This window comes from Dipteris shenzhenensis, chromosome 17, assembly GCF_047967505.1.
Source record: "Dipteris shenzhenensis isolate YYH24624 ecotype China chromosome 17, Dip_SZ_1.0, whole genome shotgun sequence".
Classification (NCBI taxonomy): Eukaryota; Viridiplantae; Streptophyta; class Polypodiopsida; order Gleicheniales; family Dipteridaceae; genus Dipteris; species Dipteris shenzhenensis.
Genome location: NC_141612.1, coordinates 1,348,854 through 1,470,139, shown reverse-complemented (window position 1 = coordinate 1,470,139; position 121,286 = coordinate 1,348,854). Strand labels below are relative to the sequence as shown.

The 121,286-nt window shown below is 44.7% G+C and overlaps 1 protein-coding gene and 1 pseudogene across 3 annotated transcripts; both read right to left on the bottom strand.

Annotated features, from left to right (window-relative positions):
- Nucleotides 1-6,112: 6,112 nt before the first annotated feature.
- LOC147891504 (uncharacterized) lies at nucleotides 6,113-89,030 on the bottom strand. 3 transcript variants are annotated; one of them, XM_087388419.1, is made up of 4 exons: nucleotides 88,636-89,030; nucleotides 39,156-39,288; nucleotides 6,997-7,059; nucleotides 6,689-6,881 (listed from the first exon to the last, which is right to left on the bottom strand). In XM_087388419.1, the coding sequence occupies exons 1-3, from the start codon at nucleotides 88,791-88,793 to the stop codon at nucleotides 7,003-7,005; spliced, it is 348 nt and encodes a 115-aa protein (XP_087244545.1). In that variant the 5' UTR covers nucleotides 88,794-89,030; the 3' UTR covers nucleotides 6,689-6,881; nucleotides 6,997-7,002. The 3 variants fall into 3 exon arrangements, with proteins under 3 accessions (XP_087244543.1, XP_087244545.1, XP_087244544.1); XM_087388417.1 differs by lacking the exons at nucleotides 6,689-6,881; nucleotides 6,997-7,059 and adding an exon at nucleotides 6,113-6,538 and having other exon boundaries at nucleotides 88,636-89,026; XM_087388418.1 differs by having other exon boundaries at nucleotides 6,689-7,059.
- On the bottom strand, nucleotides 9,599-22,677 carry LOC147891505 (uncharacterized; annotated as a pseudogene).
- Nucleotides 89,031-121,286: the final 32,256 nt, after the last annotated feature.

Here is a 121,286-nt window from a genome sequence, read left to right as displayed (position 1 = left end):
TAAGTACTCTCGCGAGGGCACTCTTTTCTATTGGAGGGCCAATCGCCATTCAAATTCTGCATGCATTGCACTCATTTGCATTCTCGAAAAGTGTGGACTTTCACATTTGGTATTCGAGCGGTGACGATCCACGAGCGAGAGGAGAAGAGGGCGACAGTTACAAACGGCGGAAGTCGCAAGAGAGGTTTGCGGAAAAGGATCACGACTGACCAATCTCGAGGTTCTAAGACAAGGGGTTTTTCTGAAAATTTCTGGTCTTCAACGGTCAACGGGGTATCCTCACAAGGTGAATTGCCGCCCCTCCCCCCCCCATGTGAATGTACCCTTAAAAGCCTTAAACCGTGAGAAAAAGGGATCCCCCGTTCTCCCCAACGAAAAGTCGGATCAGAATAAGATTTTAAGGGAGTGATTCACCCATCAAGTACCCCCTATAACTGTATCTAGAGCTCCAATCCGCTCAAAACAAGTAGCCCAAACGGAGCGTATCAGTTTACAGCAGAAATACAAGAAGAAAAGCTTGAAAGAGAAGGAAAAGGAGGTCATTTTAAGTATCTTCTCAACACAAACAAAGCGGGAGTCGGATAAGTACCACCAACTCTACAACACTTGACTTTTGCTGTAAAATAAACCTCTTTTTTTTTTAGATTACAGCAAGACATTTTCTCTCTTGTATTACTAAAAGAAAAGAATGGAAGGGGAAGGGACATATAACAATGAACTTATTCCTTTTCCTCCATTACCCCAAGGAGAGAGAGAAAGAACACCTTCACCCTCTCTTGAAGATGATGGATTAGGTGAGAGTTATACACATCTTGAGTATGATAACCCACAAATAGATTTACAGAAGTCTCTCCTTCAAGAACCTCTTGATAGGGAGTTCTCCTTTCGTAATGAAAGAGGAAATGAGACCAGCGAAGAACAAGGTGATGAGTTCACGCCTTCAACTCAAAGCCTAGTACACATGGATTATAATCCAAGTGCAAGAGGAAGAGAGGAGACTCCTATTGATAAGCTGATTTTCCAGCTTAGCAATATGATTGAGCAGTCCATTATGACAAGATTAGGGACTAAGAGGACTTTAAACTTCGGGGATGAAGAGTTGAGTACCCCTTCTAAGAGGTCCAAATTCCAACCGCGAGAGAGAATTGAGTTCCCCAAATATGATGGGGCAAGGGAGGCTGACAAAATTCTCAATTGGATTCGTCATTTTGAGCTATACTTTGCCCATCAAGACAAGACCGAGCAAGAGAAGCTTGCTCTTGCCACATTGCATCTACAAAAGGATGCTCTTATGTAGTGGTCCTTGTCACAAACATGAAAAGAGCCTATTCATGTATGGGCTAAATTCGTGGAGCAACTGAAAGCCACTTTCATGCCACCGAGGCATGAAGAGAACCTAACATTTCGTTGGGAGAGATTTAGGCAGTTCGATAATGAGAGTAATGCAGATTTTACAGCCAGATTTTGGAAACTCTCTCTAGAGTTACCCGAAAAGAGTGAGGAAGATAGGAGAAAGAAATATTTAGCAACCTTAAGCCCAAAAGTAAGGTACGAGGTTGAAATGTTTAACCCGACCACGCTTAAGGATCTCACTAAGCTGGCTGAAATAGCCGAGAGGAAATTGAATCCGCGTAAACCCTTCAACAAAGGAAATGAGAAAGCTATTGTACAAATTGTTAACAGCCAATCACGTCCTGGATGGATACCATTTCCTTCCATGACTGACGATGAGAAGAAAAAACGATGAAATAGAACCAAGAGTAAATGTTATCCATTCAGCCAACACCGGTGTACGGATGTGTGAACCTAATAGAGAGTAGGCATATTCATTGTATAGTATGGACACAGAATAAATATTTTTCTCCTCTGTGTAGAGCGTCTGATAAGATAAATAGGGCTGAAATAGAAGAGTTGGAAAAAGAGATTGAAGGTCTATAGTTTCTATAGACTAAGTAGCTCTCCATCGCAAAATCATCCATAGCCAAGGTCTACCTAGTTCAATGAAAACATTTGGGTGAGAGAATCGTTTTAATGCTGACCAATTTGTTAAAAATGTGTTTAAGCTTATTGAGCAAGTTACTGTAAAGAGATTTCAACAACTAAGTATTCATAAGAGGATTCTGAGCATGAAGAGATACTGAAGAGGCACTGCAGTGGTACTTCTGCATTTTGAATATTTAGCATCAAGAGGAACCAGAACTTGAAGATGACATTTAAGTTCGGATTCACAAGAGATCATGTACTACCAGGAGAAGATTATTTGCAGATTATGAAGATAAGGTGCAAAAACAGAAGTAAAAGAGAAGCGCACGCAAGAGAAAGAGACAAGAGAGGATCCAAAAGAGGACTTCTGCCCATTCAAGCAGGAGGGAGTGTCATGACAAGAGAAATCACTAATCTGTGATTAGTAGACAATAAAATATTATTATTATGTTTACGCCAATGGTGTAACATGTATTTGTATTTATGATGGACACCGACCAATTTGTTACGGCGGTGGATCATCTGAGTAGATAGGACTAGTCGAGCTGGAGCCACTGCTTCAGACGGCATCGAATTTGGACATGTGATACTCATTCTATTAATAAAAATGTGCACACATGTGTCTAGGTCCTAGGGACAATAGGAAGAGAAGGGTGCATTAAGGTGCATTGAATGGTAGATGCATGGGTCATAGGCTAAGGGTAGGTGTAAATGGGAAGATGGAACTTGAGTGATCTCAAGGGACATTAATGAAAGGATATCACCCTTTCATTGTGAATCTCACGTTGCATTCTCTCTACCACATTGCATTCATCCGTCATCTCTCTCCTACCTTGCATGTAGGTTGAAATAGAAACAAGTACTCTCACGAGGGTGCTCTTCCCCATTGGAGGGCCAATCGGCATTCAAATTCTGCATGCATTACACACATTTGCATTCTCGAAAAGTGTGGATTTTTATAGTTTTAGCCCGTAAAGTACCTTCTTTAGTTTACAGACTTTACCTTCTGAACCGTAGATCACAAAACTTGGTGGTTGTTCCACGTATACCTCCTCCTTGAGATCTCCATTTAGAAAGGCAAATTTTACATCCATATGAACACGGGCCAACTTTCATGTGCTGCTAAGGTCAAAACACTGCGAATTGTGGTTAATCGAGCTATGAGAGCAAAAGTATCCTGATAATCAAAACCATGCATCTGTGCGAATCCTTTTGCCACGAGCCGAGTCTTGTACTTATCCAATGTGCCGTCGAACTTGTACTTGGCCTTGGACACCCACTTCGTGCCGATTACCTTACGTTTTGGTGGTCGATCCACAAGGTCCCAAGTGTTGTTCTTCATTATGGAGCCATACTCCGATTGCATAGCCTCCATCCACCTATCATCACCATATGCCTCTTCAAGACACTTGGGTTCTTCAGCACGAATCATCTCTGTCATCAAAGAGTAGTTGACCAAGTGTTCATGCGCCCTTCTTCGCTCCTCTAATCTCTTGGATCGACGATGTTCGGATGGTTCCTCCTCAATGGCTGGAGGTTCTCTGCCATCCAAAAGCTGCTTTACCTACTTCGGGACTGATCGTTGCCGTTGTGGTTCTGCAGACTCTTCTTCCTCTTCTTTATCTTGAATCCTCCCAAGCACCGTTGGGGGAGTTCGGTTTGCTGTTGGTGGTTGTACTAGATGGATATTCTAATCCTGGTTGTCTGGTAAGGAAGCATTCTCCTCCAATTGATGCGGCTATTCTGAGAAGACCACATCGCGACTTACTATTACCTTCTTGGTAACATGATTATAGAGACGGTAACCATTCGCCTCTTCAATGTAGCCCAAGCTCGATACCATGTAAGAAAACAATACAACGTCTATGCTCAACAGATAACAGGATCTCATATGTAAGAGAAAAGCAGATAGTCGGAGAATCAAACATTTGATTACTATAAAACTGATACAATAGATGGCGCTACCTCCCAGCCGTGCGCTCCTGTGTGAAGCTTCGATGGCGTGCTGAAAACAGTAGAGGATGGAGGCTGGATGCTAAGGAATCAGGGTTGCTGTAGCCAGTGATGAATATGGGCTTCACGGACTTGCTCTTATATAGCCACCTGTCGTAGTCGGTTAGACCCAATTGGGAGACCGACCCAGTCGGCCCAAAACGGCCGACTGAAAATCAGTCCCGAAATAGGCCACCGACCACACGTTAGAACCGTGGCGCAGAATAGAGCAACCGACCTACGTTCGCCGTTCGGCCCAGAGCCATCCGAGATCATCTGGGACTCCAAACGGGCCCTGCAACCCGAGTGGGCTGCCCCGAGAAATGCTCCGTCTACCCTCAGTGCGATCAGTCATGGGATGCCTTCCCGCACTTGCATGTAGCCTAGTTGGCAGTGTACCAACTCTATCTGAAGCCGTCCAACCATCAGGCCACACATGGCCCCCATTTGGTGTCCAAACCAGGACCTACCGGATAACCGAGCTACTCAAATGCCTTCTCCTCATATGGGAGGCTTACAAGTAGAGTTAGCTGGTTTCCGCGTAGTTACACGAGGGTGGAGCATTGATATCTAACAATATTTTATGGTCGAGGGAGATATTCCACCAACGTAGCTTGTCACCTTCATTACCCACAAGGTGGATAATCACTCGAATGCCAGCAAATGTAATTATATGCTTCACAGGATGAAAAAGGAAATAGAATATTAAAAGTGGACTACCTGTCCATTACATGCCCAATTTTACACAATTCAATCAATTGTGGTTGCCTGTATCCAATTTTATTTGCCTTTCATGATGTTTGCTATGCAAGATATTTCTTGTTTCATGCCAAACATCATGAAGCTATTCTGGAGATAACATTTTCAATGTAAATCCCTCAAGCTACTTTCTATGGATTACCTTTGCTAACCAAAATGCATGGACTCAATATTCTCAAGATTCATATGCATATTCTAGCTCATAAGGGAAAAATGATACAACAACCTAGGTATATATGATGCAACATTGAGGGATGTCCTTTTGGCACTTCTTTGCTTTCATATTGGAAGCACATACTTTGACACCTTCAATGGAATGGCATGGACACTCTTCTACGAAACTCTGTGCGCTAAGAGTCTTCATTGGTCAAAGGTGTTTACCCCTCCACTGGCATTACAAGATCCTCGCCTCTTATTTTATTTGATCCAAAGGACCATCCCTTGTTGGTGATGTGCTTGATGATGCTGCTATGGTGATCTCATCCTATTGCAGTCAGACAGTATGGTCTAGGACAACATTATAGACCCCTATGGCAATCACTGTCACAAATGCTTCATGGCTTTCATTCGATGCCCCGTCTTGAGTCTCAAAGATTGGGCCCTTCAATTGGATGATCCTACTTGCTATGGACCGATGTCACGGTTCCATCGTGGAATAAGGTTTTGCTGCCCCTCCTTAAGTTTCTTCACGTGTGAATTGTACTTGATCTATGACACATTCTGCTTGGTGGTAGCCAAAAAGGTCGCAGCAAATTTGGGCTTGTAAACTCCATGTTTGGCAACAATTTTTCTTCTGGCAAATTTTGCTTGGGGTTCTCCCATTTAGACAGATCTCAGCTCATCGACGTATTGCTCTTGGCATTGCCCAAAATCCAACAATTTTTTGCTTTTGCAATAGCAATGGCTTCAAGCCCATTTCTCTACTATTCTAGATGTTAGTTTTCATCCAATAAAGTAGGGATATGATCTTCTCTTCTATGGTGTTCTTTATTGGGCACTATGGACTTTATGGAAGGGCCGCATCCATAGGATCTTTGGTGATCCATCCCTAGCTAAATATCATTTCTTCCAAGCATCTATGCACATCTCGGCGGCAATCCTTCTATGATTGCCTCCATGCATTTGGATCTTGATTATCCTGCTTTCTTGTCGTTATACTAAGATTGTAGTTGGCTGTCCTTTCTTGGGGACTGTTTTTTCTAATACAAATACAACTGGATTTCACCCCCCAACAACAATAGTACGTGTGCACACACACACACGCGCGCGTGCGTGCGCACATATCGATCAATGCATCTGTCCATCTGTCCATATATATATATATATATATATATATATATATATATAGAGAGAGAGAGAGAGAGAGGTGTATTAACGTCTTCAGGAGACCTCGCACGTCTATGAGACAAGATACAAAATATATGTGTAACCCATACAAGCCACTATAGGCTGAAGCAAAAGGCTCACTAAGGCCCTTGCTGAGTGCTAAGTGCTAAAAATGCAAAAAGCTAGTACAAAATATAGTAGGAAAACGAGCAATCAAGTACTGCTCAGAACCAGATCTCCAAGTACATGTGCAGGCTCTAAATAACCCTTAGAATTCCCCTTAGACTTCTTATTTGAATTGTCTAGATACTTCAATGCATGTAGTCCAAACATGAGTAACACAGTTCAGAATCCCACCAGGGTTTTCCAGCAACACAATGGCGAGTGTAAACTTTTCACGAACTTTGGCTCCATTTTTAGCTTAGACTGGTTCATATAGACCCAACATGTGGCCATCCAAACACCGAACAGCAGCTACCTGTGAAAGACATTGCATAAGAGCCTCTAGGAACCTAGAAACATACATATTTAGGACATCAAACAGCAGATATCAGCAAAAGACTTAATTAAACAAAAGCCCTTAGCGCTCAGGTCCAAGGAGCTTTTGTTCCAAATCTTTACTCTTACAATGTAATGAACTGGAGGGAGACATGCATGCACTCAATACATTGATTCCAAGGTTATGATGACCATCACAATGGCACTACCTGACAACTCGTTGACAGAATATTACAATGACTGGAATAGTAACGGAAATTGGTGAAGATCTGAGCAGATATAGCCAAATTGAGCAATCTCTTCCATTAACATGACAGCAATGTCTTAATTGCCATAGCAAGGAGTTTGCATGCCAAATAACATGACCGTGATTAGTCCTGTCAGCTGGAAAGTATAGCAAGACAGAAAACTTCCTTTTGTAAGACTATGTTCACTCACTTCGAATTATGACTGCAATAACTTGCAAAAACGCCATCTGCTGAGAGACTTCTGTCGCCATCCCTTCTCTCGTTGCTCCTAGATAGATTAATTTATAGTATACCACATTGTAAATGATGTGTGCCTTTCAGAATGCATAATCTTTGAAGCATGATTTACAAAGCAAGGGAAGCAGCCAGTTTAGTCAATGTACTCCTCAATTCTGCATAATCTTTTTATTCTTTAAGCAAATAATTGGTTTTGAAGCCTGATTAGGCTTGTTTCAGACGGGTGATTAATGATGCCCCTCGAGGTACAGACAGCCTGCAACAGTATAACCCTTGTTTCAGATGAGTCATTGATGATGCACCTGGGGTTCAGCCTGCAAGGGGGTGGCCACCCTTCATCTTGATTGGATGGATGTGTTGAAAGAATCATGGAACCATGGCACCTCTATGCACAAAACCAGCAAAACTCATTTTTCCACCACTGCTTACACCAGACCCAGGCCAAAAACCAGCTTCCCATTTCTAATAACTCACAGGTTGACACTGACACAATTTGCAAAGCATGCATGCATGTTGTAGAACTCTCTCTGTAATTGATCCTGTGGGTCCTTGCAAGAAAGGAGATGGCCTCTCCTCCACAAAGTGAAAATTGGAGTATAAGGTACTCTCCCAAGCTCTTCTAGGTTATTCAAGCTCTTTTAGGCTATTGATGGATCTCTTTGCTTGAGCTATATATGGTTGGATTATGGCTCAGATGAGCCTTTTGGCTGCTTGAAGTGAGAATTCCCTCAAGCTCTCCAAGTTGAGGCTTGTATGAAGTTATGTGAATGGAGCTTCTTGCTCCTACAGTTGCAAAACGAGCTCTTCTTGACCCACTAGTTTACGGGCAATAGATCTACCTTAGATCAGTTTTGCTTTTGTGCTACCTTGATAAGCCTTCATAAGCCCAGCAATTGTCTCTTTTTGCTTGAGCTACGTATGGTTGGTTTATGGCTCTGATGAGCCTTTTTGCTGCTTGAAGTGCTATCTGTTCCTAGTGAGAACCTCCTCAAGCTCTTAAAGTCTTCATTTGCTGTGTAGACTTTCAACAAGAAGGCTTTTGACACAATTCGATGATCTCATATGATTGAGAGACTTCAAGAGATGCAGATCCCAAGAGACATGATCTAGGAAGTGATGAGTCTATATGAATCACTCAAAGAGAGAGTATGTGCACTGTTAGATTGGATTGAGAGCACGATCAGAGTGAACCTAATGATACAGATATTGTTATACGTAGATGATATCGTGCTCAAATCCTGCAGCAAGCTTAGAGAGACATCTAGAGAACCTAGAGGTGTTTTGCAGGAAGAAAGACCTGATAGTAACCTTGGTACGGCCAAGATCATGATTTTCAACACCTTATGGATAGTATTGCATCGACATAATACTGGGGAGTTAGTGGAGATTGTGCAATTCTCACAAAAAAAAGAGATTGTGCAGACCTACATTTTTCATAACGATTCATGCAGCCAAGGCACAGCTTGCTAGAGGTTAGGAAGCTCTAGCTCAACTAGAACGACCGTGCTTTCAGATACATTTCCAAGATCCCTCAACAAAGGGATGGCTGTTTGATCTAGGTTGCAGAAAACGTCCAAAAATGTTAGACGTTTCCTAAGTTTTGGCATTTCCAAAATGTGGAAACGCTGGGAAACGCCTGCATGCAAGTTGCGACTAGAAATTGCTATTGTGGGCCATACTTCGTCGGTAGATTGGTCGGTGGCGACGATTTGGTCGTTGGATATCTCTCCAACGTTGAATTTGCATCCACGAACCGCTCTGACGGGATTTCTTCCACAAATCTCTGTGATGATATTCCTTGACGCAATTCGCATCCACAAGCGTACAATTCCGTGCCACTTTGACGATTTGAGTATCTAACGATTGGTTTTGGCTGGTGCGTTGTGCAGGTGCAGGCTTACTGCAATGTATCTCTCTTTCTCTCTCGAGAGTCTTTCGCTCCCTCTACTGTCTAGCACGTCAATATTCTCCTTCTTTCTTCTCTTTCAATCCATTCTTTTTTCCCTCTTCATGAACGATGGCGCCAACGACGATCAACTACAATGCTATTGTATGCATTGTGTCCCTAGAGAAATCATCCTTTCTCAGTGCACCTGCAAGCTGAACATCTCTTCTGCTCTCTCCCTTGGCGATGCAATTTGTCGAAGGGCACTCAACTGCAAGTGCATAGATTTCATTTGCAATCCTAAGTGGTATTGCCCCTTGTACCAACGACTTGAAGCTGCCAGCCAGGGGAATAGGAGAAGGAGAAGAAGGCATCAATTCACTCTTAACAAGATGCCACGCTGTGCACAAGATCCTGAGTCACTTTGGAAGCACGTTGTAGAAAGGGGTAGATTTGCCAAAGGAGTACCAAGAAGTGGTCCTGCTGTTTTTGTGGATTGGAAAGTTGTGGATCATACTCGCGTGTGTGTGCCAATCTTCTAGAGCTAAAGAACAAGGGGGTTCAAGTTTGCAAGGTGCCACCAGACGAGAAGGCAGCCATGGCACGTGAAGATCATGAATCTTCTAGTAAGAAGCACAAGGGTACTAATTTGAGTGCAGGACCGAAGTCCTTATCTCAATCGACCATGCCAGCTGTAGCATGGCTCTTGGTGCCCCATGATTGGAGATGAATTGCTGCACCTCCTTGCCATGACAAATCGCCACTCCATCCACGCTAGGGATGAAAGGTCCTTCAGCAACAAGTTCAAACAATGGGCAGCGCACAGGGTCTAGAAGATATGCTTGAACTCTTGCTCCACAAGATGACCAGCTAGTTTGCAATTCGAGGGATTATCAGTAACCTGAACTACATGTTCAGGCCCCACCTCCAATATAGTGTCTTTCAATGCTGCTACAATGTATTCTCCAGTCTTTGCCTCTCCACTGGAATTTATGGATTTCTTGAATACAGATCCTCGTGCACTGCAAACCACAATGTTGAGAAGAGGCTTCTTTGCAGTGTCTATCCAGCCATCAGAAACAATCGAGCATCCATAGTACGTCCAAGTAGATTCAATCATGGATAGGCTCCTTGACACTCTTGCTCTCTCCTTCTCCAAAAGAGATGTACGAAGCTTCTCATAGTTTGGAGGTTTATATCCCCTTCCAAATGAAGTGACTGCACTTACCATGTTTGTGAAATATGGAGACCGTGCAAGAGAAAATGGTAATCCATTGGCATAGAAACAACGAGCCACATCGTCATCAACCTCATGTAACAGCCTTTCTTCTAAATCCAAAATGGTTCTGCAAGAATCAACAACAAGATGCTGAAGTGATGAGAGGTTGGAGGCAAACTTCGGATAGAGTTGGGAAGGATGCTGCAGCCAAAACTTTGATGAAGGATCAATTGTCAATGTATCTTGGCCAGGTGGGTGCATTTGGTGAGTTGTCCGCTTCTTCAGATAAAGAGTGTATGTCTCCCGTTGCTTGGTGGGAAAAATATGGTTCAGATACCCCTCAATTGCAAAGTTGGCGATCAAGCTCCTCTCACAACTATCGAGTTCCTCTGCACCAGAGCGGAATTGGTCCACCTATGGATTCATCCATTCAATGAAACGCAATCAGCTTGCTCATAAAATGGCTGAGGATCTTGTGTATGTGCACAGCAACCTTACGCTTCTTTCTAGAAGTGATCCATCATATTAGTCCAGCCCTTCTCAGAAGTGGGATGTTCAAGAGGGGGAAGAGGATGATGGTGCACTTTCCATGTAATCTTTCAACTTGTAATGTCTATGTGCAATGAGCACGTTTTATTTATATGCTGAAATTAATGACATCTAGCTTTGTGTATGTGCATGTGTTGGCTGTAAATTACTTGTCATGTACTTGCTGTAGCAATTAAAATTTTACTTAATGGATGGAACAAGTCATCTATTGCTATGTTATGACCTTTTTCCTTTTCCTTTATATGGACACTAGAATCTGGTTCCATGACCCCTTTTCCTTTTTCTTCTCTAGAGAGTACCAATCAAGGAGTGGATGGCTTTTCATAACTCTTCTTGCCCTTCATTAGCATGTAGTTATTGTGGCATTAAGTGTTGTAAGGCATCCTCTAGATTTCTATTTCTAGCATTTAATGAACTGGGTTCATATGCCGTGGAATTTTTGGCCGAACACCTGATGCTGCGGGGTTCACATGGGATGTATCATCCTTTACCTCCATTTCTTATTGGTCATTTCTTTCCTATCCACCTACGTTTGACTTTGACTTGTGCTGGTTTGTTTAATTTGGCTTTTTTTTTAAAAACTCAACTGAAACTCAAAACTGATCTGATTTTCCCTATTCTACTTCAAACTGTCAAAACTGAAATAAACCCATTCACAACAACTACAAACCAATGCCTTTTCCCATGTACTAGGAAAGATTTGCAATCCAAAATAACTGCAAAAGCCTAAAACTGTAACTAAGAACCAGATGAAATTCAAGTTCTGGTCGAAACTAAATTCATAAGGAATAAAAAGCCCCCTGGTCCAACTGTTGGAAGGCTGAAAGGAAAGCAAAGAGTGGACACAAAATCAGAATACTTGCTTTACTTGCTTGTAGAATGAAGAAAAGAGAGGTCCTTAAGTAGGCACCTCATACAAGGTCACTGACATCACTGATGACCTCAAAGCTCCACAATCATCTCCTCAATCTGCTCCTAGATTCACTCAATCATCCTATGTGGCTTTTCCACCACCTAACTGTGCTTGTGGGCACCTAACTGTGCCTCTAGCACTCACACATAGAAACATAAGGTGTGCCTGAGGCATACACCTTGAGATATCCCAACAAACCCCCCCTCAAGGAAATGCCTCAGGCTATGTCAAGGATACATCTAGTCTCATAGTTTCTCATGCCATCTCATGGTGGTCAAGGATTAATCTATGGCTAGGTTCTCATGCTAGCAAGGGTTCCCTTGGGTGTAAGGTAAACAAAAGGGATACAAAAAGACCTTCCAATGGTTATCTCCCCTGCATGTACATGCACACAATGTCTGCAGGAGGTACCATGGAACAAAACATACACATGGCCTACATCATAAGGTGACCAGAGGTGTTTACAAAACACACAAAACACAATAGTTTATTTTCATTCATTTTGGAGGACTATCCAGGCTGAGTACCTTGACATAAAAAGAGAGATCTGGAGCATACATAGAGATGATTTTAAATGCATAATCTTCAAAGGATGCCTCAGCTTGTGGAGGCTCATCAACTGAAAGTAGATTTGCATTTTCTATCTTTGAAGTTGCTTCCTTTTTGGCAACCATTGTTTTGGCAATCTTCAACAAGGAAGTCAGATTGGCATTTTCATCCTTTGTAGCATAACAAGACATTGCTTTATGTTTTGGCTTTTCACATATTTTGCATAAGCAAGCCATGAGAGGGTCTAACCCAGGTATTGGGCAGTGTCTTCTCTCTTACAGGGCTTAGAATAACAACTGAAATGCTTCAAAATATAAGCATTTAATGTAGCAAAGTCTTGTGACCAAATTTCAATCAATGATGCTTCTTCTTACATACTTCACAGAGGTGGCTTAAAATGAGAACTTTCCAATCAAAACCAGGTCTAGTAATTCAAAACAAAACTGAAGCCACACTTGTACTGAAGTTATTGAAAGCTTCAAAAAACCAGAAATGCTAGAGTAGCATTTTATGTAGCATCATCTTCAAAAACTTGTCCAAAACTGTCAAAACTGAAAAGCTGAACTTGGAGGGCTTGTAGCTCACTCTTCAAAGCAAGGAAAAGAGGGCTTTCTGGAGCAAAAGAAAGCTCATATACCAGAGAAGGTCCAGCACAGAGGTTGGACGAAATGGTGCGCACTTTTGCCCGGAAGAGTTGCTACAGGCTGAAACTGAGTTTTGACGATTTCTCCCTCGTTACTAAACCAAATGACCTGAAAAATGGCTCAAAATCTTCGTCTTGAGGTCGCCCATCTACTCCTAAGAGGGCTCAGGCAATGGCGGAGCAGGCAGGGAGTATTGAGCAACAGAAGAAATTCGCTGTTTGGAGAATGGCAGCCACCACAGACGTTTTTTCTTCAATTGCTTGCAGGTGGAAGTTCGCCCATACTAGAGGAGTTTCCCGCTCAGAGGGTTTGGGCAATGGTCGTTTGTAGGCGGAGAACCAAGCTCTCTAAGATTTTGGGAAGGAGGAGGAAGATGGGGAAGAAGAAGATGAAGAAGAAGATGATGATGTGGCAGAAATGGGCTCAAGGGGGATCAAATGGCTCTGATACCATGTTGGAAGGCTGAAAGGAAAGCAAAGAGTGGACACAAAATCAGAATACTTGCTTTACTTGCTTGTAGAATGAAGAAAAGAGAGGTCCTTAAGTAGGCACCTCATACAAGGTCACTGACATCACTGATGACCTCAAAGCTCCACAATCATCTCCTCAATCTGCTCCTAGATTCACTCAATCATCCTATGTGGCTTTTCCACCACCTAACTGTGCTTGTGGGCACCTAACTGTGCCTCTAGCACTCACACATAGAAACATAAGGTGTGCCTGAGGCATACACCTTGAGATATCCCAACACCAACTTGTCCTTCGCAGCCTCTGTGACCTTTGCTCTTTCCTTACCCTGCTCCTATGATGATGAAGCGTCAATCAAGAGAAAGCCACAGATTCTTTCCCAAAGGCTTTTCAACCTTCACAATCAATTTCGCCTGGCAAAACACCTATTGTCCGAATTTAAAACAGACGCTTATCAATGTTGATGGCTTCAATTCTACCGACAAAGCAGCCATCTCTTTGCCGCTTGAGGAACCCATGATTGCCTCTACAGCCACATGCCTCGGTCACCTTAATGTCATTGATTCAAGATGTTGTCTCTAGATCATTCCCTTGCACACTTCGATCCATAGCACTATTAGAAATCAATGCTCCACTCTCATGTAACCACGCGAATACCAGCTAGCTTTACTTTGTAAGCCCCCTTTATGAGGAGAGCATGGATGGCGGGTAGGTCTAAGTTTAGATACTGGATGGAGGCCGAGTGTGGCTTGATGGTCAGAGGTACAAGCATTGGCTGGGGTCCACAAGGTTTGAGAATGGGAGCCCCCAACACAATCATATGGCTTCCTTAATAGGGGGCAATGGTCTAGCCGGCCAGCAACTGGCCTCCCAACAGGGCTATATAATTATAGCCTGTGTAGCCCATCAGATTTTCACTTTCTATAAATTGCCTAGCACACAGCCCCACCATCTACTATTTCTTGCCATCGAAGCACACGACTGGGAAGCATTTGCCATCTATTGTACCGATTTGTGGTGATATAGTTTTTTTTCTTTCATGTAGACAAGAATTTCCGTAGATAAGAATTGTTGGAAATTCTTTCCTGTTTGCGAGTAGATTTGGAGAGATGACTCAACCTACATCAGCAAGAGTGCGACCCCCACCGTTTGGCTTTGAAGGAAAGCTAGACGTGATGAACTAAACTCTCTAGAAGTTCAAGATGAAGGCTATTTTGAGTTCTTATGAGCTATGGGAGACGGCAACTGGAGTGGATGTAATGCAAATTCCAATGATGCAACAAGGACAATCGTGCCAATGACTCCTAAGATCTTGGCATGGAGGAGAAGGGATGTAGATACATTGTGTTCCATTGTTACCTGTGTCAACGATTCTGTTATGACTCTAATTCAACATGTCCCTACAGCTGCATACAGGTATGGATAGTCCTCAAGAACCAGTATGAGACCATGAATTAGACAAGGACCCAGAATCTGGAGAATCAGCTTGTATCAAAGAAACTATCTGAGTCTAAAGCAACGGAGCATTTTATCATAGGGGTGAAGAACCTATGAGATCAGATTTCTGCAATCGATATGTGAAGATCTTGCATGAAGGTGCATCAATGTTCTTTCCCCCAAGTACAATAGTCTCGTCATCACGGCATTGAATACACAAGTCACGACACCTCCGCTCGCCTTTGTGCAGTTCAACACCATGCTTCTTTAGGAGGAGATGCATCAAAAGGCTAGGCAAGGAGATGATTTACCTTCCTCTGCAGGCTCAAAGAAAGGAAAAGTAAAGGCTTCAATAGCCCCTCTTCTTGGAAACATAAGAGAAAGAGAAATACTCCTACTGCTTTAAAAAAAAAACTGCCCCAAACTAGCGTAAGCACTGATTAATTTTACACTGCTCAACCTGTCACATTAGGTGAGAAAATGCTAGAAGCTAGTGCATGACGTGAATTCCACACTACGAGGAATTATTTCAGCCAGTAGAGCTCGTTCAATTTTTACTGGATCACCTCCAATTGATCTTAGATTATCAACATGCCCTACGAGAATGAATGCTTTGCACATCCACAAGTTTCCATAGTCAGTAGGTTTTTACACTCTTTAGTTAGTTCCTGACATCTTCATACTAGGCCTTGGTTGTGAGCCTTGGTGTGCTAGGCAATAATGATAATTAAGAGGTCAGAATGAGATTAGTTGCAGTTATCCTATAAGGCAAACGTAATCTCTAAAACCACCTAACTTTTGATTGTTCTCTTAGATTTTGCAAGATTACCTTGGTTTCATCCTAGGTTAAATCCCACTCATCTAGCATGAGTTATGGCCTCACTAAGCTTACGATAAAATCTTCATTGCACGCCTATTGTTCCAATAAGTGTGTGCATCGGTAGAAGGGAGATGGGCAAAATTTTAAGAAAAAAGATGCCTCTTGCTATTATTTATTTAATCCTATTAAAGTTAGAATATTTGATTATTTCAAAAAGTAAAACCAAAAGGGTCCATTTAGCTTTCCACTGCTTTCTTTAGCTTTTCATCGTTTCACCTTTTCAACTTTTCTACTTTTATATTCTTGTCCTGACCCAATTTCTCCTCATTCACTTACACATTAGAGAATTGTGATTCAATTATACACCCTCCTGCCTCTTCTCCTCACCTCCTATCCGCATCTAGCCACCTCCTACAACTTCCAAGTGTCGTCTTCCGAATTATTCTCCTCCTACCTGCCACTTGCGACTACTTCCCAAGAGCTGTATGAGCACTTGTGCCATTGATTCTCTGAACCCATAGCCTACTTCTTAATCTAAATGTCAATTTCTTACTGCTATCCCTCCTACTACATTGTATTGCAATCCATTTTCTAGCCACGTAGAAGCCTTCTAGACACGATTTGTTGAACCCACATGTGATTCTAAGCTCTTGCCTACCTATTCTGCGAGACATGGGAGAAGGATTGAGAGCATAGTGACAGGTGTGAAGAAAAACGAGATCTGAAGTTGCAAGAATGAATGCATACCCTCACACCAAAACTAAAACCCTAATTAGCCCAAGGGAAAAAAATTCCTAATTGGGGATAAAATTGCCCCTTGAGTGAGGTATTCACACTAACCCACTACTAACATCGTACAAATCCCCCCCTGTATTGATAGTGTGATCATGTACAAGGTGATAGATCAATCACTAAATGGAAATAAGCCTAAAGCTTTTCCGAAAGCTTCAAACTTTTCTCCGGATAAAGCTTTGTTGAAAAGATATGCAACATTCTAATGTGTAAGATAGTAGATCGAGCTGATCCCTCATGCATGCAATCTCTAACACGATGATAATGTATCCCAGTGTGTTTTGTGCAGGCATGAACACGATTCCATGCCACTAAAAATTAGCACTCTAATTGTCAGTGAGACTAGGAGTAGATGGCTGCAAACTACCATGAAGATCTTCCATCAATCACCTGGGTCATAGACATTCTATTATAGTTGTGAAAGCTACCCTGTACTCAGCTTCACAAGATAAAGTAGTCACAGTGGATTGTTTCTTGCTCAACCAAGAAAAGCATGAATTGTGAATAAAGACACAACGGCCACTAGCACAATGTTTGTATCATAATTGCCAACCCAATCTGAATCACTGAAAGTATGCAACTCATAGTCAACCTGCCTACATAGAACAAACCCAGAGACTAAGGACCCTACAGATATCTAAAAACATGCTTTACAACATTCCAATGTTGTGTCTGTAGGTGTGCACGCATTCATTCACTGGAGTGAAGAGCTTGGGATGCCTTTCTTTTTTAATACAATGGCAGAGATACTAGGATAGTTGATGCCCTTTACACTTTGCCACATTAGCTCCTGTTCTCTTGGTCAAACAAGAGGTTGCAAATGTCCATGCTTGCATGGATAGACAGATTTTATGTTTAAGATTGGGCATTGGACAAAGGTGGTTCAACATGCATTGCACCAAGGATTTCTACCTCGGATCATTTGCAGGTGGTTATGGTAATTTCTAAGACTCACTTGAGATGCCAGTCTGCCACCAGTATTAGGATTTCAGATGTATGCAGAGGAGTGTTGGAATGGTCACCTCCCCATCTGTAAGCCCCCATATGAGGAGAGCATGGGGGGGGTGAACCTAGGAAAAGAAAGAGGGAGGGGGCTGCCACATGGGCTGTACCTCACACAAAGAAAGGAGAGTACCTGGCAGAAGAAAGCTTGTCTCGAGGGCAGGTCTGGCAGAGAATGGCTAGGCGACTGTCAAGGACAGAGCAGAGCAGATCTGCGCAGCATCTCCATCAAGGAACGAAGGCGCGATGACGTCAGCCACTGTACGGATCTGTACGGGCTGCTGCAGGGCAGTGTACAGAAGGAGTACAGGCAGGACATGGCGCCGACATAGGGCTGCAGCATGACGCAACATGGCAGAGGTGTATGGGCAGGTATACAGCCTGCAGGAGCGTCTCCAGCAGCAACTAAGGGCAGCCTAGCAGCAGCCCAAAAGGGCTTGGCTAGAGCCCTTATATAGGGCTGGTTGGACCAGCCAACCAGGTCAGCCAGCAAGCAGACTGGTCGGCCAGTCTGGTCGGCCAGGATGAGGCTGGCTGGTCGGTTTTATGACAGCCCCTTGGGGGCCTATAAAAGGAGAGGCTTCAGGCCTCATTTTATATCCAGCAGAGCAGCTTTGGGAGGAGCAGAAAGGAGCAGCACATCCACCATCATTGAGCCTCTACACAGGAAGTGAAGGAGAGAGGTGTTGCTGCAGACTTAGCTCCAGGAAGAGGCTGAACCTAGACTGTCTTCTAGGGCAGAAGGTTGCTGAGATCATCATCACTTGGAGCAGCCCTCAGGACAGCAGACAGGAGCAGCAAGGGCGAGCCTTATGCCTACATTCAGGAAGACAAGGTGACCTAGGAGAAGCTGCAGACTGAGCTAGAGTGGCAGCCCACCTAGGCTGGCTTTCGGAAAGCAAGGTGGCTGGGATCTAGACAGAGAGTCTACATATGCTCAAGGTGGAGCACGCGGGCTCAGAGATCTAGAAGTGTCAGGCTTGTAGTAGAAGGACCTTTTGGTATTGTCTCCTGTCCTAGTTTCTGGACGGACGGAAATATAAAGTGTGGCTTCTATATTTGTCTCTAATATTGTCTATTTACTGGCTTGCACATTTATGCACATAAATTAATAAGCTTGTGATTCCACACCCCACACGCACACTATGTGAGAGCTCCTCGCCAATACTATCAGTCTTCCACTGTGCGTACCCTCTGTTGGGTCATTTCTAACACGGACCTCACGGAGGATGTGTTGCAGATTTGGGCCTGTCATTTCTAGGATGGAGTAGAATCACCTTCACTTAGGGCAGCAGCCCTTTCTCGTATTAGTGATTTCTATCATGCTGTCACGAGTACTAGAAGAGCTTAGATTCTAAAACTAGAGATTGGCCTCAGATGACAGCTACCAGCCTTGCAAAGGGAAGAGCAAAACAGGGCCATGCATGCTTGGATTCACGAGCGCTTTGTTGAAACAAGGGCTCATCAGCAAGTTTTACTAGATCAGAGAGTAGAGTATGCATGTCATGCTAGAGAGTCGTTTTGTATTCAGATGGGGTCAAGAGTCAATAAGCACTCTTTCGCTACACATGGCGCCAAGGCATGGTAAAGAAAGTGTTTATGAGCTTATTGACTCAGACGGGCTTGTAGTAGAAGGACCTTTTGCTATTGTATCCTGTCACGCTTGTAGTAGAAGGAACTTTTGGTATTGTATCCTGTCCTAGTTTCTGGACGGATGAAAATATAAAGTGTTGCTTCTATATTTGTCTCTTAGCATTGTCTATTTACTGGCTTGCACATTTATGCACATAAGTTAAGAAGTTTGTGATTCCACACCCCACACGCACACTGTGTGAGAGCTCCTAGCCAATACTATTAGTCTTCCACTGTGCGTACCCTCTGTTGGGTCATTTCTAACAAGGAGGACCTCACGGAGGATGTGTTGCAGATTTGCGTGTGTCATTTCTAGGATGGAGTAGAATCACCTTCACTTAGGGCAGCAGCACCTTCACTTAGGGCAGCAGCCATTTCTGGTATTAGTGATTTCTATCATACTGTCACCACTACTAGAAGAGTTTAGATTATCAAACTGAAGATTGGCCTCAGACAACAGCTACCAGCCTTGCAAAGAGGAGCAAAAAAGGCTCATGGATGCTTGGATTCACGAGCGCTTTGTTGAAACAAGGGCTCATTAGCAAGTTTTACTAGATCAGAGAGCAGAGTATGCATGTCATGCTAGAGAGTCATTTTGTATACAGATGGGGTCAAGAGTCAATAAGCACTCCTTCGCTACACATCGCGCCGAGGCATGGTAGAGAAGGTGTTTCTTAGCTTATTGACTCAGACGGGCTTGTAGTAGAAGGATCTTTTGGTATTGTATCCTGTCATAGTTTCTAGACGGACGGAAATATAAAGTGTTGCTTCTATACTTGTCTCTGAGCATTGTCTATTTACTGGCTTGCACATTTATGCGCATAAGTTAAGAAGTTTGTGATTCCACACCCCACACGCACACTGTGTGAGAGCTCCTAGCCAATACTATCAGTCTTCCGCTGTGCGTACCCTCTATTGGGTCATTTCTAACAAGCAGGACCTCACGGAGGATGTGTTGCAGATTTGGGTGTGTCATTTCTAGGATGGAGTAGAATCACCTTCACTTAGGGCAGCAGCCCTTTCGAGTCTTAGTGATTTCTATCATACTGTCACGAGTACTAGAAGAGTGTAGATTCTCAAACTGGAGATTGGCCTCAAACAACAGCTACCAGCCTTGCAAAGGGAAGAGCAAAAAAGTCCCATGGATGCTTGGGTTCACGAGCGGTTTGTTGAAAAAAGGGCTCATCAACAAGTTTTACTAGATCAGAGAGCAGAGTATACATGTCATGCTAGAGAGTCATTTTCTATACAGATGCGGTCAAGAGTGAATAAGCACTCTTTCGCTACGCATGGCATCGAGGCATGGTAGAGAAGGTGTTTCTAAGCTTATAGTAGAAGGACCTTTTGGTATTGTATCTAGACAAGCTTGTAGTAGAAGGACCTTTTAGTATTGTATCCTATGAGGCTTGTAGTAGAAGGACCTTTTGGTATTGTATCCTGTCCTATTTTCTAGACGGACGGAAATATAAAGTGTTGCTTCTATATTTGTCTCTAAGCATTGTCTATTTACTAGCTTGCACATTTATGCACATAAGTTAAGAAGTTTGTGATTCCACACCCCACACGCACACTGTGTGAGAGCTCCTGGCCAATACTATCAGTCTTCCGCTGAGCATACCCTCCGTTGGGTCATTTCTAACAAGGAGGATCTCATGGAGAATGTGTTGCAGATTTGGGAGTGTCGTTTCTAGGATGGAGTAGAATCACCTTCACTTAGGGCAGCAGCCCTTTCTGGTATTAGTGATTTCTATCATACTGTCACGAGTACTAGAAGAGTTTAGATTCTCAAACTAGAGATTGGCCTCAGACAACAGCTACCAACATTGCAAAGGGAAGAGCAAGAAAGGCCCATGGATGCTTGGATTCACGAGCGCTTTGTTGAAACAAGAGCTCATCATCAAGTTTTACTAGATCAAAGAGTAGAGTATGCATGTCATGCTAGAGAGTCATTTTGTATTCAGATGGAGTCAATAGTCAATAAGCACTCTTTCGCTACACATGGCGCCAAGGCATGGTAGACAAGGTGTTTCTTAGCTTATTAACTCAGACGGGCTTGTAGTAGAAGGACCTTTTGCTATTGTATCCTGTCACGCTTGTAGTAGAAGGACCTTTTGGTATTGTATCCTGTCCTAGTTTCTGGACGAAGTGAAATATAAAGTGTTGCTTCTATATTTGTCTCTTAGCATTGTCTATTTACTGGCTTGCACATTTATGCACATAAGTTAAGAAGTTTGTGATTCCACACCCCACTCGCACATTGTGTGAGAGCTCTTGGACAATACTATCAATCTTCCGCTGTGTGTAGTAACCCTCTGTTGGGTCATTTCTAACAAGGAGGACCTCACGGAGGATGTGTTGCAGATTTGGGTGTGTCATTTCTAGGATGGAGTAGAATCACCTTCACTTAGGGCAGCAGCCCTTTCTCGTATTAGTGATTTCTGTCATAATGTCACTAGTACTATAAGAGTTTAGATTCTCAAACTGGATATTAGTCTCAAACAATAGCTACCAGCCTTGCAAAGGGAAGAGCAAAAAAGACCCATGGATGCTTGGATTCACGAGCGCTTTGTTGAAACAAGGGCTCATCAACAAGTTTTACTAGATCAGAGAGCAGAGTATGCATGTCTTGCTAGAAAGTCATTTTGTATACAGATGGGGTCAAGAGTCAATAAGCACTCTTTCGCTACACATGGCGCCGGGGCATGGTAGAGAAGGTGTTTCTTAGCTTATTGACTCAGACGGGCTTGTAGTAGAAGGACCTTTTGCTATTGTATCCTGTCAGGCTTGTCGTAGGACCTTTTGATATTGTATCCTGTCCTAGTTTCTGGACAGACGGAAATATAAAGTGTTGCTTCTATATTTGTCTCTGAGCATTGTCTATTTACTGGCTTGCACATTTATGCACATAAGTTAAGAAGTTTGTGATTCCACACCCCCCACACGCACACTGTGTGAGAGCTCCTGGCCAATACTATCAGTCTTCCACTATGAGTACCCTCTGTTGGGTCACTTCTAGGATGGAGTAGAATCACCTTCACTTAGGGCAGCAGCCCTTTCTGGTATTAGTGATTTCTATCATACTGTCACAAGTACTAGAAGAGTTTAGATTCTCAAACTGGAGATTGGCCTCAGACCACAGCTACCATCCTTGCAAAGGGAAGAGGAAAAAAGGCCCATGGATGCTTGGATTCACGAGCGCTTTGTTGAAACAAGGGCTCATCAGCAAGTTTTACTAGATCAGAGAGTAGAGTATGCATGTCATGCTAGAGAGTCATTTTGTATTCATATGGGGTCAAGAGTCAATAAGCACTCTTTCGCTACACACGGCGCTGAGGCATGCTAGAGAAGGTGTTTCTTAGCTTATTGACTCAGACGGACTCTTCAGTTAGATCCAAATGCCGTCTTACACATAGCTACCCGATTTTTATGCATTCCTCTTCTCAAAAGATCCTGACACAGCTACAGAAATGCTCCACAATTTGCTCTTCAAACGGATGGATAATGAGCCTTGAAAGTCTGCCTTTTATAGGCCCCAAGGGCCCCCAAATTAGTAGACTGAAGTCAACCGACCCAAGCTCTGTCAAACCCGACCTGGTCTACTGCATTTGCAAACCCACCTGGCCACGTGGCAGCCTGCCACTGGCCCAGGCTCCTTCTCTTGCTTGATCCCAAGCTGCTGACGACCTGTTGCAAGCCAACAAAAACCTGCACCAGACTGCACCATACTGGTCTTGCATGACACATGGCTTTCCGTACCAGTGCTGTCCTCCAAGAAAGCTCCAACCAGCCAGGTAAGCTTCTAGATGTGCTGCCACATGGCAGCCATGTGCTGCCCATGTGGCAGCCTTGCTTTTACTGTTAGTCCTATCCATGTGGCTGGCTCAAACAGTTCCCACATGTCAACCAACCTAGCCTGGTCCACCTCTCCCTTGTACTCCTCATTCGGGGGCTAATAGATGGGGAGGGAACCATCTATAGTCCAACAGCCCCTCACACCGACACATCGTAGGCCAATCCCAACCCATCAATGTAGATACACCATGAGCTTAAATGAAGAAGCCCTTTTGAGCAACTCAAAGCAGTTGTCATCCTTTGGTCTTTCAACCAGTGGCTCCTACTCGAGATCCAGTCCTTCACAATAGACCATCCTCATACGTAGGTCTAACCAAAATAGAACTCCAAAATAACTGGACCATGAGCTCCCAACAAGCTCTCAAGCAGTTTCTCCTCTGGCTTCAGCACACTCTGTCCTCCTGTAGGTGCCCCTATCTTCACCACTGAGGCTTCGACAAGTCCACCTTCCACTACTTGCTCTTGAGCTTCAGAGAGCACGAAGACTTTCCCCTCTTACTTCCAAAGGCAATCTCTCAATGCAAAGCACAGAATCTGCCCAAAGCAAGAAGTTATTAAGCTTCGAATGACTAAACAAGGAATGCACATACCAGAGGATCCACATACTTGACTGCTTCACCTAGCAAATCATGCACCTCATGGAGGCACACCTGGCTTCATTGTGTAATCCTGTAATTGTAGGCTCACGGAAGCAAAGGATGCACAAAAGTGGAGCAAGAAGTGGAAGCCATCACATCAACTAGTAGAATGAAAATGAAAGTACAAAGTACTATAAAAGAGAACCCTAGGACCTAGTGTCCTAGTGGTACCACTAGTACTAGGTGTCATAAGACACTAAAAGTACTAGGTGACCTAAGTGCCAATAACTAAAGCTACATGGCACATACCAAGGCCCAGAGGGCATCAATACGATCGGGAGAAGATGGCCTCGAAAACCCCCTTCATGGTATGGGCTGAAGTATTCTAGAAACGTCTCAAAATACCTGGTATTTTCTGGTCATGGTGGCACATATTCATCCAAAAGGATATAGCCACCTATGAATGTACAAGGTATGCCACATCATGTAACAAAGGGAACCAAGTGTAAAGCCTGTTGAAAGACTTCGAACTTGGGACGAGGAAGTGCCTTTGTAAACATATCTGCTATGTTGTCCTCTGTGGGAAGGTAGGACAACTCTATGTCTCCTGCTGACAACCGCTCTCAAACATAATGATAGTGAACTTCAATGTGCTTGGTACGCGCATGAAACACCGGATTACGCAATGGCCAAAGCACTCTAGCTATCAGTGTAGACCATAGTGGAGGATGTCTGGTGAATACCAAGATCTCTAAGTAACTATCGAAGCCAGACACACTCAATTGTAGCGGTAAAGGCTGCCCTATACTCAGCCTCACAGCTGGATGTGGCAATTGTTGGTTGCTTCTTGCTGAGCCAAGAGATACATGAACTGCCAAGCAAAAAACAGTTGCCGGTATGTGACACTCTAGTGTCTGAACAACCTGCCCAGTCACTATCCGTGTAAGCATTCATGGTAAGTGAACCCTGATCACCATAGAAGAGGGCTAAATCCTGAGTGCCTCTGAGATATATAAAGACTCTTCACTACCTGCCAATGCTATGAACTGGGCATGTGCATGACCCTGCTGAGCTGGGATATTGCATACTGTAAGTCAGGTCTGGTGTGGCATAAGTAAATGACACATCCAACAGCCTGCTGGTAAAGAGTGATATCACATGGTGGGCTCCCATCATGAGCTGAAAATTTGAAGCCAAGGTCCACTGGAGTAGAGATTGGCTTGCAATCCTCAAACTGAAAACGATCAAGGAGCTGTCCAATATACTTGGACTGTGACATCATGATACCCCCCTCAACATGAGCAAACTGAATGCCCAAATAATAGTGCAGCTGTCCCATGTCTGACATTTCAAAAGCTTGCTGCAAATCAGCCTTGAAAGCTGCAATATGCTAAGTATCAGGGCCCGTGATCAGCATGTCATCCACATATAAAATCAGCACTAAAAAATCAGATCCACTCCCACGGACATAAAGAGTGGGCTCTGTGGGGCTATTCTGAAAACCAAGGGACAGTGTGCATGAATTTTAGCATACCATGCCCTGGGTGCCTGCTTCAAACCATAAAGGGCTTTTCTCAGCCGGCATACCTTGTTTTCAAAGCCAACAACCTCAAAGCCAGGAGGTTGTGTCACATAAACTTCTTCCTGCAGATCCTCATGAAGAAAGGCAGTCTTGATGTCAAGCTGGTGCACTTGCCAATGGTGATGGGCTGCAATGGCAATGGCAATGACACATCTAATAGTAGTAATCTTGGACGTGGGAGCGAAGGTCTCCTCAAAGTCAATGCCTTGTTGTTGAGCATACCCTTCTTTTTTTTTGCCGAAAAAAAGTAGTTCTATATTATGTCTCAAGAGACTGATAATCACATAAAGCTCCAATTACAACTGGTTCCACCAGTACGTCTGAGAAACCAAAATAGAAAAAGGGAGAGCAAATGAAGATCATACATTAGTTATAGACTGAGGGTCTATTGGTTTTGCTTTGAAGTCTTTGATCAATGCCTTGCTATCTCGGTAGACAGCCCATTTGCCTTCCTTTCTAGCCGCCTTCACCTTTGCAAGCTCTGAAGCTTTACTCTTCAGTTGAGTTTTTGTAAGTTCTTCTGCAATCCACACTGGAAGTCCTTTCAACTTGTTAGATTGTCTAAGGATCTGTATTATTTCCTCTCTTGTTCCAAAAGTGAGAATTGCATGAGCTCCTTCCTGTCCAATGTCAAATTCTACCTCTCCCCAATCAATTCCTGGAAAGATTTGCTCAGTTTTCGAAGGTCTCACTCCCACTGTCTTCTGCTACATTCCAATTGTGTGGTAGTCCTCCAATACTTAGTTTCTTTGAGTTGAGCTGCCTTTCAGCTTGCTCCTTTACTTCCTTTTGGACCTGTGTACCTAAAGAGCTCTTTATCTCTCCTTTGAAATTCTCTTGAATCTCTCCCATAAGCTTCTTGTGCAACTCTTCCATCGGAGTAGAGACTATCTCCTCATCTAAAACTACATTAGGGATAGGATTGTTGAGTTTGAGCTCAACAATTTTCACTCTATTTCTAGCTTCTAGAACCTGTCTTTTAGCTCACTATTCTCCTTCTTGAAAAGGCGAACCTGCTGTTGAAGGAGTATGACTTCATTCTACCTAGTATTGGGCAAAGATGATGCTACTGTTGCAGCATAGGAAGGCTGCTTTTTTGCTTTTTTGTCACTCATTGAGAAAATGACGGATTGCCAAGACCTCCCGTATGTGCGACGCTGATATCGCGCAAACGAAACATAATCTGACTTTCACCCAAAAGGAAAAACTGTAGCTTAGTTTAGGAACAAATTTTCTTTTTACTTCAAAGTAATCCGAGAAAACCTCGAAAAGTTATGCTTGATTACTTGTCTGTGAAAAAACCAGTCTAGAGCAGCAGCCTGGCAGAGCTTCACCTGAAGGTGAGAAATGAGTAGGGGGGAGCTCCTAAAGTTCTTCCTAAGTAAGATCAGCTTGATGTCGACTCCAAGCTAGAATCTAACCCCCTAGTCTGGGCCATGGAGTTCAGCCCAGCTAGGAGTGAGCACGAAGGAAGAAGATGAGGGAGAAGAGAAGAGATGGGAGATTTTCTTTCATCTAAGGTCCACGAGAAATCTTTCATCTAAGCCCAGCTAGCGGTGAAGGTTGCCCTCTACTCAGGCTCACAGCTGGGTGTGGCAACTGTTGGTTGCTTCTTGCTGAGCCAAGAGATACATGAACTACCAAGCAAAAAACAGTTGCCGGTATGTGACACTCTGGTGTTGGAACAACCTGCCCAGTCACTATCTGTGTAAGCATGCATGGTAAGTGAACCCTAATTACCATAGAAGAGGGCTAAATCGTGAGTGCCTCTGAGATATCTGAAGACTCTCTTCACTGCCTGCCAATGCTGTGAACTGGGCATGTGCATGAACTTGCTGAGCTAGGATACTGCATACTGTAAGTCAGGTCTGGTGTGGCATAAGTAAATGAGACATCCAACAGCCTGCTGGTAAAGAGTGATATCACATGGTGGGCTCCCATCATCAGTTGAAAATTTGAAGCCAAGGTCCACTGGAGTAGAGATTGGCTTGCAATCCTCAAACTGAAAACGATCAAGGAGTTGTCCAATATACTTGGACTATGACATCATGATACCCCCCTCAACATGAGCAAACTGAATGCCCAAATAATAGTGCAGCTGTCCCATGTCTGACATTTCAAAAGCTTGCTGCAAATCAGCCTTGACAGCTGCAATATGCTGAGTATCAGGGCCCGTGATCAGCATGTCATCCGCATATAAAATCAGCACTAAAAAATCAGATCCACCCCCACGGACATAATGAGTGGGCTCTGTGGGGCTATTCTGAAAACCAAGGGACAGTAAGTGTGCATGAATTTTAGCATACCATGCCCGGGGTGCCTGCTTCAAACGATAAAGGGCTTTTCTCAACCGGCATTCCTTGTTTTCAAAGCCAACAACCTCAAAGCCAGGAGGTTGTGTCACATAAACTTCTTCCTGCAAATCCCCATGAAGAAAGGCAGTCTTGATGTCAAGCTGGTGCACTTGTCAATGGTGATGGGCTGCAATGGCAATGACACATCTAATAGTAGTAATCCTGGACGTGGGAGCGAAGGTCTCCTCAAAGTCAATGCCCTATTGTTGGGAATACCCTTTTTTTTTTTGCCGAAAGAAAGTAGTTTTATATTATGTCTCAAGAGACTGATAATCACATAAAGTTCCAATTACAACTGGTTCCACCAATATTTCTGAGAAACCAAAATAGAAAAAGCAAGAGCAAATGAAGATCATACATCAGTTATAGACTGAGGATCTTTGATCAATGCCTTGCCATCTCGGTAGACAGCCCATTTGCCTTCCTTTCTAGCCGCCTTCACCTTTGCAAGCTCTGAAGCTTTACTCTTCAATTGAGTTTTTGTAAGTTCTTCTGCAATCCACACTGGAAGTCCTTTCAACTTGTTAGATTGTCTAAGGATCTGTATTCTTTCCTCTCTTGTTCCAAAAGTGAGAATTGCGTGAGCTCCTTCCTGTCCAATGTCAAATTCTACATCTCCCCAATCAATTCCTGGAAAGATTTGCTGAGTTTTCCGAAGGTCTCACTCCCACTCTCTTTTGCTACATTCCAATTGTCTGGTAGTCCTCCAATCCTTAGTTTCTTTGAGTTGAGCTCCCTTTCAGCTTGCTCCTTTACTTCCTTTTGGACCTGTGTACCTAAAGAGCTCTTTATCTCTCCTTTGAAATTCTCTTGAATTCTCCCATAAGCTCCTTGTGCAACTCTTCCATCTGAGTAGAGACTATCTCCTCATCTAAAACTACATTAGGGATAGGATTGCTGAGGTTGAGCTCAATAGTTTTCACTCTATCTTCTAGCTTCTAGAACCTGTCTTTTAGCTCACTATTCTCCTTCTTGAGAAGCAGAACTTGCTGTTGAAGGAGTATGACTTCATTCTGCCTAGTATTGGGCAAAGATGACACTACTGTTGCAGCATAGGAAGGCTGCTTTTCTGTCACTCATTGAAAAAATGACAGACTGCCAAGACCCCCCCTATTTGCGATACTGATATCGCGCAAATGAAACAATTCTATCCCTAATGTAGTTTTAGATGAAGAGCTAGTCTCTTCTCAGATGGAAGAGTTGCACAAGAAGCTTATGGGAGAGATTCAAGAGAATTTCAAAGGAGAGATGCAGAGCTCTTTAGGTACACAGATCCAAAAGGAAGTAAAGGAGCAAGCTGAAAGGTAGCTCAACTCAAAGAAACTAAGGATTGGAGGACTACCAGACAATCCCTAGTTTCGTTGAGTTGAGCCAAGGACTCCAAACTGTTGAGTTTGAGCTTAACAGTTTTTACTCTATCTTCTAACTTCTGGAACCTGTCTTTTAGCTCACTATTCTCCTTCTTAAGAAGGAGAACCTGCTGTTGAAGAAGGAGTATGCCTTCATTATGCCTAGTATTGGGCAAAGATGATGCTACTCTTGCAGCATAGGAAGGCTGCTTTTCTGCGTTTCTGTTACTCATTGAAAAAATGAGAGACTGCCAGGACCCCCCCTATTTGCGACGCTGATATCGCGCAAACGAAACAATTCTATCCCTAATGTAGTTTTAGATGAAGAGCTAGTCTCTCGTCAGATGGAAGAGTTGCACAAGAAGCTTATGGGAGAGATTCAAGAGAATTTCAAAGGAGAGATACAGAGCTCTTTAGGTACACAAGTCCAAAAGGAAGTAAAGGAGCAAGCTAAAAGGCAGCTCAACTCAAAGAAACTAAGGATTGGAGGACTACCAGACAATCCTTAGTTTCGTTGAGTTGATCCAAGGTCTCCTAAAAGTCAATGCCTTGTTGTTGGACATACCCTTTTGCAACAAGACGGCCATCAGATTTCCTTTTTCATTTGTAAGACCCACCGGGTACCAATGGCATGCTAAAAGCCCCAAAATAAGCTGTAATTTGCAAATGTGATCAAATGGCCTGCAATTTCTTGCCAAATTCACTGCAAATCTGAAAGTATTGTGCAATCTGCCTGCAATAGACCCAAAAGCCCCAATTTGTAGAGCAAAACTTAGCCAAAAATGGGGCAAATTCAGGAAAGCCCCAAATTGTCTGCAAATCTGCAATCTATCTGCAAAATCGTAGCCTGAATGCAAAAGCCCCAAATGTCACCAAAAAATTGCAGATCTGCTGCAATATCTGCTCTGGACGATACGGAATGTACAAAATGGTACGGCCGGTACGAAACTATACGAACGCCGAAATACAGAAATGTACATAAATCGAAAACTGTACGAAAATCAAAACTGTATAAAAAATCCGTACAACTATACGAACAGTACGGAAATCCATACAATTGTACGGGCAGGTTCTGATGCGCTGTACGGACAGCCGTACGGAATCGTACAGACAGGGGGGATTTTGCGAATTGACGTGCCATACGGAAATTGTACGGGTAGCAGGTCGCGGGGTCGCGTCAGAGCTGTGCGGGACGTCCGGTAGCTGAGCTTGACGATGGAGCTGAAGTGCGGGAGCTGGAGCTGGAAGCAAGAAGCTCAGAGTAGGGAGCAAGTCCGGCAAGAAAGTGCTCTGATACCACTGTAGGCTCACGGAAGCAAAAGGATGCACAAAAGTGGAGCAAGAAGTGATAGCCGTCACATCAACTAGTAGAATGAAAATGAAAGTACAAAGTACTATAAAAGAGAACCCTAGGACCTAGTGTCCTAGTGGTACCACTAGTACTAGGTGTCATAAGATACTAAAAGTACTAGGTGACCTAAGTGCCAATAACTAAAGCTACATGGCACATACCAAGGCCCAGAGGGCATCAATACGACCGAGAGAAGATGGCCTATAGTAATTCCCCCTCCAATATCACAGCTCTCGTCTGACCCTAAATCCATTGGTCCTTCCAAAGACTCCTCCCTCATGTCAGTGATACCAGCCAAGCACCCAAAGCAATCCAAGCACTCATTGCTCTCCTTCACCTTCACAAAGGTTTCTAATTCCTCTCCCAACCGCATGCCTTACCTTGGTAACAAATGGAGATATCACCTAGAAAAGCTCTTCTCAGACTACCACGTGTGCTGATGTAGACTTTGTCTCCTTTGAATCCTAATCGGAGTCCTTTTGATCTGCATTTTTCTATCCGCTATCATTTGCAAAATGTCTAGCCAATCGCATTGATGTTTTCTTTTCTTCTTATGCTCATCATCAAAAGTGTCCCCATCCTTCTCATATTTGACATCCTTCTTCTTGTGGTTGGGTTTGCCATCACCAGGCTAGCCCTTGCCTTTGTCCTTATCCTTGGCATAAAAGGCCTTTTCATTAGACCCGTCATACTTTATTTCCCGAGCTTCCTCCTGCAGAAGCAAAGGCACGGGTTCCTTGAAAGTTACCCGCACTGCTGACCGTTGCCCTACTATCATTGTTGTAACAAAGCTCTTGTAGCTCCTAAGATGCATGCCGAGAAAAAGCCTAGCCATCCTCACCCAATCCATTGCCTGACCAACTGCTGAGAATTTGTCCCGCACCACCTTCATCTCGGCAATGTGGTCATGTACTACATCCCCCTCCTCTCCCATAGTCATGCCATACAGCTCCGTCTCAGGTCTAGAATCTTCACATCGTTATTCACCTCATATATACCCTTCAGCAAGCGGCAGAGGAACTATCTTGCCAATTGAATGTGCGGAAGCACCAAATCCACAATAGTGTCAATAATGATGGCTAGGGCCTCCGCATCACGTGTCACTCAATCCTTCACTGCTATAGGATCTATCATTACCATAATTGCTGCCGCAATCGCAATGGCCAAAGTTGTGGTTGCCTTTGGCATTCGCTCCACTCTCATCGCAATCTCCCAAGTTGATCTCACCGCCAAATGGCTCCATAGCTTCATCTTCCATAGAGGGTAATTTGACCCATCCAACTTGCTTGTTTTTCCAAAATTTAGAATCGGATATCTTGCAGCCATGATAATGAGCTGAAAGAGATAGAAGTTTCGTACACCTGTCTGAATTTGAGTCACCCTCCTTCTCACTATTAGAAATGAACCAAATCAATGGTATCCCGCAGACGGAAGACTAAACGGAGCGTCCCAGCAATGCATGCAGCAGCGTTTAGCTACAGAATCTAAAGTTCTTTACTTGTGTGTACTCAACAAACATATGTGTGTGCAAGCCAGTAAGTAGACAATGCTCCAAGAGAGATATATTATCAAGAAAATATATATTTCCGTCAACAACTACAGGACGCAATACAAAAGAGTAGAGTCCCACCAAACCGTGGTCCTCTGTCCTTATCAAAAGTTGTCCACTATCTCCTTGGCATTTCTAGATCCCTAAGCCCGCATGCTCCTCGTCGAGCATCTATAGACTTAGTCACCGTGCTTGATCCCCTGCCCTAACTGTCAGCCTAGGTGTGCAACCCTACCAAGCTATGTCTGCAGCTCTTCAGCCTCCAATTGACCTTCTGGATGTAGTGCCCAATGGTGCTGATCTGCTGTTCCAATCTGCTAGATGACTTGCTGCTCTGGTGGATGTGGATGTGGAATGAGGCTTCTTTTGGGCCCATGTGGACTGACCTATACTAGGGCTTCTTTCAGGACCAATCCATTCTCCAAATAGGAGCCTACTATTCCGCCTCTGTTCCAGACCTAGGATCCTCTGCAAACACCTCCATACAGTCTGCTAGAGACCTCCGTCCTATTGCTGATGTCAGTGCCATGTCATCACAGTGTTTCCAGGCTGCGCAGATCTACTTCAATAAATCGCTGGCACACGTGGCAATTCCATGCTAGATCTGCACTCCAAGAGAGCTTCCATCTGCCAGGTATTCTTCTCAACTTGCTGCCCATGTGGCAGCTCCATGTACTCTTGTTTTGCTGTGAGCATGCTGCCCACATGGCAGCCAAACTACTGCCCATGTGGCAGCCACATCACTCCTTGGTTCAACACCCCCCCCCCCATGCTCTCCTCATGTGGGGCTTACAAATGATTTCCAACACCCCTCTCACTGACACATGTTGGCCCGATCCCAACCCGTCAGTGAAGATGTAGCTCCCATGTCATAGCTCTCTAGAACATTGCGGTATCGATGTCGCTTCTTATCTTTTCATCTAGCGGCTCCTGCTCCACCAAGTTCGGTCATATCCAAGCAAACCACCCACATGTACATCCAAGGTAGCATCAAATGGCACCACCACCTTCAATCATGTACCCGCCTTCCAACTCGAGCACTCCACGCACCAACATTCCTCCAACTGTCCCCCTCATGATGGGTGAACAACCTGTAGTCTTCCAAGCACCATGCTATCAGGGTCTGTTACCCATTCTACATCTGGCAAGGTCTGCAACCAAATAACATTTTTGAGAAATCAAATCCCAAGCATAAACCCAGATTGATGTCTCCCTCTAAGTCACAACATTGAATCCATAGGTCTTGCCGAAGAATCCTTGTCTGTAAGCATCTAAATGGTTCCAAGCACTCGATGCTGTCCTTCATCTTCACAATGGTTTCCGACTCCTCATATGACCATCTCTCAATGTCAAACATCCTCACCGTAACACTTGGGTCTGCATACTTTTCCTCGGCAACGCCAAGAGACGTCCCCAAGAAAAGCTCCTCTGTGACAACCGCATTACCTGCATTCTTTGACTCCTCTAACTCTGAGCTGGACCCCTTCTTCTGATCAGCCTTCTTCTTTCAGCAATCCTTTGCAAAATGTCTTGCAGAATCACAATAGAAGCATGTTTTCTCTTCTCCCTCTTCTTCTTGTTTTCTTCATCTGAAGAGTCCACTCCATCATCAAACTTGTCTTTCTTGGGCTTGCCTTTGCCATGCTTACCCCAGTGTCACAAGAAACGTTTCTAGAAAACATGTTTCTAGATTTTGGCAGGCGTTTCACCTAGAAACACGTAAAAATACTTTATTTTATGTACAACATATGTACTTCATAGATAATACAGTTGCTAGGCTCTAGCAAGGGATGATAGAGTGGAGGGCTTAGCAAGAGAGTAGATGGCTTACGCAGCAAGCTAGAGTAGAGGCTGAAGCATGGAGTTGAGGCTAGAATAGAGGGCTTAGGCTCAGTAGAGTAGAGGGCTTGGCAAGGGAGTAGACTAGAGGGCTTAGGCTGGGTAGAGTAGAATGTTTTACAAGCAGCAGCGCAAGCAAGGGAGAGGCGAATAGATTTGGCGTAGAAAAAGAACCGTGCACGCCATTTTGTACCCAAGTCGTTTCGCCCTAAATGCCACGTTTCGCACGTTTCTATGCGTGAAACGTTTCTACACGTTCCGGATGCCTAAAACGTGTTTTCTGCTGACATTGGCTTACTTGTGTCCTAAGCCATAACAGCTTTCTGGTCAGTTCCTCGTATTTCTTCTCTCGAGCTTCTTGCTGCAAAAGCAATAGTACTAGCTCCTCAAATGTCACTCGTGCCACCCTCTGCCCTGCAATCATCGTAGTCACGTAACTACTGTAGCTCATCGGAATCATGCCAAGCAATAGCCTAGCCATCCTTGTCAAACTCGTCCCTTGACCAACTGCCGCCAGCTGATCCCGCACCACCTTCATCTTAGTGATGTGATCATGTACTAAATCCCCCCATCCATGCTCATCCTATAGAACTGTCTCAAGGTCCAAAATCTTTGCTTCATTGTTGAGCTCGTACATGTTCCTCAAAGTGGTCTAAACCTTGAAGGAAGTGTCCGCCATCTGTATGTGAGGAAGCGCCGCATCTGCCGTGGTGCCCACAATGATAGCCAAGACCTCCGCATCACGAATCTGTCACAATCACTGCCGCTGCAATTGTTGTGGCTAGAGTCACCCTAGGCTGAGGCATTAACTCTATCACAGGCATCTACAAGCCCGTGGCCATGGTAGCTCATGCCAATGCAGAAAGCCATGTCAAACTGCCATGCAGGCATCTGTACAGCCATGCAAGCAGCCTTGTGCAGTCAGGAATCAGCACACAGTCAACAAACAATCAACACCACGTCATCGCAGGTCCCCAAAAAATCCACAGCATCACTTTGTGTCTTGATTGCATCATCTTGCAGTTTGCAGTTAGTATTGAGCAGGACAAAGAGTGAGGATAGTCTTATCTCCCGCTACAAACTCTCTGCCCGTTGCAATCTCTCAAGACTCCCTCAACACTAAGTGGCTCTGGACCATCATCTTCCACAATGGGTCATTGCTCCCATCCAAATGGCCTGTGTCCCCAAAAGTTAGGAATTGCATATCTCTGGGTCATAACAATGAACTAAGAAGAGATAGAGTAAGAGTGTTGTACACGTGTCTGAACTTGAGCTTCCCTCTTTCTTGCAAGTGTACAATCCTTTAGACATTGAAGTAGATTCCACCGAGCTCTGAATCAAGGTCGTCCTTCTGCAAGGCCCTTGCCTTCAGGCTCCACCTTCTAGAACCCTGAGCCCTGGCTGACCCAAACAGTCTGCCCCATCGACTGGCCCGGTCTGTGACTGTTTGGGCTCTCTTTTTAAGGGTTAGCAGGCCCTGCCTGGCCACGTGGCAGGCTGCCACTGGACCAGGCAATCCTGCCGTAAACCCGACCTGTACTAGGGCTTCTTTCAGGCCCAATCCCTTCTCCAAACAGGCACCTGCTATTCCACCTCTGTTCCAGGCTCCTGGATCCTCTGCAAACACCTCCGTACAGTCTGCTGGAGACCTCCGTACTGTTGCTGACGTCAGTGCCATGTCATGGCAGTGTTTCCAGGCTGCTTTCCCTGAGCAGATCTGCTCCAGCCAATCATTGGCAGAGACATGGCAATTCCGTGCCAAATATGCCCTCCAGGAGAGCTTCCATCTACCAGGTTTTATTCTGAGCTTGCTGCCACATGGCAGCCCCATGTACTCTTGTTTTGCTGTGACCATGCTGTCCACATGGCAGCCAAAGTACTGCCCATGCGGCAGCCACATCACTCCTTGGCTGAACTATGCTCTCCTCTTACGGGGGCTTATAGATGGGGAGGTGACCACAGCATTTCCAACACTCGCAAAGGCTGATTCCCACAAGCTTGAATCAAGGTCATCCTTTCCCAAGGTCCTTGCCTTCGAGCTCTCACTACTTGTGAACTTCCTTCACGGCTCTAATACCATGTTAGAGAATACAACAGAGGGTATGCACAGCGGACGCTAACCTCAAAGAAGAGTTTGGGAGCCCAAGAACTCACACAGTGGTATATTCAAAATTCAAATCTCAAACAGCTTGCCTTGATGTGTACTATGCATAGATGTGCAGTAAAAAAATGGACCGTGCACAATAGAGAGATGTAGAAAAAGCAAAATATATTTCCGTCTAATGTGGGCACAATACAAAAGCTATGTTGAGTGTGTCACCCTCTATCAGCACAGTGAAGACCAGATGTGGACACCTAAACACACAAAAGGGTGTCTCCTACCTCCGTGGCAGTTCCAACAAACTTGCCCTGCGGTGCTCTCCTAGAGCTTGAGTTGGCCTCATAAGTGTGCACCACAATCACACATTCCGACTGATCCACCTAGACAGCCTCTCATATGGTAGTGGTTGCTATGGAACCTGGACCTCCCTGCTGCTCTGAATGCATCCCAAACTGAGGCACAAGCTTCCTTGATCCTGTCTTCCTTGTTGCTCTTGAGGACAGCCAATGGTGAAGACTCTTGAGCTCCTTGATCCCTCTCCCTATTTCCTGCCTTTTCTTTGTATGCTTGCCGCCCACATGACAGCCAATGCGCTGTCCATGGGGCAGCCTTGCTTTTACTGTTAGTCTGGCCCATGTGGCAGGCTCAAACAATGCCCACATGTCAACCAACATACCCTGGTCCACCTCCCCCTTGCACTCCGCTCCACAAATGGGAAGGTGACCATCTATACTCCAACAGGAAGCCTGGGCTGCAGCCTGCATGTTTATGGGTCTATCTTAATTTCTGTTCCTTGGAAGAGATTTTCAGCTGAAGCCCACAAATTGGCTAGTGAACCAAAATTTTCAAACATACAGCAGGATGCACATACAGTTTTGCAGGATAGTCCGAAGGACTCTCAAAAAGGAGCTTATGATGGAGCATTTGCTGATTTCAAAGATTTTCAGATGACATCAGCAGAGATTTTTCTCTCTATTGTGAGCTTCATATGTATGCAGCCTTTGTATTACTTTCCGCACAAAGTTTTGCTGCTTGCAATGGACTTTGAATTCTAAGATAAGGATAGACTGGATCAGCCATTTGCCAATTGTACAAGTATTCCCTCTAAGTAGCACGACTTCAAAGAGCATGGAGATGGGTGTACGGCAGCCCTTGTTGGGGGCTAGGCTTGTCCGATACAGAGTGGGCCCGTGTGGAGCAGCTACAGGTTCTCATGTTATCACGGATGATTCGTGGTAAGCCATCCGTTCCTCATCAAATCATTCAGGCTGAGTTCGGGTCACCCCCTTTACAGCTAGATGCTGCATTTCAGGTCATCACGTATCTGTACGGAGTTAGGGAATATGGGGATTACACCTCGGGGCATAGCAAGCTACCATGGATAGCTCTATCCTCTTCTATGGCACTTGCAGTAGGGGGGACCAGAGGTGCTGGTATGCACGTACAGAGAGATGGTTTGAACGACTAGGGCTTCACATGGGTAGACTACCTCCCTTCTAGTACAGCATGGATGCTCCGTTTTCTCCCCTCCTATCACACGAGGTCAACCAGGTTATCCGTAAGGATCAACTACAACTACACACATTTCGGACCTGGTTGGGACCGAGTGAACTCCCAGTGAAGCTTAGCTTCTACAGAGATCACTTATTATATATCACAGCGAGGGTTTCAATGACCCACCAGGATACACGCAGATTCACCTACCCCACTCGCTGAGGGTCTCTCTTGGGTAGTTCCGGGTCTCTTCACATAGGCTTCGCATCGAGAGCGGCAGAGCAGAGCGACTACCCAGGGAGAGGCGCATATGGACACTGTGTGACATGCAGGAGGTTGAGACAGAGGAGCATTTCATCTTCATGTGTCCTGTTTACTATGAGATCCGAGGGCGTTTCCACTGCTTCTTCAGGGATAGCTATGGGATTTTGGCCCGTTTCCTCTCCTACCTGGACCAACGGTGTTTTGCAAGTTTCATTCATGAGGCACTTCGATACCGTGAGAGGATACTCCGAGCACGGAGACAAAAGTAGACTTCTTCCTCGGCTGATCCCTCTCAGAGCTCTATCACGGAGTTCTTTCAGCTAGATCACATGGACCCCCACGAGACAAGGCCTCGACATGACCGTGACTCGGAGCCTGTGACCCGACAGCTCAGACAGAGGATACCCACAGATCACACTTAGGGACATCCCCTCCTTGTTTTGAGTCGGAGCCCGACCAACGGGGGTCACAGTAGCCCTGGTCAGACGCAGAGCTACGACCAGGAGACGTGGCAGGACCGCAGTGGCCGACAACACTCTATTGCCGACTTCATGCCTCCACTGCCTCATCCATCCTGATATCTTGCTGCCGCTGATGATGATGATGTTGTTGATGATGATGCTGAGATTGATATATAGTCGACCATGGACATGACTATATTGTAGGACTTAGTACTGCCATTCTACATTTTTGCATTTTGCATTGGTATGGATGCTCGTTTAGTAGCTCCACTACCATAGCTGCTTGTATCAGGATTTTCACAGTCTCATAGGACCATCGGTCTTCTGAAGACTTTAATAAACTTTCTTTCTTTCTTTCTTTCTGCTCAGCCAACAAACGATCGTCTGCACCTGCAACAGCCTACCTTCTATGTGCCTCCTTTGTGTGCTGCCTCTGCCAGCCTCTTCTGCAGCAGCCTACCATCCGCTCCTGCGCAGTCCTGCATAGCAACCACACAACTGATCCAAGCATCTTGTGGATGCTCCAGGAGTCCTGCAGATGTCACCGTACATACTGTACTTTGCGCCCTGCATGCTGCTCACAGGTTTGCTTTCTTCCTGAGCTTTTGCCCCCCTCTAACAGTGGACCATGTGGCAGCTCACACGGCAGCCTACAGCGCTGCCCATGTGGCTGCCTTGTGGATGATTCCTCCACCTAGATCCACCCATGTGGCATCCATACCTGATGCTCACACCGTTAGACTCTCATGCCCCCCAATTCTGTCTTCATAACATGTCCCTGTGCTCTCCTCGTGGAGGCTTAATGGTGGGACAATGGACCCCAATTTCCAACATATGCAAGGGGCAAAGTAGAGAACGAACACAACTACTCACATAACATCTATACCAAAATCCAAGCACTGTGCAGCAAAAAGGAAGAGGGAGGAAAAGTGAAAGTTTATTTAAGTCTTCAGAAGACCAAAGGGTCTATGAGACTACAAGAAACCTGATACAATGAGTTGGAGGGTAAAGCCTCTAAGTGGGCATCAACACCCATGAGGAATACAAACAAAAACCATAATCATAACGATACCGATACATAGAGAGAGATCACTGAGCTCATGGTGAGGATGGGGGACTAGTGACACAATGGCCGTTATCTGGAAGCTGGCGGCAATGTCAAGCCTAAGAGGGGATCGGCAACAAGTGAATAGGAACAAAAAACATCTATTTAGACAAAACAGCTGTATTGATCCCAAAAAAACATTATATCAGAACAGGCTCTTTGAAAGGTGTGAAACAAGGAGAACAAAAAGATGCCAAAACATTTTTCAACCTCAAAAAAGATGCCAAAACGTATTTCCAAACTCAAAGCGGATCATTCAACAAATTGTAAAGATTACAAAGCAAGGCTTAGTTTAAGGCCGCAGAGGCCTAAGCCATTTATACCTTTCCATGAATCTCATACTTGATTGGGCCATCCAGCTCAGCCCCCATGCCTAGAAGTCTGGTAATTGTACTATCCATATCCAGAACATCAAAGGAGAGATAGGAAGAATAAGTCTTTACTGGCTCAAATTCACTGCATTCAAGATTTAAAGATTTCACAATCATATAATATCCCACATCCCTGACAACCTATTTAAAGTATCCCTCTCCCATTAGTTCGAATCCACGACTTGTGCATGCATCTACATCTTGTATTTACTAAGCAGCCTCGCCAAATTCAGCCTCAAGTGTAAATGTCCTTAGTTATACATGTACACATTCCTGCTCCAATATATTGGCAATACCTACTGAATTCCATAGGAAACAAGTAAATGATGTAAGATACAATGCTTTCAAGTGTGACAGCACCTCAAAGACAAACTAGAAGACAAAGTAATAAAGAAACTAGTGATGGAGAATAGCAAGCACTAATTTAAAGTAAGAAGCATCTTCTCATTACCATGACATGAATGATGGGAAATGTCACTCAACAAACTTCTATAACACAGCAGCAATGTGTGTACATCTGAAATAAACCAGTGAAGGCAAGCAAACAAAGACAATACGTATTTCATTTAAGAAGGACAAAGAGAAGAAGAGTCCACTTTCCCCAATAGCAAAACGTTCTATCCTCCTTGGGTTTGGCAATTAGGCTTGCCATCTATAAAGGAATTGCAACAGAAGAAATAGTTATTTATTCGCATATGATACAAGGAGCATATTCTAAAAAACACACATTTCAATCAAGAAAAAGGAAAGAAAATGCGTTGAGTCAAACAACACATTTCAACAAGTAGAAAAGAAAGAACATGGGAGATGCTAGCACACAGCTTTGTCAAGGTCCATAGAGTTTACATGTGTCATTCTCCCGAGCTATTGCCAAGGAAAGAGACAATAAGCTATTTGCTCTTAATTGGTGGGAGAAATTTGGTATTCTCAACCCTACCTTGCAAAAGTTAGCCATTCGGATCCTCTTACAAGACTGCACGTCAGGCCTAGCTGAGTAGACATGGCGCATATGTGCGGAGATACACACCAAGAAAAGGAAAGCAGCTTGCAAGTCTTCAGTCTATAATTCTAGAAATTATTATTATGAACTTTGAAGTCTTTGACATTGCAGTTATAGTAATTGACTTTTATAATCTTTGTGATTTGTCACAAATTAAGTATGGACCAGCTGAATAAGCTTGTGTATGTCAATGCCAACCTAAGCCTTCTTGAGACATATAGAGCTTCATGGCTTTGTAGCATTGAGTGGAAGCCAATGCAAGTGAACCCTGACGCATTGGACATGAAGCCTCTTGATATGTCCATTAGTCCACACTTCTCAAAAGAATAATATACCTAGATGAATCCAGGAACATTCCCAAACTCATCCTTTAAAAACACAACATAGTGCAGTTTCAATCTCATGATAGTCACTCACAAGGTTGAAAACCATAAACTCCATCATGCATAGCAGGGACTAGCTACTATGACATCCCCACTGACGTCATCAGCGCCCAACAGTGGGTGTAGACCATAGTATAAAAATATGCTCTCACATATACAAATCCACACACCCACACATACTTGGGCATCCATTTATACAAAGTCTTCGTACTGAGTTTCTGTCGGCACTCCGGAGGTGAAGGGCAAACTCAGCCATGATGAAGGCTAGCACTTCTTAAAAGAATAATGGCCATTGACATCTACAGCTTTCTTAGGGAGGATGTGCTGCACTTTCGATGCCAAACATGCTCGATGGCTTGAAGTCGTGGCCGTGGTGTAAGAGTAGTTCGTGCTATAGAGGGTACAACTGCACATGTACAGAGTCAAACATCATAATACCGAGCTAGTTCATAGTTATTGACGTCGATTACAAGAATCTCATGGCACGTGAGGAGTTGCTAGAGCTTCATCATCACGGCATCGAGGCAGAGTTGAGCTTGAGGAGCAGGAGGAGGAGGAGCTCATAGAGCATGAGCAACTAACAGAGTAGGTTGCAGAGCCTATGATGCAAATTGGGGAGGCAGTTCAGGTCCCTGTTGCAATCACTACAGGTGTCGCACTTGACTCTAGGGAGGAGTTACAACAGATGCGAGCAACAGATTCGTTTGAGAATGGATCTTCCTCTTCACAGGACACATCATCCAATTCAAATCACAGCATTGACTCTATCGAGTGTGGTATTATTGACCTTGGAGTAGGCCATAGCAGCTAGCATGAGTGCATATTGTACATTGTACATTGTAGCAATGCATTATCATTTTTGTGACTTTTTATCATGTTTTATTCAAGACTCATGAGTCATGGCTTACTTTCAAGCTACTTATCAATTGTACTTTGTGACTTCAAACTTGTTATTTTTAGATTTTTATGTCCACTTTACATTTTTCAAATGTATAATGTTATTATGTTATATACATGTATAATGTAACATGTTGGGTTTCCATTGATGGTTTTCAAAGTTCAACCTTTAAACTTGAAAGAGAAGACACATCTATTATCTGATAGAAGAAGAAGAATATATTATCGTCCTCTGAAGACCAAAAATCGGCCTATGGGACCTGAAACAATACAAAACCTTACATACATAAAGACTCCTCCCTCAAAGGGGAGGGTAATAAGAGAAGCTACCTTTATGTCTAGGTGAGTTTCTGTGCTTGAAAAGCTTAGATACAAATGTTCCTGAAGCTGAGGGTGACGCCTTATGTAGCAAATCAGCCAGTCTGTTATGTCCCTCAAGAAGAGAGCTGAACTTTTTCCTAATGTGTGCATAGTAAGGGCATATCATTACCATGTGTTCTTCTGTTTCTGGCATACCCTGGTCACATAATTGGCATATTCTGCTCTCTCTTGGCATGTCTTTCCATCCTCCTATTTCAATTGTCAGATAGAGACCAAAATATCATCTATGAGACCTGATCACGAGTATAATTGTCACATAATTGGCATATTCTGCTCTCTCTTGGCATGTCTTTCCATCCATCCTTGATAGAGAGAGAGAGAGAGAGAGAATATATAAGGAGATAGATTCTATTATTATTATTGTCAGATAGAGACCAAAATATCATCTATGGGACCCGATCACGAGTACAAAGCAAAAGCAAAAGCATGAAAAGTACAAGTGCCCAAGTTCAATGGAATGGTATACCGATACTTGAGTCATTTACCTATGCTGTAGAACTCGGGCTAAGAAGCTAATCTTGATGGCTGACAACCTGTGCAAAGAAACTTTCGAGCGCTACCAAATGTCAAGGGCTATTAAGTATGCCTGATAGGTGACGAGATCCACATAAGATAGATAGATAGCACTTTAGTACTCAGCAAGGGCCTTAGTGAGCCCTTTGCCCAGGCCCACAGTGGTATGTATGAGTTACTTGATTCCGTACTTTGTCCCATAGGCCCGCTAGGCCTCCCATGGACGTTAATATTTCTTTCTTTCTTCTCTCTCTCTCTCTCTCTCTCTCTCTCTCTCTCTCTCTCTTCAGAGATAGTTATGGGATTTTAGCCCATTTCCTCTCCTACCCAAACCAGCGGTGTTTGGCAGGTTTCATTCATGAGGCACTTAGACACCGCGAGAGGATACTCCGAGCACGGAGACAGGAGCAGACTTCTTCCTCGGTTGATCCCTCTCAGAGCTCTATCACGGAGTTCTTTCAGCTAGATCACATGGACCCCAACGAGGCCTCGACATGACCGTGACCCGGAGCCCGTGACCCGACAACTCAGACAGAGGGTCGACACAGAGATCACACTTGGAGACATCCCCTCCTTGTTTAGAGTTGGAGCCCGACCAACGGGGGTCACAGTAGCCCTGGTTAGACGCAGAGCTACGACCAGAAGACGTGCCAGGACCGCACCTCTGAGTGGCCGACAGCACTCTATTGCCTACTTCATGCCTCCACTGCCTCATCCACCCTGATATCTTGCTGTTGCTGAGGATGATGATGATATTGATGATGATGTTGAGATTGATATATAGTCGACCATCGACATGACTATGTTGTACTTAGGACTTAGTACTGCCATTCTGCATTTTTTGCATTTTGCATTTTGCATTGGTATGGACGCTCGTTTAGTAGCTCCACTACTACAGCTCGTTGTATCAAGATTTTCACAGTCTCATAGACCCATCGGTCTTCCGAAGACTTGAATAAACTTTCTTTCTTTCTCTCTCTCTCTCTCTCTCTCTCTCTCTCTCTCTCTCTCTCTCTCTCTATATATATATATATATATATAGAGAGAGAGAGAGAGATGATATGATACAATATTATTATTGTCCGTTGGAGACCCAACAAGACCTATACGACAAAGGTGAATCCACGAAAAACTAACATGTTACAGCTCTAAAAATTACTTGTTAACAACAATAGTTTATGTGTTTGCATCCCTGAGTTGTGTAAAGCAAGACCATAAATATATAGCTATCAAAGTGCATTACTTTATTGCTCACACAATGCACAATGGTTACGTGCCTATTTTGGGGTTAGGTTATAGGTGGAATAAGATACCACTCAATGATCATATAAGTTTTCAACATATCTTCACTGACATTTTGCAAGGAATCATCAATTCTTCATGCTAGTCTATCCATATAGCTTTCATGACACCAATTTTAAGTTTTGCTACATAGTGGTGAGAGATGATTTCTTTTTCTTATGTATAAGAGTTTTCATGGAGCACCGCTCATGTCACAACTTTCTCGAGTATGTGCTGGCCTGCGCTATCAACGCTGCACTCTATACATATTGTAATCAAACCAGAAACCCTAAAACGAATCTGTAATCAGCCCAGAAACACTAAAACGAATCACTTCTAGTAGAAACCCAGCCTGGATCCTCAATTCACAGCAGATAATCACCAAAATAGATTTCGAAATTTCACAGATAACAGGGAAAAACAGCATCTGATAGCCTCACCTGACGGGAAGCAGCAGCAAATTTCTTATGGGAAACAAAACAATTGAGAGAGGGAGAGATATAACAGAGAACACACACACCAGGGCCCAGAAATAAGGCCTGGACCCCCCCAAAGGTCCTTATTGCAATAGAATAAACTTTGTACAACTCGCTCATAAAAAAGCATGAGGCTGACAATAAACTCTATGTTCTTGAGGGCACAAGGCCTCTCTCTTTATAGACGAAGCTACCAGCCCAAAAGCATGGGTTCCAGAAAGCTGGGGCTTCTCTTTATAAAGTTGGCTTTTGGATTTATTTCCCCAATTTTGGTGCTGAATTTCGTTCTTGACTCTAATGGGCCCGTTTTAAAGTGGGGCACCACTTTTGCTCGTGGGACCAACCTTTTGGCACTTGCCCCTTAAAATTTGGGCATGTTTGCACTCTTCTAGGTCCTACACATTCAATAAACAATATCCAACACTTTAACCCATTAGAAGATAGACAAATGCATGCATTCTGATTCTTGGACTATTCCTAGTCCCTTGTGGGCATCCCCACAATTCTCTTAACCAATGCAAAGCAAAGAAAAATAAAACTCTTGCTAGTGAACCGAAGTCAACTTTCTTTGACCGAAGTCAATCTAATAAAGATTTCCCTTTATTTCGTGGGATGAATATGATTTCGTGACACATACCCTTATCAATCCCTTAGCAGTGACCCATTATCAACCCCTTCGCAATGACCCACTTGTCCATGACAAGGATGCACACACTCTAGCCCTTGACATGCACACTCTACTTGTGAAACTCAACCTTCACATCACTAGTCGTTATAGCATGAACGAACAAAAGATCCTTGAAGAGTCTATGAACGAACTATACCTATGTTAACATCTTGGTCTCTCTTGTCCTCTTGAGAAAGGAATCCCATCTATCCTTTTACCAGGCATATGGAGTTGTCCCCCAATGTGAGGATTAATCTAGGACGAGATTGACCAAACAATACCATTTTCTTGTAGAACTATGCACTATCCACAAACCAGATACCATGTTGGTGTACATACGTATCCCCTTGCGATGGTTATGAATAGTTCATCTTTTGGTTGTTGTTACTATCCATGTCCGATGCCTTCTCTCTCTCTTGCAGCAACGGGATCAGGCCTGGAAGGAGGGGAAGTAGGCAGTGGTACGAGATGGACAACTTCTTACAGACCCCCGTCGGGCACTAGCCCCCTCCCCTACATAAGGAAGTGGGGTCTATGAGACTCAGATATCCGAGACCTTATCCTGCACCATGGTACCTTATCGTCAGAACCAGGGAACTTCTCGAAACCCTATACAGGTCACGACATAATCTTTTACACAAAGACACATCAGAGTCCAGAGCGCCCAATACCAGTAGTCAGCGGGTACACATGGGAGTCTGCCTAAAGAGATGAGACCAGGGATACAGGGGGGGTGCGAGGGTCAGGTGGAGAAGCAGTCCTTTACAGATCCACCCTTTTGGGGACCATTTCAGTAGAGCAAAGAGATGCACATTCCAGGTTTCTTTGGATCCGGATCCGACACCTTGACAACTAGGATCTGTTTGTTGCAGTAGGCTACTTCCCTCCTGAGACCTCCCACTTTGCTAGAGATACTCGAGATGAAGATGAGACATCGCCATTTGCAGCTCTTTATCAGTCCATTGTTGACTTCTCTAGCCGTGGAGAAGTCCTCCTAGTTGGGAACTTCAACGCAAGGATAGGCACCCGTCAGGTACCACTCCTCGACTTCAAGGATGATTCCATTCTACTGCCAGACATTGACCTTGAGGTGTAGGTATGCTACGGGTTTTAGCTGACATACGAGGTCCGGTCACATCTTATGGGCAAGCCCTATTAGACCTTGGCAAGATGCATGATCTCATTATTTATAATGGTCTTGACAAATGGCCCGCCTCAGGTGGTTTCACATGCTTTCCACATGGGAGAAGTTCTAGCGTTGTTGATTACATCATGGGAAGCCTTGCCTTCACATCTCGCATCACAGATTTTACTATAGCACCTCTCCCTCCAAGGGCTCATCATACTTACCTTTTCTTTAGCATTTCCAATCCCCGTTGCATAGCACCTTCCACCCCACTGAGCTCTTACTCCACCTATCATGATATACGCTTCGACCACGACCACTCACCTACTTACTCTGGCCATCTGTACATACTTCTCGCTTATATTTACTTCATATCCCTATTAGAGGACCATGCTGCTTTGGTCACCCACTCACTACACGAGGCTGCCCTTCACGCTTTCCCTCACACGACCCGTTTCACCCGCCGACCATTTCTTGGGCCTATACCCTGTAATAGCCGATACGATGATGAGTGTAAGGCTTTTTGCCGTCAGCTCAGATTCGAAACCAAAAACAATCTTCTGAGCGAACCAGAGACGCTACGCGAGTATCATCGACTAATACGTAGAAAGAAACTAGACTTCGTTTGCTAAAATAAGGAAGAACTACTGAACATTTTGTTTAGTAACAACTCTAAGGACTTTTGGCGGAGATTTCTATAAGGACGGGCCCCCTCACCACTCACTGACACTCAAATCTGGTATAATTATGCACGTACACTTTATGACATCCCAAATCAGCCAGTCCCTAACCTCACATATGCCACACCCCACATCCTGCACCCTCTTCACTAAGGGAGGGGTAAAGGATGCCGTAATGAAACTTATTAATGGCCGAGCGAAGGATCATGACGGACTATACAATGAGCAAAGCTCTTTAATGAAGTTGTTTGTTTCGGATTTCCACGTACCTGTACTATTAATACTATTTCACGGTTCACCCATCCACAAGACAGGGGATCCCATGAGCCCGGAGAATTACAGGACCATTATGATTGGGCATGTCATGTCCAAGATTTATGCATCAGTGCTTGATTCCGAGGTCAGTAGATTTGCGAGTGTCAAGGACTTAGAGCAGCAAGACCGCCATGATCATGGAACCATGGATCACATTCTGACGCTTAGATGTATCATCGAGGAGGCGAGGGCACGGAAGCATAGGATTTACTATTGCTTTGTGGATTTCTACAAGGCAATTGACACGGTTCTGAGAGCCCGCCTCATCCGGCACCTACAGAATTTGGGTTATAACCAAGAGATCATTTGGGCTGTCATGGCACTTTACGAGAGAGTCTCAGGCAGAGTCGCAGCAGGATCTGAGTGGACAGACGAGATCAATGAGCACTATTGGGGTCAAACAAGGGTGTCCATTACCACCTACCCTGTTTGGCCTCTACATTGACTAGCTTGAGACAGTGATGCAAACACAGGGGGGGTTGGTTGCTCTCTTGCTAGCACATGTCATGACAAGAGAAATCACTAATCTGTGATTAGTAAACATTAAAACATTATTATATATTATACACTAATGGTGTAACATGTATATGTATTTATGATGGACACCAACCAATTTGTTATGGCGGTAGATCATCTCAGTAGATAGGACTAGTCGAGCTGGAGCCACTGCTTTAGACGGCATCGAATTTGGACATGGGATACTTATTCTATTAATAAAAATGTGCACACACGTGTCTAGGTCCTAGGGACAATAGGAAGGGAAGGGTGCATTAAGGTGCATTGAATGGTAGATGCATGGGTCATAGGCTAAGGGTAGGTGTAAATGGGAAGATGGAACTTGAGTGATCTCAAGGGACATTAATGAAAGGGTATCACCCTTTCATTGCAAATCTCACGTAGCATTCTTCATTCACATTGCATTCATCTGCCATCTCTCACACACCTTGCATGTAGGTCAAAAATAGAAACAAGTACTCTCACAAGAGCGCTCTTCCCCATTGGAGGGCCAATCAGCATTCAAATTCTGCATGCATTGCACACATTTGCATTCTCGAAAAGTCTGGTTCTTCACATTTGGTATCAGAGCCGCGACAATCCACGAAAGGGAGAGCAGGAGAAGAGGAAGAGTGCAGCGAGAAAGAGGGCGAAAGCATACGAAAGAAAATCATGGACTGCAAATGCAGCGAAGAAGAAGGGCCGTACCGACAAGGCTCGTGCAAACAAACCGGGAGACGCGCGTAAAAGGCAGACCAACGGACAAAAGAGCCGACACTAAAAGAAGACGATGCACGACGAGGTGACGTTTTGGCAGCCCCGAGATGACACGCACGGGACGCAAAGGCTGGGAAAAGGCAAATCCCGTCAAAACAATGCGAACAAATCGCGGCGCAATTTTCGTTGAAGCAAGGGGCTTTTGGAATTGAATCCCTGAACTATAGAGTCTCCGAGGTAAGGGCTTTCTCTGATTTTTTGGATCTTTGGACGAAGAACGGGGTGTCCTAACGGGGTGATCCCCCCCCTGTGCGAATAGACCCTTAAAACCCTTAAACCATGGGGAAAAGAGACCCCCCATTCTCCCCAACGGAAAGTCGGATTGGAACAAGATTTTAAGGGGGTGATCCACCCATCAAGTACCCCCTATAATGGTATCTGTAACTCCAATCCACTCAAAATAAGTAGCCCAAATGGAGCACACCAGTTTACAGCGGAAATACAAGAAGAAAAGCCTAAAAGAGAGGGAAGAAGAGGTCATTTGAAGTGGTTTTTCAACACAAGCAAAGCGGGAGTCGGATAAGTACCACCAACTCTACAACACTTGACTTTTGCTGTAAAATAAACCCCTTTTCTGAAATTACAGCAAGTTATGTATTACTAAAAGGAAAGAATGGAAGGAGAAGGGATATTTAATAATGAACTTGTCCTTTTTCCTCCACTACCACAAGGACATAGGGAGAGAAAACCATCACCAACTCCTGAAGAGGATAATGTAGATGAGAGTTACACACATATTGAGTATGATAACCCACGTATAGAATTACCTTCATATAATGTAGATGAGAGTTACACACATATTGAGTATAATAACCCACGTATAGAATTACCTTCATCTCTCCTTCAAGAATCTCTTGATAGGGAGTTTTCCTTTAGAAATGAAGGGAGAAACGAGTTCATCCAAGAGCAAGGCGCTGAGTTTACGCCTTTAACTCAAAATCCCATACATATGGATTATAATCCAAGTGTAAGAGGGAGAGAGGAGTCTCCAATTGATAAGCTGGTTTCTCAGCTTATCCATATGATTGAACAGTCCATTAAGATAAGACCGACCACGAGAAGCTTGCTCTTGTCACACTACATCTACAAAAGGATGCTTTGATGTGGTGGTCCTTATCACAAACGAGAAAAGAGCCTATTCTTCAATGGTCCAAATTTGTAGAGCAACTTAAGGCCACTTTCATGCCTCCGAGGCATGAAGAAGAATTGACCTTCCGCTGGGAAAGGTTCAAGCAATTCAATGACGAGAGTAACACTGAATTTACAACTAGGTTCTAGAAACTCTCTTTAGAGTTACCTGAGAAGAGTGAGAATCATAGAAGGAAGAAGTATTTAGTAGCCCTAACCCCGAAAGTGAGGTATGAGGTTGAAATGTTCAACCCAACTACCTTGAAAGATCTCACTAAATTGGCTGAGATTGCTGAGAGGAAATTGAATCCTCGTAAAACCTTCAACAAAGAAAAGGAGAAAGCTATTGTACAAAATGTTAATAGCCAATCACGTCTTGGATGGATACCATTTCCTTCCATGACTGACGATGAGAAGAAAAAGCTAATTAAGGAGGGTAAATGTTTCGGATGTAGTAAACATAAGCCAGGGCATCCATGGCGTAAATGTCCTACTCTATTAGTAGCCAAAATTGCTAGTCCTAAGTACAACATAGTCATGTCCATGGTCGACTATATATCAATCTCAGCATCGTCATCAATATCATCATCATCATCGGCAGCAGTAAGATATCAGGATGGATGAGGCAGTGCAGGAATAAAGTCGGCAATAGAGTGTTGTCGGCCACTCAGAGCTGCGGTCCTAGCACGTCTCCTGGTCGTAGCTCTACGTCTGACCAAGACTACTGTGACCCCGTCGGTCGGGCTCCGACTCTAAACAAGGAGGGGATGTCCCCAAGTGTGATCTCTGTGTCGACCCTCTGTCTAAGCTATCGGGTCACAGGCTCCGCGTCACGGTCATGTCGAGGCCTTGTCTCGTGGGGGTCCATGTGAGTGATAGAGCTCTGAGAGGAATCAGCCGCGGAAGAAGTTTGCTCCTGTCTCCGTGCTCAGAGTATCCTCTCACAGTGTCTAAGTGCCTCATGAATGAAACCTGCCAAGCACCGCTAGTCTGGGTAGAAGAGGAAACAGGCCAAAATCCCATAACTATCCCTGAAGAGGCAGTGGAAACGCCCTCGGATCTCATAGTACACAGGACACCTGAAGATGAAATGCTCCTCTGTCTCAACCTCCTGCATGTCACACAGTGTGCATATGCGCCTCTCCCTGGGTAGTCGCTCTACTCTACCACTCTCGATGCGAAGTCTGTGTGAAGAGACCCAAAACTGCCCAAGAGAGATCCTCACCGAGTGGGGTAGGTGAATCTACATGTATCATGGTGGGTCATTCAATAAAACCCTCCGCTATGATATGTAAGAAGTGATCTTTCTAGAAGCTAAGCTTCACTGGGAGTTCACTCGGTCCCAACCAGGGGTCCGAAATGTGTGTAGCTGTAGTAGATCCTCACAAATAACCTGGTTGACCTCGTGTGATAGGAGGGGAGAAAACACAGCATCCATGCTGTACTAGAAGGGAGGTAGTCTATCCATGTGCAGCCCCAGTCGCTCAAACCATCTCTCTGTACGTGCATACCAGCACCTCTGGTCTCCTCTTGCTACAAGTGCCATAGAAGAGAATAGAGCTATCCATGGTAGTCTGCTACGCCCCGAGGTATAATCCCCATATTCCCTAACTCGGTCAAATACGTGATGACCTCGAATGCAGCATCTGGGTGACCCAAACTCAGCCTGAATGATCTGGTGAGGAACAGATGACTTACCACGAATCATCCGTGATAACATGAGAACATGTAGCCGCTCCACACGGGCCCACTTTGTATCCAACAAGTCTGGCCCCCAACAAGGGCTGCCGTACATCCCCGTAGGCAAACCAAGGAGTCAAAAAGCAACCCCTTGGTGCGTGGATCCTGAAAGTGCGAGCGGAAGTACTGCCTCTCTATTCTGGCCAATGAAGCATATCCTCTACTTAAGCATGCCTGCATCGCGGGTCTCATAGTGAAGCTGGGTCCGGGAAGATAACCCCAAGATAAGTGTATGATGAAACTATCTCAACAAATGACCCGCAAATGTGAACTGCTCTTGACGCATGATGGCTCGAGATGTATTGAAGATCTTGACCTTGGTTTTACCCAGGTTGACCTTCAAATCATGAGACTCACAAAAGGACTATAGTGCGTCTAGGTGTCTCTGAAGCCCCTCTGCTGAGGAAGACAAGAGAGCCACGTCATCTGCGTAGAGTAAAATATGGATCAGCGTGCCCGGCAAGAGAGCAACCTACACCCCCCTATATCAGCATCACTATCTCAAGCTCATCAATGTAGAGGCCAAACAAGGTAAGCGACAAAGGACACCCTTATTTGACCTCGATGGTGCTCATGATCTCATCTATCCACCCGGATCCTGCCCAAACTCTGCCTGAAACTCTCTTGTAAAGTGCCATGACAGCCCAAATGATCTCCTGGTCATAACCCGAGTCCTGTACGCACCATATGAGACGGGCTCTCGGAACCGTGTCAAATGCCTTGTGAAAATCCACAAAGCAACAATAAACCCTCTGCTTCCGTGACCTCGCCTCCTCGATGATACATCTAAGCATGAGAATGTGGTCCATGGTTCCATGATCACGCCGGAATCCGGCCTGTCCTGCTGCTCTAAGTCCTCGACACTCTACAAGTCTGCTTGTTAGAAACGAGGAGGGAATGAATCACTCAATCCTCCACCCAAGATCTCTCCAACTCTTACACACTCAACTTAGATAGATGATCACAGATGCCACACAAATACACTCAGAAATAACAGCAGATATAGACGGAGAGAGAGAGTATATTCATCCACCGGATGATGGGCAGAAAATAGCTCCAAGAGAGCAATACAAATCACAGCAAGGTGCTGGAGAAAACCGAACACCGACTTGGCGAAGGGCTTTCTGTATTGCATTGGATGCTGGGCTGAATGCAGAAGTGGGCCTTTTATAGGCTCTGCCCAGGCCCCTTCAAATGACCGACCAGCAGGGTCGGTTACCCTTCTAGTGGCCGACCATAGGGGCCCCATAAACTGCCCAGGGTTGGACCTGGTCGGTGGCCCTGGTTGGTGGGCCGACTTGGCCAGCCACAGGCCCCTATATAAGGGTGCCCTAGGTGGCCAGTCTGTGCTGCTGCTGGTGCCTCCATGTGAGGCCTAGAGCCCCCTCATACCTGCTGTTGCAGGCTGCGACCACCCCGTGTGCTGGTCGCCTATATTTACCATGCGATCCTCCCTCCGATGCCGGCCTGGGTCTCTCCCCAGCCCTCCTACCTCTCACTACCCCTTGTCCCCTCAAATCGGGGCCTCACAGGTGGGCACAGTGAGATTCTAACACCCCCCCTCAATGTCACAACTGTGGGCAAATCCCCAAACATCTGATGACGTGCTCCATCTATTCTCGAGGGAGTGCCTTCGTGAAGAGGTCGGACAAGTTGGCGGTCGGGTAGTACATGAGCTCGATCACGTCGTCGATGATGAGCTCTCGCACAAAGTGGTAATGAACTTCGATGTGCTTGGTCCGCGCATGGAACACTCGATTCTTGGCAATGGCTATGCAACTCTGATTGTCGCACATCAGCACTATTGTGTCCTCATTACTCACGTCCATGTCCTCCAAAATCCACCTCAACCACAGTGTCTCACAACCTGTTGTACATGCGGCTCTGTAGTCTGCCTCGGTAGATGAAAGGGCCACTGTGGGTTGCTTCTTACTCAGCCAAGAGATGGCACCAGACTCAAGTAAGAAGTAATACCCTGTTGTTGATCTTCTGGTGTCAGCATCACCCGCCCAATCACTGTCACAGAACCCGCCTGGTTCGATGCCTTTGGTGTAGGTGATTCCGTAGGTGCAAGTATCCTTTAGATACCTCAGCACCCGTAAACCTGCATCCCAATGACTCTTCCTAGGAGAAGCAGAGAACTGGCATAATAGCCCAACTCCATAACAAATATCAGGTCGAGTATTGGTAAGGTAAAGCAAGCTTCCTACCAATCGTCAGTACAAAGAAGTATCGACCGGCTGAGATGTGTCGTTGAACACTTAGCTTGAGTCCGACCTCCATGGGAGTTACTGTTGTCCTGCAATCCTCCATCTGGAATCTCTTCAGAAGTTCTCTGCAGTATTTCTCCAATGAAATGAAGATCCTGTCTTTGGCCTGCTTCACTTCTATCCCAAGGAAGTAGTGTAATAACCCAAGGTAAACTCAGTCATGAGTAGCTCCTTGATCTGGGAAATCTTCTTGACATGGTCACCTGTCAAGATAAGATCACAACATAGAGGATGAGTACCAATCGCAACCCCTTCTCAATGAACAAGTAGAGGTTTGCCTCAGAAGGGCTCTTACTTAGCCCTATCTTCTGCAAGAATACATCTATCCTTTGGTACCAAGCTCTGGGGGCCTGTTTCAGCCCGTATAACGCCTTCTTCAACCTGCAGACTTTTAATGGGGACCCTGGATCTTGAAAGCCCTGTGGCTGCTCTACGTACATCTCCTTCTCCAGGGTTCCATTAAGGAATGCGGACTTCACGTCCATTTGAAAAATAGGCCAATGGAATTGGGCAGCAAGGGCAAATCACTGTCCGGATAGTAACCATGCGAGCTGTGGGAGAAAAAGTTTCATCAAAATCCATGCCTTCAGTCTGAGCAAAACCTTTGACCACTAATCTTGCTTTGTACTTATCCAAGATGCCGTCTGATTTGAATTTAAGTTTGTACACCCACTTAGTGCCAATGACTTTCCGTCGTGGGGGCCTAGCCACTAAGTCCCAGGTATTGTTCTTCAGGATAGCATCCATCTTTGCCTGCATGGCAGCGTGCCATTCTGGATTGTCCTTCGCCTCCTTGAAGGACCTTGGCTCTTCAAGCTGAGCCACCAACACAAAGTTCAAGGATGGGGTCTGCTTAAGACGTTGGGACCGACGCAATCCGGAACTGCTACTCTCAGGTATATCGGTGACCCGAGAGTCTTCCAATGTTCTTAGGTACAATTGGGGCAACATCTTCTGCTTCTCAGTGGGAGGAGGAACTAGAACTGCTTCTGGAACAGCCTGCTCTTCCTTAGTACCTTGTGGAACATTAGCTTCCGATTTCTCCACCTCTTGGATGGTCAACCTAGGGCGGGGTGGATTCGGGGATTGAACAATCTCCTCCTCCTCAATCTGAGGCTCCTCCTGAGGTTCAGGTTCCTTTTCCTCAGAGATGACAGCCCGACTAGTAAGGATCTGCTTCTTTACTGGGTCGAAGAGTCGATAGGCCTTGGATTCTTTGCTATACCCAACAAAGATACATTTAATGCTCCCGGAATCAAGCTTGGTCCTCTCTTCCTTGTGCATATGCACCCATGTGTTCGAACCAAAAATGTGAAGATGAGTGATAGAGGGCTTCTTACCATAAAATGCCTCATATGGAGTCTTGTCCTTGACGGCCTTCGTCTCGGTCCTGTTGAGGATGTGTACTGCTATATTGACAGCTTCACTCCAATAGGCTTTAGAAAGGTTCCTCCCTCGTATCATAGCAAGCCATGTCTCCGTGGTGGTTTTGTGCTTCCTCTCACCTACCCCATTCTGCTGAGATGTACATGCTGTGGTGAGTTGTCACTTAATCCCTTGCTTGTGACAAAATGTGTTGAACTCATTGGAGGTGAATTCTCCCCCCCTGTCTGTACGGAACATCTTCACATTCTCCCCTATCTCCTTTTCAACTCTGGCCTTCCAGTCCTTGAATTTCTCGAAAGCCTGTGACTTTTTAGCCAAGCAATACACCCAGGTCATTCTACTGAAATCATCCACAAAGAGAAGTGAGTACCTGGATCCTGCCCACAATGCTGTAGACATTAGGCCACAAATGTCGGCATGAACCAACTCAAGTGGTTTGCTGGCCCAAAACGAGGCCTCTTGTGGAAACTTGTCCCTGTGCTGCTTGCCTTCTAGACAAGCCCTACAGACACCATCATTGCCTGTAATGGGTGGAAGTCCATCCACCATCTTCGACTTTGACATTTCAGCCAAGGTTCCATAGCTGATGTGACTGAAGCGCTCACGCCAAAGTTTGGACTTTACGTTGTCCCCATGAACCAACATTGCATTGAGGTGGTACAGTCCGTTTTCTTTGACTCCTTGGGCCACCATCTGTCCATTTGCTTTGGATGTCACGGTGACCTTGCCGTCCTCAAAAAGAACTGACATGTTTTTCTTGTCCATCTGACTTGCAGACAGTAAGTTCTTGCAAAGATTGGGTACATAAAGTACTCCAAAGATATCCTTCTCCTCTCCCGCGGTCGTAATGAAAGGAATGCTACCAATGCCCTTCACAGGACATGTCCGGCTATCCCCGTCAGAAACTTTGGAATCCGGGTGTGTACTTTCCATGGTTTTGAACCAAGTCTTTATGTTAGACATGTACTTTGAAGCTCCGCTCTCATACAGCTCCTTCAATATGGCCCACGCCTCTGGAGATGTCTCTGTCAACTGGATATGAGGGATCACAGCATCTGCTATCGTGCCGATTAGCATTGCTAAGGCTTGAGCATCCCTCTCCTCCCATGCACTGAGTTCATCCGCATCTGCTTCAAATAGAACATCACCTCTTTTGTCCACAATGTCCTCCGGCTGTATCTCGGTCCCAATCACTATCTTCCACAGCTTCCGGGCCACCAGATGGCATCAAATCTTGACTTTCCAAATTGGGATAATTCGTCCCATCAAGCTTTCCAACTTCACCAAAATTGGGAATGAATGAAGAAGGAAGATGATTAGAGGAGGAGAAGGACTAGCAGTGGGTGTAGAGGCTTCTGAACGCTGATCCATCTCGGTGAATAGCAAACTGAAAAACTGAAGCAAAAAAACATGTACAGACCTCCCGTGCTAGCCTGAGCTAAAAACGGAATCGCCTTTCTGCCAAGGGACTCCTTCCTTCAGAGAGTGCTTTGATGAAGAAGAGTTGAGAGCCTAGTGCTCTGATACCATGTTAGAAACGAGGAGGGAATGAATCACTCAATCCTCCACCCAAGATCTCTCCAACTCTTACACACTCAACTTAGATAGATGATCATAGATGCGACACAAACACACTCAGAAATAACAGCAAATATAGACGGAGAGAGAGAGTATATTCATCCACCGGATGGTGGGCAGAAAATAGCTCCAAGGGAGCAACACAAATCACAGCAGGGTGCTGAAGAAAACTGATGAACTCTCTCTCTTAAAACTGTCCCAGATCTGAGTGCTGAACACGGCTTTCTGTATTGCACTGGATGCTGGGCTGAATGCAGAAGTGGGCCTTTTATGGGCTCTGCCCAGGCCCCTTCAAATGACTGACCAGCAGGGTCGGTTACCCTGTCTAGCGGCCGACCATAGGGGCCCCATAAACCGACCGGGGTTGCCTTGGTCGGTGGCCCTGGTTGGGCCGACTTGGCCAGCCACAGGCCCCTATATAAGGGTGCCCTGGGCGGCCAGTCTGTGCTGCTGCTGGTGCCTCCATGTGAGGCCTAGAGCCCCCTCATACCTGCTGTTGCAGGCTGCGACCACCCCGTGTGCTGGTCACCTATATTTACCATGTGATCCTCCCTCCGATGCAGGCCTGGGTCTCTCCCCAGCCGTCCTACCTCTCACTGCCCCTTGTCCCCTCAAATCGGGGGCTCACAGGTGAGCACAGTGAGATTCTAACACTGCTAACCTCAGAGTCAAGTACTGATGCATAAATCTTGGACATGCCATGTCCAATCATAATGGTCCTGTAGTTCTTCCGGCTCATGGGATCCCCTGCCTTGTGGATGGGTGAGATAGTGTTAATGGTCCAACTGTGTGGAAATCCCAAAGAAACAGCTTTATTGAAAAGCTTTGCTAAGATCGGGGCTAGGAGGTTAATCCCATATGCAATGAACATAATGCATAGCCCCTCATGATCCTTCGCTTGACCATTATGAAGTTTCATTATGGCATCCTTTACCCCTCCTCTAGTGAAGAGGGTGCAGGATGTGGGGCGAGGCATGTGTGAGAGATTAGGGACTAGCTGATTTCGGATGTCATAAAGTGTGCGTGCATAATCAAACCAGATAAGAGTGTCAGTGAGTAGCGGAGGGGACCGTCCTTCTAGAAATCTCCACCATAAGTCCTTAGAGTTGTTACTAAACAAAATGCTCAGTAGCTCCTCCTCGTTCCGACGAACGAAGTCTAGTTTCTTACTCCGTACCAGTCTACAGTATTCACGTAGCGTATCTAGTGCGCTCGGAAGACTGTTTTTGGTTTTAAATCTGAGTTGACGGCATAAAGCCTTATGTTGGGGTAAAGGCACATTGCCACCCCTTTATTAAAGATATGACACCTATGACTGTCTTAAGACAGTCATAGGGTGAAAAACCTAATCCTAATAAAACCTATGAGTTTGTGGTGTGGCTCATCACTTCACACCCACATCTTTTGTGTCACCCCTCTCTCTCACTCTCTCCCCGTTGTACTTCTCCCTTCATCTTTCCCTCTCAACTGGTATCAGAGCCTTCATCTCTCCCTCTCCCTCTCCACTCCTGCCTACCACTGCCTCTACCCCTCCCTCTCCCCTCGGGCTTCGTGCCCTCAGCAGCGGCAGCAGCGAGCTCGGCATTGAGCAACGCACAAGGCGGTGCGTGCGGGTAGAGCTGGGCAGCGCACCGGCAACCCACGCGGGTGAGCAAGGCAGCGCGCAGGCAGTTGTGTGGGCAGCAGCAGGGAACTGCGCAGGCAGCGCGCACGGGCTACAGCAAGGCATCGCACAGGCGATCCGCACGATCAGCGCGCAGGCAACGCGAGGCAGCGCGGGGCGCTCGCCTACGCAGCAGCAGCTAGCAGCACTGCGTGTGCGCAACACTTTGCGCACCGTACAGCCGCTGTACGGACGTACCGCCGTACGGACACCGTACAGGCGACCGTACTGTACGGACGCCGCCGTACGGACTGTGTCAGGAAGCCTGCGTCAGGGAAGGTGCATTTTGATATTTTTTTTTGGGGGTTTCGTGCACTACGCAGGTACAGGAAGTACAGCAGGACTGCGCAGGTACAGGAAGTACAGCAGGCACAGAAAAAAATTTTTTGGGAGAAGCAGGAAAAGAGAGAGCACTCTGCTCTTCATTCCCGTTTTTTTTTTGTTTTCCAAACTGTGTGTTGAAGGTACAGCAAGTACCCTCGTGTCCCTCGTGCTTGAGGTGACTAGTACCACAGTGTGTGGTGGTTGCACAGTTATCTTGTTTCGCGAAGGTCAAATGCCTTGATTTTGCAGAGGGCTTTTATGCTTTTGCTAAGTGCAAATCTCAGCTTTTGGGTGACATTTTCAAAGGGCTTTTGCCTGGAAGTTTATGCAGTGTATGCCTTGAGGCAATGTGGAGCCAGGGAGCCCACATTGGTCTTGTTTCCGCAGTGTATTCAGTGACATTTCTGCAGGTCACATTTTGTGTACGACACCTTGAAAAATCTCAGTTGAGCCACGCTTGGCCAGGGCGCATCGAGTTTACTCGGTCCCTAACTGTCCATCGTTGACAGTGCTCAAAAGATTTTCTCTTCAATGTTTGTACGTTGGGATCTGTGTTGTTATTGTGTACACAGGGCTGTTTATGCATTGCATTGTCAGGTGAAAGTGCCAGGAGAGCGCTGTATTTTGTATGCTACCTCAGTGTTGAGGTGTTTTTCACTTGGTACAGGTGTCAAATCAAGGGGCTTTTGCCCGGATTTTGCTTGAGAGCACTTGAATTACTGTTTGAGACCTTCAGATGCCTTTTATCCCCTTGGCAGAAGGGTGATTGCTTGGGATTTGTCCCATTTTCTGTTGCAGGTTTGTGACAGGCTGAAGTGTCTGGAGCCTCTTTTCAGTGAACAAAACAGTGTATGACAAGTGGTTTATGCATATAAAATCAGTGCAATATCTCATCTGAGGTGGGAGAAGTGTCCAGGACAGCAGTGTTTTGTGCTTTGTCAGCTGATGATGCACTGTTAAAGCACTTGTGGAACAGCTGCAGCATTCTGAAATTACTGTTTTATGCCTATTTGAGCACGGTACAGTGTGTCAGAAGGTACAGTAACTGGAGGGAAATTTACTGTTTTGCTGCAGATTTTTTGACAGTAAAAACAGCACTATTGTGAGTGCTCCTGGCTCTTGATAGAGCAGGTTTTTCTGAGAAATCAGAATTTTATTCAGTCAATTTTTTGACTTACAGGGAGTCACGTACTTTCCTTATCTGATATGGCATCAAGGGGAAGTGAATCATCAATTCTGAACATAAAGAAATTGGAAGGGGCACACAATTATGCATTATGGGCAGAACAGTGTTTGAATGTACTTCTGCTAAAGAAGATTTCTAAGCCCATAAGGGTGAAGGGTGTCAAGCCATCTGGGATGTCAGATGATGAGTGGGAGGAGCTAGATTTGTCCGCGAGGGCTGCTATCATGCTTACTCTCAGTGATTCTCTTGTGTTCAATGTTCAGGCTGAAAAAACCTCTTATGGCCTATGGCAGAGGCTAGAAGAGTTGTATGCCCAAAAGAGTTCAGCCAGTAAGGTTTATTGGTTGAAGAAGCTGGTTGATCTTCGCATGAAGGAAGGTACAGCTATGACCTCACACTTGAGTGAGTTCAATGCCATCTTTACACAGCTGATTGCACAGGGGTTGAACCTTGATGAGGAGTTCAAGGCTACCTTCTTGTTGTGTACCCTCCCTGAGAGTTGGGACACTTTCAAGACCACCCTGTCTAATTCAAATGTCACTCTTATATATGCTGATGTAGAGAGCTCTCTCCTTATGGAGGAGATGAGCAGGAAGAATAATGCGAGCAGCAAGTCTTCAAATGCTTTGCAGGTACAGGAAAGAGGCAGGACTCAGCAGAAGGGGAGATCTGCTAGTAAGTCCAAATCCCGCAGTCAGTCCCGTGGCAAAAAGGATATTGAATGCTTTTATTGTGGCAAGAAGGGACATGTGAAGTCTAAGTGCTTCAAGTTTATACGGGATCAGAAAGCCAAGAAGGCTGAGGCAAAGGATGCAGGCAGTGGAAGCAAAGGCAAAGGCAAGGCCAAGGCAGATGACTTGGATGCAGTGAATGTTGCAGCAGAAGACAGTGAAAGTGACAGGCATGATGTTTTATGCTCTTCTGCTGTAATTGCACATACATTGGTTATTGATGGTCATGACATGCACACCTGGCTCTTGGATTCAGGTGCTTCTTTTCATGTTACTCCTCATAGGGAGTGGTTTACTTCCTACACAGGTACTCATGGAGTTGTTCACCTTGGGAACAACTATGCATGTCAGATTGCAGGGATTGGCAGTATACAGATAGTATTCCCTGATGGACGCATATTTATGCTTGATGGTGTTCGCCATGTGCCGCAAATCAAGAAAAATCTGATTAGCACTAGCTTGTTGGATGACAGTGGTTACCACACCACATTTGGGGATTCCAAATGGGTGATTACTGATGGCCAGGTTGTAGTGGCTGAGGGTTATAAGAGTGATACCTTGTACCCTCTTTATGTTTCCAGTGTAGGTAATCATGTTGTTGCCATAACCGAGCTGCCAAAGGTTTCATTGTGGCATAGCCGGTTGGGACACATGTCCGTTAAAGGAATGCAAGAACTGTCACGTTTGGGTTATCTGCCGTCTCTTTCATTTTCAGATTTGCCTACTTGTGATCATTGCATTTTTGGAAAGCATTCTATGACTCCTCATAAGAGGAGAACTCCCCAGAATAGAGCACCGCTTGATCTAGTGCACACTGATTTGTGTGAGATGCCACAGCTATCACTAGGGGGTGCAAAGTATTTCATTACTTTTATTGATGATGCCACACGCAAAGTGTGGGTCTATTTCTTGAAGCATAAGAGCGATGCCTTAGATGCTTTCAAGAAGTTTGTCGCTCAGGTTGAGAATCGGACAGGTCGCAGGCTGAAATGCCTCAGATCCGATAATGGGGGTGAGTATGTGTCAAATGCTTTTGTACAGTTTTGCGAAGCTAAGGGCATTAAACAGGAACTCACAGCCCCTCATAATGCATCTCAAAATGGTGTGAGTGAGCGGATGAATCGAACTATTCAGAAGAAGGTTCGATGTATGTTGTCTTATGCTGCATTGCCCCATGGCTTTTGGGCAGAAGCCGTGCAAACTGCAGTTCACATAATTAACAGGTCGCCGAACAAGGCTTTGGAGTTGAAAGTGCCAGAGGAGGTGTGGTCTGGCAAGCCACCTTCATATAAGCACTTACGTGTGTTTGGCTACGAGTGCTTTGCTCATATACGCAAAGAACTGCGCACCAAACTGGAGCCAAAGTCTTCCAGATGCATCTTTATGGGTTATGGTGACGAAGGTGAAATGGGGTACAGGTTATGGGATCCCGTTAAACGGAAGATTATACGCAGCAATGATGTCATCTTTAAAGAGGATAGTGTACACAAAGAACCCGTGCAACCTGTGGAATACAGGAGGGTTATTTATGATGATGTCGGACAGCAAAGAATGCCCATTTATATGCAGCAGCAGGCTGCTGCAGATAATACTGTTCAAGAGGGTATACAGGCTGAAAATCAGCCAGATAATTTTGCCAATGATGCACCACTGGATATGCCAGCAAATGGGGCTGTAGAACAGCCAAATATGGTGGTACAGCCACCCGTCATGCATGACGAACAGGCTAGACAGCAGCCTAATCCGGAACATTTTGTTAGGAGGAGCACCCGTGTACAACGGCCTCCTGACAGGTTTGTTCCAGGAGCCAATAATGTGGCTGATTTTATCATGCTGACAGATTGTGGTGAGCCTTCCAGCTTCAAGGAAGCTATGGGAAGAACAGAGAAAAGGAAGTGGGAGAAAGCCATGCAATCTGAAATGGACTCCCTACTTCAAAATGATACATGGGACTTGGTGCAGCTACCTGCAGGCAGAAAGGTTTTGCCATGCAAGTGGGTTTACAAAGTCAAAGTGGATTCAAATGCTTTACCGAGGTATAAGGCCAGATTGGTTGCCAAGGGATTTAAGCAGGAGAAGGGCATTGACTTTGATGAGATTTTTTCCCCTGTAGTCAAGATGACTACTTTGAGAGCAGTGTTAGCTCTTGTTGCTCATGAGGACATGGATTTATGTCAGATGGATGTGAAGACTGCTTTTCTTCACGGAGATCTCCATGATGAGATCTATATGAGTCAACCAGAGGGATATGCTGTTAAAGGGAAAGAGCAGCTTGTGTGTAAGCTCAAGAGGAGCTTGTATGGACTCAAGCAGGCGCCAAGAGAATGGTACAAGAAGTTTGATGCCTTCATGCAGTCCCAAGGGTATCATAGGTGTGAGACCGATCATTGCTTGTACACCAAACGGGCAAAGGATGGCAGTTTGATGCTACTCATTCTATATGTGGATGACATGCTGATTGCTAGTAAATCTCAGCATGAGATTAGTGCTTTAAAGAAACAACTGCATAAGTCTTTTGACATGAAAAGATCCATCACCGTGTGCACCACCAATGGTGGATATTGGTTCGGGCTCCTCCCTATACATTCGTAAGTGGCGCATGACAATACGACATTCATGTAGTACTTCTCACTTGCAATGAGTGCAATGACAATACAACCTCTTCATAAGCCACTTTGTGCTCTCGGATGTCGGTGCATCATCTAACGAGCTTCCACTCGTCCCTTCCATCTGCACACCTCCAAAATCACAGCATGAGTTACAAGGAAATCCATTATGATCCAAAAAATAGCCACCCATGAGCCCCTCAGTGAAAGGTGTCTTGAGGTATCTCAAGGGTACCAAAGACTTGTGCATATGCTATGGTAGGCAAGATGCATTGGTGCATGGTTTTACAGATTCAGACTATGCAGGGAATGCAGATAACCGGAAGTCTACTACCGGTTATATTTTCACATTTGCAGGAGGTGCTATATCATGGGTGTCTCGGTTGCAGAAATGCGTTGCACTGTCAACCACTGAAGCTGAATATGTTGCAGCCACTGAGGCTTGCAAGGAAGCAATATGGCTTACTCGGCTGGTGGGAGATTTGGGCATTACAGGAGATATGCCAGTTTTGCATTGTGATAGTCAGAGTCCTATCATGTTGGCAAAGAATCCGGTCTTTCATCAAAAGACCAAGCACATAGATGTGAAATACCATTTCATCACGGAGGTACTGGAAGACAAGCGACTTGAGCTTGTGAAGGTGCATACTGATGATAATCCTGCAGATTTGCTCACTAAGAGCTTACCTACAGAGCGGTTTGCACACTGCCGCCACATCATGGGATTAGGATGAGACCATTCTTATTTTATGGTCTTGTATACAGTAACTGTATATTGCTGTAATTTTTATTCTTTTCTCCCCTTTAGGCACATTGGCCTTTAGGTGGGAGGTTGTTGGGGTAAAGGCACATTGCCACCCCTTTATTAAAGATATGACACCTATGACTGTCTTAAGACAGTCATAGGGTGAAAAACCTAATCCTAATAAAACCTATGAGTTTGTGGTGTGGCTCATCACTTCACACCCACATCTTTTGTGTCACCCCTCTCTCTCACTCTCTCCCCGTTGTACTTCTCTCTTCATCTTTCCCTCTCACCTTACACTCATCATCGTACTAACTATTACAGGGTACGGTTCCAAGGGGTGGTGGGCGGGTGGAGCGGGTGGTGTGGGGGAAAGTGTGAATGGCAACCTTGTGTAGTGAGCAGGTAACAAGGGCAGTACGATCCTCTAAAAGGGGTATGAAGTCAATATAAGTGAGAAGTATGTACAAACCGCCAAAGTAAGAAGGTGAGTGATCCCGTTCAAAGCGTATATCGTGGTAGGTGGAGTAAGCACTGAGTGGGGTGGAAGGTGCTGTGCGAAGGGAGGTGGAGATGCGAAAGAAAAGGTATGTATGATCAGCCCTTGGGGGGAGAGGTGCTACAGTGAAGTCAGTAATGCGAGATGTGAAGATGGGGGATCCCATGATGTAATCAACAACACTGGAGCCCCCCCCATGTGGAAAGCATGTGAAACCACCTGAAGCGGGCCATCTGTCAAGACCATTATAGATTAAGGAGATCATGTATCCTGTCGAGGTCTAAAAGGACCTGCCCATAAGATGAGAATGGACCTCGCCTGTCAGCCGAAACCCGTAGCATACCTGCCTCCTCAAGGTCAATATCTGGCAGTAGAGTGAAATCATCTCTGAAGTCAAGAAGTGGTACCTGATGGGCCCTTGTTCTCGCATTGAAGTCCCCCACTAGGAGGACTTCTCCGTGGCTAGAGAAGTCAACGATGGACTGATAAAGGGCAGCAAATGGGGATGTCTCATCATCACCTCTAATATCTCTGGCAAAGTGGGAGGTCTCAGGAGGGAAGTAGCAAACTGCGACAAACAAATTTCAGCTGTCCATGTGTCGAATCCGGATCCAAAGAAATTTGGAATGTGTATCTCTCTGCTCTACTGAAATGGTCCCCCGAAGTGTGGATCTGAAAAGGACTGCAACTCCACCTGAACCTCGAACTCCTCCTGTACCCCTCGTCTCATCTCTTTAGGCAAACTCCCATGTATATCCGCTAACTATTGGAAGAGGGCGCTCTGGACTTTGATGTGTCTCTGTATAAAAGACTATGTCGTGGCCTGTATAGGATTCCGAGAAGTTCCCTGGTTCTCACCATAAGGTACCATTACAGTTCCAAATGGTGCATGACAGAGTCTCAGATATCTGAGTCTCATAGACCCCAATTCCCTATGTAGGGGAGTGAGCAAGTGCCCTAAGGGGCCTGTAAGAAGTCGCCCCTCTCGTACCACTGTCCACTTCCCCTCCTTCCGGGCCTTATCTCACTGCTGCAACAAAGAGCGCCTCTCTTCAACCTGTAGAGGTGTAAGGTCCTCATCCATAGAGATTGCTACTTGAACTCGAAGGACTGCGTCGTAGAGCTGAAAATCGTGCTTGAGTGTCATGGAACCATATGATCAGGGGTTGCTATTGGTTGGGATCTCTCCCCACCCGCCATGCCCTCTCTATCCTGTGCTCAACCACACCTAGGCTAGCGGCCACGAACGCGGTCGCATCTACCATCGGTGTAGCCTCAGTGCGTGGGATCCCGCGTACTCTGATGTTGAGTGCCTTACTGGCTCTCTGCTGCTGCTCCATGAGGGTAGCCGAAACGGTTACCCTTGCGGGTTCCCGTTTGGCCACGTCAACCCATTTGGAAGTCTCCTCAAAAGCAAATTGCATGCTCGCAATCTGTGCCTCGACCACTAGGGTACTCCCTAGGACAGTGTGTATGGCTCTGACCTCCTGTCGGAGCTGCATGATATCCTGTTTGAGTCCCTGAATAAGACCCGCCTGCTCCTGAATGGCCCTAGCCTGCTCCTGTATGATGCGGCTCTGCTCCTGGTTGAAGCGGACATGCTCCTGTGCGAAGCGAGTCACCTCCATCTCACGCTGGTGTATCAGCCCACCCATGTCCATGCTGAAACTGTGGTGACTGTGGCATGAAAGTGTGGGACTGAGTGCGGAATCTAGACGGTGACTGGGTGAATTGGGTAAGGAACGGAGATGACAGTGGAATGGATGAGACAGTCCCAACAGGGTGTGGGAGGGTGGGCTGACTGAGAGGGAGAGGGGAGAGTGAAGCGTAATGTGGAACAGTGTATGACACCTCCGAAGTAGGGGTCATAAGCGGAGCGAGAGCTATAGCAGGAGAGGAGGGGAAGGGAACAACAACCGGCACCATGGGCATGAGTATGTCACTGATCGTAGATGTAGAGGGAGCTGAGCCTGGAACTGGAGCTGAGCCTGAAGCGAGGGCTGAAGTCGAAGTAGAGATAGAGATAGAGGGAGCTGAGACTGGAGCTGAAACCGAAACTGAAACTGTAGCGGAAGCTGAGGTTGAGGTAGAGATAGAGGCTGAAGAAGTTGAGGCGGGTCTTGCCTTTGCCTTGCTGTCTACCCCGAGTCCACTTCGGTCGTAACATGTGTTCACGTCCTCCAATTTCAATTGTGTCGTTTGCTTTTTTGTTGTTGTTGTTGTTGTTGTGGTCATCTTTCTTGGCTTTGTACCCCATTTCTTAGACTTTTTTTTTTTTTTGGGTGCAAGTCTTAGTGTCCGACCAAGAGCGGGAGCACCAACTCCCCCCCCATAATGGGAGGCACATCCAGTGCGAGGTGGTGGCGAGGCGGGGTGGAAGCCTGAGGTAGAGAGGCAGCCAGGAGGTGGAGAAGGAGAGGCTAAGATGGTGAGGAGTTTTGTTTTTTATTTTTTATTTTTTTTTAATTTTTTTTTTTTAAGGGGAGGTGGCGAGGGGCTGAAGCGGGAGCGGGAGGAGCAGAGAGGGGAGTGGCTAGGTAGGCTAAGCGTAGGGAGGGGGTAGGGGACATAGGGCGTAGGCTGAGCGTAGGGGTAGGAGTAGGATGAGCGTAGGCGTAGGGGTAGGCTGAGCGTAGGACGTAGGCGTAGGGGACGTAGGGGTAGGCATAGGATGAGCGTAGGGGGCGTAGGGGTAGGCTGAGCTGGGTGCGTGGAGCATATGCTGAGCGGGGTATGAGTGTAGCTGAGCGTAGGGAGGGTGGTTAGGTAGGCTGGGCGTAGGGAGAGGCTAAGCGTAGGGTAGAGCGTAGGGAGAGGCTGAGCGTAGGGATTGGGAGAGGCTGAGCGAGAGGAGCGTGAGCGAGAGATCGTGTACTACCAAGAGAAGATTATTTGCAGATTATGAAGAGGAGATGCAAATGTAGAAGTAAAAGAGTAGCATACGCAAGAGAAAGAGACAAGAGAGGATCCATAAGAGGACTTCTGCCCATTCAAGCAGGAGGGAGTGTCATGACAAGAGAAATCACTAATCTATGATTACTAGACATTACAAAAATGTTATATATTATACACCAATGGTGTAACATGTATATGTATTTATGATGGACACCGACCGATTTGTTATGGCAGTGGATCATCTCAGTAGATAGGACTAGTCGAGATGGAGCCACTGCTTCAGACGGCATCGAATTTGGACATGGGATACTTATTCTATTAATAAAAACGTGCACACACGTGTCTAGGTCCTAGGGACAATAGGAAGGGAAGGGTGCATTGAATGGTAGATGCATGGGTCATAGGCTAAGGGTAGGTGTAAATGGGAAGATGGAACTTGAGTGATCTCAAGGGACATTAATGAAAGGGTATCACCCTTTCATTGTGAATCTCACGTAGCATTCTTCATTCACATTGCATTCATCCGCCATCTCTCACACACCTTGCATGAAGGTCGAAAATAGAAACAAGACTCTCACGAGGGTGCTCTTCCCCATTGGAGGGCCAATCAGCATTCAAATTCTGCATACATTGCACACATTTGCATTCTCGAAAAGTCTGGTTCTTCACAACACGTTGATCCGGATATTGCTTTACGCAGATGAAGTGGCATTCTTCATTCACATTGCATTCATCCACCATCTCTCACACCCCTTGCATGTAGGTCGAAAATAGAAACAAGTACTCTCACGAGGGTGCTCTTCCCCATTGGAGGGCCAATCGGCATTCAAATTCTGCATACATTGCACATTCTCGAAAAGTCTGGTTCTTCCCAGCAAGTTGATCCGGATATTGCTTTACGCAGATGAAGTGGCAGTTTTGTCTTCCTCAGCAAAGGGGCTCCAAAGACACCTTGACGCACTACAGTCCTTTTGTGAGTCTCATCATTTGAAGGTCAACCTGGGTAAAACCTAGATTATGATCTTCAATACATCTCGAACCGTCATGCGCCAGAAGCAATTCACATTTGATGGGTCACCTGTTGAGATAGTTTCATCATAAACGTATCTTGGGGTTGTCTTCTCCGAACCCATCTTCACTATGAGACCCGCGATGCAGGCACGCTTGGGCAGATAATACACTTCATTGGCTAGGCTAGAGAGGCAGTCCGTCTCGCACTTTCAGGATCCACGTACCAAGGGGCTGCTTTTTGACTCCTTGGTCTGCCCAACGGGAATGTATGGCAGCCCTTGCTCGGGGCCAGAAAGAAAGAAAGAAAGAAAGTTTATTAAAGTCTTCGGAAGACCGATGGGTCTATGAAACTGTGAAAATCCTGATACAACGAGCTGTGGTAGTCGAGCTACTAAACGAGCGTCCATACCAATGCAAAATGCAAAATGCAAAAATGCAAAAAATGCAGAATGGCAGTACTAAGTCCTAAGTACAACATAGTCATGTCGATGGTCGACTATATATCAATCTCAGCATCATCATCATCCCCAGCAACAGCAAGATATCAGGATGGATGAGGCAGTGGAGGCATGAAGTCAGCAATAGAGTGCTGTCGGACACTCAGAGGTGCGGTCCTGGCACGTCTCCTGGTCGTAGCTCTGCGTCTAACCAGGGCTACTGTGACCCCCGTCGCTCGAGCTCCAACTCTAAACAAGGAGGGGATGTCTCCAAGTGTGATCTATGTGTCGACCCTCTGTCTGAGCTGTCGGATCAGCTCCGGGTCACGGTCATGTCGAGGCCTGGTCTCGTTGGGGTCTATGTGATCTAGCTAAAAGAACTCTGTGATAGAGCTCTGAGAGGGATCAACCGAGGAAGAAGTCTCCTCCTGTCTCTGTACTCGGAGTATCCTCTTGCGGTGTCTAAGTGCCTCATGAAGGAAACCTGCCAAATACCGCTGGTTTGGGTAGCAGAGGAAATGGGCTAAAATCCCATAACTATCTCTGAAGAGGCAGTGGAAACGTCCTCGGATCTCATAGTACACAGGACACATGAAGATGAAATGCTCCTCTGTCTCAACCTCCTGTATGTCACATAGTGTGCATATGCGCCGCTCCCTGGGCAGTCGCTCTGCTTTACCGCTCTCGATGCGAAGTCTGTGTGAAGAGACCCGCTATTGCCCAAGAGAGATTCTCATCGAGTGGGGTAGGTAAATCTGTGTGTATCCTGGTGGGTCAATGAAACCCTCCGCTATGATGTGTAAGAAGTGATCTCTGTAGAAGCTAAGCTTCACAAGGAGTTCACTCGGTTCCAACCAGGTCCGAAAAGTGTGTAGCTGTAGTAGATCCTCACGGATAACCTAGTTGACCTCGTGTGATATTAGGGGAGAGAACGGAGCATCCATGCTATACTGGAAGAGAGGTAGTCTATCCATGTGGAGCCCCAGTCGCTCAAACCATCTCTCTGTACGTGCATACCAGCACCTCTGATCTCCTCCGGCTGCAAGTGTCACATAGAAGAGGATAGAGCTATCCATGGTAGCCTGCTACGCCCCAAGGTATAATCCCCATATTCCCTAACTCGGTACAGATATGTGATGACCTGAAATGCAGCATCTAGTTGTAAAGGGGGTGACCCAAACTCAACCTGAATGATCTGGTGAGGAACGGATGACTTACCACGAATCATCCGTGATAGCATGAGAACCTGTAGCCGCTCCACACGGGCCCACTCTGTATCCGACAAGTCTGGCCTCCAACAAGGACTGCCGTACATCCCCGTTGAGCGAGCCAAGGAGTAAAAAAGCAACCCCTTGGTGCGTGGATCCTGAAAGTGTGAGCGGAAGCACTGTCTCTCTAGCCTGGCCAATGAGGCATACCCTCTACTCAAGCGTGCCTGCATCGCGGGTCTCATAGTGAAGCTCGGTCCGGAGAAGATAATCCCAAGATAAGTGTATGATGAAACTATCTCAACAGATGACCCCGCAAATATGAACTGCTCCTGACGCATGATGGCTCGAGATGTATTGAAGATCATGACCATAGTTTTACCCAGGTTGACCTTCAAATCATGAGACTCACAAAAGGACTGTAGTGCATCTAGGTGTCTCTGAAGCCCCTCTGCTGAGGAAGACAAGAGAGCCACGTCATCTGCATAGAGCAAAATCTGGATCAACGTGCCCGCAAGAGAGCAACCTACATCCCCCTGTGTCTGCATCACTGTCTCAAGCTCGTCAATGTAGAGGCCAAACAAGGTAGGCGACAAAGGACACCCTTGTTTGACCCCGATGGTACTCATGATCTAGTTTGTCCACCCGGATCCTACTCGAACTCTGCCAGAAACTCTCTCGTAAAGTGCCATGACAACCCAAATGATCTCCTGGTCATAACCCAAGTCCTATAGGCACCGTATGAGGCGGGCTCTCGGGACCGTGTCAAATGCCTTGTGAAAATCCACAAAGCAACAATAAACCCTCTGCTTCTGTGACCTCACCGCCTCAATGATACATCTGAGCCTCAGAATGTGGTCCATGGTTCCATGATCACGCCGAAATCCGGCTTGTCCTGCTGCTTTGAGTCCTCGACACTCTGCAAGTCTGCTAACCTCAGAGTCAAGTACTGATGCATAAATCTTGGACATGACATGTCCAATCATAATGGTCCTGTAGTTCTCCGAGCTCATGGGATCCCTTGCCTTGTGGATGGGTGAGATAGTGTTAATGGTCCAAGTGTGTGGAAATCCTAAACAAACCGCTTCATTAAAAAGCTTTGCTAAGATCGAGGCTAGGAGGTTAATCCCATATGCAATGAACTCAGTGCATAGTCCCTCATGATCCTTCGCTCAGCCATTATGAAGTTTCATTACAGCATCCTTTACCACTCCTCTAGTCAAGAGGGTGCATGATGTGGGAGGAGGCATGTGTGAGAGGCTAGGGACTGGCTGATTTGGGATGTCATAAAGTGTGCATGCATAATCAAACCAGATCTGGGTGTCAGTGAGTGGCGGAGGGGACCGTCCTTCTAGAAATCTCCGCCAGAAGTCCTTAGAGTTGTTACTAAACAAAATGTTCAGTAGCTCCTGCTCGTTTCGACGAACGAAGTCTAGTTTCTTCCTCCGTACCAATCTATGGTATTCACGTAGCGTATCCGGTGCGCTCGGAAGACTGTTTCTGGTTTCGAATCTAAGTTGACGGCGTAAGGCCTTACACTCATCATCGTACCAACTATTACAGGGTACGGTTCCAAGGGGTGGTGGGCGGGTGGAGCGGGTGGTGTGGGGAAAAGCGTGAATGGCAGCCTCCTGTAGTGAGCGGGTGACAAGGGCAGCATGATCCTCTAAAAGGGGTATGAAGTCAATATAAGCGAGAAGTATGTACAGACGGCCAGAGTAAGAAGGTGAGTGATCCAATCAAAACGTATATCGTGGTAGGTGGAGTAAGCACTGAGTGGGGTGGAAGGTGCTGTGCGAAGGGAGGTGGAGATGCGAAAGAAAAGGTATGTATGATCAACCCCTGTGGGGAGAGGTGCTACTGTGAAGTCAGTAATGCGAGATGTGAAGACAGGGGATCCCATGATGTAATCAACAACACTGGAGCCCCCCCCATGTGGAAAGCATGTGAAACCACCTAAAGCGGGCCATCTGTCAAGACCATTATAGATAATCAGATCATGTATTCTGCCTAGGTCTAATAGGGCCTGCCCATAGGATGAGAGTGAACCTCGCCTGTCAGCCGAAACCCGTAGCATACCTGCCTCCTCAAGGTCAACATCTGCCAATAGAGTGGAATCAACTCTGAAATCAAGAAGTGGTATCTGACGGGCCCTTGTCCTCGCGTTGAAGTCCCCCACTAGAAGGACTTCTCCGCGGCTAGAAAAGTCAACGATGAACTGATAAAGGGCAGCAAATGGGGATGTCTCATCATCACCTCGAATATCTCTGGCAAAGTGGGAGGTCTCTGGGGGAAAGTAGCAAACTGCGACAAACAGATCCAGACTGTCCGTGTGTCGTATCCGGATCCAAAGAAATCTGGAATGTGTATCTCTATGCTCTACTGAAATGATTCCCCGAAGTGTGGATCTGAAAAGGACTGCAACTCCACCTGAACCTCGAACTCCTGTACCCCTCGTCTCATCTCTGTAGGCACACTCTCATGTATATCCGCTCACTATTGGGAGAGAACGCTCTCGACTCTGATGTGTCTCTGTATAGAAGACTATGTCGTGGCTTGTATAGGATTTCAAGAAGTTCCCTAGTTCTGATCATAAGATACCATTACAGTTCCAAATGGTGCAGGACAGGGTCTCAGATATCTGAGTCTCATATGCCCCGCTTCCCTATGTAGGGGAGGGGGCAGGTGTCTTATGGGGACCTGTAAGAAGTCGTCCCTCTCATACCACTGCCCACTTCCCCTCCTTTCATGCTTGATGCCGCTGCTGCAGCAAAGAGCACCTCTCCTCAACCTGTAGAGGTGTGAGGTCCTCATCCATAGAGATCGCTGGCTGATCTCGAAGGACTGACCTGTGTCGTAGAGCTGAAAGTCGTGCCTGAGTGTCACGAAATCGTATGATCAGGGGGGTTGCTCTCGGTTAAGATCTCTCCCCACCCGCCATGCCCTCTCTACCCTGTGCTCAGCAACACCCAAGGTAGCGGTCACGAACGCAGTCGCATCTACCATCGGTGTAGCCTCAGTGCGTGGGATCCCGCGTACTCTGATGTTGAGAGCCTTATTGGCTCTCTGTTGCTGCTCCATGAGGGTAGCTGAAACGGTGACCCTTGCGGGTTCCCGTTTGGCCACGTCAACCCATCTGGAAGTCTCCTCAATAGCAGATTGCATGCTCGCAATCCGTGCCTCGACCACAGGGGTACTCCCTGGGGCAGTGTGTATGGCTGTGACCTCCTGTCGGAGTTACATGATATCCTGTCTGAGTCCCTGAATAAGACCCGCCTGCTCCCGAATGGCCCTAGCCTGCTCCTGTATGATGCGGCTTTGCTCCTGGTTGAAGCGGACCTACTCCCGTGCGAAGCGAGCCAACTCCATCTCACACTCACGAAAACTATGTATCTCTGTGAGTAGGGTCTCACGGGCCTCTGATGTGTCAGTCCACCCATGTCCATGCTGAAACTGTGGTGACTGTGGCATGAAAGAGTGGGACTGAGTCCGAAAACTGAACGGTGGCTGAGTGAGGAACGGAGATGACAGTGGAATGGATGAGGCAGTCCCAACGGGGTGTGGGAGGGTGGGCTGACTGAGAGGGAGAGGAGAGAGTGAAGCGTAATGCGGCACAGTGTATGACACCTCCGAAGTAGGGGTCATAAGCTGAGCAAGAGCTGTAACAAGAGAAGAGGAAAAGGGAACAACAACCAGCGCCATGGGCATGAGTATGTCACTGATCGTAGATGTAGATGGAGCTGAGACTGGAACTAGAGCTGGGCCTGAAGCGGGGACTGAAGTCGAAGTAGAGATAGAGATAGAGGGAGCTGAGGTTGGAGCTGAAAACGAAACTGACACTGTAGCGGGAGTTGAGGTTGAGGTTGAGGTAGAGATAGAGGCTGAAGAAGCTGAGGCGGGTCCTACCTTTGCCTTGCTGTTTACCCCGAGTCCACTTCGGTTGTAACGTGAGTTCACATCCTCCAAATTCAGTTGTGTCGTTTGCTTTTTTTTGTTGTTGTTATTTTCGTCTTTCTTGGCTTTGTCCCCCATTCTCTTGGGGTGCGGGTGCAGATCTTAGTGTAAATGTTCAGCCGAGAGCGGGAGCACCGGTTCCCCCCCCATAATGGGAGGCACGTCCAGTGCACAGTGGTCGAGAGGTAGTGCAAAAGCCTGAAGTGGAGAGGCAGCCAAGAGGTGGAGAAGGAGGAGAGGCTAAGATGGCGAGGATTTTTTTTATTTTTTTTAAAGGTGGTTGTGGTTTCCTTTCCCCCCCCCCCAAAAAAAAAAAAAGTGGCGAGGGGAGCAGGGGAGGGTGGGGGGGGGAGGCGGTGGATGAGCAGAAAAGGAGGGAGGGAGGTGGCTGAGCGAGGGGTAGCGGGGAGCGAGGGGCTCAGCGGGGGGTAACGAGGAGCAAGGGGTGGTTGAGGGGAGTGAGGGGTGGTTGAGGGGAGCGAGGAGCGAGGGGCTGAGCGGGAGCGAGGGGCGAGAAGGGGGGGTGCGGGTAGTGAGAAGGGGGGGCTGAGCGGGAGCGAGGAGCGAGAAGGGGGGTTGCGGGTAGCGAGAAGGGGGGCTGAGCGGGAGCGAGGGGCGGGGGGCTGACCAGGAGCGAGGGGCGGGGGGCTGAGCGAGAGCGGGAGCGAGGAGCGAGAAGGGGGGTGCAGGTAGCTGCAGCAGTGCCCAGGGAGGAGCTGGAGCGGGAGGAGCAGCGCCAACAGAGGGGTAGAGCAGGGTGGGTAGGTAGGCTGAGCGAAGGGAGGATGAGCGGAGCGGAGCGGAGGAGCGGGAGGTAGAGGCGGGGGTAGCGGAGAGCTCCTGCAATGACCAATGAGAGAGAGAGAGAGAGAGAGAGAGAGAGAGAGAGATTAAGGTCTCCAGAAGCCCTCACGGGGTGCGACTATGAGACTTGTCGGATACAGAGTAGGCTCGTGTGGAGCGGCTGCAAGTTCTCATGTTATCACGGATGATTTGCAGTAAGCCATCCATTCCTCACCAGACCATTCAAGCTGAGTTTGGGTCATCCCCATTACAGCTAGATGCTACATTTCAAGTCATCACGTATCTGTACTGAGTTAGGGAGTATGGGGATTACACTTCTGGGCGCAGCAGGCTACCATGGCTAGCACTGTCCTCTTCTATGGCACTTTCAGCAAGAGGGGACCAAAGATGCTGGTATGCACGCACAGAGAGATGGTTTGAGCGACTGGGGCTCCACATGGATAGACTCCCTCCCTTCTAGTACCTCATAAACGCTCCGTTTTCTCCCCTCCTGTCAGGAGGACGTGAAACTATGGGACTTTTGATTTGCGACTCCCGTAATTTGCGCGTGACTGCCTTGAGCCTCTAGGGCGCGAGGGTCTGGCCATGGGGCAAGACTTGGGGAATTAAAATTCCTAGTGGGCCCTTGAAAATAGTGAATGTGCGCCCAATTACTAGGCAATTAATTCCTAGGGCCAAAGTGTGCAACAGGGGGGCCAAAAGAGTGGTGCAATTAAAAACTACTATTTTTAGCACAAGACTACGAAAGGGGCCCAGAGCTCTTATTGTGGGTTCAGTTGGCCAAATCAATTTCAGAAGGAGCCAGATCATCAATTGTCAGCTGATAGAGCCTGTCAGGTGCTGCTAGAGCAAAATCGCAGATTACCAGGAGCTTTCGGAGCTTGCCAGAGGAAAACGAACCAGATCCAGGGCCTGCTATAGATTGCGATTTCTACCAAGGGTGCCGGTATTGCGATTCTATTTATGGGCTGTCTAGGCTGTGCAGGAAGATTGCGATTTGATTCTAGAGGCTTCCGATCTGTGCCAATTGACTTTGGCAACTTTCCAAGTGTGGGTGTTCGCTTCTAAGCTGTGTTTGGGGCTGTGCCAGAGCAAAATCAGCTTATCTCCATAGGATCTAGGGTTTTCCAGCCAGGGTGACCTCTCTTCTGTGGATTCCACGTAGAAGAAGACTTGTCTTTGCTTGCTTTTGCCGTTCCCAGGTTGGTTGCTGGCTAGTTATTGCGTTTGGGTTTCTTTCCTCACGAAGAAGGGTTGATTTATGCTATTGGGTAGTGGCCACGGAGGCTATAGACTGAGGCAACCCGCTGGGAAGTGTTTGGTTGTTTGATCACCAGAGTTCAGCTGTTGAGGGCTTTGTCTTAGTTGTTCAGCCGTGTTTGGCTTGTTGGGCACTTGGTTGTGTGATTGCAGGAGTGGTTCAGACAGTGGATGCTATTAGGGTCTCTGTTGCATGCTTTCGTTGGCTGAGGATACAGGATTGTCTAGTGATTGGATGCCGTTCACCGTTTGAAGTTGAGCAAGGAATTACAAGGTGGGCTGGACGGGAAGTCTAAGGGCGTCGGTTTGCCTATGGAGCAACTTCCTATAGACCTTTGTAATCAGCCTCTTGGCTTCATGTGAATGTTAAATAAATACCGCAAGGGGTGCCAACGTTTGGAGCCAATTGGTGTCTTTGTTTCTGAGTAGGAGCGCTCTAGCTCCCCATTGTGGTGTGTTGCAAATTTACTTGTCTATTTACTGTATATGCTGTATTTACGTGGATCCCACCACCGTTTACGTTGTTGAGGCTGGTTTCAGTGGTTCCATTGTCCTCCTATCACACGAGGTCAACCAGGTTATCCGTGAGGATCTCTTACAGCTACACACATTCCGGACCTGGTTGGGACCGAGCGAACTCCCAGTGAAGCTTAGCTTCTATAGAGATCACTACTTACATATCACAAAAGAGGGTTTCACTGACCCACCAGGATACACACAGATCTACTTATCCCACTCACTGAAAAATCTATATTGGGCACTTCCGGGTCTCTTCACATAGACTTCGTGTTGAGAGCGGCAAAACAGAGCACCTACCCAGGGAGAGACGCATATGCACATTATGTGACATGCAGGAGGTTGAGACAGAGGAGCACTTCATCTTCACGTGTCCTGTTTACTATGAGATCCGAGGGCGTTTCTACTGCCTCTTCAGAGATAGCTATGGGGTTTTGGCCCGATTCCTCTCCTACCTAGACCAGAGATGTTGGCAGGCTTCATTCATGAGGTACTCCGGCACCGCGAGAGGATACTTCGATCACGGAGACAGGAGCAGACTTCTTCCTTGGCTGCTCCCTCTCAAAGCTCTATCACGGAGTTCTTTCAACCAGATCACATGGACCCCCACGAGATGAGGCCTCGACATTACCGTGACCCAGAGCCAATGACCCGACAGCTCAAACAAAGGGTTGACGAGCAGATTACACTTGGGGATATCCCCTCCCTGTTTAGAGTCACAACCCAGCTGACAGGGGTTACTGTAGCCCTTGTTAGGCGTAGAGCTATGACCCGGAGACATCCCAAGGCCGCACCCGTGAGCGACCGACAGCACTCTATCGCCGATTTCATGCCTCCATTGCCTCATCCACCCTGATGTCTTGATGATGAGGATGATGGGGATGATGATGAGATTGATATATAGTTGACCACCGACATGACTATGTTGTACTTAGTACTTAGTACTACCATTCTGCATTGGTGTGGATGCTAGTTTAGTAGGTCCACCCTCACAACTCGTTTGTACCAGGTTTTTCAGTCTCATAGACCCATCAGTCTTCCGAAGACTTTAATAAACTTTCTTTCTTTCTTTCTTTCTTTCTATTATGGCTCCTATTGGGATGCAAGCTAACATGGTGCTCAATGACAGGAAGGCAAGAAGTATGGATCTCAGAGGAGCTCACCTCAATTCAGCTCAAGATGAAGTGCACACAGCTGAACAAAAGGAAGGACGCTTGCAAAGAAGTTAAATGGGCTGTCTACAGAGATGGAAAAGCACTTATTAAAGACTTTAAATCCAAACCCAAGCTCTATGGATCGAGGCAGGGAGAGCAGCGGATATACCCAGAGAGCAACGGGTCTGCACACTATGTACGCTGGGTGCGGTTGAGACAGAGGAGCATTTTCTTTGTGTTTGTCCAGCCTACTACGAGATTCGGGACGCTACCACTGTGTTAGAAACTCACTGTGCCCACCTGTGAGCCCCTGATTTGAGGGGACAAGGGGCAGTGAGAGGTACGGGGGCTGGGAGAGAGAGACTCAGGCCAGAAACAGAGGCAGAAAGAGGCGACCAGCACACGGGCTGGTCGCTGCCTGCAACAGCAGGAAAACAGGGGCCTCAGGCCTCACTTGGAGGCGCCTGCAGCTGCGAAGAATGGCTGCACAGGGCACCCTTGAATAGGGGCCTGTGGCAGGCCAAGTCGGCCCAACCAGGGCCACCGACCAGGGCCAACCCTGGTCGGTTTTCTAGGGCCCACCTGGTCGGCCACCAGACAGGGTACTGACCTTGCTGGTCGGTCAACTCAAGGGGCCTGGGCAGTGCCTATAAAAGGCCCACTCCTTCATTGTTTCCAGCATCCAGTGCAAGACTGAAAGCGTCCTTCCAAGGCTGTGCTGTGCACTCAGATCTGGAGCAGTTTGTGAGAGAGAGAGTCCTTCAGTATTCTCCAGCACTTTGCTGTATTTTGTATTGCTCCCTGTGAGCTGTTTTTTCTGCCCACCATCCGGTGGATGAATATACTCTCTCTCTCTCTCTCTGTCCAAGTTATTTCTGAGTGAGTGTTTATTGCATCTATGATCATCTATCTGAGTTGAGTGTGTGTAAGAGTTGGAGAGATCTTGGGTGGAGGTTTGAGTGATTTATTCCCTCCTATTCTCTAACATGGTATCAGAGCCATAAGCTCTCAACTCTTCTTCATCAAAGCACTCTCTGAAGGAAGGAGTCCCTTGGCAGAAAGGCGATTCTGTTTTCAGCTTAGGCTAGCACAGGAGGTCAGTACATCTTTTTTGCTTCAGTTTTTCAGTTTGCTATTCATCGAGATTGATCAGCGTTCAGAAGCCTCTACACCCACTGCTCATCCTTCCTCCTTCTCCAGTCATCTTCCTTCTTCATTTATTCCCAATTTTGGTGAAGCTGGAAAGCTCAATGGGACGAACTATCCAATCTGGAAAGTCAAGATCCGAAGCCATCTGTTGGCACGGAAGCTGTGGAAGATAGTGATTGGGACCGAGGAGAAGCCGGAGGACATTGTGGACAAAAGAGGTGAAGTTTTAGTTGAAGCAAATGCGGATGAACTCAGTGCATGGGAGGAGAGGGATGCTCAAGCCTTAGCAATGCTAATTGGCACGACAGCAGATGCTGTGATTCCTCATATCCAGTTGGCAGAGATCTCTTCAGAGGCGTGGGCCATACTGAAGGAGCTGTATGAAACCGATAATGCAGCCCGTATCATTACTCTTCAGCATCAGCTTTATAGTCTTGATATGAATGAGGGTGATAGTGTGCATGACCATCTGACAAAGGTGAAAGTCGTGCGGGACCAGCTCGCAGCAGTTGGTCAGAAGGTGGACTCGAGTCAATTGGCGTTGTTCACACTCCACAAGTTGCCACGGAGTTTCAAAAGTTTTGTGACTACGGTCATTGCGGGTCAACGGACTAAGCCAATCACCTTTGAGGAGCTTGCTCCACTCCTGCTTCAAAAGGAGGCTCGAGAGAAACTCTTTACGCAAACCGACGAGAAGGCATTAGTGGCCAAAGACAAGCCTAAAAAAGGCAAGCCAAAGGAGTTCAAGAAGTCACAGGACACTGACCGAAAGAAGAAAATGTAGTGCTATTACTATGAAAAGCTTGGCCACTCCGCCAAAGAATGCCGAAAGAAGAAGGCGGATCAGAAGCGGAAGAGAGAAGCCAGGAACAAAGAAGAGCCTAAGAATGATTATGCCAATGTGACGACTGGACAGTTGTTTTTAATCAGTGAACATTGTTCAACATATGCAGTCAGTGAAGGTTAAGAGGGTTGGTATGTTGACAGCGGTGCTTCCAAGCACATGTCCAACAAAAGGACTTGGTTCAAAACCATGGAAAGTACACACCCGAATTCCAAAGTTTCTGTCGGGGATAGCCGGACGTGTCCTGTGAAGGGCATCGCTAGCATTCCTTTCATTACAACCGCGAGTGAGGAGAAGGATAACTCTAGAGTACTTTATGTACCCAACCTTTGCAAGAACTTACTGTCCGTAAGTCAGATGGACAAAAACAACATGGCAGTTCTCTTTCAAGATGGCAAGGTCACCGTGACATCCAAAGCAAATGGACAGATGGTGGCTCAAGGAGTTGAAGAGAACGGACTGTACCGCCTCAGTGCAATGTTGGTTCATGAAGACAACGGAAAGTCCAAACTTTGGCATGAGCGCTTCCGTCATGTCAGCTATGGAATCTTGGCCGAAATGTCAAAGTCGAAGATGGTGGATGGACTTCCACCAATTACAGGCAAGGATGATGTCTGTAGGGCTTGTCTAGAAGGCAAGCAGCACAGGGATAAGTTCCCACAAGAGGCCTCGTTTCGGGCCAGCAAACCACTTGAGTTGGTTCATGCCGACATTTGTGGCCCAATGTCTACAGCATCGTGGGCAGGATCCAGGTACTCACTTCTCTTTGTGGATGATTTCAGTAGAATGACCTGGGTATATTGTTTGGCTAAAAAGTCACAGGCTTTCGAGAAGTTCAAGGACTGGAAGGCCAGAGTTGAAAAGGAGACAGTTGTCGCAAGCATGGGATCAAGCGACAACTTGTCATGACAAGAGAAATGATTATTTAGTTAATTAATAGTCATTAGAACCCTATTATTGTTAGGCGCCAATTTGATGGTGCAGTTATATGTTTGTATTTATGATCGATCAAGCGGTGTAAACAGTACTGCCAAAACTATGTAACATTGGCCAATGATTAGTAATAAAGATGTGCACACACGTGTCTAGGTCCTAGGGGCAATAGGAAAGGGAAAGGGTGCATTAGAGTGCATTGAATGGTAGGTGCATGGGTCATAGGATAAGGGTAGGTGTAAATGGGAAGATGGAACTTGAGTGATCTCAAGGGACATTAATGAACGGGTATCACCCTTTCATTGTGAATCTCACGTAGCATTCTCTCTACCACATTGCATTCATCCGTCATCTCTCTCCCACCTTGCATGTAGGTCGAAAAAGAAACAAGTACTCTCACGAGGGCGCTCCTCCCCATTGGAGGGCCAATCGGCATTCAAATTCTGCATGCATCGCACACATTTGCATTTTCGAAAAGTGTGGATCTTCACATTTGGTATCAGAGCAGTGACGATCCACGAGCGGGACGAGAAGAGGGCGACAGTTGCGGACGACGGAAGTCGCAAGAGAGGTTTGCGGAAAAGGATCACGACTGACCGATCTCAAGGTTCTGAGACAAGGGATTTTTCTGAAAATTTCTGGTCTTCAACGGTGAACGGGGTGTCCTCACGGGGTGAATTGCCCCCCGCCCCCCCCCCATGTGAATGTACCCTTAAAATCCTTAAACCGTGAGGAAAAGGGATCCCCCATTCTCCCCAACGGAAAGTCGGATCGGAATAAGATTTTAAGGGAGTGATCCACCCATCAAGTACCCCCTATAACAGTATCTAGAGCTCCAATCCGCTCAAAACAAGTAGCCCAAACGGAGCGTACCAGTTTACAGCAGAAATACAAGAAGAAAAGCTTGAAAGAGAAGGGAAAGGAGGTCATTTTAACTGTCTTCTCAACACAAACGAAGCAAGAGTCGGATAAGTACCGCCAACTCTACAACACTTGACGTTTGCTGTAGAATAAACCTTTTTTTTTGAAATTACAGCAAGACATTTTCTCTCTTGTATTACTAAAAGGAAAGAATGGAAGGGGAAGGGACATATAACAATGAACTTATTCCTTTTCCTCCATTACCCCAAGGAGAGAGAGAAAGAACACCTTCACCCCCTCTTGAAGAGGATGGATTAGGTGAGAGTTATACACATCTTGAGTATGATAACCCACAAATAGATTCACAGCAATCTCTCCTTCAAGAACCTCTTGATAGGGAGTTCTCCTTTCGTAATGAAAGAAGAAATGACACCAGCCAAGAACAAGGGGATGAGTTCACGCCTTCAACTCAAAACCCAATACACATGGATTATAATCCACGTGCAAGAGGAAGAGAGGAGACGGTTGATAAGCTGGTTTTCCAGCTTAGCAATATGATTGAGCGGTCCATTATGACAAGGTTAGGGACTAAGAGGACTTTAAACTTCGGGGATGAAGAGTTGAGTACCCCTTCTAAGAGGTCCAAATTCCAACCGCGAGAGAGAATTGAGTTCCCCAAATATGATGGGGCAAGGGAGGCTGACAAAATCCTCAATTGGATTCGTCATTTTGAACTATACTTTGCCCATCAAGACAAGACCGAGCAAGAGAAGCTTGCTCTTGCCACATTGCATCTGCAGAAGGATACTCTAATGTGGTGGTCCTTGTCACAAACAGAAAAAGAGCCTATTCATGAATGGGCTAAATTCGTGGAGCAACTGAAAGCCACTTTCATGCCACCGAGGCATGAAGAGAACCTAACCTTTCGTTGGGAGAGGTTTACGCAGTTCGATAATGAGAGTAATGCAGATTTTACAGCCAGATTTTGGAAACTCTCTCTAGAGTTACCCGAAAAGAGTGAGGAAGCTAGGAGAAAGAAGTATTTAGCAGCTTTAAGCCCAAAAGTAAGGTACGAGGTTGAAATGTTTAACCCGAACACGCTTAAGGACCTCACTAACCTAGCTGAAATAGCCAAGAGGAAATTGAATCCTCGTAAACCCTTCAATAAGGAGGATGGGTCATCATCTAAGACCAACAATATACCCACTTTTAGGAACCCAAACCGGTTTAAGAATAATAAAGGGAAGGGTAAAGCTCTTGTAAGGAATGTGAACAGCCAATCACGTCCTAGATGGGTGCCATTTCCTTCTATGACTGACGAAGAGAAGAGGCACTTGATTAAGGAAGGAAGATGTTTCGGGTTTAAGAAACATAAGCCAGGGCACGTATGGCATAAGTGTCCCATTCTCTTGGCTAAGATTGCCAAGACGAATTCAGTAAAAGGGAAAGCCAAGGCATCCAAGCAGGAGGGTGAGGCTTCTACCTTGTCACCCTCGAAATCTACTGTGACTATTGAGCCAATAGTGAATGCTGTCCATTCAGCCAATACCTTTGGGCCTCATGATCTTTAAGGTGTATGGATTCGTGAATGGACAGAGAATAGTGGTTCTCCTAGATGATGGATGTAATTATGACCTAGTAAGTGATAGATTGGCAAAATTACTCCATCTTAAACCAGAACCTATAAAAAACATGTCGCTTTCATGAGCTTTTAGGGGACACCATGAAGAAGACACATCCATAGTACGGAATATTCCTTTTCGTATACAAAAATATAGAGATCGAAGGGATTTTCTAGTAGCCCCTTTACAAGCCCCTTTACAAGACGTTGACATGATTCTAGGTAAACCATGGCGGTATGATTTTAACCCTGCTATTCATCCTCATACTCATCATTGTTGCTTTGTACATAAGGATCGTAGGCGATCGGGACGTGTATACAATTCCATTGATTACTCCTACCCAAGCGAAAAGATTGGTAAAAAGAGGGGTAGATTGTAATCTTGTGTATATACGGGATTCACAAGATCTTCATATCTCAAAAGAAGATCGGAAGAGAAATGAGTTCCTTAGAGCTTATGAGGATCGATTTTCAAGAGATGACTCATTCGAATTGCCTAGGGAGAGAGAAGATGATCATGCCATAGACTTAGAGCCAGGAGCTTCTCCTCCATGTAGAGCCCCATACAGGATGAACAGGATAGAAATGGAGGAGGTAGAAAAACAAATTGAAGATCTGTTGCAAAAAGGCCTGATTCGACCAAGCAGTTCTCCATTTGGAGCACCTGTATTATTGGTTAAGAAGAAGGATGAATCATATCGTATGTGTATAGATTACCGTGCTTTGAATAAACTTACGATTAAGAACCGGTATCCGATTCCAAGAGTGGATGATTTATTGGATATGCTTAAAGGTGCTAAAGTTTTTAGCAAATTGGATTTGAAATCTGGTTATCATCAACTTCGTATGGAGCGAATTTTTGCTGCTGACCAGTTTGCAAAGGATATGTCACAGGTTATTGAGCAGGTAGATGGGACTGAAGTTCTTACTCCGGAACAGATCGTGTACCGTAAAGAGAAGAGTACTCGTGGAAAGAAGAGATATATGTATTTACTGAAGTTTAAAAACCAGCCAGCTAGTGATGCACAATGGATGGAAGAAGAGTTCTTTACAGATTTTCCACAGATACTCGCAGATTACAAAGAGGCGATGCAATGGCAGAAGTAACAAGAGAAAGTGCATGTAAGAGGAAGAGACAAGTAATAATCCAGAAGAGGACTTCTGCTCATTCAAGCAGGAGGGAGTGTCATGACAAGAGAAATGATTATTTAGTTAATTAATAGTCATTAGAACCTTATTATTGTTAGGCGCCAATTTGATGGTGCAGTTATATGTTTGTATTTATGATCGATCAAGCGGTGTAAACAGTACCGCCAAAACTATGTAACATTGGCCAATGATTAGTAATAAAGATGTGCACACGCGTGTCTAGGTCCTAGGGGCAATAGGAAAGGGAAAGGGTGCACTAGAGTGCATTGAATGGTAGGTGCATGGGTCATAGGATAAGGGTAGGTGTAAATGGGAAGATGGAACTTGAGTGATCTCAAGGGGCATTAATGAAAGGGTATCACCCTTTCATTGTGAATCTCACGTAGCATTCTCTCTACCACATTGCATTCATCCATCATCTCTCTCCCACCTTGCATGTAGGTCGAAAAAGAAACAAGTACTCTCACGAGAGCGCAACAGCTCACAGGGAGCAATACAAAATACAGCAAAGTGCTGGAGAATACTGAAGGACTCTCTCTCTCACAAACTGCTCCAGATATGAGTGCACAGCACAGCCTTGGAAGGAGGCTTTCAGTCTTGCACTGGATGCTAGAAACAATGAAGGAGTGGACCTTTTATAGGCACTGCCCAGGCCCCTTGAGTTGACCGACCAGCAAGGTCGGTACCCTGTCTGGTGGCCGACCAGGTGGGCCCTAGAAAACCGACCAGGGTTGGCCCTGGTCGGTGGCCCTGGTTGGGTCGACTTGGCCTGCCACAGGCCCCTATTTAAGGGTGCCCTGTGCAGCCAGTCTGCGCAGCTGTAGGCACCTCCAAGTGAGGCCTAAGGCCCCTGTTTTCCTGCTGTTGCAGGAAGTGACCAGCCCGTGTGCTGGTCGCCTCTTTCTGCCTCTGTTTCTAACCTGAGTCTCTCTCTCCCAGCCCCCCTACCTCTCACTGCCCCTTGTCCCCTCAAATCAGGGGCTCACAGGTGGGCACAGTGAGTTTCTAACACCCCCCCTCAATGTCACAACTGTGGGCAAATCCCCATGCGTTTGATGAGGTGCTCCATCTGTTCTCGAGGGAGTGCCTTCGTGAAGAGGTCGGACAAGTTGTCGGCAGTCGGGCAGTACATGAGCTCGATCACGTCATCGATGATGAGCTCTCGGACAAAGTGGTAATGAACTTCGATGTGCTTGGTCCGCGCATGGTACACTGGATTCTTGGCAATGGCTATGCAACTCTGATTGTCGCACATTCGCATTGTTGCGTCCTCCTGACACACGTCCATGTCTTCCAGAATCCACCTCAACCACAGTGTCTCACAGGCTGCTGTACACGCGGCTCTGTACTCTGCCTCTGTAGATGAAAGGGCCACTGTGGGTTGTTTCTTACTCAGCCAAGAGATGGCACCAGATGCAAGTAAAAAACAATACCCTGTTGTTGATCTTCTGGTGTCAGCATCACCCGCCTAATCACTGTCATAGAACCCGCGTAGTTCGATGCCTTTGGTATAGGTGATCCCGTAGGTGCAAGTACCCTTTAGATACCTCAGCACCCGTAAACCTGCATCCCAATGACTCGTCCTGGGAGAAGCAGAGAACTGGCATAATAGCCCAACTGCATAACAAATATTAGGTCGAGTATTGGTAAGGTAAAGCAAGCTTCCTACCAATCGTCAGTACAGAGGAGTATCGACCGGCTGAGATGTGTCGTGAACACTTAGCTTGAGCCCGACCTCCATGGGAGTTACTGCTGTCCTGCAATCCTCCATCTGAAATCTCTTCAGAAGTTCTCTACAATATTTCTCCTGTGAAATGAAGATCCTATCTTTGGCCTGCTTCACTTCTATCCCAAGGAAGTAGTGTAATAACCCAAGGTCGGTCATTTCAAACTCAGTCATGAGTAGCTCCTTGATCTGGGAAATCTTCTTGACATGGTCACCTGTCAAGATAAGATCACAACATAGAGGATGAGTACCAATTGCAACCCCTTCTCATTGAACAAGTAGAGGTTTGCCTCAGAAGGGCTTTGACTTAGCCCTATCTTTTGCAAGAATACATCTATCCTTTGGTACCAAGCTCTGGGGGCCTGTTTCAGCCCGTATAACGCCTTCTTCAACCTGCAGACTTTTAATGGGGACCCTGGATCTTGAAAGCCTTGTGGCTCTTCTACGTACACCTCCTTCTCCAGGGTTCCATTAAGGAATGCGGACTTCACGTCCATTTGAAAAATAGGCCAATGGAATTGGGCAGCAAGGGCAATCACTGTCCGGATAGTAACCATGCGAGCTGTGGGAGCAAAAGTTTCATCAAAATCCATGCCTTCAGTTTGAGCAAAACCTTTGACCACTAACCTTGCTTTATACTTATCCAAGCTGCCGTCTGATTTGAATTTAAGTTTGTATACCCACTTAGTGCCGATGACTTTCCGTCGCGGGGGCCTCGCTACTAAGTCCCAGATATTGTTCTTCAGGATAGCATCCATCTCTGCCTTCATGGTAGCCTGCCATTCTGGATTGTCCTTCGCCTCCTCGAAGGTCCTTGGCTCGTCAAGTTGAGCCACCAATGCAAAATTCACGGATGGGGTCTTTTGAAGACGTTGGGACCGACGCAATCCGGAACTGCTACTCTCAAGTAATTCGGTGACCCGAGGTACCATTGGGGCAACCTTTTCTGCTTCTCAGTGGGAGGAGGAACTGGAACTGCTTCTGGAACATCCTGCTTTCTCAGTATCTTGTGGAACATCAGCTTCTGATTTCGCCATCATTTGGATGGTCAACCTGGGGCGGGGTGGGTTCGGGGGTTGAATAATCTCCTCCTCCTCAATCTGAGGCTCTTCCTGGGGTTAAGGTTCCTTTTCCTCGAAAACCACATCTAGACTGATAAGGATCTGCTTCTTTACTGGGTCGAAGAGTCGATAGGCCTTGGACTCTTCGCTATACCCAACAAAGATACATTTTCTGCTCCGAAAATCAAGCTTGGTCCTGTCTTCCTTGTGCACATGCACCCATGCTTTAGAACCAAAAATGCGAAGATGACTGATAGAGGGCTTCTTACCATAAAATGCCTCATATGGAGTCTTGTCCTGATGGCCTTCATCTTGGTCCTGTTGAGAATGTGTACGGCTGTATTGATAGCTTCACTCCAATAGGCTTTAGAAAGGTTCCTCCCTCGGAGCATAGCAAGCCTTGTCTCTGTGGTGGTTCTATGCTTCCTCTCGGCTACCCTGTTTTGCTGAGAAGTATGTGCTGTGGTGAGTTGTGTGAAGATCCACACTTTTCGAAAATGCAAATGTGTGCGATGCATGCAGAATTTGAATGCCGATTGGCCCTCCAATGGACCCACCATCCGGTGGATGAATATACTCTCTCTCTCTCTCTCCGTCCAAGTTATTTCTGAGTGAGTGTTTATTGCATCTGTGATCATCTATCTGAGTTGAGTGTGTGTAAGAGTTGGAGAGATCTTGGGTGGAGGTTTGAGTGATTCATTCCCTCCTATTCTCTAACACACTGTCTCTACCTAGAGGGGAGTGGCTTCGGTCCTTTGTCACGACTGATCCATTTCCATGACCAAGTCTGTATCGGGCTTTATTTGATGGAGATGCGGCAACACAAGGAGACGCTTCTACGACAGATCAGAGAGCAACAAGGGATGGTCATACCACTACAGGACATAGAGGGTGACCCGGCACAGCGACACGTCACAGACTTCTATACATTTGAGTCAGCCTCCGAACATAGGGGAATGGAGGAGGAGGAGCTAGCCGACATGAGAGCAATCTGGATGAGCAGCCGGCACAGTATCACCAAGAGAGGGACGCAAAGGCCACATGTGCGACAGAGAGCCCCTAGGATACACTCTATTGAGGTCTGACCTATCACAGCTTTCCTCAAGGGAGACCGATAGAGACGAGGGGTCACCCTAGACATAGCCCAGAGAGTCTAGAGAGCGAGGAGACCGCGTCCCCCACCGCAACGTGAGACAACTCGACAAACGCAGATACAAGACATCTTCGCAGCCTCCATGATAAGCATTCTCTTTGGATCTTCCTTTGACCCAGCTGGAAGTGTTTCATCACTATTTTGAGTAGTAGCTGCTCCAGTCTGGGGCGGCTATGAATGTACATTCTTTCTAAATAGGAGAGGCTGTGTACCCTACATGTATGGTGTGGGAGGGTGGCTGGACTGTGTACTCTACCTGTATGGAGAGGCTAGGTACGTGGGGCGCACGGTGGTTTTTGGGCGAGGGGAGGGGGGGATAGGCCCGTAAGAAGGGACCATCGCAGCAGCTAGCAGCCGAGCAGCATTGAGCCAGCTAGGAAGCAGCAGCAGTCGAGCATGCAGCCAGGGGCAGCAGTCATGGATTCGGACCTAGAGGTGCCCTCATAGTCAGTTCCTAGCGGCCATGTCGGGATGTACAGCTTGTATTCATGCGCCAGGTTGTCTTTCCAGTTCAGCAGCAATAGAATGCTCTCTTGTTGCCATTCCATGATGTCGCATCTCTTACCTCATTTGATGTTTTCTTTCAATTCATTTTAAGTAGACTGTTGCAAGTATTATCTGCACCACATCTGCACGCCAACTTTATGACTCTTTGGCACACCACCTGACTCGAGTTGGCAAAAAGTGCACTGGGAGCAGCCCGCAACACAGCAACCGACGACCAAGCGCAGAACAAAAGTCTTGAATATGATTTTGCAAGGCCATCGAATGCTTTCTGCGACTAAATTCAGAACCAAGAATACAGATTGATTATTACATCACCACAATTTGATTGGCATAATAGCATACCTGTGTGCTTGCATCAGGCCGAGCTTGAACGGACCAGACTGAAGCTCTGCCCACCTGTTGGTGCACACATTGACTGTAAGACCTAGGCCATCGGCATAGAAGCGAGCGGCGCGAGGCACATCCTTATGCAGCATCACCACATATTTGAGGAGAGCCATAAGTTCACTAGTCGTGCAAAGGAGTGAGAGGCGTTCCACTCATTATCTCCATATCCAAGTTAACATGCCAGCATGAATGCTTCCTTGTTAGGGATCATACGTTGGAAGACGGTAGCAACGTTGTGAAACGTTTGAGTTCAAATTTAAATATTAACATAAGGTGGCACAGCCTCTACTCCCTTTTAGGAAAACATAAACTTAAAAACCAAATCAATATATTTCCAAGCACAGGAGTAGCACGAGAGTAGAGAACTATGTAAAAGGAGAGGGAAGAAAAGGGAGTAAATGGAGCTTTACACCATAGAGTTAAGTCTTCTTTCAACACAATGACATACTTTTTACCTTGAAATGATTTGTGCGAATGGCCTTCTGAGGTCCCATGCGACCATTTAGAATGGCTTACCACTTTTATGAGTTCCTATTTGTTGGTGATAGTTTGTTGCATCTTAGGTGAACAAAAGCACCTATGAGATAGGGTAAGTATGAAAGTATTCAATGAGCAGGGCTTGTGAAATGAACAATCAAGGTGGCTGTCTTGTGTATGTGACATACAATAGATCCTTCTGTATGAACCTTGAGATGAAAGGATATGGGCACAAATTGTGAATAATTTCGCTAATTAGATTTCCTAGATGTTGCAAGGCTGGAAATATCTACATGTTGCTTGGAAACTCAAACCTTTAATCTACATAGAACTACTTGTGAACATACCCATTTTAGATGCATCCATTCTTAGTTGGAGTGGTTGAAAGAAATTTAATTGTCTCAAAATTTGTGTTAGATATTACCATTCTTTTGAAACATGGAAAATGCTTTGGCACTTAACTTCCTCTTGAAGCAATTTGCAAAAGAAAATGATGATTGTATAAAATTTGCCAAAAAAATGCATAGGACTCTACCATTACAAGAAACCTTTGTAGCTACTTGGCCAAAGATGGAGTGGGAAAATATGTGACTACTTTCACCTTATCAAGGTTGATGTCTAAGCATATTTGAGAATTTTGTGTCTAAAACTTTGCCTTTTGTTTGTGCCTGGAAATTTAAAATTGTGCAAAGAATCTTGGTTGTGCTCATAGCATTCATTAGTAACTTGAGGCTTGCTACTTTTAACCAAAAATATATTCTAACTATTAATGTGTTTCATGAAAATATTATCTATGCATGCTATTGCCCCTCCTTGTTGAATCAAGTTTTCAAAAAATGTCATTGATTTTTCTCTAGAACATGCTTAGCATATTGGTAGATTCTTAGCTTCGGTGATTTCCTTTACTATGCATGCCTATGTTCCCGTAAATTTGTATATTCCAGTTCTAAGTTTGGAAAATTACCTTTGGAGTGTCCTTAGACTTCATTGGGATCTATCAAGAACTACTATAGTTTTATTCAAGAGAAGAAGTTGGATGCTCCTAATTAAGTCTTCAACTCTAGGCAAAGGTAAAAGGCCATTATTAGGAACAGCATTTCATGGTCAAATTTAATATAAAAGCAAAGATCTCTATTCTAAAAACAAATGCAGCTTAGCTACCCATGTCTTGGTTGAAGTTAAATCGACTTTGTTTTTGATAATTTTTTCTATGAGAGCATTTTCTTAAAGTAACTTCTTTTGGGTTATCATTGTCAATGCGAAATGCATGGAACATAAGGTGTTTAGGATGGTGTAAATTGCACCTTCCTAGAGAGAGGACTACAAAGAGATAAGGGTCGAGAATCCGAACCCTAACCCTAAGGGATGAAGAAGCATACATTCTTCTTCTTCTTCTTCTTCATCACAATGTAGTGTGCAATGAGCAAGTGTTGTGGTATTCTCGCCCTCACTTTAGTGCATTCAATTTTCATAGTCCACTGCACAGTGTTGGTAGCCTCCTTGATTTAGAGTGGTGGAACATGAAGGGAGAAGAGGTTCTTAGGTCATAAACGACTTCTATAGGGTGTATTATCCACCGTATGCTAAGTCCACTAAGTGCTACAATGAGCTAGCTAAGGATTGATGAAATAAATATTTATTTACATTTGCCAATGTGCAAGCACTAGCTCAAGTACACCTATGTGGACATGGTGGGATGATCAATAGTGCTAGTTGTGAACTTTTATGTCCTATTGCCATGAGGATTTTAGCACAACCATGCTCCAACTTAGGTGTTAAAATAAATCAGAGCCATCTCAACTTTTCCACCTTGCTTTGAGGAATAGACTCTTAGAAGATTGAGTTTAGAAGCTTGTATATATTTACTAATTATAAAATATCACCTACATTAAATGATCAGAGATACAAGGATGTTCCAAAAAGGGTCTATTGTTCTTCAGCTAATCACCTTTCCCTATGTAGACTACCCAAACAATCTAAGTAGTCCAAACAAGATAGAAGGCAACACCTTATAGAGGGCTCCTTCTATGCAAACATTCTATGTATTCCAAACATAGGAGAATCTAAAAGGCTGAAGGCAACACCTCTAAGGAGAATGATGAGGAAGAGGACAAGGAGGAAGATCTTATTGGCCTTCAACACCATAGTGATTGTGGGTGTTGCGATGATGACTTTGACAATCAAAATGATGATTACCCTTGAAAGTCGACTATTACTTGAAATAGGAATGATCACATCCAATCAGGGAGGACGATTGCTTCCAAATGTGATTTAAAGTGCAATAAACTTTCTCACCCATGTGTGAATTGTTTCATTTATGCACCATTGGGATTTATTAAATAAATAAAACTCGTGTCTAACTGAATCTAAATAATATATGAAAGTAGTACTTTTTTTTTTTGGGGGCAAAAAAGAGACTTCTATTAAGTAAGAAGGAAACTCGCTAGAGTAAGCTCTGAGCAGAAATACATCATGCTAAGCATGTAATAAAAACACCTCAGAAAAATGAGATAGAAAGAAACCAAGGCTGAGGCTGAAAATGCCAACTCAACCCTATAGAAGTCTCAGCAAGGAAGGGAGAGTCTCTCCAATCCCTGAGAAAAGTAACTCTCCTAGAGGAGCTGCTCGCGAGGATCCCTGCATGGTCGCCTATATGGCCATCAAAGTGTATACCGTATCTGTCCAAGTACTGGCCAAGATCTGAGAAGGGTGAACTTGAGAACCCTCCATAGCCTCAGTGCATCTGGCTCTCTAAATGTGCCATGCTGCAATGCTAGCTAAAACCTCCCATGGAGAGTCGACCGAGGAATGAGCAGCTCTGAAGAGAGTGGCCGAAAGTAGTACATTTTTGAAATGCCATTACTTAATAATTCATTTAATAAAGAACATATATCCATGTCTAAAAAATGATAATCATTATATTTAGTCAAAGAATGTGTTGCCAATGTATGTGGAGGTTTCTATATTAAAAACCTTATTTGCCTTTTCAATTGTCATCCAAAGAACATTCTCCACTGGTCTCCAAAGCATGTATAACCAATGCATATGGATGCCAATACTTCGATTCAATGAAAATTGCTATCACATACATGTGCCTTTCCATCAAGTTTTTGATTTTATAGAAGAAATAATAATCATAACAAGAGATGCCCCATTGTGGTCATGAATCCATTTTTCATAGATGTTATAGTAGTGCTTCACATATGACCACCTATGAGAACTCCCTCCAAAATCTCTCCACTAGATGGTAATTGGTCCAAGAAAATGAAAGCATAATGACATGGCCACTCCAATAAAATTGTGGACCCAAATCTCACAAGCTCACATGCCAAAATGATTTTGATGCATCTTAACAATTGCAATAAGTACATCATTAGGATTTATTACAAATCATTAATTTAAGAAGTCTAAATTTAAAAAACTAAAATAATTCCAAATCAAACCAAAGCAAATGAATCTCTATCTTTATTGTGTCTACTATCAATGTGCCTCTCTCTCTCTCTCTCTCTCTCTCTCTCTCTCTCTCTCTCTCTTCCCCCCCCCTTACACACTCCTCCTGAGAAATCAAAAAATCATTGTCATCCTTCCGAATGTGTCCTATGCAATATTGAAGTGGTAGACTTGGTCTAGCAAAAGGGAAGTGCTTCCCCAACCTAGAAAGAATTGGAGAAAGCAAAGAGAAAGAGATTGAGAGGACATTGAAAGGGAAGAAGAGGTTGAGAGGAGGAGGTTGAGAGGAAGGTCATGAGTGAATGGGGATAGTTTGGGAGGACTCCTAAGAGGTGTTTGGAGGGGGGAGGGGGGGGGCACTTTTCAAAAAAAATATTTTTTTGAGAGAAAAAAAATATGTGAATGTTGAGGTCCCTTGTGTATTCCTGACTGTGTAGACTATTGCAATATGACTCCACAAATAAGAAAGTGGGGTGGGGAGATGGGGAGAAAGAGTGGAAAGGGGATGAGAAGGAGGAGTATGAAGGGGGAGGAGAGAGAGAGAGTGGAAAGGGGATGGGAAGGAGGAGGATGAAGGGAAAGAGAGAGAGGGAGTGGCAATCACAAGGGCACTACAATGGAAACAAGAGAACGCTCAAAACAACTCATGGAGAGAAAGAGACTTGTATTCCAAACTTGTGCAAACAAGTGAAAACCATAGTCAAACTTTTGGTCTTATATACATCTCACCTTTTGAAGGGAGGACCAACCCTATTCTCCTATTTTCACACTCTCTTGCCTCTCTTTTTGCACCTAGGCTCAAGCTACTACGGGGGTTGTATGATTCCTTGGAGTGAGGTGAAGAGAGCTAAGATGCCGTGTTGGTCTAGTGGTATGCCGTGTTGGTCTAGTGGTATGCTCCTAGGATGGCTTTATGTGCAGCTCTAGCATGTCTTGTTGTTCATTGTTGAGCCCACTCTCGTTCAGTTCTTGGATTGCTTTACCTTTGCCTTTCTCTTTTCGGGCCTCCTATTTTGCACACAGCTTGGCTGCTTTACACTCCACCTTCTCGTTCTTGTGCTACTACATGTAGGCTTTATATTCTTGCTCTTCCACTATTGCCTTGTCATTTGCCGAGTATTCTTCCTTGGTAGCCTTCTCCTTATTTCTTTTGGTCGGTGTGATGTTGAGAGCTTGCCTTGAGGTGGCAATGGTACTGTCTAAGGCACTAGGGAGATTTATTTTTTTGCCAGACCATGAGCTTCACGGGAAGGCTTGATTCCTCATCATGTGGTAGGGTATCAACATGAGTAGCATCGAATTACTGATCTTGTGTTCATGATGGGAGAAGAGGTTACGGAGCACCTTATCGAAATACATAGCCCAATTGGTGAGCTAGGGTTGGTGCAAGTGGGCCAACAAATTTGGGATAATATTACTAGGATGGTTCACCATCTCCACCTTGGTTAGGAACTATAGAGTCCATGCGGGTTTGATCTAGATCGCATCAAATGGAACACCGCCCCTATGCTTCTTAGTAGTCAATGCCACCACCACCACCCGGAGTTGTTTGTCCAAACTTCAGACATTCTTGTACCCTTACACCACAACTCAAAGTTAGTATGACACCAACACAGTGTCGATGTTGAGGTGGTGTTGGCCCTCTGCATTACAATGAATGTGACATCCGTTGCTACATTGTAACTGACAAGGAATTTTGTAGGTAGAGACATATCAATGCAGCATGGGAGCATGTTGGCAAGGCCTTGTAGTCGGAGAGCTTGTAGATGTAGCTAGACTTCAAGGTCACGGAGAACCTCATAGCATTGTGCCATGTGGTAGTCCAGGATGTACTCATAGATGGTGTTGTACTTGTACTTGGAGTGGATGGCTTGGCTACCTAGATCATTCAACCATTGTGAGCCCACTGGGAGTGCATTGTTTATACAATGTCATATTCGATATCCATTTGAGGCTCTACTACCTCCTCCATTCCTCTTCTTTTGTTGTCGAGAACCGCTTGTCTGATTTTTGGATTAGCTTTGTCTAAATCTCTTCATCATTGACTCGGGACGGCATTACAAGGACACAGGGTGGAATGTGGAAGTGTCAGTGGATTGTCTGGCGGTGAGTAAAGGAGTCGGGACTAGACTAGGAATATCCTTCTTGAACTCAAAGTCTAGTTTAGGATCCAGGGGGAATGACAGGGGAGGCTTTTGATGAGGAGCCGGTGGATGAGGATGAAGCTAGAAGGAAGGTGGATAGGAATCTTGCAGCAGAGGCTGTTGACCGTCGGGAAGAGGTACCATGGAGTCATCGATGTGGACTTTAGTGGCCGTGGCCTTCTCATTCCACATAAAAAATGTTGTCATACGTCAGCTTCCTCCTTTAATTTCGTAGGTTCTTGTGTGACTACTCTATTTTGGGGAGTAGTTTCTTGTGCTACTGCAGATTCTTTTAGGAATGCAGAAATGGAGTTTGTTGGCAGTCCCCCTTTTATGTGTAGCTCCGTGGTATGTTCTTATGCTACTTGTCCATTGTTAGGAGCAAATTCTTGTGCTACTACCACATGGATGTTGCTTGATTGACTTTGGAGATGCAATCCTCTCATAATCATCTTGAGACTTCCTTTAAGAGTTCTAGTTGTAGGTTCTTGTGGTTCTATCTCTCTTTGCAAAGTCACTCGTGGCTAGCTATTACTAATAATATTGTACTCTAGAAAACTTTTGTATCAATAGCCTTGGATTTGCCTCTCTATAGATGTGGTGGTGTTGCCACATTTTTGATAAATGGGTAGCTAGGAGTGGGGATTAGGTTGGCAAGGCTTAGGTACCCAAATATGGGCATTTCCTTCATAGTATCCTTGGGCCTTTAGTTACTCATCGCAAATGACTTTTCTGCATTAGGGACCTTGATACCTACCTTCTTTTCGAGGCATCCTCTGCATGACGGGGGGAAGGGGAGTAGGATACTGATAAACTAATATTGGCATCTAGATATACTTTTCCCCTTTGAAATAGTGTTGGGCTTGAAGTATCTCTTTTTGTACCCACGTCTTATGACTCCTCTATCGCCTTCTTCTAGCCCTTGTCAAGCCGGGGCTTGAATCTTTGGGAGTAAGCTAGTAGGTGGACTGGTTTGCTGGAAAGGTCTTAGCTTTATGGATGTTGGCATGGCTTTTGTGGCACCTCCAGAGAGGGCTACCACAGAAGTATGGCCCCCATGCGTTAGTGTGCCTATGCATTGTTGCCAGTCAATTTGGTAATTGATTTGCTAGCACCAACCTCTGCCCAAGATTACCTATTCATCTATTGTGCTTGTGGGCATCCCCTTATAAAAAGCAACTTTCTACCCTATGGTTATTTACTATTGTGTCCGTCTCCACATAACCAAGTTCGGGCATGCCTTGATCATTAATGGCTTGGACGATGGCAGGGCTGGGTTTAAGAGGTACCTTTGATAGTCATTCCCATACCTCCTACAAGTTGAGGTTGAGATTTTGAATGTTGGTATAATAAGAGCTACACTCCAAATTTGAAATGCTGGTATATAAGGGTTCATATATGAAACAGATCACAATGATTGGTTATTTCCAATTGTGGTGGTGCTTAAAAAGAATGGAAAATTATGTGTTTGGGTAAATTATTGAAAGCTAAATGCCCAAATTGTGCCAGATCCATTTTTGATTTCGTTTATAGATTGGATACTTGACTAGGTTGCATGCCATGAGATGTACTCATTCATGGATGGCTACTGTGGATATAACAAAATTTCCATTGCCCTTGAGGATTAGTCCAAAATTTCTTTCATAATCGAATGAAGGTCATGTCATTCAGTCTACGTAATGCACCGTTTACCTTCCATAGATTCATGGGTGACACATTTCAAGATTATTTGACCTTTTGTAATTTATTTAGATTCTATGTTTATTTGGCAATATCTATGCATCTTTTGTACCTCAAGAAACTCTTTGACAAGTGCAGACAAGCAATAATTTTCCTAAACCTGGTGAAAAGTGCTTTTTGTGTATGAATATATGTATTAATTGCTCATGTAATTTCCAAAGAGGGCATTTCGACTAAGATGAACAAGACCCAAGCCATTGAAAAGATGCCTGAGCTAGAGAATCTGACATGGATAAGGTCTTTTGTTGGATTCATTAGCTTCTATAGATGACTGTGAAAGATTTTTCCAAGATTGTAGCTCTATTATATGAGATGACAAAAAAAGATACTAAATTTCAATAATGAACTGCTAAATTGTCTGCATCATTTCATGAATTGAAGAAATGCACATTTGAAACACCTATCTTGAGCCAATTGAGATGGGATATTATGTTCATGTTCATGTAGATGCCTTAGGATTTGCTATTGGTAGCATATAGGCACAACCAAGTTGGAGATTAGATTATCCAATGTACTATGCAAGCAAGTTGTTACTGCCCCTGAGTTTAACTATAGCACATGTTGAGAAACCATGATCAACATCATGTGATTATATGTGCACAGCACTAACCCAATAGAGTGCTATAAAGGAAAGGGTTAGATGCCCTAACCCTAACCCTAACCCTAAAAGGGTTTGTATATATTCTACAAATTCAACTAAATCTAGTGTACAGTTAGTCATTTGTGGTGTGCTCTCTAGCTATGCCATCTCTCCTCATCTCCACTCTTCTCCTCTCCCTCTTCATATTTTGTCATGGTATCGGAGCTCCCTTGCCTTCCGTTGAGGCATTGCAATCCATATGAGAGAGTGTGATAGATTGAGACTGATTGAGAGATTCATGAGTGTTCTCTTCCGTTGAGAGGACTTCCGCTTTCTTGAAAGAGAATTTTTATCCATATTTTCTGTTCATTCTCTTTATTCCCTTGAGAGATTTCCATTGTGAGATCCCTTGTGAGAGAGACCTTTTGTGTATTCCTTAGTTCATTGAGAGAGATTTTAGAGAAGTTCTTCTCCTTATGTAGAGAGAGATTTTTCTTGAGAGTTTGTTTTTCAACTCCACTTTGCAACAGGGACTTTACACACTCAAGCAACAAATATGCAACTTTACAAGGTGGTGTAGATCTGCGCGAAGATGGCTCTACAGAGCCCTGTGTAGCCTTTGAGGCACCCAACAGCCTTTACTTGGTTGGACCAGCTGCAAACAAATTCCTATGTGCCAGTGACTCAAGATACAAGTAGCCCAGTAGTTCCATAACTGACTGACCACAACACATCCATAGCAAGGAGCAGCGTGCAAGGTCTCTACAATGACCACTAGCAGTTGGCTGCTGTCAAGACCCTAACTCCAACAGACTCCACAAAAAGTGGCTCCTCAATGGCCTCTACCCCTCTAGTGACATAGAACCTCCATCGACTCCTCTGATCTCACACAAGCCAATCTCTGATTTGGCCAACGTTCACTACCAAAAGCGATGCTCACGCAACAGACACCCCAGCTCCAAATAGGCAAATGGTCTAGTGGCTGCAACAGAGTGCCCACCGACAAACCATGCACGATGAAACCCTCTTGGCTAATACTTTAGGACAAATGGGAGTATGTCGATGGGTCTATACCTAGACCATTGGACAATCCATCTAGTAGTAGCTCTACTCCACCTATTGTCGCAGCACCAGTAGCATGAGATATAGCGATATCTATAGCTAATTGCAATTAAAAAGAGGGTTTCAGCTATCAAGTCGATCGATAGCAGTGCATCATCTCATGTGACAAAACCTCAGGAATGGTTTACAGAGATGAAGCCATTAGAAGGTCAGAAGAACGTTATCTACCCGGCAGATAATACACCGAATCTAGTTCAAGGGAAAGGCATTGTCCCTATGAACAATTTCATTGGTATGAAAGGATTAGTGAAAGATGTACTCTATGTTCCGAAGCTCAACAAGAACCTCTTATCAATTGGTCAAATGATAGAACACAACTACTGAGTCATCTTTGATGGAGATGAATGCATGATCAGAGACAAATCCAAAGGATATTAGCTAGTAGGAAAAGTAGTCAAGGAAGGACGCTTGCTCAAAATGCTAGCTACAGTACCAGATTTTCATGCAATGTCAGATCAACCACAACAAATGCCACTTTTCGCAAAATGGCACAAGAGATATATGGACATGTCAATTTCAAAAGCTTGATTGAGCTCAAAAATTAGAATATGGAAATTGGAATTCCTAAGCTACAATTTCTTGGATGAACGATTTGTATTGGTGTTTTCTCAGCTAAGCGCACATCCACTTCGTCTGTGGGGGTTAAAGGTCACTATGCCTTTACCCCGGTTATGTACAATACTTAAACACATATATAAATGAATGAAAAAGAAGATTAGGGTGTTCTGCACCCACCAAAACTTGTGTGGCTCTCTATTTCTCTCTCTCCCTCTTCCGTTCTTGCTTCCGTTGAGAGCACTCACAACTGATATTAGAGCCCGGGTGATCTAGCTGAGCGTGCGTGAATGCTTGAAGCTCAACAGCTCTGTGGGAGGAAGGAGAAGCTCTGTGGGAAGCTTTGTGGGTGACTTTACTTGCATCCGAGTGTGTAGAGACCTTGGAGGAACCTTTGGAAAAGTCACTTTGGTTTTGCGAAGTGGTTTTGAGAGCCTGTTAAGTGTTTTCAAAGAAAAAGTCGTTTTTTGAGCTTTTTCCTGTTCCGTTCGATGACAGAGACTCCGTATTGACTTGTAGAGGCAACTATTGCTTGCTTTTGGTGTCCACTTCACTTCAGGAGCTTGGAAACACCTTCATTCTTGAATCTGGGATCATTTCATTGGATTTTTGACTCACTGTGTTAGCTTCTACGTTTTTCTGCCCGGGTGTTGGAACTCAAGTTTGGAGAAACCATTTGCAGATCTATCAGTTCCGGTGGACTCAGGAGGTCCTAAAACTTCAATGATGCTCATCATTCGCACTCCGGTGGAGTTTACAAACAGCTCTGTTTCCAAAAACGTTTTTCAGTCCATGTGTTGGACCTAGTGATTGAGACCACGGTTTCCAAAACCGTCTGTCCCATTGCATTCTGGACGCCCAAAAACCCCTACCTGTCAGTTCTTACGTGATCCGGTGGAGGATTTTCAGAGTTATAGATCTCTATGTATTCGATTTTGTCTCTCTGTTATGCATTTTTCATTCTAAGGTTTTGAAACCTTAGATTTATGCCACATGGCAGTGGATAAGTGTTGACTCTCATTTCTCACTCATCGGTTGGGATTTTGGAGTTCCGGCAGAAGAGAGATATTTGCATATTTTCTTGCTGAGTCCGATTATGCAATGGTGCCCATGTTTTGAGGCATCTCAGGTTCTATTTTCAGTAGCGGTCATTACCATGGGACTATGATTTCTTGACCATACCTTATGCAGATCACTCTGGTTGCAGTTTGAGCAGTGTGCGCTCATTCGTGGTGTGCATTGGGTTGCAGTGGATGATTTATAGGCCATTTGGATGCATTGCGGTCCTTATTGGATGCACTGATAGGCCCAAATTGCCTTGTGGGATGCTATTTTTATGGACGCTTTGCACATGGATGCTATTTTATGCTGAGGGATAGCTTTGACACATTGCAGGTGATGCACTGATAGTGCTATGCTCTCTTGGATGAGATATTATTAATGCATATGCCAGTGGATGGTGTTTATGCTTGAGTCATTTGGCACTTATTGGCATTTTGGATTGCCATTGCAGTTGGCATTTTCTTTTGGGCTAGATTTGCTCATATGGATGCATAGTATATGCACATGAGTCAGATGCTTTGAGACATGAGTTTTGGTGATATTTCACTCTATTGTGGCATACACATTTGGGTGCACCTGGTATTTGGTATATTCCCAGGATTGGATTTTGGATTCTGGTGCTTCATTCCATGTTACTCCCCATAGGGAATGGTTCTCCACTTATGACAGTGGAAAGACGGGTTGTGTGCATCTTGGAAATGACTATGCATGTGACATAGTCGGAGCAGGTGACATAAAGTTTTCTTTTGCAAATGGGTCTGCATTTATTTTGAAACATGTGAGACATGTGCCTAAGTTGACCAAGAGTCTTATTTCAGTGGGTCAGCTAGATGATGCTCGTTTTCACACCACTTTTGGCTTTCAGAGTTGGAAAATTCAGAAGGGCTCTATGCTTTTGGCCAGGGGTGCTAAGTGTGGGACTTTGTATCCCTTACATGTATCAGGGGTATTTGATCATGTTATTGCAATAACTGAGCAGCCAAGCACTTCTTTGTGGCATTGCAGGTTGGGGCACATGAGCCAGAATGGAATGAAACTCTTATGCCGTTTGGGTTATGTACCGCATTTGAGTTTCTCTGACTTTGAATTTTGTGAGCACTGTCTCTATGGGAAGCAGACTAAATCAGCCCATAAAATAAGGGGAAAGAAAGAGTTTGAAAAGCTTGATTTGGTGCATTCAGACGTATGTGATCCCATGCCTACACGGTCATTAGGCAGGGCTGAATACTATGTGACATTCATTGATGATGCAACTAGGAAAGTGTGGGCTTATGCTATAGCTTGGAAGAGTGATGTGTTCCAGGTATTTTAGAAATGGCTGGCCTTGGTTGAGAATCAGTCAGGTAGAACGCTTAGATGCCTACGGACTGACAACGGTAGAGAGTATCTCTCTCATGACTTTCAGCATTTCTGTGATACACGTGGGATTAAGAGGGAGCTCACATCCCCTCATAGTCCAGAGCAAAATCCAGTTGCAAAAAAGATGAACCGTACCATTCAAGAAAGGTTGCAATGCATGCTTTCCAATGCAAGTCTTTCTGGTGGTTTTTGGGCTGAGGCAATGAAGACTGCAGTGCATGTGATCAATAGATCACCTAGTAAGAGTTTGGATGGTGGTATTCCTGAAGAGGCATGGAGTGGCAAGAAGCCCTCTTACTCTCATTTGCGTATATTTGGGTGTGAGGCATATGCACATGTGCCAAAAGAGGTTCGAAAGAAGCTAGATCCTAAGTCTAGAAAATGCATCTTTCTGGGTTATGGTGAAAGTGGAGAGATGGGCTATCGTCTCTAGGATCCAGAAGCAAAGAAGATCATACGCAGCCATGATGTAGTTTTCAATGAGAAGAAGATGCATAAGGCACCCATGAGGGATGTGGAAATGAGGAGAATCACTTTCCAAGATGTGAATCCACCTGCATATGTTGATAGACAGCAAGCTGTCCATGCACCAAATGTGCAAGAAATGGTACCACCAAGTACTCTCACAGGTATACAATCAAGGGTAGATGATGGATCATCTATTAGTGGAAATGATGAGCCAAATGTGGCTGATATGCAGGTGGGACAACAAGCTGAAATGCCCTTGAGAAGATAATCTAGAGTGTCTAGACCGCCTGATAGGTTTGTTCCAGGGGTAGACTATGTGATACTTACTGATTGCGGGGAGCCTTCTTGCTATAGAGAGGCTATGATGCGCAAGGATCAATGCAAGTGGGAGTATGCTATGCAATCAGAGATGAGTTCACTTATGAAGAATAAGACTTGGGACTTGGTTTCTTTGCCACATGGAAAGAAAGCATTGCCATGTAAACGGGTCTACAAAATGAAGGTCACAGGTGATGATGTGTCTAGGTACAAGGCCCGTTTGGTCGCTAAAGCATTCAAGCAAGCTAAGGGTGTGTACTTTGATGAGATATTCTCTCCAGTTGTGAAGATGACCACACTTAGATGCATGCTTGGACTAGTGGCATTAGAGGATATGGAGCTTATGCAGATGGATGTCAAGACAGCTTTCTTGCATGGGGATTTGCATGAGGAAATTTACATGGTGCAGCCAGAAGGCTTTGAAGAAAAGGGCAAAGAGCATTTAGTTTGCAAGCTGAAGAAGAGTCTCTATGGTCTTAAGCAAGCGCCTAGAGAATGGTATCAGAAGTTTGATGCTTTCATTCGGTCCCAGGGTTTTAGAAGGAGTGAAATTGATCACTGCCTCTACACTAAAAGGGCTAAGGATAATAGCCTGATAATCTTGGCACTATATGTGGATGATATGCTATTGGCTAGCAAGAATACTTATGAGCTAGATGCATTAAAGGCCAAGTTGCATGAGGCCTTTGATATGAAGGATTTGGGACTTGCAGGTCATATCCTTGGTATGCGCATCACGCGTGATCGGAGTAGGAAACTCCTTTGGCTTTCACAAAAAGAGTATGTTACAAAAGTATTGCAGCGTTTCAATATGGAGGGGGGGGAGGCAGTGAGTACTCCATTGCCTCCATATGTGAAACTGAGTCATACAGATAGTCCCAAATCAGATGAGGAAAGGGCCATGATGGCCAAGGTTCCTTATGCATCAGCAGTTGGGAGTCTTATGTATAGTATGATAGCTACTAGACCAGACATTGCATTTGTAGTGGGAGTTGTTAGCCGATATATGGCTAATCTAGGAAAGAGGAATTTGGAGGCAGTTAAGTGCATCATGAGGTACATGAAGGGTACCAAGGAGATGTGCATTTGCTTTGGTAGAGGAGACATGCGTGTACTTGGGTACACAGATTCAGACTATGCAGGGCATGTGGATAGTAGGAGATCCACTTCTGGTTACGTGTTCACCTTTGCAGGTGGTGCAGTGTCGTGGATGTCTCGCGCACAGAAGTGCGTTGCTTTGTCTACCACAGAGGCTGAGTATGTTGCAGCCACAGAGGGTTGCAAGGAGGCTATATGGCTTGATCGGCTAGTGGGAGATTTGGGGATTCATACAGGTGTACCGACATTGCATAGTGATTCCATGAGTGCTATTCAGCTAGCACAGAATCCGGTCTTTCATGCAAAGACCAAACACATTGAGGTCAGGTACCATTTCATCAGGGAGGTACTTGAGGACAAGCGCATAGAGGTTATCAAGGTTCATACATATGATAACCCTGCAGATATGCTGACAAAGAGTCTACCTAGTCAGTGGTTTGAGTATTGTCGTGTATTGATGGGCATTGGATAGTATGCTCACTAGTTGTTCTCCCTTAAAGGCACATTGTCCTTTAAGTGGGAGGTTGTGGGGGTTAAAGGTCACTGTGCCTGTACCCCGGTTATGTACAATACTCAAACACATATATAAATGAATTAAAAAGAAGATTAAGGTGTTCTGCACCCACCAAAACTTGTGTGGCTCTCTGTTTCTCTCTCTCCCTCTTCCGTTCTTGCTTCTGTTGAGAGCACTCTCATTTGTCTTCTTTTTTTTAAAAAATATCTAGAGTAGGCCTTATGAATGATTGAATATAATTCACCTTGTTTGTAAAATACCGATGATGTTTGGAAGAAAACACCAATAGTCATCTCTTTCTCCTTTACAACCGTGTTGATGGCATGTCCTAGCATGAACTTGATTGAATATACATAAAAGATGCAAAGTAATCATTGCAGATTAGTTGGGATGCCAAGAAGTGCACATAGTTTTTCCCCTTGAGCCTTCCAAGCACATACATGGCGGTAACCACCTAGAGAACCTGTGGGTCCCTGTATATGATATAGAGCTGCATACATTATAGAGCTTTGGAGCTTCACTGTAGTTCTTCTCCTATGCCGAGCAAGCTCTACTTCACCTTTGGACGCCACCTTTCTGCTTTATCCATGCTCCACACCGTGACCTAGTTTGCTGACCCTGTGTTTAGCAACCACCGCCCCCGGCTTCTTCTCTATCCATCGTCAATCACTTCAATAGCTCTCTATGTGACGTAGATACGAGTAGCATATGACACTTTCTATCATATGAGTACTGGACCCGTGCTTTGCATGGGAAAATATACATGACCATCCATCCTCAACCACTCGCCATCTGAAGGAGGATCTTCCCTTAGCTAGCCCAGCAGAAAGCATTTGCTTCACGGAGTTACGCTCCCATCGTTCAATCAATTTTTGATGTGAATGAGATCATAACTGGTTATGGTTTAAGAGTAATGCAAGTGGCTACTACAAGAGATCCAATTTGTGACCATCATCTCAACATCAGGTGAAGCGCATGAAGCACTTAGTGCAAAGGCATGCATATGATCACTCCAGTTAGCTCCACCTATAAATGTGACTCTATTCTTCTACAGATTATACTTTTAGTTCAGTACAAAAGTTTTGAGTAATCCAACAATGGTGGTTTGTGAATTAAATGCTGCAAGGTAGGCCTCCATCTCAGCAGCTAAATATTGAAAGATTTCGTGTTGGCTTTTTTAATCAATGCTAGATTTAGGAATCTAATTTGTTTCCTTTGTTTGGATCCAATAGATCTCTTGTTTGTTATCTTTGCTGGAATAAAGGAAACGGGGATCAGCCAAAAAGTAATTGAGAAATGGCCAAGGCCAAAACAAATGCATGTTTTAAACACTCAAATCTTCTTTTGGCACATGCATTGATCGGTTCTTAAATTACTAATCAATTCACCTTGTGTACTTATCAAATTGCTAATCAATTCGTCTTCTTTACTACTTGCTCTACTCTCCTCACAAATTATTATCTCCTTAAAGACACATCCAATCCAACCCAAATCAATTGCATATAGTAGCTAATTTTTTGAAGAAAATTATGGGAGGTGGTTGTGTGAGACATTCGAGTAGGAGGCTGATTGAGAGGAAGGTGAGAGGCACTTGATTAATTCATTGCTTGGATCCTTAATTAACCTAAGTAACAAAGGATTAACTCATGCTCCATGCCTGTCTCTACATCGCCTCATCAACTGAAGCCCCCCTTTTTACTCTCTTTATGCTCCCTTCCCTCCCTTTCCATTCTCTCTCCCTTTTTGTACTCTCTCCTCTCTATCGACTCAACCCTCCCCTTCCTGCATCCCCCCCTTTGCACTCTCTCTGTCTCTCTCTCTCTCTCTCTGTCTCTGTCTTTGCCTCTCTGTCTCTGTCTCTGTCTCTATCTCTGTCTCTATCTCTGTCTGTCTCTGTCTCTCTCTCTCTCTCTCTCTCTCTCTCTCTCTCCTCTCTGTTGACTCAACTCTCCCCTTCTGCTCCCTCTCCTATCTCCCTCTTTGATGACTCAGCCCTCCCCTTTTCAACTACTCTGTTGGTTGTTTTGCAGGTGCGTAACCTTCATAAGGCTTATTTGGCTGACTTGCATGTTATTGGACAAGGCATACTTTTGAGGCCATGGGCATATGTAGTATATTTCATATCATTTTTTTGTTTCTTAATGAATAGAAAAGAATAAATAGAGTCTTAGCACTTTTTAGCAGCTTCCCTTGACTACTTGGAGATAGTAGGGCACTCTTTAGATAGTATATACATCAAAGCTAGTTTAAATCACTACAAACTCTATGGCATGATGCTTTATATGCACATCAAGTATGACACACATTAGGACTATGTTATACCATGACAAATTTATCTACCATATCGTTGCATTTTTGGAAAGTGGGAATGCACATTTTAACTCAGCCCCCTTAATCACTAAGCACTTGGAAAAATGGGAAATTGGTATTATAGGAATAAACTTTTTCTTGAATTTGGAAGTCTTTGGCATTTTTTATTTCATACATTCTTTCTAGCACAAAAAGAATTAGAAGGAAGTAGCATTGAGGGCCCAAATAAATTGGAGTACCACCTTGGAAGGGAATAGACTTTCAAGAATAATTTTTATATCTTTTCAACCTCCCCCTACTTCTTGCATTTGGAGATCCATAGCATAGTTTTATTCCTTACATTCTTTATAGCATTGAAAGAGTTAGAAGGAGTTGCCATTGAATGCTTGATTTAATATTAAGCACCTCATAAGGGCTAAAACTTGTAGGAATAATTTGTACATCTTTTTCAACCTCCCCCTTTTTTCTTGTGGTTGAATTATAGAGATGGACAAGGATAACATCTATGGTTGGGCATTTAATCCTACGCTTACAAGTCTAAAACATTGGAGAAGTAGATAACTTGGAATAAGTAACACACACACATGCATGCATGCATGCATGTGCATGTGTGCATGCACGCGCGTGCACACACACACACACACACACACAATTCAGCTCAGCTTCCTTTCCAAAGGCTCAAAACAATGAGATTTTCAAGTGACCTCAGTGTTGTACCAACTAGAGGATAGAGCATGGACAAAGAGGAGAAACTAGGAACTTCCATTCTCCCTATAGTAAGCACATACAACAAAGGAAGGAGAAATCAGAGAGCCATGGTACTTTACAACACAAGGTAAAGAGGATTACATGCTACAAGAGACAACAGGGCCTTGACCTTAGTTCCCACATGGAATCTAGGACTTTGAGAATCTAAATCCCAAAATATCACCATTAATCTAAGGCAACTTCTTTGGCTATCCCATAAATCAAAGATCAAACCATGTCATTGTTGTAATGCGAGGGGGTGTTAGAAGGGGCAAATTACAAAAGAGGATGGAAAAGATGGACCATTAATAAACAAGTCTATAACTAACATTGCTCTCACTTGTGAATAGAGCCCCTAGGTAGCACCAAACATAAATGGCCTAAGCCTCATGAATGTTTTCTTGTATGGAGGGGTAGCAACAACTAAAATCATGCCCAAGAGTACCGGGATGCAATTGGGTTTGAGTCTCACCAATTTAGTTAATTTCCAAGTTAGAATGGCTGAAAATTGAAAGGTTGTGCCCCTAGGAGCTATCAAAAGACTTCTCCTATACATTTAAGGGGTTACACCTTATTCTCCACCTTTGTGATGCTTGCCATGATAGTAGATGACCTAAATTACCAACTCTATTTGGCAAGACCATAGTTGAGGTTTGCTAAGGCTATTTAAGATTGGTCTACTGATAAGGTTAGGTTGCCTTTAGGGGTGGCATCCTTGTTGGAACTAGACATTATCACTAAAAAGGCTCATCATTGGGAAATACCAGAGGGGAAGCAAGTGTGGAGGAGGAATGTTGGGGGCTTGGGGATTAGACAATACAAGGATAATAATCAAACTATATCAAGGACTTGTACCTTTAGGGAGAAACATATGATAAAAATCACTAGAGGGTGGTGAATTCTTGACTTACTTGTTGGATCAGCTAGCCCAAAGAAGAAGAAGATGCCATCTTTGACTAGATGGGAGATTTGAGCTTCTTATGGCCAACACAGTGGAATTTTTCTATCTAGATGACTTTGAAGATCACCTTGCTAGTTTGAGGATGACATAAGAAGTAACCCATGAGGAATTTGATTCAATAATTTAAGGTGAACAAGATTATCACAAGATGAACTTTGGCCTTTGCAATAGTCACAAGACACGGGTCTTTTTCGACGCTGTCTACCGATGCTTCATAGGCATTGGCACGAAAATCATTGGTACGGTTGGCAGGTGGGGAAGGTGTTGGGGTGGATGATGAAATTATAGTCAATATGTACATCGACGCCTCTACCGATGCACATATTGATGATTAACAATGCTTCGACCAACTCTTCCACTGTCGCTGATACCGACTTTGGGTTAATTTTTTCATATTGACGTTTTTACACAATGTCGTTTCTAAGGGACCCAAAAGAATTTTTGACCAAAAGTTTGGTCATTTGAAAGATAAAAAATATAAGAGTATGCATACCAATTGAGATCAAAACACTCATATATTGATGGTGAACTTAACATACAAATGTATAAAATGTTACTAAAAAAATGTGAGGGTCAAAGATAGGAAGTCTTGTCGATGTCAAAACATTAGTATTTACATCAATGACTTCATCAAGTATTGCATGCCAAATAAGTCTATCTCAAGGTTTACATACAATTGATCACCTATATCATCATCCCCTACTGTATGTCTACCTAAGACTTGATCCTCTAGTTCACCCTCTAGTTCTCCCTCTTATTCCCCAAAGTCATGATCTCCACCTTCCTCCATTACATTGTCATTATTGTCACCTTCTTCCAGGCCCATATCATCACCTTCATCCTCTTCCCTAAATCCATCGATATCATTATTTGGATCTTCTACCGGCATCTTCGTATCCACATTCCTATCTTCAAAAACATGTTTGCTTCAAGGAGCAACTTAGACCACGTACCACCATCTTGGATCCGAATGATCTAGATGAAAGACCACCTATATTGAAGATGCAAATTAGATGCCAGTAATTATATTAACTTATGCTTAAGTATATAAATAAATAAATAAACAAATATATATATATATATATATATGAACATCTACCAATAATTGTTTGAATTACAAAGGTATTAGCTTTTAATCAATTCATTAGTATGTAGCTGTTCACAACACTCTGGAAGAACAAAAGTATCACTTTCATCAGTCTAGGGTTTGGTGGAGTCAATGGCAAAGAAACCACTGCTGTCTCTCCTGACTATAGCATTGGGACCATTGTAGATAGTTCTAAACCATTTGACATCAAGAATGAAAGTACTAAATTGACTAAAATAAACTTCATAGATGCCATGTATGGTCCCACAATAAACTAACTGCGAGGAGAGAAGATTGGTATCAGAAGCACTTGCTTGGCTATCTTGTACAAAGTTAGGCATGACTTTACAATCATAGGTGACTCTCCTTGAATTGATGCGTTCCACACAAAAATGTTATCCATGTGACCATAATGCACTGTACTTTTTGTACTACAAAAAAGAACATGATTAAAACAATGAGGATGAATTTTATAGTGATTTTGATCATCTATAAGTAGAAATGTAAGAAACTTACATGTGGCATATATCCGACAGCAAGCTCACGCTCTCGATCGGTTACGTCCTCTCCATCATCTTCAACTTCACGAAGAGCTTCTTGTAGCCTTGTCCTTTGTACACGCTCCTATAAGGCAATGCATGTGTCCTGTGGGTGTCCAAAAATATGCAATGTCTGCCTTGACCCTTGCCTCCTCTACCTTGGAAAGTATCTATGGTGCCTTTGAGAGAACAATTTTAGGAGGACACTCTTGGGTTCCTGAACCACCCTCTTGAGTTGTAGAACCCTGCTCTCGGGTTCTACACACATGCTCTTGGGGCCACAAGTGAGGCATCCTACCCATCTCGTGCAAGTCTTCTTGCACTCCCCTTATGTCTTTGTTACCAAGCAAGTGTGCCCAAATAGAAGCTCCCACATTCTTGAAGATATGCATGGGATCCAAAAGATGATTGATTTGTAGCTCACCCTAATATGGAAGTTTGTGAAAGATCGATAGCCATCCCATCCCATCCTAGGAGGAGGCTTCTCACTATTAGCTCTCCAATCTAGAATCCAATTACTTGCCTTCCTATAAGCTGGTGGTGGATCAAGTTGACCTTCACGTGCAAGATGATCAAGCGGAAGGTATTGAGCATGACCTTCATAAACCATATTCCTCGTATGTTTGGAGTGTCGTGCATTCAAACTAGGACCACAAATAGGACAAGCATGGTATCCTTGTATTTTAAGTCCTACATATATGCATGCACAAATAGGTCATTAAACATAATAAAGCATAAAGTTATCAATAGGCATGCACAAGCACGTACCTGCACACTCTTCATATCCTGGATAGTCATGCATGGTCCACATCAAAATTCCCTTGATGAAAATATATACGGCCCACCTCGAGGCTCTAGAAATATCAAAGACACATATGCACGCCCCTCCATAGGGTTTGTAGCTCCTCGATCAAGGGTGCCATGTACACGTCCATTATTTTGGCCTTGTACTTCCCTGGCACAAGTAGGGCAAGTATGAAGTGTCCGTTCTTTATTTTGCTAGCCATGGCGGGATATTATAGTTCACTAAAACTATGGGCCATGTTGACCAAGATGTCAAGTGTAACCGGAAAGGGTTCACACCATCCATTACGAGCCCGAGATGTAGATTGTGTGGCTCCTTGGCAATGTCCATCCACATGTTGTCTATTAGCTTCCAAGCATCACAATCTATAGGGATCCTCAAAGTGTCATCACTAGACTGGTGTGTAGCATGCCACATCATCAGTTGTGCAATGGACTTGCATCTGAACATGTGCTGTATTCTGGGGAGGATGGAAAAATGTCCAAGACCTTTATTGGGATTGTGTCCCCTAGCAAGTACTGCCTGTAGCATTGTGCTCCACATTCCATACAATTAACCAAATCGCTAACTCATGATGAAACAAAATACAATCATTAGGGCAAGCGTGGATGGTTTCATAATCCATTCTAATCATTATCAACATCTTCTTCACTTTGTGTCTGGAATTGGGCATGGTATTTGGGTTGAGACACTTGTGTTTGACCAGCCATACTTTGCTTGTAAATTCAAGATATCGAGAGAAAAGCTTGTAGTTTTATCATCTTGGCATACAAGCATGTCGATGCCAAATCTCGCATCATGGACTCATGCTCAAACATCTCTCCCCCATCTCCCATGCTGCCTCCAAAAATAGAATCCATCATGTTTGCCATACCCTCGTCCTCGTCTAGAGGATCATCTAGCTCGAAGTGTGGTGGTGGTGCATGTGCTCCCTCGCTGCTCTCCTCATCCTGTATAATGATGCAAGATTATTATGTGCAATACACATGCAATATAAATATTCATGAATCACTAAAATATCATTGGTTTTTAAATGATACACTAGCATGACGACCAATATCCTCTTCTGGTAGTGCCTCCCTATACATCTATAAATGGTGCATTACAATATGGCACTAATGATGAACCCCTCGCCTACAATGCATGCAAGGACAAGGTAATCTCTCATGAACCCACTCCACACTCTCGGCAGGTGGCCCCCTATCTGATGAGTTGTCACTACTCATCCTCTCCACTTGAACACATCCAAAACCATCCCCCCCAGTCAAGTCAAACACCCAAATCCCCCGGAAATCCCCAAACCCCTTCTCCAAAACCCAAAACCTACTTAAACCCCCCCTAAATCCCCTCAAACCCCCTCAAACCCCTCCAACCCCCTCCAAGCTGTCCTTACATTCTCCTTCCTCGCTTTCAGCTTGCGATCGCCCTCAATCCTTGCCTCCTCTCTCCTCCCTCCTCCCTCCTCCTCCCACCTCTCCCTTCTCTCCTACATTCTCCCTCTCCACATACAAGACTTAAAAGAGCTCCCTCTCCACCTCAAGATAAGAATTTGTCTCATCTTCTTCTATTTCAAGTTTTTTTTCTTTCTTTGTCTTTCTTTCTCTCTCTCCTCTAGTTTCCCTTCCTCTAGGTTCTCCCTTTGTCTTAGGTTTTTCTCCTCCTTTCCTTTTCTTTCTCTCAAGGATAAAACAATACATGGAAAAAATCATGAAAGAGAGGAGTAGGAAAGCTCTACCTCTTGTTTTTGTGCTTTGTCCTTGTTTGTAGGCTTCTCTATGTTCCTTTGGAATCTTACTTCTCCAACTCCTCCTTTCACTAACTAGTCCTATTAAAAATGGTATGTTTCCTCTCTTTTATAGGGCAAAAAATATGAAACTTTGAGCGGGATCATCCATGGTCGTGCCTAAGACACATACTTTTCAGGTAAGTACGTGCTTTCTCTCTCTCTCTCTCTTGTTTTTCTTTTTGTGCATACATTGGCCTACAACTAGTGCCTTAAGCGCTAGCTACAATGATGGGCATAGGAAATCTCCACTCTTTTCCTCTCTTTCTTTCTCTCTTCCTCTCCTCTTCTTATTCTCTTCTCTTCATCTTTTCTTTATCCTTTTCTTTCTTTCTCCTTTCTTCTTCTACTTATTTCCCCCTATTCTCTTCTTTTCTCTCTTTCTCTTCTTCTCCCATTCTTTCTCTCCTACTTTTGTTTCTCTCCTCTCTCCTGTCTTCCTTTTTCCTTTTCTCTCTTTCTCCTTTCTTCTTCGACTTATTCCTCTATCTTTTATACCCTTCCTTCGCTTTGCTCCTCCTTGCTTTTGTTTCTCTTTTCCCTCTTTTTCTCTCCTCTTTCTCTTCTCTCTTATTTTATTTTTCTCCTCTCTTTTCCTCTCTTTCTATATTTTTTCTCCTTTCTCTTCTCTTCTCCCCTTCCTTTTCTTGCTCTTCCTCTTCTCTTTTCTCTATTTCTTTCCCTCGTTCTCTCTTCCCTCTTTTTCTTTCCACTCTCCTTGTTATTCTCTTCTTTCTCTCCTCTCTTTTCCTCTCTTTTCTTTCTCTTCTTCTTTCTCTCCTCCTTCCTTTTCTTTCTCTTTTCCTCCCTTCTCTCTTTTGCTCTCTTTTCCCCCCTCATATCTTCTCTCTCTTTCTTCCCTCTTATTCCCTCTTCTTTTGTCTCACTTTCTTTCCTCTTCCTCCCTCTTCTCTTTTCCCTCTTTTTCTCTCCTCTTTCTCTCCTCTCTTTTCCTCTCTTTCTCGTATTTTCTCTATCTTTCTCTCCTCCTCTCTACTTGCTCCTTCCTCTTGCTCCTCCTTCCTTTTTTTCCTCTTCTCTTCCTCTTTTCTCCTTCTTTCTTTTCTTTCTTTCTTCTTTCTTCTTCTACTTATTCCCTTCTTTTCTCTCCTCTTCTCTTTCTCTCCTCACTCTTATTTTTCTTCTTTGTCCTCTCCTCCTTCCTTCTCTTTCTCTTTTCGTCCCTCTCCTCTGTTGCTCTCTTTTCCTCCCTCTTCTCTTTTCCCTCTTTCTTTCCTCTTATTCCGTCTTCTCTTGTCTCTCTTTCTTTCCTCTTCCTCCCTCTCTCTTTTCCCTCTTTTTCACTCTTTCCACATTTTTGTCTTTCCATGTTTCCATCTTTCTTGGTTTTTTTTCTTTCCGTGTTTCCGTCTTTCCACCAAGGACTTTTGCAATTAATAAAGTTATAAATCTTTCCTAGTACAATTTCACCGGTAGTCGATGGCATGAGACAATGGTGAAATGAAGGTTACACAGAAGATTACTACCTCATGAAAGTGTAAGGGAAACATTTATAACTTCATGGATGGCTAATTTTCTTTTTTGTCTTTCTCCCTCTCCTCCCTCTTCTTATCCTCTTCTTCTTTCACTCTTTTCTATTCTCCCTCTTCTTATCCTCTTCGTCTTGCCATCTTATTCTTCTTTCTCTCTTCTTTCTTTCTTCTTTTCTATTGTGTTTCTCCTCCTTCTCCTCTTCTTTTCTCCTCCTTCTCTTCTTCCTTTTTCTTCCTACTTCTCTTTTGCTATCTTTCCCTCCCTTTTCTCTTTTGCTCTCTTTTCCTCTCCTCTTCTTATCCTCTGCTCTTCCTCTTTTCTCCTTTCTTTCTTCTTTCTTTTCCTTCTTTCTCCTTTGTTCTACTACTTATTCCCTTCTTCTTTCTCTCCTCTTTTCTTTCTCTTCTTCTTTCTCTCCTCCTTCCTTTTCTTTCTCTACTCCTCCCTCTTCTCTTTTGCTCTCTTTTCCTTCCCATTCTCTCCTCCTTATTTTGCTCACTATTGCTTCTCTTCACTTCTCTCCTCACTTTGTTTCTCTTTTACTTCTCTTTTCTCCTTCCTTTTCTTTCATTTTTCTCCTCCTTCCTTTTCTCCTCTTCTCTTTTGCTCTCTTTTCCCTATTTCTTTCCCTCGTCCTGTCTTCCCTCTCTCTCCTCTCTCTCTCTCTCTTCCTCACCTCTCTTTTCTTCTCTTTATTTCTCTCTTTCTCTCCTCTTCTTATTCTCTTCTCTTCCTATTTTCTCCTTCTTTCATTTCTTTCTTTCTCATTTCTTATCCATCCTTAGATATGATGGTGCTCTCTTGTTAAAACATAGAAGAGTAAAATGTAAGTTTTCATTGTTTATTTTGCTTCTTATTCGATTTGTGTTTGTGTTTGTGTTTGTGTTTGTTCAATCTCATTAAATTAGACATGTCGCCATGTCACAAGTCTGGAGAGAAGACTCCCAGTGATAATGGGAATCCTCATAGAAGAAGAGCTCATGTTATCTACTCTCCAGATGACTTTGATTCCACTCAGCTTGACTCCTGAGAGTACTACCCCTAGGGAGACTTCTCAGGGGCCAACTCCTCAGGGGACTACCCCTTAGGGGATTCCTTTGCTAGCAGCCCATGGCTTCGTCGAGAGTTGTGATGAGTTTGTCACAGCCATGAGCAACGTGTATGGATTCTTTTCTCTTCTGTCTGAGAGGACCTCCACTATTCCCTCTCCTATAGCCCTTGGGGGTAGATCAGTGACATCAATGGCTTTTCATACTTGACAACCATCCCCTCTTGCCCCTTCCAAGGGATCATCACCTGGGTGTCACCACCATCGTAGGCCCAAAAAGAGTAGTAAGGGTCGAGGCTGCTGTGGTGCCATGGGAGATGTAGATGAGTCTGCACGCTCCCAGTGCTTCACATCTCCCCCTGTTCATGAGACAGAGTTCTCGTCTGGTCCCTCGCCCTCCTCTCTCAGAGACCACAACACCCCCCCCACCACTCACTCTGCCACTCCTCACTCCTTAAGCTCTTGCTCGACCCCTCCCTCTACCTTCGCTACTACCACTCCGTGCTTTGGCTCCTCTACTCCATCTACTGCATCCTTTAGAGTATGTTTTTCCTGAGGATCTCTTCTACCTCGTGAACAGTGTTGGGGAAGTTATAGAGTATAAGGATGGGATGCATGTCATGAGCTACATGAGGAGATTGATGAGCACACCCTTCCCCAAGGATATATTGAAACCTTGAAATCATCAGGGCTTACACACATGGGAGAGCTCCTAAGGTCTCATAGATACGACTTAAGGAAGACTGTTTAGCTAGGTAAGCCCAAGCCAAGGTGGGTGAACCCAAAAGATTGGAAGAAAGCAAAGAAGGAGTTCAAGGAGAATCTAGATGCATTCGCTACTTAGCGGAGGGCGATGAGGAGACGCCTGGAGACCATAGGCCCTTCACTCCTTGGGAGCGGTGGTAGACTAGGCAATGAGGTATGGGTGGTAAGTATATATTTATGTTTTACTGAATATCTAATATGTTCAATTCTTCAGATGTTTTGTCATTCATATCTAATTCCTTGAATTTGGATCCATAGGAATCTGTGATTGGTAGGCCTCCAGATGACAACGAGTATAGAAGGGCATTCAGGATTCGAGCCAAGCCTTAGTTTAAGGAGAAGGAGCAAGAAGGATATGACATCAATTGGCATAAGGTGAACAAGCATCATGTGAGTCTACCCTAATCCTCATAATTGTCATTTGAGTATTATCATTGTCTTACAAAATCGACTCTCTTATCTTATTTCCTAACTTGTTTCGTTCTTAAGGAGGCAACTTCGACCCATCCAGAGATTTAGACTTGGAGATTGGATCTCAAGAAGAAGCAGGGAGGTTCGTAGAAGAGGAGGCTGAGGGATCATGCCTATGCAGAGAGGCAGAGGACGAGGAGGGCAAGGAGAGTTCGGAGGAGGAGGAGCAATAGTAGGATAGGACATTTGATCATTTTGTATTTTGGAACTTTTGCCAATTTATAGCTCTCAACCCCCAAATCCATAGTTTGGTGCTCTATCCAATTGAGCTACAAGCACATTACTTCGGTAGATTTGCCATTTTTAAGCTTGGCACTTTTTCCATTGTATAGCGCATCACTTCGGTAGATTTGCCATTCTCAACTTCAGCACTACTTTTGCCATTTTGTAGATTTTGTAGACCTTATTTGTAACGAGATTTTGTAGAACCTCTTTTGTAGCATTTAATCATGATTCTAATGAAAAAAAAAATTGTGGGTTAGGATGTGACTGAAACAAGCCCCATCTTGCCCCACAATTTTTTCTGAAATTCATTTAAAACATTGGTATATACCAATGCCTATATTGACACTGACAAGAATCACTTACCGATGCCCATACTGATGCTCACATCGATGCTTTTTGTATGACGTACACACCGATGGACATTTTGACACTTTTTCACTTGTTAAAAAAAACATTCTTTATATTTAGCATAGGTATCGGCATCGAAAAGCAACTTCGGTAGATTTGCCATTCTCAACTTCAGCACTACTTTTGCCATTTTGTGGATTTTGTAGACCTTATTTGTAACGAGATTTTGTAGAACCTCTTTTGTAGCATTTAATCATGATTCTAATGAAAAAAAAAATTGTGGGTTAGGATGTGACTGAAACAAGCCCCATCTTGCCCCACAATTTTTTCTGAAATTCATTTAAAACATTGGTATATACCAATGCCTATATTGACACTGACAAGAATCACTTACCGATGCCCATACCGATGCTCACATCGATGCTTTTTGTATGACGTACACACCGATGGACATTTTGACACTTTTTCACTTGCTAAAAAAAACATTCTTTATATTTAGCATAGGTATCGGCATCGAAAAGCAACCCATGTCTTATAGTGAGTCCACACATGTATCATAGGATGTTGTTTACAAGTATTGAGAAAGGTGGTGTTGATAGGCCAAATGAGATTGAGGTTAATAAACACATGACAATGAGAGTAGAGGTCACCATTGTAACTCAAGGGAATGACCATGATGAGATCATGGAGACACATGACATCGATAGTATCGAGGAAGCTAACAACCATCATGAGACCATAGAGGATTAATGATACAAAAAATTATGACCCCTATAATACAAAAGAGGAGGATGACCACCACATGAATAGAAGGTCAACTAGCACCATTAACAATAATGGACTTGGAGGGGACAATGATTGGATGAGGAGTGGCACACACCCGAGTTGGAAGCATGGACCCTCCATGAAATGTGGAAGATCACAACCAATATAGCAACAAGGAGGACGTCCAAGACCTTGACTTGCTCAAACTTTACCTATTTGATACATATCTCACCATTACAGAGAATCTTCTAGGAATGGCCAATGAGGTGGAAGGATTAACCCATCAAGGAATGCTCAAGCATCCCAAAAAGACAAAACAAAAATGTCATCAAAATATTGCCACAACCTATTGACTATTCCAAGAGACACGTGGGCACCTTTTCCCACCATCCTGGTTGAGAGAAGCTGAGGGTGGTTTTTGTCTAGAAGATGCTCCCACATGTAAAGGGTTGGAAAAAGGGAGCCAAGCAACTCCACATCTAACAAATATACCCCAAATGAATCATATGCATGGAATTGGTGATACCTCAACATAGCAGTTGAGGGGCTTTGACATTTTAGGGTAGCTAATTGGGTTTGGGAGCATGATTATCTTCTTGCTACATTGATTAATATTTTTCAAGAATTTATGGATGTCTTTGCATGGTCATACAAAAATATAAAAAGAGTCCTTGTTGAGATCATGGAGCATTGCATTGACTTGTATCTAGAGATCAACCTAATAGTCAAATTCCAACTATGATAAGAGGTTGTCCAAGCTAATACTGAAAAATGGATCAAGAAAAATTGATCTACGCCGTACACTATCCCAACTAGGTAAGTGGAATTGTCATCATCCCCAAAAGAGAAGCATGGGAGTCTAAATGCTACCACAAAGTGAAATTAGATTCCTCTTCTCTTCATTGATAGGGTGCTAGAGATGGTAGCTGGTCATGCTCTATACTCTATCATGGATGGATACAGTGGAAGTGATACTTCTATTTCCAATCCCATGCACCCCCAAAGGAGTGATACTTCTATTTCCAATCCCATACACCCCCAAAGGATCCCCAAAGAAGTGATGTCTTTTTTATGGCATATTGGTTACTATAGAGGTTTCATTCACTTTTATGTTGATGCAGTTGTAGCACTTATAGAAATTCATCACAAGGAATGGACTTTTTGTTTGGTCAAAACCCAACAACTTGGTTTGATGATCAAAGACTATGTCTAGTGAGAGCATCCATTGTTCATGTGGATAGTAGAATTTCTATTGGTGCAATTTTGGCCCAACCTAATGAAGATCACAAAGTGGATCTGCTCATGTACTTTGCAAGTAGACAATTAAATAGAAACAAAAGAAACTACAATAGCATTGAACGGCAAGGTTTGTGGTATATGCTATGTATTGACACTACCTCCTGAGTATTAAGTTCATTATTATTACTTATCTGTGAATCTCTAAAGTACTTGTTAAATAAATCCAATCTTGGAGGCCAAACCAACTCATGGATTCTATTGTTTCAAGAATTTAACTTTGAAGAATTGGTCTGTTGAGGATGCCTGCACCATCAAACAAATCAATTATCAAGGATATCTTCAAGAGAAGTTGCTATGGTAGTGTATGATGAGTTGCCTAATGCTAAGCTTTTTGAAGTTACTATTGAATTAGTTGTATGTTGGTTTCCTATGGATTGTTGTCCACCATGGCTTTAAGATGTAGTTCAACTCTTGTCTATAGGGGAATTTCAAGTGGGATTGTCACCCACTAAAAACTCAAAAGGTTCATTCAAGCAGAACCATTTAAGGTGATTGCAAGACAAATGTATAAATTGGGAAAATATTGCATCCTCTATAGGTGTGTATTTTTACATTAAACCACAACAATCCTTAAGGAAGACCATGTTGGGTTGGACATATGGTTGTTGAAGCTACTACTCAAAGGTTATGACAACAAATTTCTAGTGGTGCAATATATTCTAGGATAATTGTGCACATGTGCACAAATGCACTTGTCAATGAGGGGACCATAAACACACCACTCAGCTATCTTTGTCCATTTAGCTTATCTTGGGAAAGTATTTGACATGTGTGTATAGGTGAGAATTTCCGTAAATCTAGCCAAAGTGTCTGCTATGTTTGAGTGGGCATCCTAGTTGGTCATGTCATCTCTCAAGAAGGCATCGGACTAAGCCAGGTAAGATTTAGCTTATAGAAAGGATTCTTGAGTCTGAGGCATTAACTCAATTCAAGTATTTTGTAGGCTTTATCAATTTCATAGAAGCTTTATCAGGGATTTTGCCAAAATAGCAGTTCCACTATATGAACTCACTAAAAGGTGTGTGGGTTGACAGTGACTCACATGTCATGGGGATGTTGAAGAGATGCCGATGGAGCCTCCAATCCAAGATACTCCATGTGAGAGCAATGCAAGGCATGAGTCATCCGCAAGTGTCACTCAAGCTGCCTCTAGATTGTTGCAATGTGTTTCCATGCGAGAAAAAGGGAAGGGGGAGAGGGGAGAAGGGAAGGAGAAGGGAAGAGGAGAGCAAAGGGGGATGGAGTGGCAAACACAAGGGCACTACAATGGAAACAAGAGAACACCCAAAACACTCTCTTGGAAGAGAAGAGGGAGCTTGTATTCAAACTTGTGCAAACAACAATGAAGACCAAAGTCAACACTTTGACCTTTTATACAAGTCACTTTTTGAAGGGAGGACCAACGCCTTTTCTTTTAGCACTCTCCTTCTCTTTACAACCAAAGGCTCTTGGGCCTGTAGGGTGCCAAGGCATATTGCTATTCTTTCCATCTCTCCCGCTACTAGTGGAAATAGCACCTGTGTTAACCATATTAAAGCACTTGGGACAAACTTGGCATTAGGAGGTGGTCCTAACCGGTTCCCAAATAGTGCTTGTGTTAGCCTTGCGCATCCAAGGCTTAGGTGATTTGGGGCTCAAACTCCCTGAGCGCCCTCATGCCTTAAGTCATTTATGGTTCAAACCCCATGCATGAGGCTCTAAACCTGGAGTGGCGAGGCTTAACTTCCGTGAGACACTTAACAACAGCTTGTAGCTAGAACATATAACCTATGCATGTTGCTTGTACTCTTTTGTCTTGGGATATTTGGGGATCAAACTCCTTGAGTTTGATCTATACTCCTTCCATGGCTATTTCCATTGATGTAGACCTAAAATGTGCATGTTGCCTACAGTGTTTGGCCTTGGGGTGTTAGCTGGAACATAGAATTTGTGCACGTTGCGTGGAAGCTTTAGCCTCGAGATATTTGGGGATCAAACTCCTTGAGTTTGAGCTGTACTCCTTCTTGCAATCATTGGCCTTGGGGTATTTGGGGATCAAACTCCTTGAGCTTGTTCGTCGAAGTAGATCATGCAGCATGATCACCTCTAATCATTGATTACCCTGCATTTGACGAGTGTACTTTGTGGATGTTAACAAAAGGACACAAAGTTTTAGTTGCGATTGATGAGTGGTTTGTTGCATTCCATAAAGTAAAGAAGCATACACATGAAACACCCATTAGACAACCAAGATGGGATGTTATTTTTCATGTTCATGCAGATGCTTGTGGATATGCCATTGGTATTTATACTGGCCTAGCTAGATGGGAAGTTGGATTAGTTAGTTTATTATATAAGTAGACTGATGAATCAACCTGAGCGTAGCTATTGCACACCTAAGCATGAGGCTCAACATGGTTTATAGTGTACCAAATTTAGGACACTATTTGCTTGAGAATTAGTTCACCTTCTATGTTGATAATCAAGCTCCGCTATACTTTATGAATAGAATAATGGTCCAAGGCAGGTTGGTCAGATGGATGTTGTTATTACAAGAATTCAATTTAAATTATTCATAAGCATGGAAAATCACGTGCAATAGTTGATTGTTTACCTAGGTTACCAGATGACAGTAAAGGGGTTACTATTGACTTGCTCGATGCCCATTTGTTTGCTATTGATTTCATGTTTCTCCCTCTCTTCAATCTAGTTTCACCTTTTGTCTTGACTTTGTGGGGGGACACTTAACCTAGGAACCAAAAAAGGAAACAAGTACATATTGGTATCCATTGACTATGGTTCTACATGGGTGGAAACTTCAGTAGCATCTACATGTTCTAAACAATTGGTGGCATCCTTTCTTTATGATATCATATCATTTGGATGTTTGGGTGTCCACCTAGTATTAATGGCTGACCAAGGTACTCAGTTCTTATGTCATTGAAGCATTGGTCATGGATTTTATTAACTTTTTCATAATTGCATTAACACCTTTTTCACAAATTTCATGATCATTCCAAAAATGGATGAAATAACATGATGATATATGGATAAATACATTTATATGTATATATTTTCTATTTTGATATAGTT

Excerpts from the sequence above, each read along its gene's own strand:
- LOC147891504 (XM_087388418.1), bottom strand. The coding sequence starts at position 88,793 with ATGGCTCTCCTCAAATATGTGGTGATGCTGCATAAGGATGTGCCTCGC. Across the intron at positions 39,289-88,635 it reads GGCCTGATGCAAGCACACAG|TGAATTTGAGCCAGTAAAGA; the intron begins GTATGCTATTAT and ends TCTTGAATGCAG. Across the intron at positions 7,060-39,155 it reads AGTATGAGATTCATGGAAAG|GGATGGCGACAGAAGTCTCT; the intron begins GTATAAATGGCT and ends CAACGAGAGAAG.